The sequence below is a fragment of the Scomber japonicus genome, chromosome 23 (genome assembly GCF_027409825.1).
Source record: "Scomber japonicus isolate fScoJap1 chromosome 23, fScoJap1.pri, whole genome shotgun sequence".
Classification (NCBI taxonomy): domain Eukaryota; kingdom Metazoa; phylum Chordata; class Actinopteri; order Scombriformes; family Scombridae; genus Scomber; species Scomber japonicus.
Genome location: NC_070600.1, coordinates 13206740 through 13350320, shown reverse-complemented (window position 1 = coordinate 13350320; position 143581 = coordinate 13206740). Strand labels below are relative to the sequence as shown.

Below are 143581 nucleotides of genomic sequence, written 5' to 3'. Positions count from 1 at the left end.
TTTGGCAGCAATCACATGCCAGTAGTACATAGTGAACTCATACTGCCTGGGGTGTCCTGGAGGATACCGAAAATCTCGATACCTAAAAAATGGAAAGTTTAAGTTTTCATCTGGTTTTGGTTCTTTTTGTGTAGTTGATGTAGTTTTGGTGTAGTCACATTTTGTAGTTGCCATCACATTATCTGTGGTCATTTTTGGAATATACATGAATAAACTAAATAAAACTCAAGTTTAGTCTCTCCCATGATGTTACATTTAGGGAATCATTAATCATATGGATACTACCAACAATATCTCTATTGATTTATTCTAATACTGAATTTTTCTTTAATCCCCAAAAATAGACTTTATTTTCATGGATGATGGTTAAGGTCAAGGCTGAGTCTTGACCTTAACCATCATCCATGCAAATAAAGTCTATTTTGAGTGTTCTCAATTACAATTACAATCTAAGAAGAGAAAATGTAACACAATAAACTAAGATGGGCTCATTATATACCTGCAGGTGGTGATGCTGTCTGATGCGTTCATGGGTCTGCTCTGTTCGGAGAAATCGCTGGTGTTGAATGTAGATAGTGAGCTGTTGATGTATCCCTCCATAGTGTTACTAGCATGATCTCCATACGGGTACACAGAGAAAGACCAGTAGTACACCAGCCGTGGAATCATGTCTGATGTAAAAGCAATGATCATGGCCTGTTGAGACACCAGGACAGAAAGTCAATGCAGTGACAGCAGAAAACTGATCATCAACCACGGTAGAGAGCAGATGAACAAATTAAACTATATGAATCTTCGTCCCTTCGATTTATTGTGTGCATCATTGTTATGGTTTCTGGCATGAGCCTCTGCACCAACTAGGTCAGGACAAATCTTGCATACTTGCTTAATCTGTCTGGCAAGCAGTAGAGATTCTAAAAGTGTGAGATCATATGATTTAAAGCAGGAGCCAACACTGTGCTACTGGCTTATTAGGTACACTTGTACAGTCTAATGTGATGCAGCTCTGCAATAGATCCTTTCTTCTGTCAGAGAGGGGAGGATTAAAAAATGTGGTCATTTGTGATGACTCTAGTCTGTTGTTACGTTGTCCTGGACGTCATTATATTGAAAGGCGTTGCTGGGAATGTAAATTGGGCTGGATAAAATATTAGGATCATCATTAAAAAAAGAACTCTGTCAACAGAAAGTGATCATTTACGCTTTGCAAAAGTTAGTTAGGATTTACTGCAGGGCTGCTGAATTAGATTACATTTGAGCAAGTAAACTGGTAATTCAGAGTAAAAAGTACGTACATTTGTTGCAACAGCCAAGATGGCAATTCCTTGAAGAATTGGCTGCCAAGCCCCTATATGCTGGGCCTTCTCTGGCATTATGCGGCGAAACTGAGTGGTCATTTTCCAAGCATCAACCCGAATCTCAAACACGTTATTGACCAGAGCCAGGACCGGAGCCAGAGGGAAGGAGGCCACAAACAGGGTCACAAAGCCAAACTGGATGACTGCAAGAGGCAAGACACATGTATTAATAAAACTTCACATTATCACAGTTCAGACTGCCCAGGATCAGGTTGTGCCAAGCCATTTGTAGATCCATTTCTGGGTTGGTGTGTACATTCCTTCATAAATTCTTAGTAACTTTAAACTTAAAAGAATGTCTTAGCAAGTTACAGACATGGTGATATGCAAATTTAATAACAAAATGATCAGTTTTCCTGTTTCCAATCGTTTTACTTAGCTAAGCTAATTGTCTTTTGGACATATTATACAGTACGTAATACACATACATGAGTATCTATGGTCTCATCTTTTGACAAGAACGTGAATAAGCTGAACTATCCATTATTTAAAAGCGTTACAATTTGTCTATCAAATATATTTCAATCATGTTACCTCTAGAGTTTTCATACATTAGCAAGCTAGTTCTGCCAGTTCAATTATCTATGCTATGCAACATATATTTACATCTACTTGGCATGAATACATACTAAAAACAAGCCTCTCTGGAAGAGTGTGGTGAAACCTGTTTTGCAATTTACTGCAATTCATTTCTCATTGGTCAATACTTGTAATTACACTACAGTTGATATAGCTGGTGGAACCGGTTAAATGTGTGCAGCTATAAATGTGACAGAGGGAGGGACTGAAGGACATTTTTTCTTCTTACCCATCTCAAGATATTCATAGAACAGTCCTAGTTTGGACATTGGCTGGAGCTCGTAGTCCTGCTCCCAACGAGGAATCACTTTCTGTGAGGCCACATGGGTGCAATAGCGGAAAATTAAATTCTTCACCCAGCTGTAGAGAGGTGGACAAAATAATATATATAAGTGAATCTATGAAAGTTGATATACAATATGTAGTCTGGTAAACAGTAAATGTATTGATCTTTACATACATAGAGGCAAGTTTCAAATATGAACAACTGTTTTATTTGTTTAAACTTATCTGTTTTAAAGGAATAGTTCAACATTTTGGGAAACACGCATTCACCTTCTGGCTGAGAGTTACCGTAAAAAATGGATGCACCTTAAACGCAATTTCTTTTCTCATTTAAAAGTGGGATGGCTATTATACACCGGTGTGTCCTATACAGGAGTAAAAAGCAGAGAGAGGTTGGATCTGGATATGATTTTAGGTCTGTAAAAGGCTGTTCACACTAAGAACAATAATTATAACAATAACTATAAATATAACCATGTGAGCATCCTATATGACCTATAAACAGTGGTATCAAGCACGTGTTGTGCGCCCCAGCTGTGTCGACAAATAATGAAAATAGATAGGCTATTGATGACCCTTAATACTGTATGTTGTATGGAAAAAGAAAAAAACAAAACCAGGCAGGTTCACAGGCAGGTGCCGATTCAGTCTGTTGATCAGAAGAATTTTAGAACACAATTTTAGAAGCTCACAGAGGACTGAGGACAATGTGCCTGGTGAGCCTTACAGTGACTCGGGTGCAATATTTGCACACAACAACAGCACTGATGAAGAGTTTTTGGGACTCAAGTGAGCATACAGCTACACACTTTATGAAATATTTAAGGTTACTGTGTTCTTTTAAAAGGTTTAATTGAAACTCATAGCCTAACCCGAACCCGGTCTGAGTTAATATACCGGTCGTCCGGTCCAGTTCAGTTAAGAAAATCATTACCGGACCACTAACCATTAACCCGAAACATTGTTTCAGATGTAATATGTGTGTTTTGTCTGCGGTTAAAAAATGTAAATTAAAAAAGTTTTGGAGTATAAATATATGTGTTTATAAATTAATACGTACTAGTGCATTCAAATAAACCAGTCTTAAGCATTTTTCCCAGCATGACACCCCCTAACATAGACTGCGTCTTATACACCAGTGTGACTTATACACCATTTTTTTATGGTAAATAATGAGCTCTATTAAAGATGAGCTCTATTATCTATATGTTCAAAATAAAGTTAGAGCCAGCAGCAGGTTAGATTACTTTAGCATTAAGACTAGGGGGAGACCAGGTACAGTTGTAACAAGGGACGGTTGTAATCAGAAACAAGCTAGAATGATGATACTCACTGTGCACATACTCAGTTAGTTACAGTTAGTTAGCCCTCAAAAAAGGAGCCAAATCTGCAGCACTCAGGAGGAAGGAAGGAAGGAGGAATTCAAACAGTTATTACTGAATTCACTGTTTCGTAAGCTAAAAATAGAAATGGTTAACATGTGTCTAGTCAGCAGTCTATAGCATGAGGGAGAAACATGACTGGTGACACAGGAACAGTTGTAACACCTTGTTACAACTGTTCCTGTGTCATGCAGTCTTCTCACTTTTTGATGCACAAAAGCTAACCTTAGCTAGCATAACATCAGCTAACTAAATAACATCACCACAGCTAGCCAAAGGGGAATGGTAAAATGTGATTGGTTGATGCTTCACTGTGTCTTAATACTTATTATTACTATCTTAGTCTGGCTTATTTGTACACACGCAGTGATAAGTGTCAGAAACATAGCTCCATGTTGCTGCTGGCTTCCATTCACAAATTGTAGCCTGTTGCCTTGCAACCGGTAGTGTGAATGCTTTCACAAGCCATGTTTGAAATGTCAAACATTTCTTTTAGTTTAATTTATATCTTTAAAAACCTAAATGTCCATATAAACTACATTATATGCTTGTTTTAATTATTTAAAAAAGAGATGATAATAAGTTGCATGATAATAGTCAGTGGAAACACTTACAGCATGCCGAAAGAGGAAGACAGACAGACCACAAAGTCCCCCACCCATGTTCTGTTGCCTGGTTAACATTTTTTGAGGACATGTTCTGTTCATGTTTGTCACACACAAGGAATGTGTAGTGAAATGCAAATGTTGTCTTATATGGACTACCAAGCCCCCCACACCAACCGTCCTTACTCTTTTGTTGGGAATGTTGTCTTTTGTTGTTTATTGTATTTTTGTTTAGGTATTCTGTTATAATAAAATGTTATGTTTGTGCTCCATAAGGCATTATCTATGTGATCTAGTTCTAGAGTCATGTTAAATGAAATGAAAAGGAATGTTCACCCCTTGCATGTTTGAACTTTTTTGAGAAAGCATGTTATATGAAATATTGACATTTCTTGCTTTACAATTTGACTTTTTTTAAATATAATATGAAAGAGGTAACCATTATCTTAATTTTAACTAACTAACAGTACCAATAAAATAAATGCTAAGTAATATTTACCCTTTTGGATATTGTTGATTAATTATTTATTTCTTAATTATGTAGCCTTGTAGACATGTTACAACCTTACCTGGCATGTGTTACAACTGTCCCTGTACACTGGGACGGTTGTAACATTGGAGTCACTGTCTTTAGATGCATTTTGCAACCTGAATATATTTCTTAAAAGCACTTTCATACATTGTTTCTGTAGTTGACACATTAAAGTTTTTAATATAGCACATTGGCTGTTCCAGTGTACACAGTTTCTGATTTATTGGGAAAATTGCTAAAAGTGTTACAACCGGACCTGGTCTCCCTACAAACCCAACTATTTCTTGGCTGGGAGCAGTGACTTCCTAGTGATATTGAAGAGATTTAACAAATAGATAGGAGAGTAGTCTCTATCTTCTCATCTAACTCTTCAGTTTCTTGAATAAGCGCATTTTCCAATACGTCAACCTATTTCTTTAAAGTATAGGTCTTAGATTCTGACTCACTTACGGTAGCAAGACCTCTTGGAAGTTATTCCAGATGGCTTTTCCACCCATTATGATAGAGAGTTGAGTTGTCAGCTCAATCAGACAACCACCAGGATCACACTACAGAAAAAAACAATGCCCAGCAAGAGTCAGGTATGACAAGAAGGTAAGTTAAGCAAATAGACAGGTCACAGATGCTGGTCAAACCCACACCGTACCTCCTCGTTTCGGTATTTTCCCAAGAGATAAACAGGCTCTCCTGGATAGCCAACTGCTTTCCCTTTGGCGAATGCGATGTAGAAACAAGAGGAGTAATAGTTGACAAACTGAAAGAGGAACATCTTCAGGGTCAAGCTGTTCTCATAGTCTGTCTTCGTCCTTGGAAGCTCTGTTGTTGTGAGTGAGATATGAAAGGACCTGAGATTAGACCATGATCAAAGTCAGAACTTACGACTAAAATTAGGTTTTTGCCTCAAAATCCACTGTTAAATAAAGACTGTACATCTTTGTAACTGTGAATCTTCAGATAGAAAATTGGCTCTAGATACTTTCAAAATCTGACCGTGACTCAATAACTCACCAAAGTCAGTGATCCAGATGGCGACCCGCTCATAGAGAACATTGAGGATCATGATGACAACAAAGCTTATCAGGGAGGCTGTGACAGAGGTGGCCATCTGAGGCGTCACATACTCCTTTAACGGCTGCAGCTCCTGAGCTCTGAGTCTCGCTGAGAAGGCAAAGAAGGCAGCCAGGCGGTACACAGTGATGGCCACAATGGATGCCACAATCAACAGTATCTATAAAAGAAAATATATAATTTAAAAGATAATGTGTGTTTTGATAATAACATTTGTGAGGCTTTATTATAGACAACAGAGCAATGGCATGAATCATTTTCAAATCATTTCAAAGAAATTTCCTGGAAAGAACTATTCAATTGGTACAAGTTACTCAGAAAATAGAGACAGTGTTGAATTATGATATTTCCAATTCTAATAGCTTGAGTAACCTAGGTGTCATTTAGTGAGTGTACACCAGCTCAGCTCAACATGCAAAACGTGGAATGTCTATCCAAGTGTACAATTCAAGATATATGGAGAATTAAGTCTGTAATAATAAATGAAGAATGAATATTCACTATGCTTTAAATTGAGCTTCTCTTTGAAGGAAAATCCTATTTTCTCTATAATTAGTAACTAACATTTTCATGTTGAGGAAACTTCCTTAAATTACAGATTTGTAAAATTAAGAGTTAACAAAAACTGAAATAAAAATGTAATTTATTGACATTACCCAGAATAAAACTGTTCCAATTCCTACTGACACCCGAACACATCGTCCACATTTTGTGTATGGCACATTTTCCTTCACCTGAATCACAAAAAAACACAGTAAAATACTATACATCTATAACATACTGAAACAACATGGCAAGACCTAAAACACTTTATCTGGACATAACATCTCTCTATAGTGCTTTTCACTTTGGGAAAGAATATTAGCTGTAAACAAAAACAGCCTTTGTCTGTGTGCGACTGTACTTTACCCCTGTGACGGGGTTTTTCCTCTCGTAGATGCACTTGGCTTCATATTCAGGACGGGGTGGCTCTTCCTGCTCCAAAAACTCCACGGTGTCCCACTCATACTCAAGCTCCGCCTGGTAGCGTTTCCAAAACTCCAGGAACAAAGTTACTACAGCCAGGAAAGGAGCCAGTAAAAACAGGAAATGCCATTATGAGAAAGAAGGGTTAAGGTTAAATATTAATTAAGTATTGTCTGTAACTCCCTCCATAAACACAATGTGCCTAAAAATAATATTTTCCATTTAATAGAACCAAAGATGAGGAAAAAATAAACATTTTAAATTGTCAGTTACAAATAAAGCATCTCTCTGAGCTGGTGATAGTGAATACAACTTACCCCAGATTGACATAAAAACTGCAAACACCAGGGTTCCATAGTTATCAAATATGCACAGTTTCTAAAAAAGAAAAAACGAGAAACATGGATGTCAAAATCATCACAGTTCCTGCCTGCTTACATGCAAATCAGAACTGTTGCTGTGCCACTGCAGAAAATAGAAGCCACGGACATTTAAATATGTAAATTCTGTAACGGTTGGCACTGATCTTACTTAGAAACAAAAATGTCAGACCTTCACAAAGACGACATGGGAAAACATTATTTTAGGAGCACATTTTTCAAATCTAGATTATTATACAAACTAAAAATCACCTTTGAAGCTTCACAGGTACTGTTTAACCTCCAGTATTTGCATTCCCTGTCACATTGCGGACACATCACAATTTTTCCTCCGATCTCAGGGTTGCACACTTCTTTGCTAGAGTAAGAAAGAAATGTATAAAATTCATTTATAATATTCATTTACAAACAGTTTCACAGCACAGGGCTAAATAAGTGTAATGTAGATTTATGACAAATGCGTTGTAAACAAACAATGGTGCAGAATAAGTTACTAGTTGAGCTACATTGATTAATTTGACAAAATATTCAACTCAAGCTCCACTTCTTGAGCTTTAAACTGCATATCAGGGTCTTCATCAGCTACTGCAGTTTGCTCAGCTGTCGTGATCATGTGACCTTACTATAGAGCTTCAGTCACATGATATCAATATGTAGGTTATGTGATGACTTTTCTTTTTACAGTCTATGGTGATGACAAGTGAGCTATCACCACGACAACTGACCTACTGACAAAGGCTAGGATATGGTTTAAAGTGCTGGCAAAAAGCTAGTAAGTGGACCTTGACTTAAGATTTTACAATCACTATTTCCAAGGCCAATAATAACGTTCTACATTGCTTTAAGATAATGATGTGTAATACTTTCAAATATAGTATATTTTGTGTTAATCTAAACATTATCTATACATTTGTGACAAAAAATCTCTAAAGTTCATGATTCAAAGTGTATACCCATTACTGCTAACCTCCAAGTGCTGGTTTCTTGAGTTTTGTACCCATAAATGAAACAACCCAATCCCACAACAGCAGCCAGACTGAGCATTAATGTGTAGAAACCCAACCAGGCAAAGTAAATGCCAATCTTCTCTCCATAATACTTCCTGCAGAAAAAAAGAAAAATACTGATAGTTACTTAAATACAGTGAAAATGATAGTGAGAATGTACCTGCAGTCAAACACTCACACCTTTTTATTTGTAGATATGAAATATTCAGGAAGTAGAGGCTTGTGTTCACCTTATTAGGTCAAGTGGTTGCATCTTGTAGAAGCTTTTGGGATGAGCCCATTCATTATAGAGGAGGAATCTCTCATTGGGGCAGTCCTCTTCATTGGACTTGACATTGAACCTGCACTGAAACATCCATAAAACCAATCCAAATACTGAATGACTGTAATACACTAAATACAAGATAAAGCTACTGTCAGTGCCTGCTAGTGCTGTTACAACTCGACTCTGAATATTAAAAACATACAGTAAGCAATTCACTGAATCACCAGAAGCAAACAGCCTCACTTACGTCATGGAGAGGGTAGGCAGCTTTGTACACAGAACCATCCAGCAGTTTTGTGATACCAAACTTCTTAATATTCCCACGTATTTCATATGGGGCACGGCTCAGGATGTAATAAGCCTTGGGAAAAAGAAGAAGAGCTCAAGTTATCTTTATGCCACTAATACAAATGATTCTACCATACGATGATATTGTATATTAAACGTTTTTATAGATAACATGTTGTTTCAATGGGGCTTTTCTTGAGCTGCTCTGGTGATAATTTCCCATATAAAATAACTTTATCCTACAAAATTCTTTAGACTATGGTATTGCAGAAGACAATTTGCAAAGGTCGTTTTCTGTGAAAGAGTTAGAGGCAGAGGGTATGTGCAGAGATTGAGCTAAAGAGCAGGATATGTGGTGTGGGAATGCAGGAGATCAAGGACAGTTTGGGGCAGAATATGAGGATGAGTAGAATGAGAATGAGGAGACGAGGAACCTGGGGTTGTGGAAAAATTACAGGAGACATTGGTATGTGTTTTTTACTTTGCTAAGTGTAGCTTTGCCTATCTTTGTATATAATGTTCACTTGGGTGTGTCCAAGTCAGTTTCTCTTATTTCTGTACAGAATTCCTTTTCCATAACCTCACTCCGAACAATAAACTCTGACTGCAGCTACATGAGTAAACTTACCATCCTGCTCCTCATGGCAGGAGTGAAGAAGAGGTCCTTGTCCTTGATGTAGAAGTACTCTAGGCGGTCTTTCTCAAAGGGGGCTGTGAAGAAGTCAGTCTCCTTGGTGATCAGGTCCTCGTTGGGGTAGAAGTGCTTAGTGATGAAGGAAATATGGCGCCATGGAGATGGGCGAGAGGACAGGTCATTGGGCTGGATAGGAAGCTTGATGTGCAGGACCTCGGCGTAGGTGCACAACACGTCCCACGGCATGTGGACCTTGACGAACATCAGTTTTTCATCAACTACCTGCAGAACACCAACAATCAAGTTTAATGTAGTTTAAGTTAGAGAGAAAGCAGCACAACTTAAATACTTAATCGATGCAGTCCACTCACAGATCTTGTTGCCTCCAACTCCATTCCCATCTTCATCAGGCTGGCTTCAAAGTACTCTCGCCGTCTCTGCACAGAAGAACACAGAAAATGGTCATTAGGGTTGTTGTGTACATACTGTGACCTCATAATTACCCATTGTGATTCAATTTCTGTGCCAGATGTACTGCAGTTATATGGAGGACTGGAGGATATGCCAAGCCTGAAGTGTAAACACTGTGATCATTAGTCAAAGGACTCTCTATTGTAATCATATGAATGTACACAATATAGTGTTTTCAATTAGATTAATTAATCTGACTCAATGAGAAGGGAGACAGAATTTTGACCTTGGCAGCCCTCATATGCTCCTTTATTTTATTTGCCATTTCCATAACATAGGCATTATTTACACTGTATATAGTGATTATGAATGACAATACTGCCAGCAAGTCTGGACAGGTTCTTGTTGGCTGCATGTTATCTAATATTGCCTTACAGTGAAGTGAACTGACTGCTCTTTGTCATGAAATGCTGCACAGCTACACCAGAGAACACAAGAAAGAGTACTGATATATTTGACTTTGAGAAGACTAATGCTGCTTCTGTTAAATCTCTGTATGACAAAATATGAGAGTAACATAAAAAGTAGCTCACCAAATGAATTCAAATCATTAATCTTCTTCCAACTGCCTTTAAAATTTTCAATTGATTATTTTGATTGTGTTGGAGCACTTTTATGCAAAAAACACAGTCTCTCTGAATGAATTCAAGCTTTATTGTGTCAGCTGTATATACACTTCAATTTAACCCTGTAATGCCAGTCCCATTCAAATTAATTTCAGAGGAACTGTTGACAAAGTAAAGCTAATATCGTTGTTGTTTGTTTTAATTAACTCTGTTTTCAGATGGACGTTTTTATTGCACACAGGAAATACCACAGGTGCATGAAAACACATTTCAATGTTAGTTTATCGCCACATCTTTTGGCTAACACTATCTGAACTGAGCCACGCCCATGCCAGTGTCAAAGCAGATTTGAACAAACTCAGAGAAGGTTTTGCAACTCTTGTTTGACATACATTTGGCTCTGGAAAAACAAAGTGAAGGGAGTGCCTGCTGAAGACACTTCTCATTCCTCACTGTACTACATTGGGTTATGATGATTATGAATGAGGGATTGTCTGAGTCCCAGTGGATTTGGGACTCATGAGCTCTGACTTGAAACAGCTCACCCGGCCAGGCATTTCCAGGAAACTGAAATCTTAATGTTATCTTCCCATCTCAATTACCAAACCTCTTCAGGGTTATAATTGCAACATAGCTAGGCCATGTGGATCTACAGTGTGTAAGGATTATAATGAACATCCCTCACTGCAAACCTATTGTGAAAACCATTGTAGCAACAAACACATCTGGAAATGATAGTTCATGTCTTACTCTCTTTTATTTGTGTACTGCAATCCCTGAAATATAGATATGTGACATGTAAAAAGTAAGCAACATGAAATGCTAATAATGCAGTAGGATTGCCAAAGCACATCATCCTTACCAACAGACTTTATTACTATTCAAATATTTTTTCAGAAGTTTTCAGATTTCTGGACCCAAACAAGATAATAAGGTTAGATTAAGTTCTAGCTTAGATAAACTAGTTTATGACTGGACTGATATAATCTGAATTTGCCTGGCAGAGTCTTGTGGTCTAAGTGAAGGAGTAATGCTCCTTATTTCCTTTCTCTGTGGAACACAACCATCAGCTGTACTGAGTAACTCCATGATAAAAAAAAAGGGTGTTGGATAAATGTGAAGTACATTGTGAAGGATAAGCAAGGTACTATGAAAACAACTCATAATCCATTGCTCCGTTTCCTGGATAAATAAAAGGTAAAGCAACATTTAAGCCTTTGTACACCTTCTTCTGACCATTCGCTGTCATGGACAATGGAGCTAAACAAAAGACTGTCGTTTCAATGCAAATAAAAACTCCCTTTACAAAGAGCTAGGAGTCAATATGGTTGGCATGTGTAATAAAACACACACAACTTTTTATATTTGACTAGGTATTTTCTTTATCCATAAAGTGAACAAGTGCCAATTCTACTTTGTTGTGTTGATTCACTATTGCAGCTGCATTTAGTTATCTATCAAATATTACTGACTTAACACTTAACTTAAACAATCATTTCTATTAATGGAAACACTGTGTTAAAACAAAATGGTTTGCAACTAAGCCTTGACTGAAAACTGAAAATGTTCTCATAATATAATTTACTGGCATTTCAGTGTTCTGGTAGTTGGGACACTGGCTTTGTATGTAATTTCCACATCTGCAGTTTGAGTCAGCGGACGTTTGTTGCATGTTATCCCCCCCTCTCGCCTTCCTGTTATGTCTTTACTGTATACTCTCAAGTGAAGGAAAAAATGTCCCTAAAGATCCTTAAAACTCCAAACAGATGCTTGATATTGTGAGAAACTTCCTTTTCTACGCTGTTTTAAGTTAACACAATGCAGCTGCAGCTTTAATAAGATATACAGTAGGGAAACAGTCAGTTCAGAAACAAAAACATTGAAAAAGAGAGAGAAGTACCTTGCGCCTTGCGTATGTGTGCCTCTTCTCAAAGTCCTTCTTGTCTTCATCTTCGTAGACGAGGATGAAGTCAATCCGCCTCAAACCATCGTTGAAGAATAAAGAGTCCGGATTGTCATTGAACTCTGTCTGAGGGCAAAAACAAGGCTCATCAGGTAAGTCTGTGGCCTGAAACTCATATTCCTCTTCCTCCATAATGTCATACATGTTGCACGGTGAGAAGAGACAGAGGCCTGTGTGTGAACGGTCTGTGCAGAAATGCCGCTAAATACTGACCTCAAGCAGTGTATTTGTCCTGTCAACTATATCATGCAGGAGAAGTGGGAAGAGTCAACAAACTTTATGACTCCCGCCCTTCATCTCTCTCTCTCTCCACTCAATCAAACTTGTGACACTGCTAAACTTTTTTTTTTTCTAAACTCCTGCAAGTTTCTATAACTACTTGCAAGATTTTATATTTTTCAATTTTATGTCAGTGGTTTGTGTAGTGATTTGTAAACTGTGTTTTGTAGTACAAAAACTTAAATATTTGTTTTCTGATAGCTAAAGAAATAATAAGAATGAAAGTGTGCATTCTTTCATTTCATGCATTTGCAACACAAATAGAAATACATTTACATGAATATTATATTTGCAGCATACATGTACACGTGATTTGTCTTGCTGTATGTAAACTATAGGCATCAACAGATTATATTGACTCACCAGTTGTGCTTTGGCTACCTTTGATCCTTCTTTAATAGAGTGATATGTTGGTAAAAACTCCTCAGGGTAAACTGTAGGAAAAAAAACAACATAAAGCATAAAACACATGACAAAGAGCTCAACTGATACACTGGCAGACTGCTATTTTATTAGACACTGGTAATGAATAAGTTGGCAGGTACTTTATAGCAGTAAACTGCAACAATACATGTTTCGTGCTGTCATTTAAGTTATTCTTTTTTATTTGGTTTCACTTTATAATCAGATTGTTTTTCTTAAAATATGTCTTGCATCCCAAGGCTGTTTCACATTTAACAAAGCATATATATATATACATGTACGATGCTGTAGCTCTGTCACTAGCTTAGCTGCGGTTTATGGTTGGAGACTGGTTTCAACCATGTGTTATACTGTCTTACACACCATTCCTGTGATGTGAGAAAGAACAATTAAACTGCACTTGTGGTTTAGTCTAAGCCTTGTTGCTGTGTCTGCTAGAAATCCCCTAAATGCTACATCTGATGTTTAACTTAGACATGCAAGTCATGCCAACATGTGCCTTGTCTTAAAACACTCACAATAAGAGTGTACATAAACATTTTTTAACATTTATACATTTGAATTAACATTTACATTTTACAATACATTTACTATATCATTAACTTTACCATATCATTTTCTATAAGTTTTCTTTACAATTCACTATACATTTATTATATAATTTACTTTACAATTCACTATATATTCACGTTATCATTCACTATAATAATAATAATACTTTATTTATGGACGTCTCCACAGGTCCACATCAACAAAAAACAAAACAAAATCAAATAAAACACAAGACAATACAATAACAAGACAGTATAAATATATACAGAGTTAGAACAGATACAGACATGCGTTCCAATGCAAGAGAAGTATTTTGTGTCACTTTGTGTAGGCTGGGCTAATGCCATCATAACGTCCTTCTTGTTTCATTTAACCGAACCATGAATCTGTACATTAACTTCCTAAATACTGCATAGAAGGCAGGGACAGTAAATGGAGAAGTGATTTCAGACTAACAGGTTTAAGATCATACCATTTAATGTATGGCAAGATTTCTGAACTGCAATTTTCAAAAGTTTAAATCTTTCACCATTTATGATCCAGACAATGCTGTTATCTTAACTTAACTAATGTTAAGTAGACTGTGAGGAATTATTACAATGTTACTATTGTGCCTCAGCAGTGTTCACTGAGAGTAAAGACTAACATGTTTACAAAAAAAGGTCTAAGGGGTTGAACCAGTGATGCTGCTGTAACGTCATGCTGTTGTTGCTTGCACTAAAATTGCTTGCCACAATGTTATGTTATTCCCTGGAGAACAAGAGCCAACCCTAACCCTGCCTACTGTAGTGGGGGTCAACACCCATACCCATTTACAGAATGTATTTACACTGTAAACTATGTTATGTTGTGTTATATGGAACACAACTGTACTGCTAAGTGCTACTTCTTACAAAACAGATGACCTGTCTTCCAATATGGAAAGTCTTGTGATCTTTCCATATAAAGTAGAGCATGATGTGAAAAGTGAGAGAAGGCAGATGTTGTTTTCAAAACACTCGCCATAGTAACACCCTGAGAAACTGAGTAATCACTGCCTGTCAAATAGGGCTTTCCTTCCTTCTTACAAAGTTTGCTACACTAGAAGATCTCTCTGTAATTTAACACACCATGTGCCAGTGACAAACCTGTAATGCTAATCTTTAAGGCTATTCTTATTCTGATGCAGATTGACTGGGATCTTGATTACTGAAACAGCTTGGCTTTTTGTATTTCAGATGGAAGAATAGATTCCTTGCCAGAACTTTATTTGCAAAGTCAGTGTTTAACCCTCACAGTGTAAATAATAGCAACACTGTAATATCACAGCCTACACTGAGTCAGTAAGTATGATTCCCCTAAAAGGCATGTTGAATCTTTGACCACAAACTGTCGGAACAAAAGAACACCCTGGCTGGCAGTACTTACTTCCTGTCTGAGGACATCCTCCATAACTACACACAAAATCATACACCAAAGCCAAAACACACAGACAAAAAAGCACAATTCTTTAACTGAAAGGACTGTGCTTAACTGCATTCTTTTCATTCTGTACTGCACAGAGGTGTAAAACACAGCTTTGGACTAACATTCAAGCTCTCTCCATGTTTAATGCTAGAACCAGGTGTCCTCCCACCATCTGACAGGAAATTCTAACACAAACGCATTTTGACAGTATTTCCTCTCCATATTTTGGGAGAAATTGTTTTTGATATGAAAAGAGTCTGCTCTCAAGTAGTGACTATATCTTTAAGAAACTCAGAACACAACTTTTTGGCAGATATCCACTGACCTGCAGTAACCCTGTCAGACCTGGTAGGTACTGTATAGGGGTAACTGCAGCAGCGCCATGGAGACAGCAATGGGTAGATGTCACACATGACTGAGACCAATACTGCGTCCATGCAAGTTGAATCACACTGTGAACTTCCTGCCAGTCATCTGTGTTTTTCTACTGTTGTCATAGCAACACATCAACAAAGTATGAACATTAATAATAAATTACAATGTAATATCCATTAAATAAAGTGTACTTCATCTCCTTTACAATCAAGCATTGCTAATGTCTATATGTTAGGGTCTTTTGCTGTGTGGCTATTACTGACAGCTATTAAAGTTAACTCAAAGAATCATTTGTCTCTCACTGAGTTGAGGCATGTAAAAGCAGACAGTACTTCATTGTAGATGAGACAGAGACAGAGGGGTCTATAGATTGAGAGATCTTTCCTGCAAAATACCAGTATAAAGTAAAAGCTGTAAAAACACTGAATCATAATATAAGTGAGGGCTTTCAACACTGACTGTTTTCATATTTCGTCTTTCTGCTACAAAGATAAGCAAGGTGTTTTTTCTAGTCACCACTTCTGTTGCGTTCAGATCGCAGTGTGAGGAATGTAAGAAATGCGAGACACAAAAGACAGCAGGCAGATTTCATCATTTTCCAGCCACCGACCCAGCCTCTCAGAGGAGCCACATCTGTCATCAAAGAAGTAGGCTACACTTTAATTTTAACTGTTTGGGGGGTTTCTGTTAAACTGTTGATTGGCCAATATCTGTTATCTATGTTTATATTGTAGAGGTAGTTGCAGCTTGTGCCCTATTTAAAATGTGTGCACTACACACCTGTGAGTGCTAAACACATGCAGTGTACATAATTTGAACGTAATACTGACTCAGTTTCATTTCTTGTAATTATTTACTCATTTTATATCATATTCTAACCTTTAAAGATGCCAACATAAAGGGACTTGTGCTTAATAATTGCAGAAATTGATAAACAATATTGTTATTGTGTTCAGTAGGGCAATCTTGAACCATTTATTTCAAGCTCATCTTTCAAAGTAAAGGTAAACTATAACACAAAATATTGCACCCAAAATATAACCTAAGTGCAGAATTATTATCAACAAAAAAGGAAGATTTAGTACCTAGGCAGCAGAATGCCGCCTGCCATTATCATATGATCATACATTGTTGGCTTATCACTGACCTATTAACATTTAAGAAGCATTTTAATGTCTGTGGTTGGTTTAGAGATAGTTTTAACTAGTACATACTGCTGGTGAGTGTAATCTGTAAAACTGTGTCATAATTCATAAACTGACTGCATTTTTGTATGTAAAATTTACATCCTCAATATTTCAAATAAATATACAGCACCAGTCAAAAGTGTGGACATACCCAATGAGAAGTGAGTGTGTCCACATGTTGGCACTGTAGTACAGTGAAAAGTCTAGTATGTGTCCACATAGCAGAAAATACTCAAGTAAAGTACAAGTGCTTGGAAGTTTGTCCACTGTATTCAAGCATTGTTAAAAGTTGTTTTAAACTGTTAAAGCTGTCAAAACTAACAACATAATAAGAATCAGATGAATGAATCAGAAGTAACATTTCCCAGAGCTGAGTGTGACCTTGCTGAAGTATTTCAAGGATCACACTGGAAGCTGAAATCAAATCCAAACAATGCACTAAATAAACTGCGAAAGATACATCCAAGCTCTCTCTCACCGACTCCTTCGTCTATCATGCCCAACTCTGTATCTCCCTCCAAATATTCCGCGTCAGATAAGGACTCCATCTCGAGGATGTCGTTGTCGCTCATGATCCTTATCGGGGGGGGCGGTCACATCACCGAGGGAATAAACCTTATAGATCCACCAGCAGCTCAAAGTATACTACAGCACACTATGTTTTTTTTTTTAACTTTATGTCTCAACATCCATCCGTCGTTAGTCAAGTTGTGACTTGAAAGAATAGGAAATCAAAAGGGCGGAGTGGAAGGAGGAGGGGGAAAAAAGGAGGGCTGTAATGTTGCTCTGCTACATTAGTCAGAAGAAGTAACGCCCAAGAATTGAACATATGTCACATTCTGCTAGACATTCCTACCTCACTTTTGACGATCAGATCAAGAGTGTTGTCCAAAACTGAAAACTATTTCCAAATTAATACTTTTTGTCCTTAAAAATGTCGGATAAGGTCATACATGTATGTGTTTATTTATTTATTTATTTATTGTTAGACTCTATTATAAAAAATAATTAAAAAATAAATATCCTGATTTTGTGAATATCTATGATGCACAAAAACTGATTTGGTTGGAGAAAGTCTACTAGAAGAGAAAACAAACCTTTATCGAGATAATCTGTAGTTGTGTTAAATATATTTTCTGTAAATCGTAGGCCTACATATTTGAGTTTTTTGTTTTTGTAGCCTATTGTTTCATTTGTTGTCTTTGATTGTGTTTCTCTTCTTTAGTTAGTCCTTGTTTGCAAAATATGCTTTTCAAATGTTTTACTGAAAGATGCTTGTTTTGTAAATGTCTTGGTGTCTTGTAATCCCAATAAATAAATAAAAGGTTTAAAATAGTTATTATTTCTGACCGAATCTCCGCTCGGAGTGAATAAGGCAAGAAGGAACCATATTAACATTTGAGCCCAGAAGTTGGGGGAGGACAAACTGTGACGGACCACTACTGAACACATTTCCGCCAATAACAAACCCCGCTAGCTCAAGCGGCTAACGAGAGCATTGTCTCAATTATTCATCATTGTGGCGTCAAGACAGCTAGGAAATTATCGTCCACACATTCAGTTTAACATTAAAAGACCTATTATGTTTATATATATATGTGTCTCTGGTGATAAAGGTCAAACAGCAGACATATAAGTCCGGCTGGTGGTAAGGTTAGCTCCTATCTGTTAGCTGCTAGTTGCTGTTTAACATGTCCTGAGACTGAGCAGCTCGGACAGCTAGTTTAACAATCGAAACGTCAATTACCAGCTGGTTCAGATAATTTCCTGACCGGGAATATTTCAGCTGGCAAGGTTTCCTCCTGGTGAGTTCACACCCTCTCTACCAAAAACGCCATATTTGACGTGAAAGTTAAAATTAAAAGTGTTTAGCTTGTAAGCATCAATAGAGATGGCCTAATCTGTAAAGATGAGGCTACTACTGATAACCGATAACGGTAACTACGGTAACTGATAACTGTCGTTAAAATGCAGGTTGTTTTTTGCTGGAGTAGTGAAAAGGAAGAGAAATGGTTGTATAATTGAGTTTTAACGCTACAATGCAAAAGGTTGTAACGTATTATATATAACTCCAGGTTAATCTCACTTGTGGTTTGCTTATATGTTTATAGCTCCGTTTTAGAGCAGCACTGTTGATTAATATGGTGATGTTGTTTGGTTTATAAAAATGATTATTAAAACAACATTTCGAACAGTGTTTCCCAAAGCGCAAAGTGACGTTCTCAAATGTCATCATTTATCTAGAACAACAGAACAAACCTGAAAATATTCACACCTGGGAAGCTGTACTCTTTTTTAAAAAAAAACAAAAAAAAAAAACAGTTGACGATTAATTTTCTTTTTGAAACTTTAATGTGTTGATTATTCCTGTGTGGTTATGTGTGTATTTCTTTGAATACCACTATTGGAGATTGAACGGTTTATTATATATAGTATATAAACTAAGGGATCTCAGATGTTTTAGCTTTTATTGAGGATCTCAGAAGTTGGAGTAAATACTGATTTTAGTTTTTATCCTGAGTAGTTTCGTTGAACTATTGTCCAATATATCATGGTATTTGATAATGTGTGGCAGAAGCAAATTTCCCTAGATCATGACCAACATGATCAACCCTGATAATGGCTAAGGAGGACAGTAGTATAACCTGAGAATGAAAATGTTATTAGAATGGAAACAATGAATTGATTAATCGATTAGTTGATTGACAGAAAATTAATCAGCAACCATTTTAACAAGTAAATAGTCATTTCTGGCATGTTAAAATGGCAAAATACTCTCTGGTTTTGAAGAGAAGAGAAATTGTAAATGCAATTTTTTTTTAGTTTTTAAAACTGTTATAGGCCAAACAGCATATTGATTAAACAAGGAAGTAATTGACAGATTAATTTTTGATCAGAATAATTGTTGAGTTTTACGTTGCTGTGTTTTTCCATTATCCTCTTCCTACAGATCAGCCAAAATGGAGATCTCCAAAATGAAGATGTTTGGGGTGCCCCACAAAACTGTCTTTGTGGTGGATCACTGCCCCTACATGGCAGAGTCCAGTCGTCAGCAGGTAGAGTGTGATGTACTGACGAAGAGTCGAGCTCAAGGGGTCATTCCTTTGGCCCCCGTATCCAAGTCCCTCTGGACCTGTGCTGTGGAGTGCTCCATGGAGTACTGCCGGATCCTCTACGACATCTATCCAAAGGACAAAGTGGTTAGCTTCTTGTTTTTTGTTTTTATCTCTTGCTGAAATATATTGTTCAAGCCGTTTCTCTACCACTGGTTCTACTTAAGTGGCATAACTGTGAGTGTGAAATTGACGGTAAGGTGTCGCAAACGTTTCCCTTAACATACTCTGCCACCCCTTTATTTTACAGGTTAATTACATTGTGAGTGACTCAGAGTTCCACATCTTGAATAGCTGGAGACAGGAAGACCAAAGCACTCATGAGGTAATCTGCTGCACATTGAAACTTTAGGACGAAGAATTCAAGCTAACTATAACTGCAATAGTAGTGTCTTCAGCAGCTCCAGTATGCAACAGTCAATGTTATGCAATATTTCCAGTGACCACATTTTTACAAGTCTTGTTCGGAATTAGATTTGCAATATGATTATGTGGTTTTTCTCCCACTCTGACAGCTCATGTCTGCGCTGGCAGCTGTTGGGCCACCCAACCCACGTGAGGATCCAGAGTGTTGCAGCATCCTGCACGGGTTGGTTGCTGCCGTGGAGTCGTTATGCAAGATCACAGAGTTGCAACACGAGAGGCGCACTGCTCTGATGGACACAGCTGAGAGGGTCGCTAATAGGGGTCGTATTATCTGTTTAACCAATGCTAAAAGGTAAACACTCATTACAGGAACCATCATACAGGAGGGTCTAACCAGCGCTTCTTATATTTGTCCAAACCCCTTTTAATATAAAGACTTCTAATATTAAAACACCACAAAGTACAGCCTTAAAATATACCCCAAAAATATCATTTGATCTTTTAATGCCGTAAATAACGACAAATACCCATTCATTTGGAAATCAACAGCATTTAGGGGTCTCTCTGTGCAGCACTTTTCCGAAATGTAAGTCAACCTTTGTGTTGTTGCTGGGGAAACTACCCCGCCACCCCAAAGCAATTAACTTAGAGGAAACACTTCCGTCTGTTTGGTATACATTGTGTAGTTTGACTGGCCAGTGCTGCTTCTTGCAGCTTTTATTGATGCTGTGGGAGGGTTCTTATAAGGCTTAAAACCCCCCCCTCCCCCCCACCAACGTTTCGCCTATAATTGTCCCCAACCAGAACCTGAGCCAATGCCAAAAAGAGCCAAATGTGCAGCGTTGTTATGCAACTTGAGTTAACCTTTCTGTCGTTGCCTGGGGAACTCTTGGTAGTTTATCTCCTTTTAAGAAATAGGGCAGTGCATAATGTGTGTGTGCAGTGAGTGTTAGAGAGTGAGCAGCAGAAAAGTGACGGTGAATGTGAGCGGAGCAGAGGAAAGGATAGCAGTAAGTTATCAATCTGGCAGTAAATGTATAGTACAGGCTGAGGCTAAAGTGAAGGGGTTCGCCACCCCCCCCCCCCCCCCAAAGCAGTCAGTCTTGGGGAAAAGCTAAAGTCTGTTAATGTATGTTTATATGTGTCTCTGTGCAGCTATGTTTTGTCAGTGTTTTTTAACCCTGTGTTCACTTGAAATTCATAAGAATTATACATCCAGTCAAATCATATAATTATACAATATATTGTGCTAATGCAGTGCTCTGTTTTTGATTATCACACAGCGATACTCATGTGCGCATGTTGGAAGACTGCATCCAGGAAACCATTTTAGAACAAAACAAGCTGGCAGCGGGCTCAGACAGGTCAGTATCTGATGATGTGTGAAGATAGATTTATAAATGATTAGCTTTTTAATGCGGTTGATAATTCTCTCATGACATGATATAAACAAAGGTAAATTAAGTTTGTTTTTACATTTGGTATCTGCATGTGTGTGTGTGTGTATTCTGCTTGTGTTTACACTATCGACAGTGGTCCAAGATTAATTAACTTTGTTTCAGGCTGATGGCCATCCAGCAGTGTGAGCTGGTTCTAGTGCACATCTACCCACAGGGTGAGGACACTCTAGTGTCTGATCGTCCAAAGAAAGAGGTGCGTGATAACAAGAAGCTCAGGGCTCAGCTTTCTGAATGCAATGAAAATCATTTGGGTCATTATAAACAAATCGTAAGTGAACCAAAAGGAGGGCTGATTCAGAAGATTACTGTGATGTGAAAATTTGACAACTTTGATCTTTGCTTCTCACTCCACCCATCTTTTGCTGTCTCAGATCTCTCCTCTGCTCACCAGTGAAGTCCACAGTGTTCGGGCAGGGAGGCACCTGGCCACCAAACTAAACATTCTGGTCCAGCAGCACTTTGACTTGGCCTCGACTACTATAACAAACATCCCCATGAAGGTAAGAAGCCTCCATCTTCTCCATCTCACTCTCACTTTAACCCGCATACTTTTAATTTTTTTTTCTTATGCTAGTAAAAAAATTTATCATATGCAGCATGCGTTGCACCACTCTTTCTGGCATTTTACCTGACTGATGGCTTACTTTTTATGGTTTTATTATTTCCCTTTTTCTCTCACAGCCCTGGCACCTTTTGTTTTGTTTGCTCTCTATCTCCATGTGTGAGCCCTTCCTCACCTATAACAACTCACAAAACTTTACAGCCTTCTCTTTTTGTTTATCTCATCTGCATGTTGATATGACTGTGAACCTGCTGCTGGTTTCATGCTGTATTTTCTGTTTTGCTAGCCCACATTAAATGTTTGCGAACAGGTTAGTACTCTTATCACACACACATGCAAGTGAGGAAGGGGCAGATGTAGTGTCTACATTTTCAGCTCAGGCTTACAGTGTCATTCATTTATTTTGATGTAACAGTTGGTCTACAGATTTGATGGTGAGGCTGCAGTAAAGGACAGGCAACTCTGGTCTCTTTTGGACAACCAGGAATGCAGAGATTGGGGTTGGGGATTTTAATTGCATAATTTTTTAGTACATTTTCACATACGAGGAATTTTGTCTTCAATCAAAAAATACAAGGTAAGAGAAAAAAACAAGTTCCTGTACAAAATTAACTGATTAAATATCTGTATTTAATCAATATTTTGTAAAAAAAAAAAAAAAGATCAAAGTGCTCAGGCAAAATCAACTTCTTCACTGTAGATTTGGCTCTAAAGCAGAATATACAGTAAATGGTGCATTCAATTAGATTTATGTCCAAACATCTGTGACCAGCGTGGCCTCTTCTTATATACTGTCAGTGTCTGTCAGGTGTGTACACCTTAAAAGCAGCCCAAACTTTCCAAACTGTCCCCCTCCTTCCCCTTCTTCAGTTCCTACTCACTTCCCCTTTAGTGTCTTGGTGTTGTCCATTGTGCTGTCTTGCTATCTAGTTTTTAAACATTACCATCCCTTAAATGTTTCAACATGATTCCACCCTTAGCTGTTATCATACCACTATTTTTCCAGTTGTAGAAAAAGTTGTGATGAGTTATGATTTCCCAGGCCCCATTTTTTGGGCTCAACTCCAAAATATGTGAAGCTATGTTTTAAGATATGGAATCCATGATTTATGTCAAACAATTATAGGCTCAGTATTGTGAGAATTGAAGGACATTTGCATTAATCAGTAGTCACTAATGTGAATAGATATAAATTTGATTCACTCACAGAGCGAGCATTTTCATTTTAGTTTGTTGCATTATCATTTACCCTTCGGAACATGAAATCAGCAGTGTCGATGTGTGTTTGTGCCCATGTGTGTATGTGATTAAGTGTCTCGAGAGCTCACTTTCATGCTGACCTGTGTTTGTTATTGTCTCTGCGGATGGGCAGGAAGAGCAGCACGCCAACACATCAGCCAATTATGACGTTGAGCTTCTGCATCACAGAGACGCTCACCTGGAGTTCTTTAAAAGTGGTGGGTAATGGGTATACTTTTTTAGAAGAATGAAAATGAGACATCGGTGCAGGATATTCAGTTGAATTAATTTTTTGTATTGATTGATGTCACTGGTTAATAAATTGTTGTGTTTGGGTTGTGTAGGAGACTTGCATATGGCGGGCACCAGCACACGAGAAAATGGGCTCAAAGAGACGGTTACACTCAAATGGTGCACTCCACGAACCAACAGCATAGGTGGGTTCAGTCGACTATGGTATTGCGTCCCAACCTAGGCACTTTTCTTATGGTATTCAATACATTATCTGGTGTCAAGTAAGTAAGATAACCTTGGAAATCATTTTGCTAACACATTTTTAAATGTTTAATATCTTTTTTTAAAAATCTAATTATTTATGCATATATAGTTTCAGGATTCAGTTTTGCTCCAGTAATAATTCAAAATGAGATAAAAGTTTTAAGAGGAGTCATGTTAGATTGTTTTAAGGAGATTATAATAAAACGATATTCAGTATTCATTATTACTAGAGACTACGGATGGAAATAAGCAGCTTTGCTATAATCCAGCATGTTTACAGAGATGTTTAATATCAATGTTCATTAATGTGCACTGTCCCTATCCCAAAATAAAGCATCATCAATTATCAATATCATCCTTTTTGGAAAATAATTCTACAAAACTATGAAGAAAGCATGAGGGATGTTTTGTGTAATATTCGCCTGACTTAGTTGTATGTTTGTGTTCTTTTTTGTGCTTCAGAACTGCATTACTGCACAGGAGCCTATCGCATCTCCCCCACAGACGTTAACAGTCGTCCCTCATCATGTTTGACAAACTTTCTCCTTAACGGTAAGCTTGTGTTGCACCTATTGCAAACCCAATTAACCATTTTTAGCTGTCAGATTGAATGAACCTGTAGAGAGAAGCTTTGTTTTCATTGTGTGTGATATCTTGTTTAGTTAAAATACATCTAGCATATTACAACTGAAGCATTTTCTTTAATAAGTCACTTGTTTTACTTACAAATGCATTTGAGTGACCACCAAATTTTCTTCTTTGATTGGCATATTGATTGACCAGGTCGATCAGTGCTGCTGGAGCAGCCAAGGAAGTCGGGGTCAAAGGTCATCAGCCACATGCTCAGCAGCCATGGAGGCGAGATCTTCCTTCACGTGCTCAACAGCAACCGCTCCACTCTGGAGGACCCGCCCTCTATCAGCGAGGGCTGCGGGGGCCGAGTGACGGACTACCGCATCACTGTACGTTCACATCGCACCAGCTGTGTGGATATATGCACCAAAATGCTTCTGAAAGTAACTTATTTCTTTTGTTTTTTGTTCTCCAGGACTTCGGTGAGTTTATGAGGGAGAATCGGCTGACTCCTGTTTCAGAATCATCCCATGATCCCTCGGGGAAGCTACCATTTGAGAGGGCGAAGGCACAGCTCGAACGGCACACACGTTACTGGCCGATGATCATCTCCCAGACCACCATCTTCAACATGCAGGCCGTAAGCAGCATGCAGATTGTTATTCTGGATTTTTACTCTATAAAAGAAGTTTCCTCTCCTCTCAAAAATTCAGCTTGTTATTTCCTGATGACAATATCTTAATTTAAGATTATCTTCCTACATGTTTTTTATGCAATTTCTTTTACCTCACTTCTTTGCATGTAAAATTTTGTGTCTGTGTTGTCTTCTTGTTTTCGTCCCCTAGGTGGTGCCTTTGGCTAACCTAATCGTCAAAGAGACTCTGACGGAGGAGGATGTTCTGACTTGCCAGAAAACCGTCTACAACCTGGTAGACATGGAGAGGAAGAATGACCCTCTTCCTATCTCCACCGTGGGATCCAGAGGCAAAGGCCCCAAGAGGTATTTATTCAGATTTAAGAGTTGTTGTTGTTGTGTTTTTTTTTAATTGCTTGTAAGCTTTTCTAATGTTTCTGCTTTGTTGTTCTCACCAGAGATGAACAGTACCGTATAATGTGGAATGAGCTGGAAACATTAGTGAAAACTCACGCTGGAGCTACAGACAGACACCAGCGGGTTCTGGACTGCATCATTGCCTGCCGCAGCAAACCTCCTGAGGAAGAGGAAAGGAAGAAGAGAGGGAGGAAGAGGGAGGAGAGGGAAGACAGGACAGAGAAAAATGGCAACAAAGACACAGATGACAAAAGCTGGCAAGATTCAGAGAGGTCAGTACAGTCTGGATGTCTGTAGTATTTATTTGGTTGTATACAACACAAAGAAAGATTTGTCTTGGCTGAATTTACTTGCAAAAAAAATCTGCTTTTGATGTAGGACAAAAACAACAGCAACTTTTGTGTTCTCTTGAACTACACTGTCTTGTTTTTAACCTGAAGGCTAAAGGGTATGCTGGATAAAGAAGATCAGGAGGCGGAGGTGATCAAGGATTCCCCGGACTCCCCAGAGCCCCTCAACAAGAAGCCCCGTCTCGCCACTGAGGAGGTTCAGCCTCCAGAGAGAGCAAAAGGTACAGATCCTCATCCTACTTCTCTGCTCAGCTCTGGACTGACTGTTTTCAGTCATACTGGCCAGTGATAACACTTCCACTTTAGGCTCTTTTCACTTTCTTTAACAGCAGACAACACAAATATGTGTCTCTGTGGATTTATCATGATTTTAAAGAATCTAAGAGTACTGATGGTATCTGGATATGAGCCCATACCAGTTGATGACTTCAGTCAGGCCCTACTACACCTGTTATGCACATTTTCATACTTTTCCTTATCTCACCTTCTCTTGTAGGTCCGGTCTCGCTCCTGTCCCTTTGGACCAATCGGATCACAACAGCCAACTCCAGAAAACACCAAGAGTTTGTTGGAAGAGTGAGCTCTGTCAACAACAAGTTTGAGTTGTATCAGCACCTCAAAGATGAGAACGGGTGTGTTATTTAAAGTAATAATTAGCTTTGTAGAGGAAAATCCTTGTGGAAAAAAGTGAAATATGAATCATATGTCACTTTATGGACATTCCTCTTGCATCAAATGTGTCCAAACTGCATCTCAGTGTTCTAAGCTTTTAAGTGTGTTTACATTTCAAACAGAATCACAGTTGAGCATAATTTCTTATGCTTCTTATCTGACAATTCCTCTGTTTACAGGATGGATGTTCATGAAAACGGCAAGGCCTCTAGATGATGTTTCCACAGATGCATTGCTTCACTTTTTCCAAGGAGGAGGTTGTGGATCACAGTGTCTTCCAGACACCAAAATAAAAAAGACACTGAACTCAAGGAATTTATAAATTTTTTTACCCATGATTTTGTAGCTATGCTGTTCACATATTGTGTAACACAATAAAAGCTGTCAATAGGAACTCATTAATCTTATTGAATGTGGAAGTGGATTTTTATATTTTTGTGTCTATATTCTTCAATCAGTATGAGTGTTTTAATTTTGATGGTGCTTGAAAACATTTTGGGAATTAATGAAAAGCACTGAATGCTAAAGGGATTGGTGCACATGCGTTACACATATTCCACATTTGAAATGACTCATTTCAACACCAATTACTTCTGTGGGATATTGAGGTGTTTTTGCACCATACAGGTCATTCTGTTTCGACACAGGTTAAATCCAGTTTTTTTTGTTAGACACTTGAAAAGTATCCCATGGAGGTTGAGGCTATAGTACCTTATCAAGAGTTTTACTTTGTTCCTCGCAGGCTGTAGTAAGTGTCCCTTCATCACTTTGTGAAAGGTTAATCCACAGTCTAAGTAGTGGTGGGGGCACTTCAGGTTGGAAAATTGGAAGCAGTCTTGGTCCAATGGCTCTCAGATCCTTGCTTTGAAATGAGAGTAACCTGCTTGCAGGCCAAATGGCAACTGTCCTTGATCTTCCTCTGTAGAAATAATGAAACTGTGGCAACAAGGAAGACAATCAGTATGAAGAGGCAGACAACAAAGATAGCCCTTAACATGCCGGCCATACATTGATATGAGTTTATTTGACGTACTATGGCAGCCGTAGCTGCAGGTGCAGTGACACAGGTGTTGGATGTGGCAATGAAAGAAGTGTTGGTGCCTGGATTCAGCGTAGTGTAGATTGCAGGGGTAAATCCACCATATGTCGAAGTAGGAGCAGTGGGAAGACAGTCTTGTCTGTAGCTCACACATCCAATCTTAGTGATGGGGAATTCTGGAAGCATTGCTTCTCTAAATGCAGGGTTGACCCTTCCATCCACAGAGCTCATTGCCAACCACATTCTTTGTATTTTTTCAACTTCACACTGTGTTATCCTATCATGGCCCATCTCTAACAAGCTGTAATTATACCAGGACACCACGAAGGACCCAGGCACCATGGAAATGACAGAAAGGTGGCTGCTAGAGCTGTTAAAGTAGCGGGATAGTTTTCTCAGTAAGAATTCTATCCTGTGGCGCTAACAGAGAATGGAGTGGAGGCTGTGTTGAGCTGACAGGGTTGGACAGGGCTGCGATGCAGATTCACGGTCAGAGGCAGCCAGGTGCTCAGGCCCTGGTTGTCTTGGGCAGCCAGTAGGAGATGCTGAGGAGCAAACTGCAAGTTCACCTCTAGGGGAACACCATGAAGCTTCAGACCATCCATTGCCAACCAGGAACCAATGTTGACTGGAGGCCTGTCAGCCAACCTCAACTCCAGGGAAAGAGCATCGACCTCACCATCTTCTGGGTCTAGAAAGGTTTTTGGAGGGATTGAGCACTGGAAGGGGAAGCCAACAGTGGCATCAACGCTGGAAAACAAGGTGAGATTCATAAAGTCTGAAAGTCTGAGAAATAAAAATGAGAAGGTATTAAATATAAAATACTGGTGGACAACATTTTTGCATATATTCGTGCAGTTATGAAAGAAAATACTGTAGATTGTCTCCAAAGTACCTGAAATGTGTGTTTTTTCTCTCAGATTCATTTTTGAACCTGCTGCTGCCTTTAGGAGATGTCTGGCAGATAAACAGGGAATTCTCTAAACTGAAAGTATTTCTATTGAGGGTTTATGTGCTCTGTGCTACTGATGTGTATGATATTACAGAGAAGCTGTAATATCTGCTACAGGGCGATGATTGTCCGAAATTTCCACTTGTTGACTTTTATCTGTCATGTGGTTTATTTCTGAGGGGAGGCTGGTTGGGTGCAATGAGAGATATTCAATCAAAGTCTGACTTCAAAAGAATTATCCACTTGAGTCAAACAAAAAATGGGATGAAAAAGCAGTCCGGGTACTTCTTATCTTGCAAATAACTTGTCAAATAGACTGTGTTCTTGGGGTAGGTAGGCCTACTGCTGAGTGGTGGAGGGTCACGAACACTGACATACACAGGATCAATTGCCACAGTCTTGTCACTAAATTGAAATGAAGGGTATGAAGGAATGGAGGATGTAGTGTATGCTTCCTGAGCAGTAGAGGGAGCAGTTGGATTAAAATTGTCCTCACTCACTGGTCCAGTGCTTTTACATTTTGAAAGTGGAGCTGAATCAGTCGCACTTGCTGACTTTTTGTTTTGGTAACTGATGAATCTTTATTAATGGAATATATCAAAGAGTCACCAATTGTTTGCTGTGTCTCCTTAAGCAGTAATGACTGAAGGAGTGTTTGAAGCACTGATGGAATGAATTGTATTTTTTCATGAGTTGACTTGTCTTTGGACAATGCTAGACTTTGTGATGTTTTTATTTCAAAGGAATTATCTTTATACCATGTTAATATGTCTGAACTAATTTGGAGGCTTTCAGTTAATGGAAGGCTCATTTGCAGAGGCACACGGGTATATTTGTAATAAGGAAACCAATGAAATGGCTGAATGTAATGTTTGTGTTAGCTCATTTTCATAAAAATCTAATTTTACACCTGATTTTGACTGCAAGTCTGTTAAACTTTGACTTACAAGCTGCAAAGAGGAGGCGCCAATATCAGGAAGCAAAGGTTTGGAGAACACCTGCAACAGTGGCATCAGACATGATGATCCTTTAGTCTTCACTAAATACTGGATCTGTGATATTTGGTGTCTCAAGTTGTCCACTTAAGAGGCCAAGCTTGTTAGATAAAGGTGGCGTAAAGGTTGTCATTGAGAGATCCTGACTGTCCAACAGAGATGTTGAGAGTGAAGACTCTAGTTCAACCTTTACAGACAATGTCAGCTGACCCGGTAATGAGGTTCGTGACTCATCTTGAATTGTTTCATTAAGCTGAGACATCACATCCTGATTCATCACAGATGGATCTTTGGACAGATGTTGGATTGTATCAGAGTGCTGAGATGATAATTGCTCATTCATTAAATATGAGGTTGGTGACACATCTGAAGACAGCTGAGTGGTTGGTAATTTGTCTGATGATGGTGATGAATCTATTGTCTTTAATCTAGAGTTCAGAAAGGCATCATTATAATGGTCTGTTGGAGTTAGATGGTAAACAGATGGGAGGTTATGTAGTCTTGGTTTGGCAGTGTTGTGGTTTTGTTTATAGATGATGTTACATAAGAAAAACAAATGCAATAAATTACCACAATGGAGAAATATGACTTTAATAAATATAATAAATAATCAAATATGGGATTGTTGTAGGATGCACATAAACTGTCCATTATCCCATCCCAAGTATTGTATTACATCGCCAAATTGAAAGCTGCTACACTCATTCATTTTATATTGATGATGGATCAAATGACTATGAGTAATGTGCAAAAAAATCTGTACACACCTTTCCCAGCATCAAAGGGCAGGGCACAAAATCAGCAACTAGCTGGTGAACATACTGCAGTATTTACCATCTGAAAAGATCCTCAGTTGAACTCCTAAAACAGCACCATTCCTACACTGAAGTTCAAAGGGAGTTTGCTTTAATGCTACACTTGCATGGCCCCAAAGCCTACAGCTAATACAATGGTACAACAATAATAGAGGGTAGATACAGTGCACATACCCCTTCCTAATCCTCACATGCTTCAAAGGTAAAAAATATTAATGTATTCTACAGAAGTACTGTTTGTAATAGTTGCATTATTGGTACTCCTACAATTCTACACACACTGTGAACGTACAGTACTTTACCATCAGCATTTACAAATCCCATCTCAAGTCTTTACAAGTAGGATGTTTACAAATTATGTGTTTGTTTTTTTTTTACACAGGTGGTTGCAATTTGTGGAAAGCAAGATTGTTGCTTGAGGTTTCTTCCTGTTAAACAGGAATTTTCCTTGCCACTGTTGCTAGGTGCTTGCTCACGGGTTAATGTCGGGTAAATTAAAGAGTACAGTACATACCTGGAGTTGTTTATTTGAGATCTGCCATTTGTCTCTTCTAGCACTGACTACTCTGCACACTGCACTGCTACTTTTTAATTTTTTCAACTTAGACCCTGTTAGTTTCATATTGTTTATTTTGGCAAAATGTCAGTGTTGGAAAAGCTATTGAATATATATTCAGATAAAACAAATATCATCTCAACAAGCACAGGATTACCTCATGGAACTTTTCATGTTTTCAGCAATATAAATTCTTATTTTCAGATATCATTGCTGTCAAGTCTGTTCTGTTAGATGCCACTAAATTGTACACACTTGATTCATAATGCTATGATACATAATAACGCTTCATGTGATCCCCAACATAACCTACAACTCTAATACAGTAATTTGTTTTCCAAGTCATCTATGGTTCTCATATTTCCATTACTACATTAGCCCATATGTTCTTCCATTCATTCATCGATTCGGCTCCATTCAGTTGTGAACTCCCTTTCAGACAAGGTCAAGTCATTACAATATATGACTTGAATGACTAAGCACCCAGAACAATTCTATATTGTCATATAGAAGTCAAAAGCAGCAGACGTACCCTGTGACTTCAGTGTGCACTGACTCGCTGACTCAGTGTGACTGGATCTGTAAGATCAGTCCAGAGGGGAGATTCCTCTCGATGAGGTCGGGAGGTCAGACGAGTGGCGAACGATTCTTTGTCGACAGCCTCATGTATCAGCATGGAAGTGACACAGTTAGAGGCTAAGGTCAGTGGTAATGGGGGGTAAATACTGTGTGGCCTCAGTGATGTTGAGAGTGTGGTGGCAGACAAAGGTTCCGCAATTAACATGGTATCAACAAAATGCCTGAATGTTATAGGCAAAAAGAATGAAGGATCTTCAAGTTTTCTTGTGCTGAGCAAAGGTAATTCAGATAAATTGAAAACCTGTTGGACATGTGAAAACTTGCCCAAATATCAGTTTTCAGTATTCAGTAAACAATTGTTGCAACAGGAGAGTTAGCCGCCTGCTGTATGGGTCCAAAATTGTGTTTGATAGAGAAATGGGAGGTTGTAGGAGCCTGTATTCTTTTACCTTTTTCTAAAATAGCAATTAGCATCTCAAGATTTATGTCAGAATGATGCATTTGCATCTTTAAAGCATGCCCTTTGGAAGTAAGCAAGATAACCTTCCGGGGTGAACCCGAGAAAGTCCTGATGCTTGTCAGACAACTGCCATAAAATGTCTTTGCTGAGAGTATTTTCAGGTGAATACTGTGTGTGTTGGTTCCAGCTTTACCTCTACATGGTTCATATTCACAGAGGGGGTTGACAGCTTTGGTTCCAGCTCAGTCAAAGAGAGTATGTGTGTGAAGGATCAAGAGTCACAGTCTTTTGCATCTGAGTTGGAGGTAGAACAGTCGTATTAGGAGTAGGTGTAAATGTTGACCTTTGCAGCTGCCACCTTGCCAAGATTCTTGCTTTCATACTGTGTTCCAGTACCCTACCCAAATCAGACATTCCTCTCCTTGACAACCAACAGGCCACATAAGCTCATCAACATCCCCAGTGGCTTTTTGTTGCACAGTAAGCCCGCCTTCCCTACAAACCCAGAATCTTTCTTGTTGTAGTGTGAATGATTTTCTTCTTGAAAATAGATAGACAAAGCAGAGTGACTGGTGGACGTAGTTGGACATGTTGGTGACCAAATACATACACTGGCTTGCATCAAGAGTCTCAGGGTTCAGCTGAAGAAGTAGGTGTGCCTAGATTCTCACCTGCTAGTTCACTGAAACTGGACTATGAGTTACATATATCAACATTATTTTAGTCTTCTGTTAGAGAGCATTAACAGAGTACATCAGAAGCCTCCTATTACCTGAAACAATGTTGATCTTATTTCTAACACCATTAATGCTTGCATGCTTTTAAATGCATACTGTATTTTACCTACACATGCATAGATTTGAGCACACCTCCCATCTGTATATGAACAAGGAGCCATGGAAACATACCATCTTGGATGTATCAATGTAAAAATGTGTTCAAAATGAAACTGATGGTAATATTAACCCAAGATTTTCCTTTCTCCATGCACCTTGGAAGTAGGTGGAGTTATCAACCAAAATCCTGGCAAGACATGCAACACCATACAATAAAACTTGCTCTCTCAGACAATTATCTTAATCAAATGACAATCATCAATTACAATCAAGCTTAACCAGTCTTTTCTACAAGGACAACCCATTCAACAATTATCTGGAAATGCATTTGTGCTGTACTTGCTGGATCACATTCTGGTTACTAATTATTAGACCTATGACTTCCTGCTCTACAGTAAAACAGTGATATCCATTAAAAATAAATATATTTTAAAACTACTACTTGTTCCTCTCATATAGCAACCCTCTTGTACCTTTCATCTCTCAGGATTTCCTGCCCTCTTACCTTGCTGGGTCCTTGTCAGCCACTGTTCCGTTTCATTACTGGTAGCAAACATCTTAAGGCGTTATATCCCACAATCTTCAGCGAGAGCCAAGCCAGTAAGACTGCTAGTCTAGCCCGGAATAGCTGGGAGGAGAAGTAAAGCTAAAATTAGTGGTTTGAATTAAAAAATATATCTTTTGTGTGTGTGTGTGTGTGTGTGTGTGTGTGTGTGTGTGTGTGTGTGTGTGTGTGTGTGTGTGTGTGTGTGAGAGTGTTTGTGTGTGTGTGTGTGTGTGTGTGTGTGTGAGTGTTTGTGTGTGTGTGTGTGTGTGTGTGTGTATGAGAACTATGTATGCATGTTTGTACATAGTCAAGTTGGAGCTTTAGTGACTGAGAAGACCACCTTTTAGACCACACTTCCTCTAAATTTTTTTTAGCAGCAGAGTTACTAAAGCAGAGAGGAAATTATACCCCACCAAGGCAGAGGAAGATAAAAACATTGCCCTGCACTGGAAGGATGACGATATCTCTTACTGTGCTTAAATACAGCTATTATGGCTGTAGACACTTATTCTCGTTATAAACTAATTGTAGATACAAATCTAGCAGTGACACACCTCATTTTTTGTGAGTGTGTCAAACCTATTAATTCAAATGTGCCATATAGTGACGTCAACATATTGAGTCAAGAACAAGGCGTGGAGTTTTTTTCCTCTTTGGGTGCCCATCTTTCCATGAGGAAGGATTATGGAAAGCATTGTGGTGACTTTAATTACATAGAACAGAAAATCCAGGTATTACAAAACAATTGAAAATGTGCTGCCTTACTTTTAAACTCTTGCTATTTTTTTCATGGTAGATATGTTTGCCCAAAAGATTTGTGTTTATGACCTTTAAGAAATCCTCAGCTCACCTGATTGCAGGGAGGGGGACATTAAAAAAGAAAGGGCATCCAGCCTCTGACGTGAAATCAGTCAACCCGCCAACTGCTGTTCTCATAGAACTATGTTGAATTAAACTTTGATTGTGGATCACATACCCCACTAACAACAGTAGTTTGAGGTAGAAGGTCAGGGTTTTACTTGGCAGAGTGCCGTTTTGGTTAAGTGGAGCAGGATGAATGACAGAATTTAAGGTTATGCTCAATCTCACTATAACACCATCTTTATTCTCTTCCATTGTTTGTATTTTCCTATTTTGGAAGGTAATTAAATCCTAAACAAAGCAAGGCTGTGTCTCTGAAGCAAAATGTTTCCAGAATGTCGCTTTGGCATTGGTATTGGTTGATATTATGAAAAGTTTTCCATTCAACTACTATTCTGGCCAAGAATGATTTCCACTGAATCCACTTGACTTTGCCCGTAGCCAGGAAAATCCGAGAAGAATTTGCCCATCTGTATTGTAAATCATCATCTGTGCCAACCACATCAATCTGGTAGTAGTGAACATTTTTTTGCAAGCTGAAAGAATCCATTGGGTTTCCTTTTGTCCACTTCTTCTTCATCTAATTTCGGTGGTCCTTTCTATGTCTTTTCTTACCATTTCACTGTATTGAAAAATCAGTCAATGCTGCTCAGAACCGAGAGCACTCAGTCCTCCCATAATGTTTCTGTTGGCCTGTTAATCATCAGTGAGGTTATAAAAGGCCTAAATGTCCACAGTAGCAAGTCAGTGATGTTTCAAACAAAGTACAATGAATCGCCACCAACAAAGAGTGTATCTTTACAACTGGGTAACACCTGATCCTCATTGCAATCATTAGCAGAGCTCGTCTTCTGATGATATGTTGCTGGAGGTCCAATTACAAGGCAGTAGTGGTTACTAGGATACCAGAAATGCTACCAGAGACTATCAATGACTTTTGCAACTGGAAGTCACAGATGGTTGATCACCCTTCAGTCTCTTGGTACATCAGATCAGAGAAGCAGAGGATAGGACATTTCAATGAAAATTCTTACATGTTTTGTTTAACCTCATGAGTACATGTGTATTAGTGATGCCTTTGTGCACTTCAAAGCTTCTGAAAACATGGCTTCAAATCGTCAGTATTTCTTTATATAATTAAATATTCATGACTAAATAATCTACAATCAAAACACTTAAAGTCTACAGTCATGCTTCTGGCTCTGTGAGGCAGCACTTATGCAAAATGTGCTGATGTACTAATATTAATGAGGTATGTTTATCATCTTAGTTTAGTGCAGGGGTTATCAAAGTCTGAGAATGTGGGCCAACCCTCAGATAATGGTGAGAAAAGGGTTCCTCCTTAGTTTACCTGCTGAGATTCGCTCAATTCTTGGATCATGATAATGTTATTTGATCCCATAGACACTCAATAATTGAGCCAAGATAGCCTGTTAATGTCGTTTGACATATAAAAAGTCTGTCCTAAGATATTTATTAGTTTCTGAGGAAAGCAGAAAAAACAGTAAAGTTACCCCATAATTATGGTTTCTCTAAACTATGTCTTTAACCAAATCACACACATTAAGGCTATTCTACATGATCTTATTTTGATAACTAATGTAATAACTAACGCCATATCTTCTCACTCCCATTTGATGTGACTCCCCCTGGAACTGTCTGGAACCCCCCGCCCCTCCCGGTGGAGCTAGACGAAAGATCAGAGGATCACCAGTCATTAGGATTAATCCTCTGAACAATAGGGATATCTGTACCAAATTCCATGGCAATTCATGTATATCCCCAATAGTTGTTGAGATATTGCAGTCTGGACCAAAGCAGTACCATGTAACCTTCTCTTTTTCTGTTACATGCATGTCAGTACATTCAATTGTATGCATTATTTTCTAATTATTATTTAATATTTCTCTCATAAACATATTAAATGCTCTGAGTATGTGAAAGCAGCACACTTACGAGTCCCCTATTAAACATATGCAGTATTTAAACATTTAATAAACGGTTTATAACACACTTTAATGCAGTTGTTAGAGGTTTATACTCCTCCTGTATAAACAGATAATGAATGACAAAGTAAAACTATATATAACTTATGACTGATGACAAGTACTGTACACACACTTACACATGTCCTTACTAAAGCCTAAAACTACATTCTAGTGTGTTATATTTGTTTACCTCATATAAATGATGAAAAGGGGTACTAAAGACAAACCACCTTACAAATATCCACAATGTGTGCACAGATGACACTATACTTTGAGTCACACTTACTCATGAGGAAATCATGTGTATTATTGAAGTGTTGACTGCATGAAGAACCTGTTTTGTTTTTTAGGTGTTGCTTTAGGGCATATGATGAATCTGGGAACCTCTGTTGACTATGTGATGTGGTGCATATAAGTCATACTAAAGAACAGTAGTTTTTCCTCCTTCTCTGTTTTGGGTTTCCACCAATTCCATGGCCTTTTAGCCCCTAAATGCTGCACTCAATCCACTGGCTAGTTGCTAGCTTTGTGTGTCTGCCGTTTGAGTCTCAGCAGATTAGGGTTACCAGAGATTTTTCACCAAAACCTATTGGCTGAAAACAATGCTGATAGTAGTAGAGAAGCAGATTTAATGTATTTTGTGTTTAGGGCTGTAAAAAAAGCTCCCACTCACAGTCTCGCTCACTGCTATATTTGTATTAAAACGCAATGTTTTAGTCTGTCAGTCCATCCGACCTTCAGATAAACTCAATTCAGATAGACTCAATGATTCAATAAACATAAAGCAATGAGTTATACAGGTTACACTAACCCTAACCCTCCTATGCACCTGCCCCTACCCAGGTGTGTGGAGATTTCTTTCATGAGTAATTAGGGCTGTAAAACCACTACAATTAGCTGAAAGACACTACAAAGCTCAGAATTAATACAAAAATATTGATATAAAATATTGTTATTATAGAAAGAATATAGCCACTCAAAGTAAATACATCTTGCACAACATGGCCTCACTCAGGTGATTTCAATGCTTTTGTATATCTGGTAAAATCTGGTCATTTATTGGTTAACCTACAGTGATTATAATTCGTGATGGGCTATAGTCCCATCTAGCTCAGTCTTTGTGCCATTTCTGGTTGGGTGTGGTTACAAGCACATTCAGCTATCAGTTACTTGTTATGCAAAAAGGGTTACAACCACACACTGTTTCTCCCGCAGAGGGTCGAAGGGTGCCTTTCTTCAAATATTGGACAGATACCAACGAAAACTTGAACATTTTCCAAAGGCAATAAAGGTAACTAACAATGCATACATTTACCAATCATTATGAGAGCGAAAACTGTGCCAGTCTAATTTTCTTTCATCTCAACAAAGTTGTAGAAATGGACAGATTTAGTTGCAGTGTGAATTCAGACATTCATTTTATTGCCACTCAGCACAACATCAGAGATGCAAAGCAGAACGAAATTACAAACATGGTTCTGTTTAAAAACACAGATAAAAAAGATATGTATAAAATATGTATAAATATATGTATTAAAACTGAATAAAATAATTGCTGGACATAGCACAGGTATGAAGTGTGAGGAATGTAAACATGCACTTAAATAAATCATATTGTACATAACAGCTACCTGTTTATGGATGAGAGAACAAGACAAAGCACAGTCAGTGTGTTATTTTGTTTAGCAGTCTGATAACAGCTGGGTAGAAGCTTTTACTGATCCTGACAGCCTGAAGGCAAGAGGGAGAACAGTATGTGACAGGGGTGAGTGGAGTCTCTCAGGATGATGGTTGTTGTAGCCAGCAGGCGTTTTTGGGCCAGACCCTCTATGTCAGTGTGACCCCAATAGTTTTCTCTGCTGACCTCACCACTCTCCTCAGGGCCTTTATGGATGAGGTGTTAAGAGTTTTCATACCAGACAGAGATATGCTGCTGGTCAAAATGCTCTCTATGGTGTAGAAGGTGGTGAGGATGGATGGATGGATTGAGTTGAGCCTTTTTAAGACGCTGCAGGAAATGTAGATGCTGGTGAGCCTTTTTCATCAGAGAGGAAGAGTGCAGCAGGGACTAGGACAGGTTGTAAGCCACATGAACCCCCAGAAACTTAGTGTTCTGTACAGTCTCCACAGTAGTTCCTTTGATAAAGATCAGGGTATGCATGGGTTTTTTCCTCCTGAGATCAATCACCATCTCCTTAGTTTTTTTGACATTTAGTACAAGGCTGTTGTTCCTGCACCATGTCTGCAAAAAGCTTCACTTCCTCTCTGTAAGCACTCTCCTGGTTGTTCTTGATCAGGCTCACCACTGTCTTGTCATCTGCGTACTTTATGATGTGATCTGTACTCCACCATGAGTACAGTTGTGTGTGATCACTCATCAGGGTGAACAACAGAAGGCTCAAGACACTTCCCTTTGCTTGTGAATTTCCACAGCTTGGATTCATTGTGAGATTAATCAATTATATTCACAAAAAAAACTTTATAAATATTAACTGGCTAAATCTCCAAACATCCCATAACTGCCATTAGTTGTCATAACTTTTGGGAATTATGTCACTTGTCAGAATCAAGGCCTGTCGCGAGTTGTTATGCAAGCTCTATTTAAACCACTGCGGCGAAGTGCGACCAAAAAAAAAAAAGTTTGGAATAGTTGAACTTTTTGCGGCTGAACAAAGTTGTCTGACGTGTTTCAAATCATTTCTTCACGGCATCAACAGAAAGAAGATCAACTTATTGTGACTGTTTGTGCAGACGCATACTGTACGACATTGCGTTGATAGTGATGCGGACAGAGATCATCAGTCTGCTTAGTGTGGCTGCTGAGTTTGAACGGTTCTAGTTAAATGTGCGTCCTTATTTGGATATTGTTTTCTGCTTAGTTCAAACCCACCTCACACACAACTGATGGGCTGTTTATTTCGGGCACATAGGTGATCATGATCACACCGCTCTGTAATACACCCCCAGACAGGCATAGCAGCGCCTTTTCCTCCTCAAATAAACCAGATCATCAGCAAGAGCTATGTCTCTCTCTCTCTCTCTCTCTCTCTCTCTCTCCATGGCGCACATAATCTCTTATCAAAGGTGAAGATTTCCTTTCATGGTGAGATGATGAGATGATATATCTTGGGCTTCCTATCTCACTTCAGAGAACATCAATATATGTTAGCAATGTTTTTTGGTTCACATCGGTAGTTTATTACTGCAGCACACAGAATGACAGAAATCAAAAGTAACGCCCCCCCTCCCCCCTTCGCCGCATAAAAGAGCTATTTTTGTGCTGTTCCGCATTTCGTCGCTCTTCCGTGTATTCGCGGGGTTAATGAGTGTCCATCAGATGGGTCGTCTCCCTCCCCACCACTGTATGGCACTACGCCAGCATCACAGGCACCTTAATTGTGGGGCGGCACTGTGCGCCCTATATATTTAAGCGTGTGGGCACCCTTTATCCCTCTCCTTCCTCCTTCAAGCGACATCCGCTATTGTGACTGCAGTCCGACGTGGCGGAGGTTTTGTTTGGCGTAGCTAAATTATAGCATCTCTACGTCCTATCCTCTCACATGTAAGGTAGGTGCGCTTCCCATCTTCCCTGCGTCCGTGTGCCGTTTAGTGGTTACAACTGTCTCGCTCCTTTGTAGCGCTCCCCGGTGTGGCAGCAGGTTCGAGGGGGTGAAACGCTCCGCTTTGAGCTCCTGGGGGAGGCAGCATTGTCTGTGAGGTAGGCAGCTAACGTTAGTCTGCGTATGCCATCCGGCAATCAGAGTTTTTCCGTTAACTATAACGCTGTTTCTCTTTTCTGCCTGTGTAGTGACTGAGTGACGGGCTTTGCGGCCCGGGCCCTCCTGCGTCTGAGGCTTCTCCTCTGTTCTCTGGTATGTATGACTTTATTTTTCAATTGGATCAGACTTAAGTGCGAGTCTTAATTAATAACGTTTATATTTTTCTTTAGGCTGCACTCCAGTTGTGTGGCCCGTCATTGGCGGCCCCTCCTGAATGAAACTGCTGTGTTTGGCTCCTCCTCCTCCTCCTCTTCATTCTCTCCAGTTTATTTCCACCGCTGCTTCACGCGTCCTCACCTGCGGTCTGGCTCGCCCGATCGTTTTTATATATATTCGAGCGGACATCCATTTTTTTTTTAATTCTTTTTTTTTTATTATTATTGTGGAGTGGATTCTTTCATTTCTTTCTTTAGTTGATTTATTCTCTACATCAGTGTATCTGATCTATCGGTTTCAATTATTTTCAAGACCTGCATTTGAGTTATTTTTGGTAATTGAATATTTTTTGTTGAATTTGTAGGATTTGTTATTTTACTACTCTATCAATTTGTTTTTGTGGCAAGTGTGTGTGTGTGTGTGTGTGTGTGTGTGTGTGTGTGTGTGTGTGTGTTTAAAGGCAGTTGACTAGTAAGATTTGAACAATATTTATTGTGTTGCAATGGGGCCTGTTTAATTATTTCTTTCTTTTTTGCTGGACAGGTGCTGATGACCTAGCAAGCAGCAGTCTTATTCCCTGGTGGTGTCCTTTTACAATCCCCTTTTCGTTGGTGTGCAGTGTCACAGGTGGTGGGTTAGTTTCGGATCCTCCCTCCTTTTGTCCCCTGCCGCCTTGGTAAGCCCCAGCCCTGTCCCTGGTTTCTCCTGCATCTTCGTTTGTTATTTTGGGCCCTTGTAACATTGTGCAGGAGTTGTGACTGCTCTGGATTTTCTTATACAGTGTCTGCTACGAATCTGAATTATTTTTTTTAAATATTGTTTAAATAAACACACTTTTGATGGTACACGTGCTCCTGTGTGCCCATTTCTTCCTTATTTATAATTTCCTGGGGGTGAAATTCCTCCAGATGGCATTGACAACAACCCCTCTAATTATCTCATACCTGCTCCAGCCACACACACTTATACATACCATCAGGAAAAAGGTTTAGGAAGACAAATGTACAGCTATCTAACATGCAGGAGGACTACATTAAGAGCAGAATGAACTTGGATAGGGTTAGATTGTTGACAGTGTTTCAGCTCATTTATAATACATTTCTATAGTTCTTACTGATGGGAAGTCTTAGGCATGTATCCTGTTTGAAACTTGAGTTGTTAGTCATTTGGGTTGTGTTTTTTTTATTTATTTTTAACCCATGAGAGCTGTTAAAGTCAAAGATGTGAAGGTGTTTGTCTAGGAAAGGATGTCCCTCATGTACATGGACATGTCCTGCAGGGTTGTTACCAGAACATCTATTGAGTTTTTCAGCATAGCTTCTTTTTGTCAGTGTCAGGTTTTGCAGGAATATATCTCTACTTCTGTATGCCTCCTTGGTGAGACAGAGCTTGCTGAGTTTAGTTGTGAAACTACTGTTGTGTGTGTGTGTGTGTGTGTGTGTGTGTGATGTGAGTCTTGATAGTGTTCTGACCTGGCTCAGTCACCATAACAAATGAGAGATGAGACACAGCACCACTAAAGTTTAACAAAAAAATAAACACATGCAAAATTTGATGTAAGGTGTCACATTGCCAGTGAGTTCTCCACATCCAATGGAAAACTCCAAATAAAATCAAGGAAGATGCTCATTAATTATAAAAATTCAAATTTTACAAAGTGTCCCTGAGACAAGGTCCTCAGCTACAGAGAAGCCAGCTGGTTCTGGGACTCACTTGTTTGTCAATTCCTAGACAGAAACCGAATAACAACCTGCCAGCTGTACCAAGACAGAGATACAGATTACAACCAAACAAGACTAGAAAAGGACATCCAGTGGAATGCATCCATACACATGCATGTGTGTTGAATTTAATTTATCTAGGGCTACAGCTCCAAAAACACTAGACTAGTTTCAGAGTATACTAGTTTATCCATCTCTACAGTTTTGACTAGAGGCTCTGCAGATCTTAGTTTCTGCCTGTTGATTCAAGAGAAGATGAACCAGAAGGGGGTCAGAGAGAGGTGCAGCAGTGGTGCAATGTGTTTTTATACCTGACGGGACACTCCATGTGCTGTCTGTATTTTGGCAGTCCATGACTGAGGTTTGTTCATGTTTAGATTTCATTCTTGGAACCGTCAGCTGGGTTGGTTCATACAGCAACAGAAGATCAGATGTAATTTCACACTATCACAGCAGCAGTTTTATAAAGAGACTTGTGTTTTTCACTTTTATATGTATAGAAGGTGTTTGGTTATAAATGCCTGCAATGATGGTTCATTCAAAGAAAATACACACACACAAAGAATCAGGCACAAACCTGAGAAAACAAGAGTGAAGGAAATATGCCATTTAATAGTCTAAGTGTTAGAACTTGTACACTTTAGTTCAAGTTATAAAAATACAATGAGTTCACTGAATCAGATGATTGTATTTGCTGTAACAAGCAGATGTGAGCTATGGCAAAATATGTGGAAGAACTGGGCTGAGTAGGTATACATTTGAAGAAAACAAAACTAGGATTGTATGTTACAGGTTCAATCAAATCCAATCTTGGTTTGAACAGTTAAAGTCGAGGACACTCAGCACAGTTGGTGTCTTCATTATCCTCAAGGCTACCAGAGCAAACTGAGTCAGCCAGTAAAGATAAGGGTGTGACATGGGGAGGTTGAGGAAGGTCAGGAGGAGTGGAATGAGCCAGCAGGCAAGATTTTGGAGTGAGAGAGGCACAAGATTGGCTATAACAGACTGAGGAAACAAAAATCTGAGTGAGTTTGAAGTATTTTTCTCTGAGAAACTTCAAGGGGAGGAAAGGGGAAGGGGAATTTAGGATATCAGTCATACCCAAATTTTAATGACAACTTTGAAAGCCTTGAGAGATTTTGCTTATTGAAAAAGTAGCAGAGCAAATTAATTCTCACCACCACCCAGATTCTTGAACTCCTGCCTGATTAGTTCTGCCTTTGCATGTCTGCCATTGTAGTATTAAGGCTTTGTGAGCATGACTACATGCAGAGAGATGCAATAGTTGTGGTATTTGTATATATATATGTGTGGTATTTGTGTGTATATATATATAAAATATGATTTTATTACTAGATTATATACATATATGTGATGTTTCTGTATCCTTCTTACCCACAGAAAGTGAAGATGGCAGTCAATTGGCTAGGGATGCTGTCCATTGCAGTGTTTTATGCAATCGTGCTGGGCATTGGTATTTGGGCATCGAGGAAGGCAAAACAAGAAGAGAAGAAATGTACTGGGAACCTCAGTGAGGTTGTGATGGTTGGAGGGCGGAACCTAAAACTATGGGTCAGCATCCTTACTATGACAGGTAAAATAATCATGTTTAACATAATTACACTAGAGCTCATCATCAACATCTAATTTGGTTGAATATTGAGTCATTTAATCACTAAAGTAAGTTTATGTGTAATAGTAATTAATTCAGGGGAATGTATTTAGAAATGATTGGACTCAAAGATGAATGTTCTCAAAATTTCAGTTTGAAAGCATATGATGCCATCCATCCATTATACTTTTTCTTTCTCAACGTCTGTATGAATTCTCCTGTTTTGCAGCCACTTGGGTGGGAGGTGGCTATGTTTTGGGTAATGCTGAAGTGGTCTACGATCCTAGAAAGGGTTTGGTGTGGGCCATTGGACCCATTGCCTTTGCCATTAACCTGATATTTGGTGAGTGTGTTCATTCATATACAACTGCTTAGATGAAACATACTGTTACAAGTACACTCCTTTATAATAGTTCTACAAAATGCACAGTAAACATCAGTGCTATAAAATCGCAAATGTTATTTCTGTCTGTTCCGTGGATGGCTAATAGTTTTGTTTGAAAGTGGAAGTAAGCTGCCTCTGAGTTTTACTATTCTGAGTATTTGTTAATGAAAGCAGAAGGAAATTATTATATGCCACCACTATAATGAAGGAAGTGTCTTACTGACTGACTGAGGAATATGAGCTCAATAACAAAGTATTGGACTATTCATCATTTGAAGTGGCTTGTGAGTAGGGATGGACCTAAAACTGTTAAAAATGTTTACGTTTATGTGACTTTAGGCGGACTCTTCTTTGTCAAACCTATTCGGAGAAAGAATTATGTCACCCTCATGGACCCATTTCAAGAGAAATATGGCAACACGATAGCTGCTGTCCTCTTCATACCTGCTCTCCTTGCAGACGTCTTGTGGGTAGCATGTATTCTTGGTGCATTGGGTAAGTCATAAAAAAGTGTACGTGAAGTCAACATCTTGCTCAACCAGCAAGTTAAATGTCAATTGTAAATCTTACGAGTATAATTAAGTCTTTTGTATGTCTCTTTATAAATACAGGTGGGACAGTAAGCACCGTCTTGGATATCCAGTCCTCACTAGCTGTGGCCGTCTCTGCTGCTGTAGCAATCATTTACACATTGATGGGAGGACTGTATTCTGTGGCCTATACTGATGTCATCCAGCTTGGCTTTGTGTTCGTTGGCTTGGTATGAACATGACATTTCAGGGAAATTCAAAACATTCTCACATAGTTCTAGCATTCACACATAGCCAGTTTAGGGGCATTGGTCTAGAAATGTTCCATCACTTTCGTCCAGATTGAAATGGCGCAACAACTGTTGATTTTGAATTTTGGTGGACGATCATGGTCTCCAGCAAATTAATCCCATTCATTTTGGTGATCATGTGAGTTTCCCTCTATTGCCAGCATGTTAGCGTTTAGTTCAAGTACTACCATGGCAGTAGACATGCTAATATCTGATATTCATCTACATGCAATTTACAGGACTGCTATATTTATAACTCAGTAACCTATTTTTTTTCCTTATTTCAGTGGCTTTGTGTGCCTTTTATCCTGACAAGCCCTTCCTCTGCTGACATCACCGTTACTGCCGTGACTAAACTGTACCAGGAGCCATGGATTGGCAAACTTGGGCTGGAAGATGCAGGACGCTGGATAGATAACTTCCTGTTAGTGGTAATGTACACCTGTTATGTCCTAATACATTTGCAACATCAAGGAAAATGCTACGCTGTGATGACAAAATGCCACCGCCAGAAGTGTTTCGTGGGCGACCATGTCCTGTATTTGAGTTAAGCTAAACATTTTTATAGCTCTTTTCACCCCAGACGTCAATGAACATTTCATGCCTTAGATGTCAACTACTTATGTTCCAGCGATATGAAACAATCACTTCTGCATGATCAGTGTTAACTAATATGCAGGGTTAGAAATAGATTTAACGTGTTATCTATCCAAAGAAGCATGTGCAGAGTATGCTTCTGTTGACTTTACAATCATATCATTAAACATACTGTCTGGTGCTACCAGTTTTATGACTTCAGGTTCACTGATATGAGGTTTAGAGTTAGTTGCGGGAAGGGAACTTATTATGCAGAATGTCCTCTCTTACAATTACTCCTCCAATCTTGACTGTATATCCCTCAAAAAAAAAATCTGCCTTTATTCCTCTCAAAGTCCATTGGAGGACTTTGCTACCAGTCCTTCTACCAGAGAGTCCTCTCCTCAGCCACTGATGCCCAAGCTAAGATCACATGCTACGCTGGAGCAGCATTGTGCCTGATCCTTGGCATCCCATCAATCGTCATTGGGGCAGTGGCAGCATCTACTAGTACAAATCTTCACTATATTTGTCAATACTGTAATAAGCATGTGTGCACTATTAGATAAAAGGAGAAACCTAGGCCAATTTACAACTAAAATTGAGTAGCCGAAATGAGTTATAATTAGTTGGCCATGTCAGAATTGTGCCGTTATCTGAAAATAATGTACACCATTCTGATAGATCCAAATGCTGTCCTTAAGTGTGGCCATGTTGGCAGTTAATTTTATCCTCCATCTTTGATTAAAGTCCACTCTATAGCCCATTATAAATATATTTAAAACCCTTTGAGTCATGTTTGTTTTAATTACATGTGCTTCCTGTCAGATTGGAACCAGACCACCTTCGGCTCACCCACACCCTTCGAACAAGGCAAAGCTGGTATGATCTTACCAATTGCTCTTCAGCATCTTTGCCCTGTCTACATATCTCTGATTGGTATGGGAGCACTTGCAGCGGCGGTGATGTCATCTATTGACTCTATCCTTCTGTCTTCGGCCTCCCAACTGGGCCGAAATATTTTCAAGAACATCATCTACAAACAAGTGAGTCACTCCTCACATTACCACTAGTCATACAAGTGAAACGAGCTGTGTAACTATAAAGAGAATGCACATAAATAACACCACATTTAGCCACAAACAGCTTATGAAAAGACAAGGAAATCTTTTTTCTGGGTTCTGGGTTCCTAGTCACAAGACATGAAGGTTAGACTAAACCATGACTCTACATTGCCTGAATGTGAGAATGAATAGTTGTTTATCGATTGGCTTTACGACACACTAAAGGATAAGCAGTAATAGATAGGGGACTTCTCAGGCATATTTTCATATTTAACTGTAGTCACTGTATATAATTAATAACAGCATATAAAACAACTTCCTCTTTTTCAGGCATCAGAAAAAACTATTCTTGTGGTGGTCAAGGTATCAATCTTCCTTTGTGGACTGATGGGAGCAGGCCTGGCCATGACAACCACCTCCGTTAACCTTCTCTGGATTGTCAGTGCAGATGTTTTGTATTCAATACTGACTCCCCAACTGATTTGCACCTTCTTCCTACCCCAGTGGGTGAACCATTATGGAGCATGTTCTGGCTTTGTGTTGGCACTACTCCTGCGAGTTCTGGTTGGGGAACCGCAGTTGGGTCTCCCTGACGTGCTCCCCCTGCCGTGGGACAAGATTCAAGAGGATGGTCGCCGATTTCGCTTATTCCCCTTTTGCACTGTCATCATGCTCATGACCACTGGGACTATTGTACTGGTATCTCGTCTGACTGTGTGGCTCTCTGAGAAGAAGCTGCTGACATTAAATGATGCTGAAATGGACACAGACAACGCAGACTATATGGTACCACTCCAGACAGATACAAGGAAAACGAGAGAGCTGAATAAAGAACAGGTTCACTTATTCTCGCAAGGAGGCAATGAAGAAGAGGAAAAGTGTTAAAAAAGATCTAGCATGAAAACTTTCATGTAGTATGTATCACACAGGATGTAAATGGACCATTTTGCCTTTTGGCACTTTTATTTTTTCAAATTTTGAGCTTTTGATAGTTTGGGGTCATGTGGATATTATGATGATACTTTATGTTTAACATTTTGTGATTTATTATTACTTTGAATTTTTACTCGTTTACTCATTTTCTACTCATTATTTGTTCACTCACTAACCTGGGTGGCAATGTAAATGCTATAAGTTAAGCTATAAGTTGCTTATAAGGTGTTTCATTCAGTTAAAAATCCGGTTTTTAAAGACCTTAATCCAATGAAAGATTCACTGGCATGACAAGTGACCTCCATAAAGCATACCATAATTTTCAAGTGTTGCAAATTTATTCTTAATTAAAATAATCCAGTGAGTTTATTAAAGGGTCTGTGAAACCTTTATTTAATCAGGTAGTCTCTTGGAAATCAAGGTGTCTTTTTCAGGAGGGACCCGAGTGGTGCTGGAGAAAAGTAACAGGAAGCAGATGATCCAGATCACATGACCAGTCAAGCAGCATCAGAAGCAACACAGGTCTGATGAATGGTAGTTTTTCTTTTTTTAATTTTTAATCTAAAATTTGAATTTGTTTTGTCAATCCTAATACACTTACCTTCATTTAGTAAAAAAACACTTTGAAGTAAAATATTTGTGGCTCACCCAAAAATGTGAGATTGTCTAAGATGAGCTTTGACTAAGATAGTCTCTATACATTAAAACAGTTAATGTATTTTTTTAGAAACCCGTGTTCTCCCATCACAGCAACATAAATCATTACTGTCTATCTTTGGATTTTTAGAGCAAGGTTGGAAAATTACGTTTTTTTTAACATGAATATAGTATGAATGACTAACTAAGGCTGCAGTGTTTTTATCAAAAGGAAAACATTATTATTCCATTCAATCTTCATTTCAATCTTTGAATTCCCATCCATGTAAGATTCCAACCGATATGTAAACAAATGAAACCAATCCTACAGTATGAATATGAGATTTCAGTGTGCCATATCAGAGCAGTTTACAGTTGTCAGATCAGTACTTTGTTCATCTTTCAACTTCAAGTCTTCACTTCTGTTGACCCAATCCTCAACCGTCTGTTTGTGATCAGTATTGTTTTCTTCAATGGGCTCCTCATCCTCACTCCAATAAAGAGATTCTTCCTCACCAGCACATATTTCCTGTTGTGAGCCAGATGTCATGCAGTCACTAGAGTTCGAGCTGATCTGTTCCTGAGACAGTCGTTTTGGATTTGCTTTGTGAGAAACAGACAGCCTCAGCAAAAACCTATTCTGACTGACAGAGCCACCCCGCCCACCCAATACATTCACAGTATTTTGAGATGTATATGTAATACCAAGAGACAACTACTTTTACTCAAAGTAGGTCTTTCAGTTTCATGAGGATAAATTGATAAAACAATTAAAGTCCATCTAAATACATAAAGAAGGAAGGAAGGGATATCATTTATATTTTCAGAAAGTTCTGTCCATGTTAGCTAACTTTACATCACTATAGCTAAAGACTACAGCTATAGCGAGAACAGCTAGACCAGCAGCAAAGAACTCATACAGTTCAATGGGATTACCATTTTTTGGCTGCATACTGTAGCTTCAGTTTCAGGCCTATTTTTTTCCCAAAGTCAGAGTATTTTCCAACTGTTGCCTTGAAATTTGGTCATGTTTCTTGAGCTCATGACAAGTTTTGATATCACCATCCAAACTATGCAAGCGGACATATGCATCTAGATTTGTGTTGTTGCTTAAATTAAATAATTTTCCTTTTTAACATGTTTTATCACGTCCAACTGTGCTGTGATGTCACAACTTCAACCATTTGAACACTGAGTATGTTTTCTATTTAAATTACTGTGCAAAAAAACACACAGAAACTCACTTATTAAGTCGGTAAATGTTCCAAATAACATTCATATTATGTCTCTTAAAACTGCTAAATGGTTTAGGTGGCCATGAGACAGACGGTTTATTTCATTCATTTCTTTTTGTTTTGTCGTTTACCTTGCACACTGTATCAAGTGACTTCCATTTTTTTGTGTTCCCTGACTGTTACCGGTGGATGTGCAGCAGCATCTTCAGCTGATCAGGATCCAAAAGCAGTTGTCCACATTGTGCCATGACAGATGGGAAAGTGCTGAGCCACTCTGCAGTCTGAGAATTGTAAGCAGCTAATGAGCATGTACGGCAAAGGCAACAACATGGCTGTGTTTACACAATATGAATGATCATTTCCTTGCTCTTAATTCACTATATTTTGCACAGTAGTTAACTTTGACCAAATCCCATTATGCAGAATTAGCTTTTCCAATGAGCAGGTGTCCACCAAGGCACTTGAGTTTAATAAGATAAGTAAATATGATAATAGATATAGTCTGATTAATATTTACAATTGTGATTACCTGTTTGATATCCATTATAGGCAATATATGATCCAATCTGGAGATGAATTTCCACACTAATGAATGCAATGTGGCCAAAGTAGTGCAAAGTAGATGGGGTAGACTTCCTGAGGACAGAAGGAAGGTGAATCATAACCTGCATGCGGCACACACAGCTGGTTGGTTGACTTATTCACATTACAAAAGAAAAATGTTCCACTGTCATATGTCCTCTCTCTTTACTGATTAACTCTATCTAATCTAATCTAATATTACAAATATTATTACTAATATTACAAAACTATTAATTATATCTAAACATGCAAACCACCCTATAACAGATCCTCATTAAGGGAGTGAAGAATGTCTGACCATGAAAAACACAGTTCTCTCTTGTGGGTCCTCAAGCAAGGACTGAACATCCTCCAACTCCTCCAGTTCCTGATATTTGGTATCAAAGCAAACAAAGAAGATAATTGGTTGAGTCAGGGACCAGTTTTTTCTAGTTTCATCAAGGTCAGCTCTTTGCTTTTGACCATGCTCAGATACACTGACCAATGCAAGGATCATATAATCTATACCCAGAGATAGAAATGAAAGACAATTTCTGGGGTTAGGTACATGTTAGTTTAATATTAAACCCTCAATCTGTCATATGGTGTGTGCCTAAATGCACCTTTCCTTCATATCATTTAAACTCCAGAATATGTGAAAATGGCGCAACTACAAAAACCCACCAATGGTTTTACAATATTGTCTCTTCTTGCATCAGAAGAAAGGGGAACAGATGCACAGAAACATCAATTAAACATCAAGGAGAAATCTACTTTGACTGAAAACCCACAGGAATAAAAGAGGCAAAAATCAAAGACCTGCTATTAAGTGCAGTCATAAAGACTAGGCATTACAAGGCGTTAGAGGGGAGAAGATGATTGCCTTGGGCATAGTGAGGTGGAGATCTATGGAGGATGTCCTCAATGCTCTCTAAATGACTTAGAGGGTTAAAAGAGGAGTGCTGCTTAATGTGGTAGTCCACATCATGAACAGTCTACCTTTGACCTCAACAAGTCAAAACCCTTTCCCTTCTGTCTCCTGTAGGAACAACAGAGGAGCTTGTTCTGCCATATGGCAATAGGAAATCAATTCAAAGTGTATTACGTGAAAGCCTTGTTACGGTGCTGAGGGTGACAATGAAATATATTAAGAGGTGAAATAACATCCACCCAAATTTCAGCTTTACTTGTGGCAAAGAAAAAGAAATCTCCAAGTTCAACGTAGTTATCTGTGTGTAGAACCATGTTGATTTTGCTATTTCTTAGTATTTGTTTCCTTTCTGAGTCTAATAAGATCAACACCAGTGATGTGCTTGTTTATTCTGCATGTCCCTCTTAGTAAAATATGGTAAAAAGACTGAATAGGGCCACCGAACGTCTTATTTAAAGGAAATATTTATCAAGTCCTCAATTTCCCAGAGGACCAGCTAATATGTTCTATAGCAGCACCTACTGTAGGTTGTTTGGAATTGCATAAATGAAAACTTTCACACATGCACAATAGAAAATAAGCTTTGGGGACACTATTAAAACCAGCAATGGAATGGTTTCTAGTTTGAATTTCTACTCATCTTCAGTTTTCACATCTAAGTTAGAGTGTGACATAGTGGGCAGCGAGGGCTCTATTGTTGCAGTAGCCTGAGAGCTGAGGACATGATGGCAAACCACACACTTATACAGATGCTGTGGCTTCAACTACTGCCATTAGCACTTATGATCCTCTTATAGTTTTGCTTCAGTTTTTTGATTTGGGGTGCTTGAAGAGGGACTGTCAGCATCTTCTGCTTGAACAGAGGAGGAACCTGTTTCTTGCTGCTTGCGGGTGCTCTGTGAGGAAAGGTGTTGATATGGGTGCTGCAGTGCAGGGTATGAGGGTGCAGCTACCAGGAAAGTCTATTGTTGTGGGTGAAACTGCATTGGAAAATGGAAAGATGTTATTAATCCATACAGGTAGAAGACATTACATTAACATTACTTACCACAGTACTGCAGTTTAAACATGCTTGAATTTAAAGAGACCAGTCCTGTCAACCCAATGATTCCAAAGTTTTATTCTATAACTAATTATTTACATTAAGACATGCCAGTTGTGTGTGTGTGATTGTCTGTGAACTGCAGTCACTGTGAGACTCACTCTACAACTGTGATGTATTTAGAACTAGTATTTTGTAGTCTTTCTTTGTCCAAGGACTGCAGGTGAAAACAACATCTTTCCTTATGTAATACTGATGTTTTTATGTACCCTGTTCCAGGAAATTAACAAAATTGCAGCTTGATTTAATTTGTTTTTCAACTATTTGTTTATTTATTAGCTGTTTGCTAGTCTTTATCGGACCCACACCCTCAAAATACTTAAAAACAGGATACATCTGAGAGTATTTTATTCAAATAACCAAAAGGTAATGCTAACATAAATGCTGTCATTCTTGACACGGAGGTAAACTGGAATGAAGAATTACTAAATTGCAGTTAATTAGGAAATGTGTGGGGTAGTTGTGTATTTCTTCTGGATATTACAGTTGATGTTAAATTGAATGGGGTGTACCTAATAATATTACTTCATTTAGAAATATAAAGTATGCCAGGTCTCAGGACAGTCTGTTTCAGTAATGTTGGTGTGATATGGACATCTTAGAACTAATGTGGCAGCTTTGTTCTGGTCTAATTCAAGTCTGTGTGAAGTCATGTCTTATCTGCAGCAGACCATTAACCTGATGCACCAGATGGTTTGTTACACAGAACCATATGAGAAGTCTTTGGAAACTGTTTAGAAAAAGGGCAGACTATTTAAAAAAAATACCTGGCAGGTGATTGGATGAACTATCTGTCTATTGTGTCTATCAACATGTTCACCTTGTGAGGCAGCTGGATTTACAAGATCACATGAGAATTCTTATGGATGCTGATAACATGAAGCCTGATAAGATGGATTCTCGTGTGATGCTGTGATCTCACAAATCCAGCTGACTCACAAGGTAAGCAGACCATGTAACTGAACAATACTCCAAATAAGATAACCCATGTGAATAATTAAAATTTTCTTAACTAATACCTGATAATTGGCCTGTGTGTAGTACTTATTTCTTCACCAAAAACCTATCCAACACCACACCAGGGCTGTAGTTGCAAACCACTGACAACCCTGAGGTCAAGTCCTCCTCTAAGAATTAGTGGATTTTTTCTACCTGGTTAATTCTACTATTATAAATATGAAGTTTACATTTTCAGTTTTGTTTTTTTAAAACCTATACTACTTTTCAACATACTTAGAGGGTAGGTCAACCTCTGCCAAAAACCACACTACACCTCCCCAATACACACTAGTATTTATAAACTAAATCTACATAGTGGAATTGAAAAGTTGACTAAATGATTAGATAAAATCTCCTCATTGAATTTTGTCATGCAGTTATTTGTATTGTTTTTTGCAAAGAATTTTCAACACACCTGTTCCTGCATCTGATATGATCTCCAGTATCATGGTGGCTGGCTGTTGCTCTGTGTTGCTCTCTTACTCATGACAGCATCCATGGCATCGTACCACTTGAAGACCTTCCCCGTTGCCCCACTTCTGTTTCATTTTATTTTCCAATAATTGTATTTCTCTATCTTCTCTCTGCACTGTTTTGCAGAGCAATACATTCCCATTACAACCAATCGACCTGACATCTTCTCATTTCTGAGTGATTCCTGCAGGTCACGATGGATTTTCTCCTCTGACCCCACTGCAATGAGTACCTCAGTTTCTACATGACACCACTTAAGCAGTGTCTCCATCTTCTTTTCTCTTATTTGTCCTCAAACTAAAAACAGCTAAGCCAATTTCAGCTAATCGGGTGACTGTTACCTAGTTACGCCGGTTGACACGAGCCATACTGTGTTAATGGCCATGTGCTTTTATCTCCTGCTCTCATGATAAAACATGCCCTACTAATTATTATTAAATGCATCAATATAGGTGAAAAGTACAAGGGAAAAATAGTACTTAGTTTTCACTAGTGGTGGATGAAGCATTCAAATCTTTTACAAGACTCAAGAGCAAGATCGATTCAAGATTCAATTTTATTGTCATTCACTATCACATCCAAGATGCAAAGAGATAAAAAAATGCGAGAAAAGCTCAGTCAAAAACACATAAAATAAATGGAAATAGATATATAACTAATAAATAATTTAAATAATTAATTTATGGATAAGTGTGGAGAATGTAAAACGTGCACATCAATAATACTGAATAATATTGCACGTTTTCATGACAGCTGCCTGATTACGGATGAGAGAGCAAAGCCCAGTCAGCGGTGTGTCATTCTGTTTAGCAGTGTGATAGCAGCCAGGTCTATGACAGGCTGGCTGGAGTCTGCAGGATTCTGGTTGCTTTGGCCAGCATGTGCTTTTGGGCCATGCCCTCTAAAGGTGTATTACCAGAGCTACAGAAATATAAAAATACTCAAAACGTTACAAGTAAAGGTCATGCATGAATATCCCACTTCAATAAAAGTATTATGAGCTTGATGCATTTAATGTATTGCAGTAAAAGTACTTGTTTCGTCCCTCTGACTGATATATTATTTTTATATTTATTTTTTTTATTATAACATAATCAGACTATTAATACTGAAGCATTAGTGTGTAAGCAGCACTATTGTAGCTGCTGGAGGTAGAGCTGGTTTGCTCAAACCAACTAGGGGATGGGCCCCTCCAAAGGGTCACCAGATAAATCTCAAAGGTTGTGAGATGTTAAATGGGAGAGGAAAGAAGAAAAAACTAAGTTCTTACACAAAAATCTGTTTTTAGTTTAGACTTTTTTCTCTTATCTTTGATTTTTGGTGAAATATTGGATCATCAGAACATATATTGAAATTCAACCATGTGAAAACTTAGAGGGGGAAATAATCCCTATTTGGTGGAGCTGCTAACTCAGACATCTGAAATGTGACCTCAACTACACACTGCTTTTCCTAAGACATCAAAAGCCAAAATAAATGTAGTTGGAAACCACTGGTTTCATCTTTAACAATGTGTTTGTCTATTTTAGAAGATTGTTATATTATCCATTGTGTCAAATCTCCATCTGAAAAGTAAATAAGCTGTTAAATAAATGTAGTGGAGTAGAAAGTACAATATTTCCATCTGAAATGAAGTACTAAAGTACAGAACTTGAGTAAATGGATTGACATACTTTCCACCACTGCTGTTCATGGCTTCAAAATGATCAATCAATGGCACTTATAGCACTGATAACTTTAGTTTCCTTTAACTAATGTTAAAAGTTAAACACAAACCCATATCTGGGTCCCATTTCAGGGCTCATGATGGACAGTTTGGTCAATAAAGAAAGCAATAAGACAGTTCTTTGCTTTAAGTGTTTCATTTTTTCTGCAAAACAACAAAAACAATGAAAATGTTAAACAGGTATGTTACTTGATGGGTTATATACATCGCTGCTGATAACAGAATGAGCAAAGGAAACCACAATGATTCACAGGACAACTTATCACACATTTGCATAATGTACATTTTTATAGTGCCAAATCTCAACTTAATTCTTAATGTTAAATCAAGCACATATAACTGCTTCTACTGGTGGAAAAAAAAGAATGAATCAGACTATTTTCATTCAAAAACAAAAGCAGAGTATCTGTAATGTTTACAGTACATGGTTATAAAGTTAAAATGTTTACTAATGACATTACATTGAACATTTAATTACAAAGCAGATATATTCAACAGTCACATGCATTGAAATGCTGTTTACACATGATGTCTATTTTTAAAATGTTGGATGTCGTAAAGGTAACCTCTCGAAAAAGCATTACTTTTGGGAAAATATATTTTTTCAACTTTCAGAACCAATCACATGTATTAGGAATGAAAATGATTACCAACCACTGACAATTCAAAAATAGATCTGAAAATGATCAGAATTCAACATTACTACCCTATATTTCTCAAAATGTAACAGCTCAGGGTAACTTGGTTACATTAAATCATCTTGTCACATCACCTAATTACATGAAAAACAGCACTGATATACAGTAAAACAGTGGACTTCATTTGGAGAGATGTTCCAGCTGGTTGGGCACTCAAACTGTGACTCTAGTCTTTAAATCCAATGATCAGAAAAAATGATCCTAACATTACTGAAAAACTAACTACCCAGCCCCAGCTGATCCTCTCCAGCACAAGATAACAAGTTCAACTTTGAAAATTACATGGTTGCACATTCAAAAGGTCTCTCATGTGGCAGCTTTCCAGATTGGGGCTGATTTTAGTGACATAAAATCAGTGATCAGAGCATCCCTATTTATTACAAAATACGTTTCTTTGGTTAATAATCATCGCTGCCTTCATCTTCCTCATCATACTTCCTCTTGAGGGAGTGCTTCTTGTGCTTACCCCTGTATCTCCGTTTGCCGGAGAAGTCAGGGTTAGCTTCCCTCGTATGCAATTGCTCGTGCTTCTTCAGAAGGCCGGGGACGGAGAATCCCTTCCCACACGTGTCGCACGTCCAGGGCTTCTTGCACGTATGAGTCCTTTTGTGGACATTCAGATGGGACGCCAGCTTGTACGTCTTCCCGCAAACATCGCAGCTGAAAGGACGCTCGTTGGTGTGTAGCCTGATGTGAACCTTCAGGTTCCCGACTTGAGTGAAGGTCTTCTCACAGATGGAGCACCGGTAGGGTCTCTCTCTGGTGTGGATCCTCAGGTGAACCCTCAGGCAGTACTTGCTGGAGAACTTCTTCTGGCAAACAGGACATGGGATCTTTGCTTTGGGCACATGGTCTTGCTGGTGCCTCTTCAGGTCAGACAAATAGACGAAGGTCTTTCCGCACTGAGAGCAGAGATACTGGCGATCGCCGATGTGATAGCCCATGTGCCGCTTCAACAAGCTGGGGACAAGGAATCTCTTCCCACAACGCTCACACATGTGAGGGCGATCTCTGGTGTGCCAGCGCTCATGGTTTAACAGCTTGAAAGCAGTTGGGAAGCTTTTGCTGCAGTGCTTGCATGGAAACGTCATCTGGCTCGTGTGGCACTCCATGTGTCTTTTGAAGTAGGTGGACTGTGTGAAACCCTTGTTGCAGATGTTGCAATAGAAGGGCTTTTGGCCGCTGTGTGCGAGCATGTGCTTCGTTAAGCTCTGCAACTTGGTAAAACACTTGCCGCACTGGCCACAAGCATAGGGTCGTGCTGTGCTGTGGGTCTTCAGGTGGTTGTTGAGGAACGCCTGTGTTCGGAAACTCTTGTTGCATGCAGTGCACACGAAAGGCTTCTCTCCAGTGTGAATGCGCTCGTGGTCCATTAGTTTGGACTGATAAGGGAAGGTCTTTTCGCACACGGCACATGTAAACCTGTCAGATGGAGGCCTAATTTGCTTTTTTCTTCTGATGGTTGGCTTCATGTCATCTTCTGCATGCAGCCTGGCTGGAGGAAGTGGTGGCAAGGCAGGGAGAGAGAGTGAATTAGTGGCAATCTGTGACACCCATTGATGCAGTGTGACTCGCTGAGTCATGGGCTTCTGGACGTCTTTTGTTCCTGTGCTGCCTGCATTCTGTAAGGTGGGAGCGGTTTTGACTGGCACTTGAACTACCTTGAAAGGGATTGATTTCAAGGGCTGCCGCTGTTGGTCCGGTTTCTCTGTTGGTGGCGGTGGTAGTGGCGCTTCCTCTTCCCTTCTCATGGCGGACTCCTCCTGTGTAGAATCCTTCTCCTGGACCAGACTGTCCCGAGGAGCTGTTGTTGTGACACTCGTTTTCTTTGCAGAACTTCCATTATCTGTTTTGTCACTATATCGCCCTCTTCCCTGTGGTCCACTGGCAGGGGCTGCTGGGCTGTCAGAGTCATCAGACAACATTCCCAAGTCTTCGGTTTCACTGAGGGAGGCAGGGCTTGTGTCCTGGAAGCTGACCTCTAATCGCTTCGGTGATTCTGGGGCTGGTGGTGGTGGTGGTGGTGGTGGGGCTGGTGGTGGTTCTGTTGCTTTGGGCCGGAAGGCAAGTGAAGAGAGCACACAGTCGCCCACTGAAGATGAGATGGTTGCTGCATGAATTAAGAAAGATTTGTTAATTTCTTTTGATTATTTACTCAACAAATCTATCTGTCTGTATATGTCTGCTTGTCTACATTATCACAAAACATTTTCAGATGGATTAAAAGCTGACAATACAAGTATAAAACTGCAATATGTTGTATTACATGCAAAGTCATGTAATACAACATATTGCAGAAGTAGTATCTTATCCTCTCTTCTAAAGGCTTGCATTTTATTTGTGTTCTCATATTCTAATAACTCTCATTATGGCAAGACAAAGTAAACTGAAGTGACATATGGAGGTTGTTTAAGGCTTGTGTTATTTGTCCTATCAAGTCTCTGATGTATCTTTTACTCTCTTCTTTTTCCACTAAGAATTCATAATCATGTCCTATCTGTTTGGGTTTTCGCCATATATTCATACAAACTACCTAAAGTATACCTTTAACACTAAGGATTCCCTTGGATTGCTGGTGCAGGAGGAGAGTCTTCAAGTCGCCGGGTTCAGGGATGAAGCCTCCACACGCTTCTAGGACACTGGGCTCTGATGAGATCATGGCACCAAGCTGAGATTGAGAATAAATTATAAATGGATAATAAATAAGTTTTATGTGCATATTTCAGGTTGGATAATGTTTTTTATATCTCCACAGTCCAATATCACATGGCTGATGTGATGCAACATTCAAATGGGCTTGTCTGGAAAATTTTGGAATTTATTTAACAACTTCTGCAGACTCTCTGAAAATGCCCAGATATGTGTGCTATTGATTACCTATTTGGCCAGTCAATAGAGTACAACCACTAGACACCCATGGAGCTGAAAAGAACTCTGCTCCTTGCTCAGGCATGTTCTTCCACTGACCCAGATGAAAGATAGGTCATTTTTCCAACCACTAGCCTACCCTGCAGTGACTGCTCCAGACTAAATGCAAACAATGCAGCAACATTACATGTGCGTACCTGGGAGAGATTGGGAACAGGCAGAAGTTGCTCCAGCTTGCACACCAGGCCTGCAGTCAGAGCCTGAAGCGCTGTGTCGAACTTTGTGCCATACTGGACAGGGAACACTTCCTGCAGAGAGAGATGTGTGTGAGATTAACAGCACTGTGACCTTAAAATCATGTTAAACTGTTCATCAAAGTTTAATCAATTGAATGTGCTGTATTTCTACATCCAGTTTTTTACATATGACTGAAAAAGCTGTCATGACAATAAATAATGAAAAACAACATCCATCTTTACTTTTTAATATAAGATATGGAACACTTTTGATGAATAAACACTCTCTTTGGACTAAAGTAGCAACAGGCTGAGAGTCAAAGTGGTTGAAAAAACTGAAAAAAATGTTGCAAGAAACATTGCAGGCCAACTCTAGCTGAGTATTAGTGTGTTTGGATTAGCATGTTGACAGATGTGGATACCTTGAAGAAGCGTTTCCTCTCACTGGGGTTTTTCTGCAGATTCTGGACCAGCACCATAAAGTTAGTTTGAGATTTATCCACGTCAGAGTCCTTCTGTAACACAGTAATTAACTCAGGTTTAACTTCAAATTAAGTTGCTGATTTTAAAGCTCAAATTTGCTCAGTAACTGTAAACACAAGGCTTTTTGGACAGGGTACACGTATGTACATATCAGAAGAAAATGTTCACATTCGTACCCCTGAAGATGCAGGAACCTTCAGCTTATTTATGAGAGTTTGAATAGCCCGAGAATCTGGGGGGCCCTCGTTGTGGAGCAAATCCAATATGATCTAGTTCAAGAAAAGACAGAAATTGTAGTCATGAGAAAAATCATACAGAAAACACAAAGAAGACATTCTGGAAAGCACAAAAGCTACAATGAGAATGAGGCCTCTGACTTCACAGAAAGACACAGGGGATGGGCTATGATAACAAATGCTCTATTTGTTCTTGATGTGTGTGATTTGCAATAAGGAACATGTGGAGTCCATCAACATTGTGTGGAAAGAGTATCTTTGTATACTTAGTACTTTGATGTTTAATAAGTCATGCCATGCCATCCTAATAGCCTGCAGAGCACACAGTATCAGGTATGTAGCACCTTAAGAAACAGTCTGATAGCTGAAGGACTCTTTAAGTTTATTTATGTTATCTAGTTTAAACTAAGCTCTACTCTTTGACAGTCACATTCACATGAAAGCAAACTTACCCTTGCCCTCAACCCCAAGACGAGCTGGGCAGTCTGTTTGAAACTCATGAGTTCAGGAACAGTCTGCGTCACCATTGTCACAAACTCCTCCACCTTTCCATACTGCTTCACGTCCCTCTGCCTTATGACCTGCCATATGTACGAGTATGTCAGCTGCAGAGGGGACGCCATCAAGCGGAGGGAGGCCAGGGGAAGGCCACCTCTAACACCTGCACAAAACACAACATAAAGTCAGGACAGTCTGTGTTAGCATGCATGAAAATATAGACGCGCCTCTTTTGTTAGAGGAAGCTGGCCAAGTTTCATGTAGACAGGTGTTTGATGTCATACATGTGTGTATGCATTCTCTGAATTGGGTGGTAAATGTCTTTTTTAGACTCATTAGCCAGAATTCACTTTTTCTTTTGCCACTTCTCAACCAAACTTTGTGAGGAAAAGGCAGCAAAAGCAAATATACCCATCAGGATCTATATCCTTAATATTTCTATTTTCACCCCACTCATTTTCAATTGTTTTATTTATCAGCAGTGGTGGAAAGAAACTATAGTGCAGCAAGTATAATTTTGAGGTTCTACAAAACTACTACTACAGTCAGAAAATGAAAGTATTACTTTCATTTTAATTTTGCCCTTAATATTTAGGTACTTTTATTTAAATTGGATTTTCATGCAAGACTTATACTTGGGAGTATTTTACATTGCTGTACTGGCGCTTCTACTTAAAAAGGTATACTATACTACCCCACAGGAAGGCGCTGCATTACTGGATTTTGTGTGAATGCAGATTCATCCTGTTCCTGTCCACTGTGGCCTCTCTGCTGCATGTGTGTAGCTCAGCCCTGCCCTCTATCAAGCAGACACACAGACCCCCAGATCTTTACTACATCCATGACACAGAGAGACAGGATCCAACCTGATTTCTACATTTTTATTCTGTCGCAACTGAGCGCTGTTATTGGCTGGGGGCTACACACCCACTACCAAAAGTTTGACAACCAGAAGTGTCTAGAACACAGCGACATAGTAAGAAAATAAAGGCAGAGGGCAGAGTCTCTGCAGATAAATACAGACCCACACACTTCTAGTGGGTCATAAGTGATGATTGAGAAGGATTAGTATTTATGTACGTAAAGCATCTGATTACTTCTTCCACTACTGTCTTATTACAATGACAATGTTACTTGGCTTTGTAAACATATGTATTTTTTGTGTAAAATTGGTGTTTAATGGGTACCACTAGCAGCAACTTGCTTTTGCAGGTGTGTACAGTTGCTGTAGGGGGCGCTGCAGTGCAGACGACACGCTTTGCTAGCCGCAGATAAACTACAGAGGGTCTACAATGTGCACGGTTTGCGCGTGCATGTGCGGTCGTGAAGCGAATAAGCGCCAAACTGCAACCGACTGCAAAATTCAAACTTTCGTTGGCTTTTGTGGGCAGCATATCACTCAGAGGAGCGGTCATTAGCGGATATTAGCCTACACGACACAGTGGGCAAAACAATGATGATTTGAATTGAGGCAGGCGGCTGAAGCGCGATAGCTAGGAAACTACCAATCTCCCAAAATACCAGAGCAGACTAGCAGAAATGCACGTCGGTCCGCGACTGAAAGCAAACAGTCTGTTCAGAGCAACAGATGGATGTCATTGCATCTTATTTTCTCACCCCCCCCTTTTTCTCGGCGGCAGCTACTGTTAGCTCGCTCACGCTAGCTTAGCAACCTACCCGCAGTGTCGGACCGTTTCTCCATGGTGTCCGCACGGTGGTCGCTAATTCATGAGACAATCGTCCGACGGCACAAACAGGCTGAGCAGGCTGCAGTTTCGCCGGAAATATAATGTTAAAAAGTGTTTAACCGTCTTTCTCCCGACCGTCAAGCCAGGGAGAATAATGGCGACCGCTTCAAAGCGACTTTCCAAAACAAAAGTCGGAGAACTTCCGGCGGAAGTAAATATGTAAAATAAAAGTCGCCTGAACAAACACTACAGAAACATCTGTATGAATCCTGATGTTTGGATTTATTTTTGATTCAGAATCTTTCAATTGTATTCATATATATTTATATCTTCTTTTTTTAAAAATTAAATTCATTAATCATGTCCATGTTTGGTGTGTAAGCCTTAACAGTGGAAACTAATAATAAAAATGTTAATTGTTATAGAGTCATACAATAGAAATGCTATAATTAAATAAGACATAATAGTCAATAAAAAAGCCCAGTAAGCATTTACATGAATGTATCAGGAAAGAGAGATGAGGCACATGGGAGCAGCAACTACTCCTTTCAAAGTAACAGTGTTGCATGAAACATCCTAAGTAAAAGTGCATCAGTATTATTAGCTTGATGTAGTTAAAGTATTACAACTACTTCAGATACAGTTAGCTAGTTTAGTCCATTGGTACTCACACAAACACTGTTTTCAACTTTTAGACTTTTTCTGTTTGTCTTTTTGTGAAATATTGGATAATTTCAACATTTATTGAAATTAAACCATGAGAAGTTTAGAAAAAATAGAAAGGAAAATCACTATATGGTGGAGTTGTTAATAACTCATCAGTGCCAGTCAAAATGTCCAATTCTTCCTCCCATTTTTGCTTTGCTGTAATTAGTTTTTTCTCTGTCAAAATTTTTCTGAATTTTAGGAATTGGAAGATCCACGTTAAGAGTGTTGTAATTCCTCTGCAGAAAGAGGAATCCATTATTTTTATTGTGATAGACTGTGACATATGTCATGTTAAGATATTTTAAAAATGAGAACGACAAATTATATTTGTGCTACGTTGTCAGCCTTGGTGTATATACTCATTCTTTCAAAAAATCTCAATTTTATTTGATTTAAAACAAAAGTGTCTAATAAAAAGACGTTACAGTACCGTTTGAGACTAATACAGTTTTTATTATTACAAATTTAACAAACAAAACATTTTATTGATGCTATTATCATTTGTGCAATCACACAGGACATGGAGGGAAAACATCAGATCCCTTGTCAGTGAAGCTGTGTCCCTTTGAACAGCAGAGGTCGGGCATGACCTGTCAATGTCAATATTCTCCCTGAAGGTGTGATCTCTGTTCTACCCTGAGATCTCTATGAGTAATTAAGTCCAAGTGTTGTGCTTCAAAAACAAGATATCAAGCCCACTGCTGTCCATTTTAAGTGAACTTTTCACCTGCCAGAAGCTGAACTGTGGGCTGCTAGTATAGTCTATTAAATGGGACATCAAGAAACAGTCAGACTTTCTTCAACTGTTATACAACAATATCGACAACAATACGATGTAGCAATATATATATAAAACATGTATATATATATATATATATATATACACATTACATTACTGGCAAATAGTATCACAGTATACTTATAATATTGACAACATTATTTTGCTCATGGGCCATCTTCAGGTGTAGACAAAATAATTTTAACACTTTACAAAAAAGGGGTTTGATGAAATAACTGCTAAATGTGTGGGCCATTTGAATGCCAATTAAACAGCCAGTTAACACTTTTTTATGTGAAGTTTCAATATAACACACAATAGCTGGTAACCACTGATAAAGAGGCCAAATCTGTCGGGCAAGGAGAAACTTAAAAAAGTTGAGACTAAGCAACAGATATATTACATAAGGAGAAGGTTAAATACAGCTATTAGAATTTGAAGTTAATACGGCTCATTTCTGTTGCAGTTTATGCTAAGATGGCAGTTTATGATAGGTGTTTGTATAATCTAATTTTCTTAAGTGTTCACAGTATTTTGTCTACCCCTTGTACATTCATGACTGGAATGACTGGCATAAAAAATCTTATAGAAAATGACCATTATACTTTGTAAGTGGTTTATCTTGTATCAAAATAAGTTAAATATCTCATATACAATACAAATAGACATTTTCACATAATACAAAAATGGAAATCAGACACACTGGTCACCAAAAAGACAACAAAGAATATAGTAATTTGTCCACAAAATGATAACATTTTAATGAAGTTATATCTTTCCATGTTTCACTGGCGTGTTTTGAAAGTAAATCATTCATATACAGAAAACTGTTATTGAAGTACTAACCATCCCCTGTAGATGAGGCTACATAGTCTGCGGTCTGGAAAGATTCTTGGCCTGTTGATTCATAGGGATCTGCCGACATCAGTCGTGTTTGTAACTGGCATTTCCTCCAGCCTACGGCCAGTTCTTTTGTGACTGAGAACAAGCCCTCCTTATGCTTCTCACTGAGCTCATCCATCTATCCATCTATCTATCTCTATCTCCCTCACTTTCCCTCGTCCTGTCTGTCCTGTCTCTCGCTCCCTCTCTCTGACACATACAGCACAAGAGCACTCACGCTTGGGGAGTCATGTTCTTATGACTGAACATTGATTGACTCAGTGAGTAAGACATTAAAAACTCTAACACACTCACTGTGGCCAAGCTGCAGCTATAGATCACTGGGCAACAGCTTTGAAATACAATGACGGGATTGAAAGTGCCTCTGGGGATGGCTATCTGCCATCTGGTCAGATCTTTGATACACAAAGTGGGACGCTTGTTGAACTGCTGAACGTGTTGTTTGTGACAAGATTTTGAAATCTGTGACAGATGACAGATCATATTAATGTCAAAAACAAGTACAAGACAAGCTGCAGTTGCTATAATGCATCTTCCTTATTCATCATCTTTTTTTTTTTTTGATGTGCTAGTTTTTAAGCATTTACTTAAAAATGCCCACCACACACTCTGTTTTGAACAATAATTTGTGTTTAATTATCTTTTTAAAACCCTTAAAACGAAACCTACTCTTTCTACCTCATGAGAAATTCCAAAATATATAAATATTCAAATATACTTCATTTCAGATATTTAACTGCTGGGACTCCTCTTTCATTGTAAAGTCCAATCTCAGTTTTCCTGCACTATAGGCTTCAAGTTTCCACATCACTCTTTTTTTAAATTTGAAAATTGGACCAGAATTGGCTTCTAAACTATTAGTGATGTTACAAATCCTGCTCATAGGCTGGCCCCCTACAACTGGATTTTCAATAAGCGCAGAGAAACTTTCCACTTTCACCAGATGAACATGGAAACAGCACATTCATCATTCTGCTCAGTGAAGCTCAAACATTCAACTGTAGGAACAAGAAGAAAAACTCATTTTTAAGTAGAGGTGGAGGGGGACTTTGTTGTCTTACTTGGGAAGGAGCTTCTTTGCGTAAAGGTATACCCTCAATGCACTTCAGAAGAAAACAGGAGCTGGTTGAGAGTCAGGATTCAGTGTTTAAAGGACAGTCTCCATAACCACGAAGGCACAGCGATCAAACCGGTGACAGGAGTCCTATCTCGGAATAAGATAAAGTCTTCCTGACAGTGGGATATCGTTCCAGTTTTATTATTTCAGTCTCCAGCGATAATTTTTGAATGCAGCTTAACACAGGGGCCAGTATAGCACCAGCTCAGAGTAGCAGGAATGAAAAAAAAACTACTTGGTCAGCTCAGAAAAGGCTAGCCAAATGCTGCTAAACATTGGCCAAGACAAGACAATTAATGTGCTTCAATGGCCATTTTGGCTCATTACCACCCACTGTTTAGAGAGTTCCTCTAATTTCCAAAAATATCTCGTTGGATGGTTAAGTGTTAGAAGTGAATTTCATGAAACACACCCGCCTTCACAGCAGCTGTTTTTTCTCTCGTGTAGCTCAGGTCCATAAAAGCAGAGGGAGACTGAGTGTCAGACCACACTCATTCATCCAGCAGGCTCCTGCCAATAACTGAACAACTTGGAGAGTGAGTTGTTTAACTGCTGCCCAGATTTCCCCTCTCTCTTCTTTATTAATAACACCTCATCCACTTTCGTGTTCAGGGATCGCCTCCCTCGCTGGCTGAGCATCAGCAGCGTGGGTGAGTGTTTGAAGTGGGATGGAGATAGACACAGTTGGGACCATGTCAGAAGGTGCCATTTCGCTATTTTCAGTACTGCAAACTGGTAAACGCTTTCCAGATTTGAACTAAAAAGAAGAAAAAAGAAAAAAAGGAGATCAAACACAAAGTCTGAACAGTACTCTACTATTCAATTTGTTATGATGGATACATGACAGATAATAAATCTCAGAAGCGGATATCATTACGTAAGCTAATGACTACTGAATATTTGATGAGCAGTTGTTAAATTCACAAGAATTTCCTTCCTGGAAGTGCTCACTAAAGTGAGAGCACATTATCATGCAGGACTCAATACAGATAATGGAGAATTCAACCACAGGAAATGACAGGGAAATTGCCAAAATTGTCTTTTTACTGTTTTTTTAGTGACTATGAGAGATTGTCGGCACACACACTGCTTCAACGTAAATTTTAACATGCTAACACTTTTGCTAGCAAGCTAATCTACTAGATCATTTTCATGTAAATAAGTCATCTTTATCTTACAACAAAAGTGGTTAATTCCCATAGAGTTAAAGGTGAACATTTGATGACTCTTTTACTCACCAGCCATATGATAAGAACAACACAAGCTATGATGGGAATGAAGGTCAGAAACATGGGCGTTCTCTTCGACCAGCTGTAGTCACGACCGTCCTTTTGACCCCCTGAAAGAAGGAAATATTATTGGAATTTGTCCTGACTACAGTTACACCTTAGAAATCTGATAGTGGGCAGTCCAGTCCCCTTGATCCTTTTTTATTGAACCATTAGAGAGGATTATGATGGGATTCAAGCTTTAGTGATTCATAAAAAACTTCCTTAGAAGGCTTTTATGAACACTAGCTGCAGGAGACTTGCTTTTAATGTGATATTTATTTGTCTATTTCCTTCAATTACCATCCGTAGCTGAGTGTTCAAGATCACATATCTGATTCCTGTCCACAGCTGAATGCCCTTGACCCCAAATCAATATCCATGCATGAATGGGCTATAGCGCTTGAAGCATCCATTAAAAATTAAAAATGAATGTTGTACCTGGTGTTTGCTGTGGATTAGTGCATGGTGGTGGCTTGCATGAGAAGCCGGGGGTTCCTTGAGTGGCAGCATGTAAAACATCTCTGATGTAGTCAAAGTAAAGACCAGACATTAAGCTCCCTTCCTGATAGTGACACTGGAAGACTTGCATCGCTGTTTCCTGGGGAGATCAGACAACAGGCAATCCTCAAATAACTCAGTCATGCAATTAAATGTGCCAAACAGTCCCTGAATGTCCCAAATTATAACATTTCCTTACAAAAAACCAAGCTGTAGTTCTCAGTTATGCAATTCATGCTTCAATTTAGCCCTTGTACTTGTTTTTGTAAGGCATGTTGTAATGTGCTTGAGAAATACATACAAATATTATAATATTTCCAAACACAATGTAGCCTACATTACTTTTGGCACCACAAAGCCAATGACGGCTTTGTCAGAAAAAAAAAATGACAGCATGATTAATCATTCTTGCAGGCTACAGTGCAGATACAAACTGCACATAATATCCTACAAATTAAAATGAATCATTCAGTTACTTATATTACATGATTTCAAATTACTTACCAGTTCCTCGTGGTCAAATGTGAAACGTAAGCTCTTCAGCATCGCAATGAAGACAATTATATTTTCTTTGTTGGAGGATATGGTTCCAAACATGTTGGCTAGCTTCCGAAGACTCTGCTCCAAAGGATAGATATTCAACACCACCCAGCACGTGCCAGCCTGAAAAGATGTAACACACAATTTATTGGAGATTGTATCAAGTTTCCCCCCCATCTTTATTTGACTGTTTTACATTATTTCTGCCTGTCTGTCGTTGCTTACCACTTCTTTGGGAATGTAATGAACAGGGATCTCATAATCAGAGGGAATATTTTGCTTCTAAATAGGAAAGATTCACAGAAAAAGATTTTTTTACATCATCATGAGTCTCAGAGTTACATTATTTCTTACACATACAGCACATGTGACCACAATTGACTGTAATTGTGATATATGTATCAAGCCTGTAGCAACTCCGTCATCTCACCAATAATGACAGCTTGCTCACATCATCAGTTATGGGTGTCCCAAATTTTCCAGAGCAGAGATTCAAGCTTGTGAACAGACTCAAGATGAGACAAGGTGCTTTCACAATCTGCAGAAACAAGAAGAGATATTGTATTTATTATAGTGTGACAGGTTGATATAACAGTGATCTATTGCTATTTATTTGAGGAAGACATTTACTGAGCACACAGAATTGAATTCAGCATTGCCCTGATTTAAATGTATTCATCCAGTTACACATTCACACCTAGAAGTTGACCAGTGAATACTTAATGGTACCATTATATTTTATATATACTGTATATATGATTATCCCCACCTTCATTAAGGCAGGGGTAGGGGATCCTAAACAGGTAGGCGTCAAAGTAGTATCTAATTAAAGCAGATAATGCATCCATCAATCAGACTAATATTTTAACCTTCTTTTAGGCTTGTTATCCTCTTAATCTTCTGATAAACGTTGTATGTTTTGTATTTCAATGGTATTTAAAAAAGCAAAATGAATCATATTGGTCTAATTAACAGGCAACTGAAGACAAAACTGCATACAAAAACATACACACATTTGTTCATTTTAATTAATTATTACATTGGTTTGAGGTCACATTTCCCAATCTTGTTTCTCCAGTTTGATTCAAAATCGAATCTATTTTAATTGTCATTTTGTCATTTTATCATAAATAAATAGCCCAACTGAAGCACCATTTCCAAATTTGAGTGCACAGAAATACAAAGTAAGTAAGAACGTTTATGTAACAGCTGTAATGACTCTTTAAAGAGGCAAGCTTTTAAATGCAAGACATAAAACGGGGCTCCAATGTGATGAATCTTTAGACTTCAGAGTTTCCAGTGTGACAGCCAGGAATGTGTTCGCCTCAAAGGAATTTTCATTCTCGTACAATATTTTCTAGCAGCCGGGATGAACTTAGAACATGTGCTAATCTTCCTTATTCAACATACTGAGTGTAGGCAAACTCTGACCATGTAGACTTTCACCTCACCCTTTCACTTTAAACAAAAAAAAGGTGCAACACCAGCAGGACTCTGAACAGATGGAATTGCCTCTCATTGCAGCAATAATGTAACTGACAGGAAATGTTACTCATTGTGAGTTGTTCTTTTACATTCTTGTGTTCATTTTACTGCAAAACCTTTGTTCTTTTACTAATATAACATTCTGAATATAGACATCATATTATTTCATTATGTATATTTACTTGATTTGCACAATGAATGACAGAAAAAATATGTGACAAAATGTGAAAATTCTCTTTTAAAATTAAAATATTCTGCTAACTCTGTATATTTAACAAGCACCACACAAGTGACAGTACATTTATAGTGAAAAGCTATAAAAAAAGAATTAAAAAAAAACCCATCAAATAGAAACTTACATTTTTCCTCATAGGGAGCCAGAATCCTAGGTTGCTCAAATCCAATGCATGAAATTCCGCGTTTTCAGCCCTAAGAAAGAGCTGAGCTGAGTATTTGTGTGTGTATGTGTGCAACGTCCAAGCCTGTAGTGAAACTTGAGGATGGGCTGGGAGTCTGCTTCACTCCAGACAGACTGGTGAAGTCTTTTTGACGTGGTGGAGAGGCCGCCTACAGGCTGACTCACCGTGTCACACACTGACGCTGTCTGAGAGTTTTCCATAAACTCCCACATATCAGTTTGTTCGTCAAGAGAAAGTAGGCGCTTGTTCTCTTAAGAGAATATTTCAATTTGTATATGTCAAAGTTATTCCCCAAGCTGTGATATGGATAGTGATAGTGATAGTAAAGACAAGACAATAAGGTTATTTGTTATGTGGAAGGTTTTGTTTGGGGGGCTGGGACCCTACATTGAGTTTAGTTCAGATATTCAACCAGGCTCTTTGTTCCATTATTTTGTGATTTTGAATGATTAAAATCAATGTATATGTGTTACTTTATACAATTTTGAGCACAATTTTGTCTATTTATGAATAGTAAGATACATTTTTATTATTATTGAATTGCTTGATGTGATGTTGTATGTGTGTGTGTTTACGTGTGCAGAAAGTATGGTTGCATAATGATGTTCACTGATGAAGCAAATCCATTTAAAAGCCATTATCCCTAATTGATTTCCATTATCAAATCAATACCAGTCACAAAGGAGGAAATTCAGAAATAAAGAGCAGATGAATGAGGATTAGCCTGAGATAATTGAAATGTAGAACATGTGCACTTAATATCAAGAATATTTTGTACATCATGTGTGTGTCTTTATTGGCAGCCTATGGCCAAAGTGGGGTCACTGTAAGTCAAGTGATGTGTGTGTCCTGAATGCATCCACAAACATGTGATGCGTGTTTTGTTTGCATTACAAAATTACCTCATTTGAATGAAGTCAAAGGGTAACAATAAGGGAAGGAGTACTTTGTACACTGTAAGCTGGAAGTGAAAACATGACAGGCATACTCTGAGCTGAGTCAGGTCGAATAAAACAGGTCACATCTAAATATAACCCAGACAGCTTAGGACCCCCGCAAAACAAAAACACATGAGCTGTGAGCTGCTAACACTCAAGGGCACACATTCAGAACAACAGGTGAGACAGATTGATAAGACTAACATGAAAATGCTGCTTAATTTTGAGTCATGACAAATTTATGCTAATATGCATGACATGATTTCACGCACAATAGTGAAGCTCTGCCTGCAACCCTGTACTGATAAAAGACTTGCATGCAATAGAGCCATGAAGACACAAACTACACCTAGATGTTAGCTGCTTACATTAAAAGGTGCCTTCAAATGTAAGCTAATTATCTGTGCTTGTATCTTTTCAATTAAAATAAGCTCAACTGTTTAGAGGAAGCATGCAAATTCATGTTGTCCTTTGATTTAGAAATGGATGACATTGAGCAGGAAGGCATAAATGAGGAGCTTATTGAGTTTGCTATCCGAGAGAGCATTCAAGATTCCTACAAGCTGCCATGTTCTTTGCAAACTAACAGGTATGAGAGAGTCTGAATATGTCTGAATACAAAGTACTTTTATTAAAAAAACATAAATTAATCATCCCAAACATTGTCTTTAGATTAGAATCTTTTCATTTAAGACACTATTCTCCTCTGGTTCAGTAGGAAGGAAACAAATAGTGAAGACTTTGTGAAGATAATCGCAGCAATTGAGAAAGGTAACATCTTTCTATTGTTGTATGCAGGGATGGACAACGTAATGTGAAGTTATCTAAGGCACAACAACCCTTACAAAAGTGAATGAATGCTTCAACTGTGTACTTGAAATGTTTGTTTTGTGGGTGTAGGTGCACACGTGTCTACATAATTGAATAAACTCACTCACTGTTTCCCTGAGAACTGTGTGGATTTTGGCTGTTGTCTCCACAGGTGATGTGTGTGCTCTGCAGGAGCTGTCAGGTTGTGTGTCTGCCTTCAGAGAAACTGGCATGAGGGGCCTGCTGCCTCTGCACACTGCAGCTGTGCAGCCACAGCAAGAGATCCTGTCTTTGGTGCTGCAGGGTGAGAGCTTGGTGCAACAGGCCGGGTGTGAAGTCTACATAATAAAAGACATCTGCATCCTGATAAAACCATACAGGTAGATGTAGCATCATTCCCACTTTAACACATGTCTTGTTGGTGTGTGTGTGTGTGTGTGTGTGTGTGTGTGTGTGTGTGTGTGTGTGTGTGTGTGTGTGTGTGTGTGTGTGTGTGTGGGGCAGTGTCAAAGTCCACAGATCTGGAGGAGCAGACGGAGGACGGGAGCACAGCTCTGACTCTGGCAGCGGAGGCAGGCCTGGTGCAAAATGTTAGCATGCTGCTGCGGCGCGGAGCTTCACCACACAACACCAACAGCAAGAATGAGTCTCCTCTGCTCATCGGTAGCACACACACAAAGTCAACACTGTAAACAAATTACTTTGATAATCAGTAGACCATTCACCTATTTCATTAACAGCACATTTTGAAACTGTTATTATTACCATTAAAAAAAGGATCAGGTTGTTAATGTCACCTTCCAATCAGAATTTTTTTTTTCCTGTTCCTTCACGTGTATGTTTGAGCTTCACTGTGCAGAATGATGTACCAACAAAGTCTGACACTAAAAGTCTTCAAATTCATCCACTGAAAGAGGAATGTTTCTCCATGCGCACTACAAATCTGATTTTAAGGTTTTGGAAACCAATTCAATACCCAAGTGTGATGTGTATTTCCAGTGCACATAAACTGAACGTGGACTTTACAGTAAAGTAGGAGGTACTTTTTTTATTAAGTTTCTGGATTCTTCATTGAGGGAGAAGAAAGTGTCTTTCTTTATGGAGAAAAAACACATTAGACAAATTATTATTCAGTCTAGTATTTGAGGCCTTTCCCCCGAATTGGTTCCATTTGCATGTTGTAACTTTTCAAAAATTAAACTGATTGAAAGGACTGAAAGTAAAGGACTGAAAGAAAGTGAAAACCTGGGACTATGACTATTTTAACTAACATAGTATGAATTTTCCAATGAGAAAATGTATTTTATGTATAAATTGTAAATAAGGACACACAATAATACAAAAAAATCTCTGAAGGATTGTAATTATTATATTTTATTTTGAAGTGGATGGACGAAAATGTTTTTTTCAGCTTTCTAGGTAGTTTTTTTATTAAGGTTTTATATGATGTTTCCTCAAATTGCCATTAGGACAAAGTGCAGGACACTTTGATAATGACTTCTGATAATGTAATGTATTATACAGATACTTATTTACGCATCTAATTTATTGGTGGAATGGTCCTTTTATATATCTTATACATGTCTGTGGGGGGTCTTTAAGTTTTCATGTTTGTTGGCCTAAATGTTCCTCCACAAGGAGTCAGGTTTTTTGGAGAGGTCCTAAAATGCTAAGTAAGCTATGTTGGCAGATATACACCAATCAAATTACTACTGCTGATTTAACAGTAACTGCTTGTCTCATTAGTATGCATTTCTATCACAATGTACCATGTTATTTTGTGATTATCTACATTTTGTAGCAGTAAGACAGCGATCCTACGATATGGTTTTATCCCTCATCATGGGCGGTGCTTTTGTGCAGCAGGTGTGTCTCAGGAAATGGACAGCTACACATGAAGCTGCAAAGGTGAGCAGCAAGTGTTGATACTCGCTAACACATCACTAAAACTGAATCAGAGCATAAACCTTCTCACATTCATGTCTTCCTCCATATCTATAATACCAGGTGGGTTGTCCGGCCATTATGATGCTACTGCTTCGACATGGAGGAGAAGCAAATTCTAGAAATGTTCATGGAGTGACACCTCTGGGGATTGCAGCTGAATACGGCAACACTCAGGCTTTGGAGATACTCATACAACAAGGTAAAATGCCAAACAGCTGACAGTTTGTATGGTTTAATCACACACTCATCAGACCCAGTACTTTCTCTACACTCCACTAGGTGGGGATGTGAATGCCCAAGCCACCAATGGAGACACAGTTCTGTATGATGCTGCTGGATCTGGAAACCTGGATTGCGTCAAGCTGCTGCTGGAGCATGGAGCCAATGCCAGTATAGCCAGCTATGCCTTCCAGCTCCCCATACACAGAGCTGCCTATGAGGGACACTTTCTGTAAGCTTGCATTCTTGTCCTGCTGTTTTGTTACAGATCAGTGACCTTGCTGTAAACGAGGTGTCCTGGTGTTCTAGACATGGCAGTATTCTCATGCCAGCTTGATAATATCTGGATTTTTAAATATGATCCATTTCCCTGAAGAAACAAATGAACATTCTTGTTCCAGCCATTCTGCAGCCAAAGTGATCAAGCTACAACATGTCAGTCTCCACAGCTCTGCAGTGTTTCACTGTAATCATGTCCACAAAGAGCCTTTTGTTTTATTGCATTTGTCATTTCCGTTACCAAATAACACTGTAGCTCAAAACCAGTCTAATGAACATTTTTTCTTCCTGTCCTGTTTTCTTCAGCTTGTAGCGTTTGTTTTCAACTGTTTTCAACCCCCCCCCTCTCTCTGTAGAGTCCTGAGGACTCTTATCCCCCTCACCACAAAGAGAGCCATCCGTCTCTCAGGCCAGAACCCTGTCCATTCAGCAGCTGATGGGGGGCAGGTTGAGTGTCTGAAGCTGCTTATTGAAAAGGGGTTCAATGTCAACGCCTTGCTGGACACACACATCTCTGGTATGTTACAGTTGGATTCACCTTTCACAAGATCCAGCACCCTTAAACTCTCAAACCAGGCAATTTCAAACATGCATGAACTGTTGCATGTGCAAAATTGTCATTAATGCCATTAATAGACATACAGTATGAATCTTTAGTCTTACATGGGGGAATCTGTGCTCTTCTACACTTGTTTTTTAAATATAAATCTTGTTATAGAGAACTATGGAGACCTCAGGAAGAGTCCTCTGTATTTTGCTGTTTCCAATGGTGACATAACCGGTGCTGAGGTACTGCTTGCAGCCGGTGCAAGAACTGACCTGGATCCACTAAGATGCATCCTGGTCGCTGTACGAGCTGAGAGGTGTGTGTGTTTTCTCATTCCAAATAAACTATGTGGTGAAGGCAAGTCAGGAATGAGGATCCTGGTTGAGTGTTGCGGAAACCTCTTGACCTTTCTATCCAGGTATGAGCTGGTACAACTGCTGCTGTCCTATGGAGCAGAGGTGAACTGTTACTTCAGAGTGATCAGTAACACTGTGTTCCCAACAGCCCTGCAGTACTGCCTGAGGGATCAGACCATGCTGCGACTGCTGCTCAACAGCGGATATCAGGCTGATAAGTACGTCTACCTCTCACTGTAAAAATGACAAGTGACTAGTAGAAGAGCTCCAGCTCATTTTTTCTCAAGTTGGATCTCTGATGGATAATTTAATTATCCATGACAAACATCTCTGGTTAGTCTCCATTATCTTAAAGAAAAGTACTTAAATTCTGAGCCCAAGAAAGGGTTGTAAACACAATGCTGCATATACAGAAACCACTTAAAGATAAACATCCAAAGTCTTTTCTTATATCCTGACACTGAGAATAAAAAGGTCCCGAACTGACCCAAACACTTCCCTGAGTTACTGTATCTTCTGCCTGGAACCAGTCACTCGACATACTTTAGAGACAAATCAAGATCCTTTCTAATCCTTGTGACTGGTGGGACAGGGGTAGTAATGCATCTTAAATTATTTAAGAATAATTAAGACATTACAATGGTCAAACATCTCAGTAAATGTTCTCAGTAGCTATCCCATTTGAATTTGACCATTCAAATAAAAAGGTCAAATCTTTTATAATCACACTCTGCAACACTATCTTTCGTAGGTGTTTCCAATGTTACCATGGTAACAGTGAAGAAATAGATCCTACCTGGACTGACCTCCATGATCAAGCCTACCAGATTTACAGGCAACCAAATGTCATTTCAGTAAGAACTAATAGGGGCAGATGCATGTCCTCAGTCAGTCAGTTAAAAAATAATACATCAACCAATAACCTGACTTACATCACTCTTTTCTGTCTCTGTCAGTTCTGTGAATTCATGTCAGTGTCGTGGCTGACAGATCTGGTCGGCACTGTGGTGAAGATGCTCCTGGACTACGTCAGCCATGTCAGCATCTGTTCAAACCTCATACGCATCCTGGAGAGGAGACCAGAGTGGGATGAGATTTCTGAGATACTGAGTAAAACTTCCAATCTGCTTTGGATTTAAGAAATAATGTATCCCTTACATGGAGAAAAGGCTAAACACTTTGAAGATGAGTGAAGTAAGATGTCTGTTTCTGTGCCCCCCTAGGCAAGCCACGCTCTTTGCAGCACTTGTCTCGACTGGTAATCAGGGGTCACATGACCCTGAGGACACTCAATGACCCTGGAACCATGGCCGTCGTTCCCTTTCCTCCCAGACTGAAGAACTACCTGACCTACAGAGAGTATGATCTCTACAGGGACCTCTCTTCAACTTGAAAGGTTGAAAGGTTTAGCCGTGTAATTGAAACATGAATAATGAAAAAAGCACAAGTCATTCTTATCACAGAGGGTTCAAAGGGTTTATTGAGAGTTGAGAGTTCCTTTATGTTGCACATGTTCAGTTTTATACATTACGAGTCAGATTGCCTCCGCCAGCAGTGTGTGCATTGTGACTGTAACCTGTCTTGTGAATACACAGGTTCAGACTATTTGGTTGGATTCTTTTCATCAGGAATCTACTCCAGCATCAGTATTTAATTTCCTTTTTTTCTTTTTTAATGAAAATTGTCTCCTCTTCCTTGTCTGGACAGATGTAGTATATTATGCCTTGGGCAAAAATCATAATGGAAATAAGTCATATTTCTGTCTCTCTTTAATCATGTCTGTTGCAACATTAGCACAATATTTTTTATTTTCTTGACTGCATTGCAAACATGTCAGATACCATGCATGTACGTTTTGTACTCAATAGACACCCACATGTTTTCACTTCTGAGTGATTTGACCTCTGCTCAGGTTAAATTTAGGTGGAGCTATTCTGGAGGTTATGTGAGTTCACCAAACTGCATGAACTAATCAGAATAATGATAAAATTATTAAGTTAAGTGCTGCCCAACCAGTGAGAAACAAATGTCAATCAAGAAAAATGCACAGGCAACATCAAAGAAGCTCAGTGTAGAGATCTAATAAGCATGAATAAGTGAAAAAACCTGTGTGGGTGGACACTTTGTGCTGGCTTCAATGTGCACCTTATGTGTTAAAGGCTTAAGAGTTAAAAAAAATTAAAAATCACAGTATTGTTGCCTAAATGTTGCACATGGATTTTTTTAAAATCTATTTTTTGTAATAAATATTTTAGAAACTTGATGTGATCATGCCATAAATAACATACACATGACAGACTTTTCAAATATTCACATATGATGATGATGATGATGAAGAAGAAAGCCAAAACCAAAGACATATTCAAATCCAACAAACAGACACAAAAAATATTTATAAAATGAAAAACAGTCTTTATAATTAGAAACAAAAAGGGTGTTCTGCAGTTGTATTTAAATGTAACTGTGCTGCACTGGACCTTGCAGAAGTGTAAACATAACTCATCAGGCAACAACAGATTATGACAAACAAAGCCATGAGCTTTAAAAGCCCATAATATCAGCATAATTCCTGTTCTTTCATTATGCTGTCTGTGCAAGACTCAGAGGCATTTAGAGTGATGATGTTGATGGTGTGCCTGCATGTGGGAGAATATGTTGTCGCTGTATGTTTATGTGTGTGAGAGATACAGGTGTAATTTCAATGCTGATTTACATTCAGTTAAGAATAAATCTGCTCAATCTAGTCATGGATCTAAAAGAAAAAAAATCTGTCATGAACCAGTTTGTGAGGTCCACTATATCCAGGAGAAATCCTATGATGCAACAGCTATTTGTTCCCATGTATCAAATTCTGCAGCCCACAGGTAGCAGAGCAGGTGGACCCAAATGCAGATACAGAATTACTGACAGATTACGTTCAGAGTTCAGAAGTCAGGTAACAGAAGGCACAGATGACAGGTTGGCATGAAACAAGGATTATAGATGATGATCTAACAACTAAGAACAGACATGTATATACACACACGAGAACTGTTCACAAAACACGGGGCAGCTGGGGTTAGCAGGGACCAGAATAGGAGAGGGGAAATGATGATCGGATGACAAGGTGATAGGAGGGTGTGGCAGGCAAAACACAGCGTTGACAGGGCTAATGCAGAGCAGGTGTGGAGGGAAAATGTGATGGGAATAGCAGGCTGAGAATATGAGAAAAAACAGAGTAAACCCAGAAACAAAATCCTCTCTTCAATATGTCTCACACTCATATTTTTAAATTTCAACCATACAAGTGAAACCAGCATAAGGAACAACAAAAATCTCCCTTGCCCTAATACTGTCGATTCATTTTATTATACCTTCTCCTGTTCACCTGTAGATTACCCTTTAATCTATCCATGAATATCTATAGAGAGCAGATCAATAAACACAAAGGCCATCTTTAGTACAACACAAGATCAAACAGTGAGTTCATCTTAACAGTAAAAGTATTTGTCCTTGTCCACTACCACTCAGTTGAGACTTAATGTCAACAGGAGGAAAAGCTGAGGCTCTCAGATAATGGCAGCTAAGGAACATAGAACCAGACTAGAGAAGAACCATAACAGTATTGCAGTGCATTAGTCTATTATAATCATACTGATCCCACATCCTTTATTGCATTAAAAAAATCAAATAAAGGTAAAGGTATTATGATAAAAACTACCCAATAAACTGGATTATGGTTTTATCTTTGTGTCCATCCCTGTCACGTTAAAACATAACAAAAAATGGCAAGACAGGTGACAGCATTAAAACAGAACTGGAAGAACACTACCAGCTCATATCATAGTCCAGTAGTCACTCAACCTTAATCTAGTGAGCAGAAATCATAACAATACATTCATAAACCATCTTCATCTCTGCTATGGCAGTTATCTTGATTTACTGACTATAACACAGGAGGGTGCCTTGACACCTCTCGGCCTAAGGACATTCAGGGATTGAGAAACTTTTTTGAGTGATATATTATCTCTGTTTGTCTTTCTCATTCTGTGTATCTGTTGGGTCCAGTTGGTCTTTTTTAGCTATGAACAAAGCCACTCAGGCATTGGTGATACACTGCTACGTTGACAGGACACGCAGTCTCTGAGCTCACATGCTTTTTGTGGCTCTGTCTCTCAGAGTGCTGCCTCCCAAAAAAAGACGCTGCATCATGGGGCCCACACTTTGGTACGTTCCCCTGTGATCCCATTCTTAAGGCCCAAACAGCAGCTGGGGAGATTAGACAGGCGAGGACACCAGCACACTCACTTACACTCTCCTTTGCAGTGATACAGCCAGGCAGGAGAGATCTGGTTCAGACTGGAGCAAGCTTTCATCAGGAGCACACTTTGACTGGACCCAATACTTTCAAACATCGTCGTCTGGAAAGGATCACCTCAACAGGACTCTGAATTTCCAATGACCCTTTATGTCCTTGGCTCTCCAGTAACCTCACAGTGGACCGTGTCTTTTGTTGGAATCGTTCTCTCTCTGTGTGTTAGTTAACTGTCTCTGACTGGACTGTGCTAATCACACTTTGAACATGAGTTGTTTCGGGTACCGTCGAGAGCTAAGTAAGTATGAAGATGTCGACGAGGATGAGCTGCTGGCTTCCCTTAGCCCTGAGGAGCTGGCTGAGTTGGAAAAAGAACTTGCGGATATCGACCCTGATGCCAATGTGCCCATAGGACTCAGACAGAGAGACCAGACAGACAAAACCCCAACAGGCACGTTCAGCAGAGACGCCCTAATGAAGTATTGGGAAAATGAGACACGTAAAATTCTCGAGGATGAGATTGGGGGAGGAAGCCCCAAACCGGTCAGTGGTAACATTTAATTAGATTTTCTCTTCATTAGTGAAATGCACCAGAGGCAAAGCTTGTTTGTTTGAAGTTGTATTAGATGGCCCTGGTATGAGGTAATCTGAACTACCAAAAAGAGGCGGAAGCATTAGAAAATTATCATTGTCTTTAGTTGCCTTATACCCTCTGCAAGGTATATATAAAAGTTACATAACTTTTAAAGAAAAGCAAATTCTCTTTCAATCCTAAATAATTTTCTTGTAACACAGGATGAGGAAGAAGAGGAGGAAAACGTGACAGAGAGAAACAGCGAAGCAGAGGATGAAAAAGATGACAAAAATGAGAAAGAGCAGAAAAAGCACGAGAAACAAAAGGAGGAAGAAGAAGAAGAAGAAGAGGAGGAAGAAGAAGAGGAGGAAGAGGAGGAGGAGGATGAAGAAGAAGAGGAGGAGAGCGAGGAAGAGGAGGAAGCAGTGACAGAAGAGGAGGACGAGGAGGAAGAGGAGCAACAAGATAATAAAACAAAGCCTGAACCCTCAAAGGATTCTGGGCCACTGACATCACAGTTCGTCATCCCAAAGCTGCTAACGCCTCCGAGGGTGGAGCCTAGGAGACTGACTCCTCCCCCTCCGCTTATTGACCCCAACGTGGGCGGAAATCCCATCGTTGTTGATGATGCTCTCCAACGAGCCATTGACAATGACCCTGAACTCACAGAAGTTAATCTTAACAACCTTGATGACATCTCACAGGTATGAAAACAGATGACCCCCCAAAATATAAATTACAAGACATTTTCCCTTCTTACCTGTTGAGTATACTTTTACCCACACTGAAGCCCTTATACTGTATGTCTCTACATGGATTGTTGTTGTTTAGTAGTAAGTTAGTGAAATGCACAACTCATCTGATCCTGGACCCTAAGTACATCAATGTGGAGTGTTATACCTTAATGAGATACATCAGTGAGATTTTAGTATAGAAAATAGGTGCAAATTTTGGTGATGTTGGCATTGGCAAACACTTCAAATGGTATTGGCTCTTTCCAGGATTAGAAAACCACAAAATCTATATTTTTATTATAGTGTGATGCTGTTAAAAGTGTGTTTTACATGAGCAATATGTGTAAACAAGGCAGTAAGAAAGGCCTATATGTTCAATTGTGGTCAGCTGACACAAAATCAAGAGTACCAACCATTTTCTCATGGCCTAACTCAACACTAAACATCTTGGTTGCTATTGGTTTTGAAGTGTGGTAAAGTTTGGGCAGTGGTAGACATGCTAGCCTCTAGTTTACTAGCATCCTGCTCTCAGCTGAGTAAGTTTTGATTGAATGCCAGATTATTTTTAGAGTCAGGCATATTACCAGGGTTATGTAAGGGAGAGACTAGCTACATATTTGGTGCAAACATTTCATATGACGGGAAAATAGACAATAACATGATGCCTTAATTCAACATCAAAAAGGTTTCTTGCTGTTCTCTTGTCATCATATTGTGGTTAACTTTATGGTAGCAAATAGGGACTCTAGGTGAGATATTGTCGGCTGTTTATTGTTCCACTGAGTGGTTGCCAAATGTTGTGTAACTCCTTTCTTAGGAAACCCTCATCCGATTTGCGGAAGCACTGAGATCCAACACACACGTGCGGGTCTTTAGTCTTGCCAACACTCATGCTGATGACCCTGTGGCTCTGGCCATCGCTAAGATGCTGAGGGAGAACTCGTCGATCATCAGTCTCAATATAGAGTCCAACTATGTGACTGGAAAGGGTGTAATGGCACTAGTTCAAGCACTTCCAGGAAATAACACGCTGACTGAGCTTCGATTCCACAACCAGAGACACATGTGTGGAGGACAGGTTAGTTTCATTCTGTCACCCCATCCAGGAAGACATTCCTCTTGTCAACCTGTATAAATGTAAGGTGTAATACTGTCTCTCTTGTACAAACTGACCCCTGCAGGTAGAGATGGAGATGGTTAAGATTCTCAGGGAAAATTACACCTTGATCAAACTGGGCTACCAGTTTAACCTCCCTGGTCCTAGGATGAGCATGACAGGAATACTGACCAGGAATCAGGACCGCCAGAGACAGAAACGACTGCAGGAGCAGAGGCAGCAGCAGGGCCAGCAGGGCCAGCAGGACGGAGTCCTTAACCCCAGAACCACTGCACTGGTACATAACCTTTTCCTGAAATGATATTATAAAATACGATCATTAATAGGCTTGTCTGACTCATCTTTGTTCTCCATTACTGTTTTCGAAGTCTCCAACTCTGTTAAACTGGTACTTAAACTGATAGTTTAACAACACTTCAGTTTCCTTCAGAAATGCCAATTCTAGTTATGCATGTATTTGTAACTGTTTGCCCCTTTCTTTCCCCCCTCTTTAGAGAGGAACACCAGGTTCATCACCATACAGCTCTCCCAGAGCATCTCCTTGGTCCTCACCCAAACTTCCCCGGAGCGACCTGGCTAAAAAGCAGACCCCTCCTGCTCCACCTCCTCCTCCACCGCCTCCCCCTCCACCTCCTCCACCTCCTCCTCCACCACCTCCCATGCAGCAGGAGAAGAGAAAACCTACCAGGATGATTGCAGAGGTCATCAAAGCCCATGAGGTGGGCAGCACAAAGCCTGCAAAGAGAAAGGGGAAGAAGGGTAAGAAGGGGAAGGGGAAGGAGTCAGAGAAGGACGAGACAAGTAACATCCTGAAGGAGCTTAAGAATGCGCTAAGGCCCATGGCGTTTGAGAGGAGAGGGGAGGACTGCAGCAGGCCATCCACACCAATGAGGTCGGCGCACGACCAGCTGATGGAATCCATTCGCACCAGCAGCGTCCGCAACCTAAAACAAGTGAGTGGAACAACTGGTGGACATGTACTTGATGAGAGCTGGCAATTAATTGAGTGACAGCTAAAGTATTCATGTACTACTGACTTTAAAGATTTTCCTCACCCTTCTTTGCATTTAATGAGCAACAGGATGACAAGTACATTGATCAGGAACACTTCCGAGCAATCAAGCTATGTACTGATATATCTGCAGGCACCATGAACAAGGAGGAAGTTTAATTTAGATGAGGATGACACAGAGTCAGTTGTGTATGAGTCACTTCTTTAGCTGACACAGTATCTTCTGACTTGGTTGGGCAGCTGACCACCAGCCAGCACCGTGGCATGAATACAATGCTTTTACAGTCAGAGACAGAGACAGTAAAGCCAACATAAAACAAAGAATAATGTCAGCCAAGTGTTCTCAACCAGGAAAGGGAGATAAACTGATACAAAGAGAGAAAGAGAGATGGGAAACAGACAGTGAACTTGAAACTGAAAAGAGGAATACAAAAGTCAGTAAATGTAGTATGTTTTTTTTCTTAGCTTGTTACATTGTTAGAGTGGAAAATCAGCTGTGCCCCCAGATGGAGGGGTCTACTAGGTGTGAAATTCCTGCCACTTAGTGCTGTTATTTATAGAAACTGTTCAGTGGAGCTTTGATAAAGACAGATATGACACGTTACCACAACACACACCAACAACAAAGTCCATAAACACTATTGATTGACAGAACAGGGGACATAGGCAGAACTGAGACTGACTTTACCACACCTTACAGCTCTATTGTTTCCTAAATACTCCTCAGAACTGTACTTGATGGTCACAACACTGTCCTTTTTCACAGGTGGAACTCCCACATCATCTACGATAAAACAAAGGGAAATACAGGAGGTCTATCCTGATTTCTATGGCAACCATGGAAATCAGGGAATCTGCATAACGATGGTGATGGAGTGACCAGCAATGATGAAGCACAAGGTGATTAAAAGATGTTACTGAGGAGGCAAAAATAACTGAATTCTTACTCATGAAAATGAAAATATACTGGAAATTTGCACTGCTCTACAGTAATAGCTTTACATTTGAATAATGTTAAAACATTTTATGATATTTGTATTTGAATTTTGAAATGAGTTGTCTGACCTGTTTACTGATCAGTTTTCTAACTCACTGTTTTCTTATAAACTTGTAAATATGATCTGTTATTGGTTGAATTATGTTATAATTTTTAAATATAACCATTTGGTGTTTACAGGCCTACTCAGCAAAGTTTGTTGACTGTTTTCTTTGGTTTGGTTTAAAAGAAAAAGATCTTACAGAATCATATGCTGCATTATCACTTTAATTAAGTTTATTTTTATCAGTGAGTCATCTTACTGTTCAAGAACCACTGATGCATAATCCCACTCCATAATATTCACAATACACCCACCCAATTAGCACATATAAGAGCTGGGCCTTTGCGCACTTTCAACAATTCACAATGTATGACAAGTGCAGGCAAGAGACATCAACTATAGAACATCATTATTGAGGTGAAGAAAAATCTATGTGATACTGTAAGGCTGCAGGAGTCAAGGGCTTTATGCAAACATACACTTGTTTCTTTCCCACTGACTAAAACTGCATGTATTATTCATATCTGCTCATATAACTTACATCTGGACACTTCAGCGCCCACAGGAAAATTAGAATAAAGTGCAAACTCATCCAAATTTCAGTAAAGTAAAACAGGTCCAATCTGTGAACTCTTGTGAACTCAGCCTGGGTCAGGGGGATCAACGTGTGGGTGAGACAGGGAAGACAGAGGAGTGTGAGTCAAAGAGACTGAGAGATGGGAGATATTAGAAGTGATCATGCTAATCCTGGCCTTGCATTTGTTTACATGTCTTTAGAGAGTTGTATGACTCTTCAATCCACGGAGCAGCTGTTCAAAGACAACGTGGTCAGTTTAAGGGTGGCAACAACCTGAAAATGATTAATTACACCAAAGTGACCAGAGGCTTTTAGGTTCTATTAACCTCATAATGTTGGAAAAAATAAGTGTCAACAATGTATGTATTTAAATAGGTAGTGTAATTGAAAGCATAGTTTATTTCAGTTTTGCATGCTTTCTAAGTTTTGAGACCTGAGATTTGACTGCTGTGAACAGACAGGAAGTTACCAAAGTCATGATCTTTTTTTGTTTGTTTCATTTTTCCAACAACACAGTTTAGTTTATCATGCATTAATATTATGAATTGGGCATCTCAACACTAATTTGTAGAAAACTGGCTAAAACATGTTAAAAAAAATAACCCAGCAATCTGAGTGTTTTATTCATTCATTTGGTTAGTGCATCAAAAAAAGATAATTGAGGAGAAAATCCAACCTGTAAACAGATTTATAAGAAGTTTGGACCGAGCTTATATTACACAAATGCCTAAAACCAGTCTGCTCAGTGGCCCTCCCAAGTAGCTCAGTGTGCACAATGCATTCCTTGAAGTGTCCTAAAAATAAAACTTCCTTTACTCAAGTACAGCACTTATTCATATGTGTGAAACTGTTAATAGGGGAATCCCTCCATAAAATACACTGACTTCCTGTTTGTGGTTTCTGCACTCAGGGTGGTCACTGCAGTATATTTCAGGATGGACAGAGACATCAAAGTCGTTACATATACAAAGTTTGTATTTATCCCATTTACATTTACAGTAGATCCCTCATTGATTGCGCTCCTCATTGATTTATGCACACAGAGTTGCTGCTTTAAAAAGTTAAACCTTTGTTAAACTGCTGAATTTCCAAAAATGCAAATCGCATTAAATGATTTTAAAGGGCAATTTGACAAAGATTTTACATAATAATCTACTTGTGATTTTATATTTGACGAAAGCTAAGGTCAGGTTATTGGACAGCTGTGAAGGCCCAAAGATAACACAGGAAATAAATAAATATAAATATAAATATATATGTTTTTGGCAAATTTGAAATATATTTATATTTATATTATATTTATATTAAGTTTTATCACAGTTATTCATTTATTGATTTGTCCATTTACAGTGTCACTTTTGGGCAAACATCTGATATACTGTAGTAACTATGAAATCATGTGATCATTGTCAAGTCTGGTAAAGTTTTAAAGGTTATCTGTAAACCACAGACAGCTACATTTTCACATTAATTTAAACCTTATCAAACGGAGGAAAATTGTCTAGTATAGACTACATCATGTTTTATTAATCATACCAATTTACCACTTTTATGCTAATATCAAGTCAAGTTAAAACAAACAAATAAATACATGCGTGCTGTAGCCTCTATTAAAGCTTTTGTTTGTTTGTCTATGGACGTACTGTACCCAAGTAGCCCTGCCACACTCGTGGAAAGTGCCATACCTGCTCTAATCCCCCCTCATAAGCTCAGCTGCAGAGAACTGATATAGGGTCAGTGTGGTGTCAGCTGATGTGGACATTAGCTCTAAAAATAAAGGAGTGTTATTGTGGTTATGTTGTACAGAGTTATTTTCTTGTGAAGAGTTCTCAACTTATAAGTGAATAGACACATACACACTTTTTTTCTTACAGTGTTTCACTGTAATGATTTGTACCTGGAAATAGATGAGATGCCTAATCAATGGTGAGCAGTCCTGACTAACACACACACACACACACATAGGGATGTTCTCAACATTCAACTCTCTTTCACACAAAGATGTGCATTTATATTTGTATATTGCTATAAATTGACAAATGATACCGAGCCTGGACTCATTTTAACAAATTATCATGAATGCCTTTTGTTACTTTTCTTTTTGGGCCCAGGTCATGTCAAACACGGTATGTTTGTCACCTGACGTGGATGAAATGGTAGCAGTAAAAGATGTGATAATCCTCTGCTCAGCTGTTACCAGATCTGTCCAACTCTCTGTCTATTACAAGTGATGAGGCCTGTATTAATCACACACTCAAATTACAGACTCGACAAACATGACACACATTAGTGAAACATCTTATACTATGATACCATAAAGTGTTTCAATATTTAATCACGTTAATGGTAAAAGAGGCCCCCAAACCAAAATATGTAAATATCAACCTTTTATTGGAGTGTACAATGTAAGAGTTCATTTGCCCAGTCCTCTTTGATAAGGCTTGGCGTCCATAACATCTTATTAACCGAGTTACCTACAGAAGCTAACATCAGCGAAAACATGGCTAGGTTTTTCCCATAAAAGTATCATGATATTTGACAAAAAGAGGTCAGTTCTTACATCCAACAAGTGGCAATTTGTCTCTCAAAGACAGAATTTAAAGAGGATGCCAATATTCCTCTTTTCACTGACTGGCAAACAGTGAAAACAAAAAACAGAAGAGAAAAAAACCCAGAAACCAAAGGTGAAAAAAAAAAAAAAAAATTCAATAAGCTATTGTGTTAATATTTCTTTCCTGGATATTAGGTTACATCATGGGAAAGATGTTTTGGAATTTGTTCTCCTATAACCCAAAACTATGTTAGCAATGTTAGCATGCTGCTTGTTAGCCTGTGCAAAATTAGCACTCCTCATTTAGAAATGCTACATTTTTAATTGTATCTGCTAAATACTAGGCAGCTTATTTGCTTGTCAGTAACTGCATTCATTACAAAAGCATCATGAGAATATTTGAGGGATACTATTTGTAATTCATGGCTTGACTAGCCATATACCGCTTGTATAATGCTAAGATGCTTTTTTTCTCTCAGTTAGGAAACAAACTAAAAATCATAATCTGCACAACAATAGGTCAACCCATGAGGGCAAGAACAGTAAGTCTACTGTAGAGCTAATATGCCTGTTGTAGTGTAACATGGGAGGACCAGGCTGTGTCTCTATTAAACAGTGTCCCTCAATGTGTAGATTTAAGGTGAGACTATGTAACTTTTGAAAGACGAAAACACATTCTTCCTCATTCACATCATCTTTAGCTACTGTTGTATACAGCACATTACGGAGTCACTTCAACGACTTTATGCCTTTCCTGCATTTGTGCTTATGTTTAACATTTTAGCATTTAGCATGATCCCATAATGGTAACTAGTTAGCTACATGGTCTCGCTTTAAAGAAAGAAACATGCCTACTCTGGTTAGTTAGTTAGCAATTCAGAAACGGTTACGGGCCATAATCGAAGGAAATGCTTTTTTCTTAAACTTATCTTGCTGGTATTTTCAGGTTATCACACTGGGACAATCAGTCACAGGAGAGCTGTCATTCACCCCAAGTATGCCAGGTCATTTTTATATCTGGCGTTTTGAGTATTGTCCTTGGTGGCAAATCCTCCATTAAATTATACATGTACTTGTTAATATTAAAGGACCAGTGTTTAAGATTTAGTGGCATCTAGTGGTGAGGTTGCAGAGAGCCAGTATTAGGTTTGTCCATTCTAGGCTACTGTAGAAATATGATGGTGCAACATGGCCTTCTCTGTGGAAGATGACCCGCTCCATATTTAACTGTAAAGAGCTCATTCTAAAGGTAATGAAAACACAATAATTTTTACTTTCAGGTGATTATACACTAAGTAAAACATACTTCTAAATATTATATTCCATTTCTGCCCAGTCCGTTCTGCTAGATGACACTAAATTTCACATACAGCACCTTTAAGCTAAATTTGGATCATTGACTCTTTGTAGAGAAAAATTGCCCACCAAGTTCTTTATGTAAGCGAATCCTATATTACACTTCATTATCTACTAGTTAGTCAAGAAAATATTGATACTTGTTTTATTATTTACATGTTTTATGCATAATGCCATGGATCTAATATTTTTCTCTACGCTGTGTCAGCACTTAGTGTCTACAACAGGAAGAGCAGGAAGAACACAACTTTAGCCCCGCTGTTTCTGTATAGTAACTTAGCATATGGACCCTTAAAATAACCATCATGTGTGTATAACTAAAATGTCTTTATTCCTCAAGCTTTACATGATGAAGGACCTGATTCCAACAAGCAGGCATTTATTAATGCTCTGCTTGCTATTGTAGAAAATAAAAAGACTTAAAAAAACAAACAAACCGCAATTTCAACTGAACGTAGTGTGACTGACAAAAAAATCAAAACAAAAATTCACAATAGATAGTCAGCCATAACACTGTGTGCTACCGCCACATGTGTACTGTCTTGTAGTGTGATGTGTTAGCGGTTAAAACGCATAATGTCCAAGTGTATTTTGCCTCATTTCTTAAAGCATAGGTATGTTGTTTTTTTTAATAATGATACAGACCTGAAAATGTCCTGTACTCATGCAGCGAGTCTCCTCTTTCAATCTGTGCAAAAATATAACAAGACTCAAACTCTGGAGCAAATTTACAGTCAACAGCAAATGAAGCTAAATATTCCAAAAAGAGCAATTCTTTTTTTTTCTTCGTCTTTGTTTTAAGAAAATATGAGAGCTAAACTAGGATCATTTGTATAAGTAAAAATAAACTACAGAGCAATAGGGTATGAAAATAGTTCAATTTCTTTCTTCCTCCTGACGAACAATGATGACATGATGAAGGATATGTAGCAACTAGTTTCGTAAGCCCTCCCCCTTCAAATCACTGACCAAAAGAAAAAAACAAACAAACATTCAACTTTAAAGGTTCAAGAGACAACTTGATGTAAAATTGCACGTTATTCTGGGAACATGGGATAGCAAGAGAACACGAGAGTGACACAGTGAGAGAACGTGTGATGGGAGGCAGCAGACATGAGAGATGGTTGAGATGGTTGACAGATGGAGGTGATAAATATCGAAGAGTTGTGAATGTGGGAGGAGGAGAGAGAGATACAGAAAGATGGGATGAACAGAGAAAAAGCAGAAGACAGTTAAAAAGCGAGATGTGACATATTTGCTGTTGAGAGAATGAGATGGAGCCAACGGACAGACCGGGTGAACATGACAAAGAAACAACAAACTAAGATATGAGAATGACAAACTTTAACAGAGTAAATGAGGTATTGCACAGATTAATAAAAAAAAAAAGCATAAAGGCAACAAAAATATACAGCAAATTGATATAACATTTACATTTATAATTTGAAATTAAAGTTTTCTTTTTAGAAAGACAAGAACATTTTAGTGTCAATCATCCTGGGGGTTGGGGAAGGGATAAAAAAAGAACAAAACAAAACAAAACAAAACCAAAAAACGCTAGTCATCCCATTCATCCTCATCCTCAAAGTCCTCATCATCTTCATCATCGTCGTCGTCATCTGTGAAAAAGAAGAAGACCATCACATGAAGTCAACTAAAAGGGCCTGGTAAAGATGCTTTTTCAATACTAATTCAAGCAATGTTCAATGTTTCTGGCATTTTCTTATATAATCTCCTTCCTTAAATACAACTCTTTTATCTTTTTGTGTGAACATGTTAAAGAGCAGACTTTCCCTTTTTAACTTCTTTGAATCTATTTAAAGGACTACTTAGAAGCAGGAAATAAAAGTTTCCTTAACAGAAAAAGCTGAAATGGAAAAAAAAAAAATCACAAGGTTGTTCGAGACTGAGAGAGGAAGTGGGGAAAGTCTGATTTATAATTTGGCGACAAAATGTCATCTGACGCAAAGTAAATGACGCAAAGTCTAGAGGTTTAATGTTAAGGCGACACACTGAGAGCTGGGAGTGGTATCAAGGAACTGCTCTATTTTTAAGAGAAGTTTTACTAGTGTTGGTAGGTGATTGTTATTTCAAGCACCAGTGAGGCCAAGAAATACAACCTAATAGGCCAATTTGAGAGATCCATGATTTTATGGCCAAATAACTTCACCGCAGTTTGTAATAATATCAGGCAGAAATGTACAACTCTGGAAACTTATCAAGACATGAAAATCACTTAGTAACAAGTACAAGCAGCAATAATACTACGTAATACTACTAAGTAATCTTCATGGAATAAATACATGTATGTTTTGATTAGTCCATGGAGAAAAACAAAAGACCTTCGCATCAGCACTTTTTGTAAGTCGCCTTGGGTAAAAGCTACTGCTATATGAATGTATAGTAATACAAAGTAAAGCAAGTTTCATGGTGTTTCTCTAAGGACAGTCTGTAAAAAAATCCTGTGGGTTTCTACTGTACATGACAGGAGACAGGGGCTATACTGTGAAAATGTGATTGATTCCCACTAAAACTCAAATAAAAATAAATAAATAATGAACAGAGCAGATGGTAGGTATTGTCTATATGTACCTGAACAGTGAATAGCTTTGTTCCTTTTCTTCATCACCTCCATCAAGGCCCCTACGATGCCTGCCGATGGGGCCGGGGTGGAAGGAGTTGAATCAACAGTTTCATCCCTCTGGAGAAGAAGGCCACAGTTAAAGCACAGGATACTGACCAATATTAATATAACCAGTTGGGAGATGACTTGTATTTGACTAATGAATACTTACAGTTTTAAGTTGGATTCCTTGTCTGATTTGGTCCAGAAGTGCGTCTCTGCCCGTGCTGGACACTGGCCTCTCTTTCTGTTCCACCTTCTTGAGCTGGGTGCCTTCTCTGATCTGACTGAGTAATGCTGACTTGCCGGGCACACTGCTGTCCCCTCCATTATCCTCCGTGGGCAGCGGAGGAGGAGCAGGGGGTGGAGGACCAGGAGGTGGTGGTGGAGGTGGAGGAGGGGGAGGAGGTTGTGCTCCAGTGCTAGATGGAGTTGAGGATGAGGGGGGAGGCGGTGGCGGGGGAGGCGCCACAGGAATTGAGGCATGGGCTGGTGGAGGGGGAGGCGGGAGGGAGCCTCGGCTGGGCGGGGGAGGCGGTGGAGCGGACATGCCTGGTCGGGATGGAGGGGGAGGTGGGGGCGCGGAGTTGGGAGCCCTTGAGGGGGGAGGTGGTGGGGCGCCTCGTCCCCGGGCAGGAGGAGGGGGAGGAGGAGGGGCTGAGCTGTGGTGTGGGGGTGGGGGAGGAGGGCCGCTGCCGCCTCTGGATGGAGGGGGCGGAGGAGCTGAGTAGGGAAAAACAAAAACAAAATGTAGGTTACAACAGGTCAAACTTGTAATGATCACTCTCATCACTGAGGCCTTGAAGATCATATAGATGTTTTTTTACATTCATGAAAGGATTCAGGAGCTTTAAGGTTTTCATAGCGTATCTGTACAAAATGCTCGTCAGTTCTCCATTTCTTGCTTGTATCTTTGCATCATGCTGTTACAAAATTAAACCACTGGGAGCAGCCTTCTTGCATATAAATTGTGTTAATTTTGTTAACGAAAACTGACATAACATATATTTGATTTTTCCAAGACAAAGACCAGATGATGAAATGAAACCGAATTCTGAAATTGAGAATCTGAATAGGAACCCATTCCAATACTGTAAGAACTAGGGATTCGTTTTTAACATGCTTTTCAATTTCCCTTTTCTGATTCTTTAAAGCTAGTTTGGACCTGATGCGCTTTAGTCAACTGCTGGTTAAAAAAAGCGTCAGTTCACATGCAAAGTATTTTCAATATGGCAGATCAGAAGTAGAGTTTACAAGTGTGGTTAAGCTTCACATAATGCTAGGACAGAAGTCACACAGCAAAAAAAGTAATCATTGCACTAGGGCTGGGCAATACATCAATAATTATATCAATATCATGATATGAGACTAGATATGTTAGATTTTTGATATAATGATGTGGCATAACTGCTGTGTTTTCTTAGTTTTAAAGGCTGCATTAAACTGAGGTCATTTTCTGAACTTACCAGACTCTGCTATCATCTGCCTTTAGCCACTGCCTTTTAGGGCTTTCACTAAGCATTTACATAATGAGATTTTGATAAATAATCATCAGTGACATAATGACGATAGTCATCCCTACAAAATTTTCACAATATTGATATCGAGGTAGTCGGACAAAAATATTGCCATGTGTGATTTTGTCTATATCGCCCAGCCCTACATCGCACAACAATAATTTCATGAAAGGGAAGGAGTCTGTCTAACATGACTAAGCATTTATGATAGCTGCATTTTTTTTATGTCTCCAGCTGTAGTCACAATGCCTTAGAATAAGAAAATGATAGCACATCCAAATCAAGTGTAAAACAGCAAAAACTGAATTACTTGAGTAACTGCAAAAACCTCACAAAAGTTGGTTGAATTCTTATTAGATTCATAATACAACTCTACATGCACAGCCATGAGCTGTCACAGCAGGTCATGCATAGAGACCTACCGCTCCACCTGGGCGGACCTGGGGGATAAAACCACCACACTTGTTAGATTGTCTTAAAATGACAATCAAACGTTCTTAAGGCATTTTCACATGGACAGTGCCCTGCAAAAACATATGCATAGATCACATTTAACAATAGTGTTTTTTACATCATGTGATGAGCTGCACCTTTTCTAAGCAAAGAGGTGACCATCTTACCTTTTTGAATTATGTTTTGCACAGGCTCAAGATCTTTTCACCTACATGTCCTCTTGTAAATACTCTAATACACTTTTGACGCTATATCAGTAAACATGATCTTCAGAGCTATGAGATGTGTACTCCTAGCTGCCAGTCTGCCCTTACCTTGTCTCCGTAGCTCATTTTTGACAGCCTCTACGCCTCCTTTCTTCTCTATGAAATCATAGATGACCTTAGAGGTCTCCTTGTCCTTCAGCTGCGCCTCAGAGATGCCACACATATCAAACAGGTTCTTCAGCTCTGGGTCCAAGTTATTCAACTGAAAAGAGAAAACAGAGGAAGATTAAGGCATCTATTCCGTCTGCTTAGGAGGGACAATCAGACATGAGAGGGCATTAATGTATCCTCATGCACATTGCTAGAACTTTAACTGAATAAATACCTCAGTTTCCAATACTGTTAAAACTGATGTATTTCCTCAGTGGCTCAGGTCAATTTCAATTGAATGAATTATGAGCAATATAACTGATAATTCTCCTTGTTTACATTTAATTAAAGTTGCATTGATATTACTTGCTGTAGATAATTCTGCAAGTATGCTGAATTAAACTATCACAGTATCTTTCATTTACCAGTTCATATACAAACACATTCCTGCACATACATAATCACATGCCCTACATGTTTAGATCTGTGTTGTGATCTTATTGGTTTTTCTCTGAATTTATGAGCTTTGCAGCTCAGTAACACATTAACTGACTGACATGTCGGATTAGAGGGGATACTGGAAAGAGCAGGATTACCCAGTTTGAGACTGGCTGTTAAAAATCTGTTCAACCACATTAACTGTTTTATTCAGGAGCTGAATGTAAGAAATAATTTTATTTTGGGAAAACACTCACAGTTAACCCTCTAAGATTGCTCAGGAGACCACAATGTCAGCCATTATGCTGCCACCTGCTGGTGTGGGGTAGCACTAAAAGGTTGACATGCAGAAGTGTCACCTACAATAATTTCTGTTTGTTGTTGACATTTCAGATAATAAAGAAATGAGCTAAAGTCACAAATAATACACTGTTTAATTGTGTCAACATGTTTTGTTTGTGGGTAAAGAGTGTGTGATAGTGCACCAGTGCCACAAATTCAATCCTGGTGTCATTATTTTAATTGTGTGAATTCTCTGAAGAGCACTACAAAAATGACTTCAGTGTTTGATACTCAAAAACGATTATTCTTTTAAAAAATGTGTAAGGATTGTAAAGAAAAGAGACAAATTGAGCTGGTAAAACTTTTAAATGTACTGCCTGATTATTTGTGAATCCACTCATTTGTGATTCAGCTTTAAGCCGGAGGATTTGAGAGGTGAACGAGCTTTGTTTGAATGACGTCACTCGCTCAAATCAATCCTTGAAAGCATTAACTTATGAAACCAAATCATCTGAATTCATCTTTTCCCCCCCCCCGTTTAGAGTCACAGTAAGTCCTCTGACCTGTATGATCTCATGCTCATCATCCAGCGGCCATCATAATTACTGATGACGCTTTTTGGGAATGAGTCCATGGATTATGCAGATGCAGGTTGATTCTCTTCCCTCAGAAATCTCCTTGTGTAACCCTACTGATAACTTGGCTACGAGGCTCAGCTTTAATATGTCGGTGCTGATAGTAAAATCTTTCAATAAGAGGGATGTCTGACTGACGAAGAGATTAACTATAGGCCATGTTTTTAAGAACATGTAGAGGTCACATGCTCCTTTATATGCAGTCACATTGAGATTACATCTGTGAATTATACTTACATCAAAACCTGTATTTGGATCCCATCCTACATGCCCAATGTGCCTATGAGGAAAAGAAAATGAAAAGCTTGTGACATCATGTTAAAGTTAAAAAGAAGAGATGGCAGAATAAATATACAGTACATTCCTGAAGGCACAGCAGACTTTGCGGCATTACTAATCATATTACACACTGCATAGGATTAATACCTCCCACACATTCACCAGCACGTTTATGGACAAGTGGGCGATAGAGATAAGCTGGACCCTTGGCCAGTATGTCATATGGGCAACATGACTAAACCCAAAGACCTACAATCATAAAGCTATTGCAGTGTAGTGTATGGTTAATACTGATTTATTTAAAAATCAATTATTCTGAGAGACTTGACATCAATTTTACTTGTGCTTAAAAAATATTTCAGCAAATATTTTCACAAACAGCCCACATCAGCATCATTTTCTAAATTAGTTTAAAAGGGCATTTGCCAAAAAACATCCAAAACACCTGTATCCAGATCTGCATGACAATATATAACAACATTATGATGAGTATCTAATTCCTGTATTTTGTACAAGGATGAGTTAAGTAAGTGAAATTCAGGTTTTTAAAAAAAAATTATCATCATTTTGGGGCGTTAATTAAAATATATATATGCCCTGTATCAAATTTAGTGAAATATCTAATACAATTGCAGAAGTGGTGATAAAAATGATTCACAAAACATCCTTAATCTTAGAAGATCTGTTCAGGCACAAATGGGTGGAGCCCAGACTGCCAAGGCATCCTCAAGGACTGAACTAAGGTCAATGTTAATCCATCACCTGAACTGGACCCAACCCTGTTAGTGCCTTGTAACTCACTGGAAGTTGCTTGGTGTGCCAATGTCTGCCTTAGTCAACCTCTTCTTCTTCCCTTTGGTCTTTTTCTCCTTCTTGGGGAAGGTGGAGTGCACAATGTTGTTCATCTGAGAGTTGTTATGGTAACCCTGAACACCGCTGATCGCTGGGTTTTTGATGTCGACGGTGGCCATGGGCAACGTAGGGCCTGGAAAATCATAGACATGGTATTAAAGTTACAGTTTATATAATGCAGCAGTACATCACAATATAGAGACAAAACTGGGTTGTCATAACATCATTGCATACATCTTAAAGAGTACAAGAATTTCTAATGGAGTCTTGCATAATTGTGACAACAGTTGCGTGTTTAGTCTCTTAACAGTTCATAAAAAAATGATAAGACCTTGGCTCCATGTTGAAATCCAAGGCCAGCAATTCTCTTCCACTTAGGTTCAGTAATCCATTATTTAACAGCTATTACATATTTCACCTGGCTCAGAGACAGAACTGAGATTTATTTTTTTAAAGACAGAAACGGTAGGGGCGCGCAGGTGGTTAGAGCGCATGCGACGTACGCAGCTGACCCCAGTTCGAATCCCGGCTGGAGGTCCTTTGCATGTCACACCCCCCTCTCTCTCCCATATATCCTGTCTGTCTACTTCTAAATAAAGGCGTCTATGCCAAAAAAATCTTTAAAAAAAAAAGAGGCAGAAATGGTTTAAACAGTTGATACTAACCCATTACAATACATTATCAAAGACTTACGATGTCTTACAGATAAAGAAGTATGTACATTTCTGGTAACATTCGTTCTGTCTGTTTTATGACCTGCCTTTACAAACAACATTCATTCTGTGCTCTCATTCATTCCAACTGTTAGATATTGTAAATTATTATTTTTATATTTGTTAAGTAGATTTAGGCACAGGCAGTACAGAGAGACCAACAAATGACATAACCACACACAGTGACAAAAACTGACCATAACCCTGCACATAACAGTTAATCCACCAAACACATCTGCCAGCCAATTAACATGATTTTCACATCAACAAAAAGTCAGCACACTGCAAAATGTCCCCCAGCACTTCAAATGCTGAAACAACAGTCTTTTAGTGAATTATGCACCGAACATTAATGCTATTTGCCTCCAGCTTGTAGATTTGTACTAATGTGGATTTTGAGTTGAGTCAACAAACTTGTTCTCATTGTATTCACCAAAACTATCACAAAACGACCTGTGTCAGCATAGCTTCATTACCATCTCATACCTTTGACACTCTCACTACAGGGACTTTTTGGTGTCTTGCTGGGTGATGGTGAAGCTGATCGACTGCGTCGACGTCTCACCTTGTCCCAAATACACCCACCATCTCTCGCTCTGCAGGTGGTCATACTGACATCGAGAAGCATTTTACCGACCAAGTTGCAAGATCGCTCTTCGGTACAAACGGAAAGCCGAGCAGTGGGATTAGAGAGAGATGGGTAAAGTTCGTCCTGAGGGAGAACCAGGCAGTGCAAGGAGGATAGGCAGCTACCTGGACTCAACCCTCCACCTCCTACTGCTGCTCCTCCTCCTCCGCCCCCTTCACACCCGAGTTCTTCAGAAGGAGCAGATAGGAAGGTGGTACAGAACATCATTGTAGATGCTGACTGAGCATGGGCAATTCAATAAGAGCAAGCTCAGACGGAGACGCCAAGAAAGATCCTGGTTCAAAAATTATTATTTGAATGCATTTTTGTGGTTTTGAAACAATGTCTCAGAAAAAGGACTCGTCAGTCTGTGAGCAGGAGAAAACGCAAAATCCACTTGTTGTCCCGCTCCAGTCTTCTCAGGAAAAAAGGTTTCCGCTTTGCTAAAACCTGAAAGCCAAGATGGTTTCCGTGGTGAGACAGCCAAAACACCAGCGCAGAAATTAAGCCAACTTATGACGAATTTGGTGCAGCAGTCTAGATTTACTGAATTAATATCCTCATCAGACATATGGTGGAGATGATAAGTTTAGTGTCTGAGCTGTGCAGGCAGATATCCAGCATTGCCATCAAAGAGGAAAAATAACTAGCCAACACTTAGCCAGCCAAAAGCCAAAGTTTATTCTCTCTCTTGCATTCCTTCCATTACAGCAACAGATTTCTTTCTACGCAAATTGTTAACTTAATTTCCATTTCCCTGCTGCATCTGTCCGACTGAGCATATTCGTATCTGTTTTGCAGTAACTTTCTATGCCCCTGACTTTCCATCACAGAAGGGTTCACTGTTAGATCATCATGCTCGGATTGGCTCGCTGTGATCATTTCTCCACCCACCGTCGCCACTGTCTCCTCCCTCTCCCTACAAAAATACAACAAATGGATCTAATCCTAGCAAATTATTCTGGATTTAATGCCCCGCTCTTTACGTAACCATTAAAACCCATCCACGACTAATCCCTAGTAATCTCAGGAGTTTCTAAAACATGATGAATCTGCAGGGTGAGAGGAAGAGCAAGAAAAGCAGAGCGATAACATAAACAAGGAAAATGTAGGCAGATGAAATGAAGAGCGGAGGGGTGAGAGGGCAGATGAGGACAAGTGATCAGCTGGAGAGAGCAGGAGAGGGCAGAACAGAAGGAGAAGGAGAGAGAGAGAACCATGCTCCAGTTGTTTAGACAGTATCAGAGCTATGTTGCAGTGACAGATGGAGGAATGGAGATGATATTCCTGTGGGAGGATATGGATGACTTTCTTTGGAGATGAACCAATTCACACACCAAGATCAAGATTCAGAGACTGAAACCATGCAAGCCAAATACAAGACAGAAACTATAAGGAACATTTATACGCTGTATTATTGACCACAAGCAAATTACTGTTAGATATTTGTGTCAATTCTATTGACACAAAGCAAAAACTTCAACATGCCAGATGCTGTTAAGCTGCTCTGGATATGAGCATCAGCTAAAATGTGTCATCTGTGTAGTTAAGACCTCTGCACAGCTGCAAGCACACACACACACACACACACACACACACACACATGTACTAATAAGGTTGCTTGGTAAAATCTTGCTAGTCTATCCAAAACTGCTTCCCTCCTGTCCTGAACTATACTGTGTGTCTTCATACTGCATGTCCAAAAAGCAAATGTGTGTGTATCTACAATTGTACACCATCTGTTAACTCATCAAACTATATTGAGAACTGAGGCGAGGCCATGTAGGGCGAGTAGTTCACAGATCGAGACTCTAATTCACTAATGCTGCAATGACAGTATATAAAAACACAACTACATGGCATTGTGATGTTATGTTATACTGTATATTATCATATAGTAGCAGCATTATGATCATTTTCCTGCTTTACTTCCACTATTTCCATCATTTTAAAATCCGTTGCCACTGACTGTAAGCCAAATGCCTTTGTTAAAAAACAACAACAAAAAAACAGTTATTTCTTAGAAGTTGCCGAGCTTGCATTAGTGGATTTGTGAACAATGTGGCTAACTCACTCTGCATCATCATAATGATAATAAAGAGGCAGCATCACAGCTACTAGCAAGTTGTCTTTCTCATTTAGACAATCTTTTGCTTTTTTCTAGATTGGTTTAATAATAATGATTATTTTCACTATTGATCGATCTGCCCATTATTTTTAGTCAATGAAATGCTAAAAATAGGGAAAAAATGGCATTCTCAATTTCTCATAACCCACCATGATGTCTTCAGTTTGCTTAAACTTTAAGATATCCAATTTACTGTCATATGACAAAGACAACATTTGAAAAGCTTGAACAGATTAACCATTTTCTTTTGAAAAAATGACTAAAACAATTCATCAGTTACCAAAATAGTTGCCCATTAATTATTTTTCCATCGGCTTATCAACACAGCCCTGGTAATGAGTAAAGTGAGATGAAGGGGGAAAAAAACAAAGACAGAGAACTGCTGTGTAATATCTGCACTGCACACTACATAGTAAATATAGTATGTAATGCATACTTCTTGTTATAGTATTCAGTTTTTGAAGGTAGTTTACAAAAACGGTTAATGTCACAAAACATTACTGATATTACTGATATGACTGATATGTATCCGCATGTCAATTAAGCTGCAAGTTTTTGAACATCACTACCAATTATACCTCACAAGGAGAAAATGTTTTTCCCAGAGTTATTCCTGAAGCTGTTTAACCACTATTCACCATTCGTTTTTCCAGCTATGAGCAGCTCCTCCTTTTCCTTTTTGCATATTACACTGCGGGCCAAATTTGAACGTATTTATTTACAGACTTTGTCATCTTTCCACTGTGTACACACAGCCTACTTAGAATACTTACTAGATAATCCAAATACATATTTTGTTGAGAGCTGTTAATGTAGTTGATAATAAGCACAGTTATTATTATTACTGCTTTATTAATATAATAAATCATTTTGGTTTTCAGTTTTCTCTAGATGGAGGCCACATTTTGAGTGTTTGATAGAATATGAAAAGCTTCATGTGCTTCCACAATCTTAGGGAAAGGAAATTCAATCTTGACTGGTTGCCAAGAAACTCAAAAGAAACGCCCTAAATTATCCTAAATCGCCACCCATCTGGCATACCAAGCAGATTGACACAAATGTTTGTCAGTATCAGCTCACACTGTTCTAATGTTGGTTTTACACTTCTCTTCTGTTATTATCTGAAGTTACAGACAGGAAGTAGTGGAAAACATACCATTTGGAGGGTCGCGTCTCTTTTCTGTGAACACACAGACAAATGACATCATTACAATCCTGTGCTGAGTAGTGGGCTGTGTTAGTGAGAGGCGAATATGTGAGTGCGTCAGAGCGCAGATGTACAGAGAGAAGGGAGTTTATTGGTTCTTTAGCACAAGGCTCGGCGGGATTGTGCATGGGCTGCACAGAATGGAAAGTTATTTGGAAAAATTGCCAAGCACAGTGTTGTGTTAGTGTGTTTCAGATATGTAAATCACACATTCCTATATGTACACACACACACACACACACATCCATTTTTTTCTAAAGGTCAGTGCATGTGTCCCATGTACAGAACTATGAAGAAGAATATAAACACTAACTTCAATGTAGAGTCTTTTAGATGTAATAGAAGCACAGAGGCTGTTAAAAAGGAGGGTTACTCTGCAGAGCTGATTAACTCACACTCACACACACACACACACACACACACACACACACACACACACACACACACACTTCAAAAACACTAATGGCCTGAGTTTTCCAATGGCCGAAAGATCAAACAGAAGAAGCCTTGTAGCTAAGATTAGGAACCCAACACAGAGGGCTGAAGAGGAATAGATGAAAGAGAACAATCCATTTGAAGGGTCAGAAAATGACCGACAGGAAAGGAAGAGGACAGACAGACGGTCTTAAACTCAAGAATGAGGGCCAATAATAAGTTAAAGTAAAGTTAGTATGTGCATGACTGCACACAAACAAGGTGTTTTTAATCTAGTCCTCACTCTGTGACTGTATTTTGACAAACACATACAATCATTCACATCTCATTTCCTTAGATTGATAAGATAGAAGGTAAAATGCCAACCTACATTTTGTAAAACTTCAAGGATTGCAGTCACAAAGTCTAACTGGTGTTGAATGACAAGCATGTCAATTAAATTTAAGAAAAAAATAAGTGCTTTTTATGTTTAATAATTATATTAACCAAAAAGCCCTTTTAAAAAGGACCCCCATATTAATCACCATTTTCAATTTATGAAAACTAGGGATGAAGATCTTCTCACATCAAATCATCATTTGTTTTGCTCATTTTAACCTGAAACTGTAGTGCCCCCATTAGGACAGTCAGCATAATTTTCTAAAAGCCTGACTGTGGTGTCGTGGTTTAGCTAAAAATGAATCTGATGCTGTCTGAATTCCTGCTCTGACTCTAATGAGGCGGATCATTTTGTAAACTTTGAAAGTGATTATCATGTGACCTGTCGTGTACTGTCGTGTAAGACAGATGCTGTGAATCTTTCTGTCCACCTCTCTTTTACTTTGTCAACTTCATATGAGCATCTGAATGGCTGAAGCGGGAGGAGAGTTTACAAACTCTCACATTTGAAAATGGTGTTATGAGTTATCATAAGTGATAGCTATAGATAAGGAGAAGAAGACGGATGGTATAGTAAACAAACCCAGGCAAAAAAATTCTAAATTGTTTTCAATATTCTAAATTTTGGTAAAGGGCTGGATCAAAGTATATCTCACATCTCAACTGGAATACATTGTGCATGCCTCCACATCAATTACTTCATGTATTGATATTTAGACATTTTTTGCCCAGTTCTGTGTGATTAAGAACTGTAAAAATGACAAGCTTAGAAATAGACTTGATCTTGTTTTCACATTTGCCAAGCCAGTTCCAGATTATTTCAAGCCAACACTTCTCACATTAGACAACTGTATTGCACCACTACAGTAATATGGTTCCACTTGAAATAAGCTAAACAGCAGAATGTTATTTTAAACACAAGATCAAAACATTGTTAAGCATGTCATTTTTTAGTTAAATCAGATCAGTAAGTAGACATGTAGGCAAGTCATGAGCTGCAGTCAGCTGGTACCAGTTTTCCTTTGTCTTCTTCCCATCAGCTCTGACAGATGGGCCCGGAAACGCTTGGACTCCTCTTCACTGGCAAAGTTCAGGCCCACTTGGCATGTCTGTATGTAGACAAAAGGCAAGATTAAAAAAAACAAGATAAACATTACAACTGATTTACTGTCATGTAATGTAACAGACAATAATTCATGTTTTCATTCTGTAACTTCATGTGTCATGTAGTCTAAGCTTTATCACCACTATCTGCAGTTCCACATACCTCATGGTCTGCTGGAGTTTGAGCCACTGTACCCAGCAGCTAAGATATTTACTCCACAAATAAAGAGTTCTTGTCACATGAAGTGCTTCAGATACGACATAAAGCTAGGGTCACTAAAATAAATGCGTTGCCTCACATGTTTCTCATGGTAGATTTCTGAGAGACTTTTTGCACTGTATTGGAAAACAGGTTCTGTAGCACCCTAAAACTGATATATACATGTTTTGTTGAACTAAATCCTCTCCACAAATCAACAGTTTTCACTAGGGCCGGGTGTCGAGAAGTGGTTCTCAATGTGTTTCATGTGTCATGTATAAAGACCTAAAATGTTGTTAAATATATGCTTTTACACTTTCTGAAAATAAAGTTTAACCTTGTGCACCTGTTATGCGTGTGCCAGTGCAGCTTTATTGTGCTTATAATGTGACTAACAGTAGCTCTAAATGATAGAGTCACATGTAGTTAAACAGGTTAAAAATTGACTTTACTGTGCAGAGGACACCCTTAGAACAGAAGAGTCTTTGAGGAAACTGGAACATTAAGTGTTGTTCAATAACCTATTAGGTTTTAATATTAACATTATGGTTTATCTTTAAAAACAGTGTTTTTTTCTATTACAGGAACCTATTTATCAGTTAAAAAGTCTCTAAAGTAAACCGATGGCAAGAGAGGCAGAAACTACTACCTCATATGTCATCTCCAGCTTTTTCCATGAGTGAATGCAAAATATATCAGATGGAAAAAAGTACTAATCTGAGACCAAATTTGCACGCTTGCTTGAAACAAAGGATTAAAAGTAAGAAAGAAAAAGAGAAATATGAAAGGTTATAGAGAGAGCTACTCACATCTCCAGCAAATGTGATGAAGTAAGATTTGGGGAGGTAGGTGGTAAAGTTGTTGTACAGCTCCTGTTCAAACATCATCTTACCGTCCTGTGGGAAAAAAAAAACAGATGTTGAATAAAGAATAATAAACTGCTTATATATATATAGGAGGAATATATATACACACAAAAAAGAAATGTGTGAAAGTATAACTAAATACACTGTGCACTGCGTAGAGCTGTTTGAATGTATACAGACACCCAACAGATTCCACTGAGTGCCTATACAAACATTACATTGTTATGAATATTGAATGGCAGTACACCATCGCTGGATATTCACAGCCGTAACTACTATCAGCTGTGTCATGTGCCAGCAGCAGCAGCTTCCACACATAGGTACCACAAAGGCAATCCCAATCATCAGTGTGCAGAGCTGCTCTGTATGTACCTACCTTGATGTCATAGACCCTGATGAAGTAGGATCGTTGGGGGTTGTCTTTGATAAGACAGGCCACCCCGCAGCATCTCTTGTTCCAGCTGGAGTTCCTATCTGCTACGAACACCTGGACCACTGCTGAGGACAATGTCTGGAGGGAAGGAGAGAGACAAGATACATGATCAGTCTCTGTTGCTTCATGGCTTCTAAATGGTTGCTGTGTTTTTTATGTAGGCACGTAAAGCTGCACAGAAGACGAGAATAAAATACTATTTGTACAGACAGTATAGAAACTGATGATGATGATAAATTAACGTAGGTTGTTAGTGATGAAGGCTTCAAGGTTTCTGTCAACTCATTTAAATCTGTAAAGCCAATGTTTGCAAAACTCAATATCTGTGAGCTGCGATGCTAATGATTTCACAGAAGCCCTTCATTACTGTGTAGGGTTAAACGTAATTAAAGGTTTGATTCCCTTTGTTTTAACAGCACAGTATAGTATTCATTTTACCACTGACCAAATAGAGAAGCTCAAGGGCACAGAAAAAGATGTACCTAACCTGCATCAACTCTTAAAAACATCTATGACCACCTCCTTCATCAGGGAGGTAACCATGAGCCCTTTCCAATTCCCTATCATGCATCAGTGCTTCCTTAAACAGCTGCTTAAATAGATGGAATTACTTTGAAATGATGTCCATGCTATTCACTGCTTTGTGCCTGTGCCAGTTTGATGGGAAGTATGAAAATATAATGAGATCGAGTGATGGGGTGACAGTGACTTTGTGGGGGTCAAAACGCTCTGCCCTGCAGTTATTAGAAGAGAATCCGTCAATGCCAAAGAAAAGACACATCCGCTAAATTGAATGAAAGCAGCGGGGGGGGTTAGTCAGACTGACTTTGGCATCATACTGAATCAATGTAGTAACACAGAATAATAACCAAATTCCTAACCAATCTTTCTCATTTTCACACTGCTGACTGTAAGTGACACAACAAAATCACAAAGGACACATTGACCTAGACACAAAGTACCTATAATTGCTTGTTTACTCCTGGTATGTATTAAAACTATTACAAACATTTTAGCATTTCTGGAAATCTAATATCCATTAAGGATTCAAGCTGTAACACTGAGCCCATACACACCCATGGCCTGGATTAAGACCTGCACATTTTAACATTAAGAATAAAAACTACATTACACTTCTATGTTTCTCACATGCAGCCTCTGCCATGCTGCTTACCAACATTTAAGCACATAAATCATTTAAAGTTACATTCAAAAAATATCTGACTTCTCCATTATACCTTCAATTGTAAGATGTATCATTAAAAGATCAGTGAGATAAATGTCTACAGTCTGAGACTAGTCACAGACACCATCTCTGATCATAAGACCAGATCAGGAACCCTCCCACCACCACCATCAGCAGTTTTTACAGGTTGCTGCAGGGGTTTCCTCACAGTGAGGGGTCCAGGTTCACAGCCATTAACACACAGATGAAAGCAAGAGCATCAACAAGGGAAATGCCTTAATGGTTCCAGGAATTGTTGTAATCAAGCCACACAAACACACAACCAGAGCTCTGCTGTTGTTTTCTGTAATTTAGTGTTGTGTGAATGTGAACTTTACGTAATGGGGGAAGTGCACAGGCAGAAAAAATAAAATAATAAATTGTGGAGATGTTTGCACCTGTGGCAGTTTCTTAATAAACATTACTGAAAATCCTGTTCCTAATCCTAACATTGATACATACTGTTCATTTATGACCTGTTCACTCACACAGTTCCTTTTAGAAACAAGTAGATATATCACATTAATACATATACTGTATGGTACAGACTTACAATTACTACCTCATTCTACACACTTTACTGCACTTTACATTTGCACTTCTGGTTAGGTCGATAAAGTTAAATCTAATCTAATACACCAGCGCCTGTTCAGGAATGAAAACTGTACACAACTTGAAGCAGTCTGAAGTTTGTGTTTTGACAAGTGCAATTCATTTCACTTCAATAGTTAGTGGACTATCTGAGGAAGTTTTAAAACCTACAGTCAGTTTGCCTTGGTCTGCATCAGTAGATGAGTTCATTAACTTGCATCTTCCTGTTGACTGTTTTCTTTTCAAAAAGAAAAAAATGAAAGCAAACCAAAATACATCGTTATGAGCCACGTGAAAACATTCACTGCGTTCATTAGTTAGTTGTGTCTGGCACAGGAGGAATATCATAAACACAGGAAGATCCTGAAGAAGGTCCTCTGGCCAAATGCAACACACTTTCTTGAGTTAGTCCAGGTAGGTTCACAAATCACTCTTCTGCTAGCTGCTGATTTCCCTCATACACATGCCAGTATGAAAAGAGCACCTGGCTACAAGAGATGTTTAGCTCAAACTTACTGAGTACGTCAAGTAGTTGCGTTGGACCATGTTCACAAACAAACTACACCAAGAGTTGTTTGGGACTGGACTTAGACCACTTCCTTATGGGCTCCCTCCTATGTGCTATCTTTCAGGGCATCAAAATGCTGGTAAAGTTCATGGGTTCCTACAAAAGGTTCCTGAAAAAGTTCTTCGTCCCTGTCTGATCCCCAAGAATCAACTCCACACAAGTAGTTCCAAACACAGATACTTAGTTTCTTGGTGTCATTAAATCTAAAAATTGTAAGCAGTCTTTTTTCTTTTCTTTGGACACCCACTGCTGCAGACTGAATGTACAACAGGTCAGAAGAACTGAAGGGGAAAAAAGTTGCTATTTCACTATTTAAGATTTGTCCTTGGTTTTACTTGTAAAGCTACTCTAAGCAGAAGCAGTGATTTACTATTTAGTCTTGTCTGACAGAAGGCCTTCATCAGAGCTACTATACTTATAATAGTTTTTAGTTCAATCCAAAACATAAACATGATGGTGAGTCATACAGCTCTCCATCAACATTAAAGGAGCTGATTACTGACTCAATGTAGCACAGCTCTTCCTATAGGAAGTTGCATGTTGCTAAGTGGGTTACACAGCCTCAAGGCTTAAAGGGGACGGTTGAAAGGCTTGTAGTACCCACGCTGCATGACTAACATCAAACTGCAACACAACACAGCGTACAGTGCATGAGATCACACAATAGCACAAGCACATGCAGCAGAACCATTATGCTGTGGTCATGAATCAGTTCATCACCCCACAGCATGAATGAGTCTACATCTCCCACAAGGTTGGCTGCATTCATCAATATCAGTATACTGAATTCAAACATATGGCCAGGTTCCAGTACTAACTGGCATACTATATCATCTTAGTAGGTTTCTATGTGTTTTACAAGCATGTGACTTATTTGTTTTCCTCCCACCTCTCTGTCCAACTATATCATTATAACATTAACATACTTTGTCATCAGAGAGACCATTTGCCTTCCAGCTGTTCATGTACCAGATATTTTTATCCATACTTTACACAAACATTGATTTTATTGGCAGTGTGATGGCTCCTGAATGACTGTATTTATATCAGAAACACACAAGATTAAATGAATAATGTGAATTCTGCTTTGTGATGGAATTTCTCTTTCACAGCGGCTCTAATAGTGTCCAGGCTGCGCTGAGGCCCTGGGGTTTCATCTGACCATGGAGTGCTGATTGTTCCTGACAGGGCCAAAGGCTGCAGGAAGTGGAGCTCAGTCTATGGCGTCATCAAAACCCGACAAAACGCTCACTCACGAATTCTCTCTCTCTCTGTCTCTCTCTTTCGCTGTATTGACCTAGGCCACAATGATGAAGCTAATCACTAATAGAGACCATAGTCTGCACATCTTTCTCTCTCACAAACAGAGCAAGGAGAACAGGAAGAGCCAATCTGTGCTTGAAGATTGTATCAACGTGATGCTGGATAGCATTGTGCTCTATCTGTTAATCAACCTCAATGGTATTCCCAATGCTTCCATAACTACAGAGGACAGGTTGCAGAAAAACATTACAGTTTGTAGAGGCATCTTGCCAAAAAAATAAAATAAAATAAACAAACATCTTTGACTAGGGGTGGGAATCACAGATGAACTCATGATACCATCAAGATATTTTTCCCACAATAGCAATGTATCACAACAAAGGCAATTCTGCAATACACACTGTATCACAAAGAAACTATTAAAGATATCACAATATTGATCAGGAGAAAGCAAAAATTATCCTACTTTCACAAAACATTTGCATATTCATTATGGCAAACGTACTAAATGGACAGCGCGTACTATCTTGCACATTTGAAAGACGCAAACACAAATATTTGTTGCGGGTGATGTCAGGTCTGCACACGTTTTTACACATGCAAATCTTTAGTAAATCAGGCCCTTAGTGTAGTGTAGAGGGAAACTTCGGACACTGACTATGCTTACTCTCAGTCTCATGTGACATGTTTTCAAAGCGGCTGTGACATGGCTGACCTTTCATCACAGGACGACTTTCCAGTTCCCAGAAGTTTGGTTTTGATTGGTTAACAAAGAATCAGCTGGGTGAGGGAATACTGCTAACGTGTGTCCTTTTTGCTTAAATGCAGGAAGAACAGATATTGCAATTGTGATGTGATTTGCGATATTAGAGGGAATGTCAAGTCTGTAGAATATGATGTGTAGGTCAGGACGTCTCTGCAGCACCACAATACTTCATTTAAAATGTTTGACACATTTTTCCTTTAATAAATACTGCCCCTCCTGGAATTTCATAATTGCAGTACACCATATTGCGATTTTGATAAAACTTTGATTAATTGTTCATCCCTAGTAAGGACTAACAGGTGAGAGGCAAAGGGATGGGAAAGGGTGGGACTGAACAGATGACAGGAAAAGTGGGTGAGGACAGGAAAGACAAGAGAGACAAGACAAGTGATTGATGGTAGGGGAAAACATTTAACAAAAGAGATGCAAAAAAGCCTTGAAAAGGGGATGAAGGTGAAAATGAATAGAAATAGATAACAAAAGGAACAGATGACATAACAGGTGAGATTAAGAATGGAGAGAGGAAGGAGAGAAAATCGGGAAAAAAAGAGGGAGAAGTGGAGGAAAAGAGGAGTCATGTTCCACTTCTCCAGCACAAATCACCAGAGGAGGCCGACCACGGGACTTCCTGTAGGACAGGACTGCTGATCAGGCAGTCTGTGCGCGTTCACTCTCTCCCACCAAACACACACTCACACACACACGCAGTGTGAATTGGACCCCTTCCACCTTTGCCCAGTCAGACAGTGTCACTGACGGTGAAAACAGCACAAGGAATACCAATGAGTACAACCCAATGGGTAAGACCACTGTGCACATACCTGTTCATGTAAAGCAGAATGCAGGTAGAAACACTTCAAGTTGTTTCACAGTTACAGACAAAAATCTGTTAACTGTAACTAATTAACTGTGTATTTGGCAACTTCTTGATCTACTGACCACGTAGGATAGACTTTAAATGAATTCAGTACATTAAAACGCTAACAGAAACTGTTCAAATTTACAATCACATTCAATACAAACTGCCAGCAACAGTAATGTATGCTTGCCTTGCCTTAGCAGTGGTGAAATATTTCATATGGTCCAAGCAACAAATAGAGTAAAAGAACCATATTTTATTTCTAGGATGAAAGCATCAATACTACTGCAACTCCTGGCCAACGCAGTGCAAAAAGTTGCCTCAAGTATCATGGTTGGGCATCAAGTTTTCCACAACTAACTCCTTGCAGTGACTAAGACCAAGCAAAGAAGACCAGCAAGAACTTCTCCTTTTAAATACCTAACAAGTATACAAACAGGCATCAAGGGTAATTCTGTTGCGAAGACATACCAGAAATATAACAATACCAAGAAAGTAAAGGTGACTCTGTGATTCTTACATTTTCTGCATAATAAGTACATTACATAAGACAAAATCACTCAGTGAGCCACTAAATCACTGGTGGGCATTTTAATTAGATTGGGCAGGGAGACACACAATGTCTGTCTTTTCCAATCTTCCTCTCCCTAGTTTCTCCCACACACACACATACACACACACACACACAGTCTGTTTCAAACTCTCTCTGCATGCAAAGACGTGTACAGACACACAAGAGCGTAGGACTGTGAGGAATGTTCTTCATTCTACGCCTCTGTCACATGCTGGATGACACAGTTACCGTAATACCAGAGGAGTGTTGTCACTGGATTTTTCTAAACAGGTTACATAGGTGAAGAAAGACACGCCCAAGAAACCTGTGTGTTCATGAAAGGGAGGAGGCAGGACATCACACAGTGTGACCACGTTCTGGCCTGGCATAGTGTCATGGGACGGGAAATGTGCTCTTTCCAAAGTAAACAGGTGTCTCACACACACACCAAGAGCCTGACTGGTTCACTGAAAATAGGTGAGGTCTGCTACAAAAGAGGAAGAGCTATTTCTCTGTCCCTCATACATACAACCTTTATTATACACAATTAAAGGAAGCTATGATTGTTATGGGGAAATAACCTGAGAACAGGCTATGTAAAAGTCTACACTATGACAGGACAGTTAATTATTATATGAATGCAGAAAAGGACACTGTTGCCTTTTGGACTGACTCATAGTTATAGAACAAACCATGTATTAATCTGACCCACTACTTTATACCACAACAGTCTTCTGGCTGATATTACTGGGTGACAACTGATTAGACACCAGGCCAAAACTACTGAGAAACATGGTCAAAGAAAATTGAAATAACCTCTAACTCTGCAAATTAGGATTAGGCAATGTCTATCAAATTGGCATATGACATCACAATGGAAAACATGAGGTCATTGTAACAGCCCAGCAGAGTGGACATTGATCAGTGATAAATAATCCTGCATCAGAATGGAGATGGAAAAAAAAAAAAAAAAAAAAGGTACCACTTCGCTACCACTGGCAACTGTCAATCTCCAATAGTTTACTGTGTGGCAAGTATATTTGATCTCAGTTTGCCAGACCAAGTTGGTGTGTCAGTGTGTGTTTGGCAGTGAGCGCCCCCAGTGCTGGTATGGACTTGACTTATAAATCACCATATGACGATGGTAGAGGGTTAAGTGGTCGATGACCGTCAGCCATTGCTGATAGACAACAACTATTCCATAATCAAGTAATCTCTTGATTATGTTCTTAATTGAGTAGTCTATAAAGTGATAAAAAGAGCCAAAGCTGATGTCAGCAAATGTCTTGTTTTGTCAACAAACACAATATATACAGTTTACTGTCAAATACGACTAAAGAAACCAGAAAGTATTAACATTTGAGAAGCTGGAACCAGAACATTTGGACATTTTTTTCTTAAAAAAATAAAAACTCTACTACTAAAATACTTAATTGATTATTGAAATAGTTGGTGCTTCATACAATAGTTGGTAACCAATCGACTAATCAATGCAGTTCTGATGGCCTATGCTGGAAAACGGTGATCAATATCACCGCCATACACAGTGAAAGACTTGTGAGTGCATTACTGTCTTAACAGGGGTGTAGTATGTGACATTTCTGGACTGCATAAGCCGGTAAGTGAGACAGGAAGATACTCCTAACAACATGGTAGAAGTCACAGTGCCCATTAGAGTTATGTACAGGCATTAAACCAACAAACTATTTAGCTTTCAGTCTAATGTCAACAGTTAAAAATTAAAGCCACAATGGAAGGCAAACATTTACTGATTAGATGCCCTGGGGTCTTCTTATATTAGTTTCACCTACTGAAAAAGGTTTAAATTTCACATGAATATTCAGGTGTACCTGCCAGTGGGTACGGCTGACTGGGAGAGAAATGAGAAGAAACACAAGGATAATCTATGTAATGTTGTCTACTAGTGATGATGTAGCTGCAAATGAGACTTGACTGTGGTGGGCATGCTGCAGGAGGAGCACAGAAAAATGAGTCAGCTGAATGCTAACTAAACGTGTTACGTAATTATCACACAATATTGAATCGTGACATTGCACTACTGATCTCAGCTGCAGTCACACTGGTACAGATGGTTTTTTCCCCCGACTATTTTCCATCTCCTTGCATAGGGACTGTCCTCAGCCTGGCACATTCTTCTCAGTGGACACACTTCCCGAAAACAACCAAGGTTCAGCTGTGTTATGTAATGCCAGTGCAAAAAAACCCCAAGCCTTTCTTTACCCTGCTGATTGATTTAACAGCTCCCAAACACCTCACGACTTACTCACTCCACTGCCAATGCTAAATTTGAAGGCGTGACAGCAGATTTTTTTTAAGGATTTCCAGGGTGCTTTCAGGTGTGTCAAGCTTTAAGTTAGACCAGGCCCAATGCTGGAGTGAAACTTGCTGTTTTGCACCTTGCCTCGGCTGTCAAAACAAACCCACTTCTTCAGTCCTAAAGTCTCAATAATTAAAAAAGAAATAAATCTCAACATAGAAACTGTAGGCCACAAACACACATACATATAGCTCACATTATGTCTCCCAGTGTCGGGACAGGAAACATGGAGCAAGTATTCGCTTTTTTTTTTAAAGGCAGCTATCATACAACAATTTCATGGGGGGAAAAAACTTACGATGCATTTCCTGCCAATTTGGTTGAAAAGGCATTCATTCTCCTGCGGTGTCAGCAGAATCGAGCCGACGTTTGATTGCCGCCTCTGCGACGGGTGTCCACTCATTATTGGTGATCAATTTCTAAAGTATGCACCGACTCTAACTCGTTATAAGATACATAAACAATCCTACGGTCATCCGTGGCCTTCCTCCGAGCCCCTCTCACCGGCTCGGTTTAAACCTGGGGGGTTCCGCTAAGGAGAAGGTGCACCCCCCGAAAAAATGTAGGCTGTTTGGGAATATAGAGCGACCTCCCACTCCTGTTTAAAATAAGGTCAAAAAGTGCAGCGGCTGAGCGAAGACGGAAAACGGTGAAAACTTTTCCTGGGAAGTCCAGCCGCCAGAGAGCCCGGAGCCAGCCAGCTCCATCCAACATGGCAGTGGCAGGACGATTCCACTATACCGGGAGAGGGGTGCACAACATTCCCAGCGGTGTCCCATCATCAGCGAGAGAAAGTCATAACTAGACACACGTTGAACATGTTATAATACACTATTATAAAATACTTGAATATATTTTGGTTAAATATTAGTGAGTATGTTGTGCTTTATAAACAGGGTATGCTTCTCAGCAGACTCTCCATGTGGATGGTTCCGTCCAGTCCGCCCCTGGCTTTTATGACAGGAATGTGTGCGAGTGCAGAATGGGAGGAGATAAGAAATAAGGTGCAAGTTGCCAAAATGATGTTATAATGCTCAAAATTAATGCAAATCCAAGCCCTCACTTTAAATTAGAAAGTTAAACCTGAATAGGTGTTAACAAAGGAACTGTGGAAATTTTAATTCCCTTCTAATGATAACAGTATGGCATTTTATTCAGAGGTCACTGCATGATTCAGCCATGATTTCATAGCCAATAAAGAACACTGGGAAAAAGGGGTGATTGGCCCTCTTGAAATTAAATGCATCTGGGACAACAAAACTTCCTTTCATTGCATTAAACTAAATATAGTGCCACGACAGAGTGAAGTAAAAATTAAGACTGCTCCAGTTACTATACATAGCCCCAGGGGTAGGAGTACCGAGGCCAACATATGCTTCAAAGTATACATTTCAGTGGGGTTATACAGAATCAGACCACATACAGCTTCCCTATTGTTCCCGATGTATGGCACTAAGTCTTTACCATAGATTTCCATATCAGATATTATCACCTGTTTCCCTATTATCAGACACAACATCACTTTACAGATGTATTTAAAGGCTATTATAGCCTTGAACAAGAGCAGCATACATGGCAGCATACCTATTTTAATAATATGCCTGAGGGTGTTTTGTGATAGTTTGCAACATGCTCAGGTGTTGTTGAGTGCAGAATTGCGGTGTTTAAAAAGTTATAAAGAGAAAGGACTTTCCCTTGTGATAATTGCACTCCAGAGGTGATTTTGCTATATAGCCTTTATTTGTAAAGCTTATAGAAACATTTTAAACTTTTTATTTTAAAATGCTTTGCACAGTCTCACATATACAGTTGTTTTCTGTCAGATATCAAAAGCAGGCCTGTATCTTTATCCACATATCATGTGATATTGTTTCTTTGTATCCTGACGTGAAGATGTATGTAAGGGTACGTGCACATACCTGCAACTCACTTCATATAGTCAAATGTCTTGTTATATTACTATGTGTCTAATTTGCATAAGAGCTTGACTTGAAATAAGGACTGTCATAATCTTTATGACCCAATTATCACATATGATTACATCACTGTAGATGCTGTCAGCTGCCAAATAATGTAAACACCGTCCATCAGACTGGTGTGAAATGTCACCTCATGATAAATTATTCAAGTACAGATATCATTAAAATTGTAGCCAGTCAGAGGTTTCATTTGGATGTCCATTTAAATTTGTTTGTATTGATCATGAGGCCATTATTCTTTCTCCATGGTCCTGATTGGAGAGTCCTGCAGTGCATGTATACACGTGTGTGAAACTGTGCACCTTTGTACACTCACCAAGCATATACATGCATACTGTATGTGAATGTGATCATGTGGGCATGGATGTAAAGTGCACTTTGGAAGAGTGTCCCAAACCTTCAGGCCTCTTATCCTCTCTTACTGGGTCAGTATAGGTTAGAGAAAGTACCTGTGTAACTTTCACAGATGACAAGCAAAAAAATGTCACCAGCTAACTCTAACCCTAACACCTGTTGAGAATATGGCTTTATCTTCAATTGTGGCTAGTTTGTCAATAATTTTTTTATTTTATATGCATCATGTACTACAGTTTCCTGTACCAACTGAACCTTGCACATCATATTCTTGTCATCAGCACTTGAACTGAAAAGTATAACTGTGATGAGAAAACACAGGCCCTTGTATTGTTGTATCATTCGCCGACTAGTGAGCTTTACATTTTATAGGATATATTACTACATTTAGGTTTACTGTCAGATATTGTCATGTCAGAAGGATAAATAAAGAGAATAAAAAGATGTAAATAAAGCTGAGTTAGGTTACACTGTTTCAATGAGGGATGAGTTGCTGTACTCGTTAATTGTGTCGGCATATAGATGAAATGCCTTTCTACTGTCACTGCTGATGAATCACATTGAATGTCGCTTTCTTAATGGCTGAATCTAATCCTTATCTATGCTTTTAACCTTTTCACAAAACCTGAATATGAGCGTAAACTCAACATGCTGCACAGGCTCTTTAATATTAGAGTGCTTCCAGTCAGTGAAACCTCGTTCTCTGCACTTTGACAGATTCTTGTGGAACTTGAAAAACCTGACTGACGGGAGGCAAAACACCCCAGGAAACTCTGCACTGCTCCACCTAGCCTTTCTTTAGCAAGGTATAGCATGTGTTAGAAATGACTCATCCTGAGTAAGTGGTTTTATGAGCACTTATGTCTTTGCAGGGAGAAAGGTAGAGGCAGATTGGCATTTTAAAACAGTGAATGAGCATTAGAGAAGGCATGGTAGAAAGGGGGGAAAAAGTAGATGACGGAGTGGGGAGAGAGAGCTGACAGGGCAAATTTGAAAGACAAAGGGAGATGGAGAATTTAGGTGAGAGGCCACCAGCATAATATTAATGAGAAGCAGCTCATCTACTGTTTATGCTGGGAATTTGTCTGATTTTTCAACACAATAATGATGACGTGAACTGGTTGATCACAATGGTACAGAAACCCTAAATGCCAGTAACAGTGCCACAGTTTCCATTCTTCTGAATAAAAGAGAACTTAGGTGGATTCAGTTCCTTTTGATTTAAGAAAGTTGTTTCCCTGAACTTTCCCCAAAATGTCCAAAGTCCGTCATAAAGTAAGTTGGTAGTCAGGAGTCAGGAGATAAATGTGTTATCCCTTCACCCACTGAGCTTGATACAGATGCTCTATTCATTCAAATTCAATGATACTGATAGCTAATATTGTTTGGTATGCACATACTCACACAACTGAGGACTGAATTGACAAAAAATACTTGCTTGTTACTTGTGTAAGATACCCAATTGACATCTCTGATTAAGCTGAGAGGAATGTGTGAGCTAAGGACTCTTTACAGTCCTGAATATGAATGTTGGGAATGGGAAAACATTGCATTATCCGTGTATTAATGTAGCATGTTTTTTGGAGGTTATTTAGGCAAGTGTAGTAGACACACCTTCTGGGGCTACCCTTGTGAAACATTCATTTGACCCACTTTCCTCAACAAAAGAAGATTGAGGTTATGAGAGGAGGGAAGAGGACAACATGAATATTATATTTTGGATCCTGGAAGAAGACATCCCCTACAGGCTTCTGTATGAATATTTCATAAAGTTGGCCTTTCCACATCTCCTCGGCATGTAATACAATGTGGATTTTGGAAATATCAAGACAAGGCCAGCTATAAACAGGCAGGTACTTTGGTTTGCCAATGGTGGCATTTTGCTTGGCGGTTGCTTGGAGTACATATCCACACACACACACAAACACACACACACATATATATACACACATACATTAATCTTAGTTTGTGGCATTGGTTTTGAAAAGTGCTGCATAAATAAACTTTATTATTTTTATATCTACATACTGATTCACAGTTAAGAAGACTGATACACAGCCAGGAACAGCTTGGTTTTGTTACACACACAGTGATAATGTGAGGAAATAATTAGACTAAACCAATGCTTTTCAACTGTCCTGAGTCCTGAGGTGAATCTGAGAAGTTGTGGAATGATTACCAAGACTAGAAATAAGAAAATAATTAAATAAAAAGACATCACAAGTTTTTACTTTTTTAGAGATTCAAGATTCAAGATTCAAGATTCAAGTGTTGATTGTCACTCAGGTAATACAACTGCAAATGTGTTAAATACTTTGGCTGGGAAACATCACACTTTTGCACTTTTTCACAATGAAACTGCTCACAGTGTACAGGCAAATGCAATCTGTGAGAGGTGTATAAATAAATGTAAAGCAATTGCTTTGGTCCACTCAATTACACCCTCTGCTATTCTGTTGTTATTACTTTACATCTTACCATGTTGTTGCATATTAAGGTATTAGGACAATCAACAGCAGAATAGAGTGAAATCTGAAACACATTTGCCAAAACTTTAACCTTCTTCTTTTTAAATTTTAACCACAAGATGGCAGCATTACACTAAATATTATACCACTGATACTGCCTGGTGCAGTTAGCACATTGCTTACTGTATCAAGTTACATTTGACTGTTTTGTCCAAAACACAAAATACATCCTGTGCTTTTCTGCATAATGATGCCTGCTTACAACTATGACAATAATGAGGGTGAAACACAGTTTCTGCCCATCTGTTAGAGAGATTATCAAAGTGTTTCTTAACAATGGAGCTGCAGGACACAATTTGTAGATATTGTTGAGGAGTTTGTCAGTTTGTCCTCGCATATTCTTTTAATGAAATAAGAGGAGAAGCATTTTAGTTCAAAACAATCAGTTGTATTTTAACACCAGTAGAATGTGCAATATTACAAAGCTCTGGGTCTGATTTATAGTATCCCTGACAAGCAACAGAGTGTTCATCAGTTCACGAAGTCTGACTAACTATCTCTTCCCTGACCCAGTGTTTTAAAGCGTACAGAGGAATAGGTGTAACGCAAGGCGGCGTCCTCTTCTGATTGGCTCAAGACGTGTCATTCATTCTCCTCGTAATATCTGACTCCATCCGTTGTTGTGACGCCTTAGAGCCCAACCTGAAACACAACTGTTAAGAGACAAACATCCTCCTTTCTCATACTTGCTGAAAACACATTAAAGGTCATCTTTTCACTCTCTGTACTTTTCCACTTCAAGTTACATTGTGTTTCTCTTTTGGTACAGTGGTGTGACTCTGGCTAAGACAATGCAAGCATTCGCTTCTTATCACTTATAAAAACCCTTATTAATTAGTGCAACATAGTTCCCTTTAATCATCACAGTAATTTCCCGTATACTCAGCAGATTAAACAATGCAACAGTTCAAGGCTATATGAAAATAATATAACAACTTCAATATATTGACACTCTTACTATAATGCTCAAATGCATGCAGAGGTGTGTGTGTGTGTGTGTGTTAGCACAGTGTATGTGTGTAAAGTGCTGTAGTGTAGTGCATGTTGCTACGGCCTTGTGCTCTGTGTGTGTCTGTCTGCTTACATCTCCTGTCACACTTGATACTGACCATTAAGACGTACTTACTACTGCAAAAGTAAAAGTTATTTAGTTAGTGTTAGTGCAATTATCAAAACCAGAATATGATCAGGGTGACTTTTGAACACTGGAAATAAATCATGTACTCATCCAGGCAGCAGTCCAGTGGCACTCAAAGTTTACATATAATATTAGTAATAAAAACAATAAAACATAATAATATATTGGCCTTTAAAACCTTATTCAGTGATAAATATTTATGAATGCTCAGGAATAAGGAATTCTCACGTGGCTTTGTCCATAAACCATGCTGTACCTGAGCAGCTTTAGACCTTTAATTTATCGGCTGATTGCAGAGTACTTCAGTATAAAAAGTATATAAAACACTTTTGTCTTTGATTTTCATTTTTACAGAGCCTTTGTACCAAACCTCTGCATAGTGGCAGTTTAAAGACAAATCCTCTGTTCTCAAGGAATTTAAAGGAACCCATAAATGGATTTGCATGTGGATGTCTTGCACTTTTCATTGTTTTGTATATTTTAAATTGTATATCATGTGGATGATACAAAGTAACTTTTGCACTGAATGCTGCATCCGCTGTGCTGTACTGCTCTGCACCTGAAGGAAATGCTAGTTTTAATCTAATCTAATCTAAAATAATCTAAAATAATCTAAACTAATCTAAAATAATCTAAACTAATCTAAAATAATCTAATCTAATCTGGCCTACGATGTGTGCAGCATGTGCAGGTCTTCTTATTCCAGTGCTGCTGTTTCTTGGACAGAGCATGTTATGCCACCTTGTGACTGATCCTAAAAGTTACATTTGCAATTTTTTATAAGCTGATCCTATCAGTAGAAACAAATGTTTCTTATCATAAAATGATTTTAAAAAAAGAAAAAGAGAAAACAGCAACATTATAAGTCACCAACAGTGAACACATTGGACCCCCTTAGAGTCATGAGAAAACTCCTTTCTGACTAGAGACATAATAATCACTAGGACAATGTTTAAGTTAACAACATATATGTCTGAATTCATGCAGGTATCAACTGCTTTAAAAATCACAAAAGGAAGTGGAGTACATTGAAATGTATATATAAATATATCAGGAAGGGAACAATTTGTTGTTTTTACCATGCAGAAAAAGCTTGAAAACATTGAGAAAGGTTGGAGCATGAACAAGAGTATATCTGAAGTTTGAGCAACAAGCTGAGTGTAATTGAGTGTTTTAACGTGCATCATTAAAAACTGTAAGGTCAAATCATGAAATCATGCTATACAGACAGAGTCTACACTACACACAGACACATACACACAAACCATTCTCTTAAAAACAACTAATAGGGTCAAGGCCCCAGTGTTCACACTGTGTCACTAACTTGTGAAGTAACCACCACCAAATGGCACATTACATGTGTCTGAGCAGAGTATGTAAATACATACAGTACTTACAAGGTAAACACAAGTCCAATGTATGTACAATTACTAGTAACTAGAAAAGATTAGATACGCCATGAGAGGATTTATATCCAAATTCCATTTGACATGGAAGCTTTTTCTAGTCTTTGTGGAGGAATCGGATGCTTGATTACAAATTAGATTGTAGTTCTCCCTCTTTTGTTTCTGCTTTATTCATCTTTTTTCTTTTCTTTTCTTTTCTTTTCTTTTCTTTTCTTTTCTTTTCTTTTCTTTTCTTTTCTCTGTCTTTCTTTCTTTCTTTCTTTTTTTTTTTAATCCACTTTACGAATTTTGTTATAGGTTAATTTGATGTCTTGAATAACTTGCCGAACGGGGGTGGGAATACAAGGGGGGGGGGGGGGGGGGGGGGGGGGGTTGGAACGATTTGGGTGGTGGGTGGGTTGGAATCTTTTCCTCATGTGGTTCACGACTCTCCAATTATAGTCGTAGGATGTAGAGGAGAAAATTATTATTATTAATATTATTAATATTTCAGTTATTGTTATAACTATTAATAATTGGTAAATCCATCTATGTCTCAATCCATCCTCCTGACTGCAGGAGAGAATATAAGCATGTTGGCTGTTGACTGATAGCATATGTTTTTTCAACCAGGTCAATCTGCCACCCAGTGTAAGAGTTATTTAGCTTTTATATTTTATATTTCCATTTCCTGATGGCTGAGAAAATACAGTTTGAAACATGCTGCACATTGCATTACTTGATAAATATTGCATCAAAACAGGTGGTGCTGGACCCGATGAACCACCTGCTCTCGCAAAATGGGTGTTTGTGCGACACCAATGAGCTTTTTTTTCTCTCAACATGTCATCTTCTGGTGAAAAACACTGATTTAATCTGTCTGAGTGTTGACCCCAAAACACTCACAGCCAAATACAGTGAATGTTACTCACACACAAGCTGTCTAGAGTTCACAGGGGATGGCCTCATTTGTATGTGTAGTTGTCAGATATTGGGAGAAAAAGAAATGTAACCCCAGTTGTCCTTTATTTACACAGTTGTAAACATTTGTTTACCCCATCACAGGAGACAAGCACCACCAGTGTGATAATGGTCTAAATGCCATACTAGTGCCTTACTCAGTGTGCAAAACTGTGACATTGCACACTCCATAACCTCACACCCAGGTGTGCCTTCCTCCTCTGCTCCAAGTTAAACTTGGCACGGGTCAATCAAAATAAGATGTTTTTCCGAGACAAACAATAGAGAGCAGAGTGCATCCTTGTATTCAGCTCTGCCCACCGTACTTCTCCTCCCCTTTCTCTCTCTGTCATCTGTCCTACCTATATCAGACAGTGACAGTGACAGTTTAGTTAGGATATTCTCACTTTCTGTGCTCCAGGGAACAAATCAACACATCTAATAATGATGGGGTTCCACTGAAGGCATGTCCAGGTATTGTGTCTTTTTACACAGTCTCTTAATTTTTAGTTTTTGGGTTAGGGTTATGATTTGGGAATGCCTACATAGGATTGATCAGTTCACATCATGGATATCAAGCTTCTGGTTTAGGTTTGTTTTTTATATTGTTTGGCAAGTCAAGGAGAGTAAAAGTGATCAAATCAAGCTAGTCTGGCAGGCTAGATTTGAAATAGTGGGAGTGTGTTGGAGTCATCTGAGAAAACTGTCAGATGTCAGATTTGGCTAAACAAGAAAAGACTTGGGATTGCATGAGTGAAAATGTCAGGTCAGAGCTGACAGCTGAGCAGAATAAAGAGGAGCCTGTAAAGTTTAGTTGTGTGGAAATAAGGCTGGCACAAACTGATAATACCCTATCTTCAGTAAATTGACTTTGTTACATATTTTAGTATTATACAGTGCTTGTAATAGATTAAATATATGCCAGTTAACAAGTAGAAACAACATCAGACTCTTGTGGTTCAATTTTAGGGCCATAGGTTAATTCTTTCTTTGTATACAACAAACATCTTTAAAAGGGTGTGCGAAAAGAAGGATCTTTCTTTTTGTTTGATGGGCTGTGTTTGTTTTTGCTTGTTTTTCTTCAGCCAGAGGGAAGGATGGTTTCAGTCACACAGAAGAGTAGAAGCTTTCTGCTGCTGCTTCTTTCACTTACCTCGTCAGTCCTCCCACCTCTGCCTCTCTTTATCTTTACCGCTTTCACCTTCTCTGTCTGGCCTGTTCTTTCAATATCTGTCCTGAGAACACCAAAAGCCATGAACCCTCCTGTTATTAACCCAAACATGTCAACCATTTCTCTAACTTTTATCACTCCTTCCATCTTAAAATCATCCACCTCCACCATCACCCCAATATCTGTGTCAAAAACCTCTGTTACAGCTCTGTATCCCTTCAAATCAGTGTCAGCTTCCTCCACAATGCCAGTGCCACTTTTCAATATAACAGCTGCCACAGACCTCCTCATAACCTTACCCACAGCTTCAAAATCTGTTTTCCTCCAATTTGGCAGAAAAGGCTCACTGAGTCCCAATGTAGTTCGGTGTTCCTACATATCTGGCCCTACTCTTCAATCCCTAAAACGAATTTTCCTTAATATTCCCAGGGTGCTCCTTCACCCCTGCAAATGTCTGACTCCTCCTTTCAAATCTATGTTGCACAATAAATTTCTATCACCTTGGTCCAAAACATGCCTGTATCCAGCTTCTCTTCATCCTGCTAAACCTCATACATTCACCAACACACTTCTGCATCACAACAAGTTAACATTTCCTTCTCAAACTGCTTCACCCACTCCTCCTACAACATCTTCTACTCCTGCAACATTCTTGCCTTTAACATCTGAAACATCACCACCTCCATTCACCAAAATTTCACACATGCCTATCCTGAAAACCCCATCGGCACCCCCAGTAGCTACAAACTCTTACCAGCCACGATTACCTCCTCCACCTCCACCTCTCCCCCACACCACAGGTCCACTGTTTGAGAACCAGCCCTTCACTGTTAGTTGGAACATCCCTGATCGGGTTTGTAACAAGCACAACATCTTGCTGGACACCTCACCCTTTAAAGGAGTGGCCACACCTGCTAAGGTAAGGCGATTTTGTTGGAAACTGAGACAAACCGTTTTCTTTACAATTAAATCAATGGATACAAATCACATGCTGTCAATGTCGTCTCCTCCGTTAAGCCTCATGCTACACATGCAGACTAATATTGTGTTTCTGCTGTAGGTTCCAGGCCAGTTCCTGTCTCTGTTTTATACAGATCGACTGGGTCTTTACCCACACGTAGACCTTGCTAGTAAGAAGCAGTTCAATGGTGGCATTCCACAGGGAGGTAACCTGAAAGCCAGTCTGAACAAGGCCAGAGCAGATATTAACTACTACATCCCATCCAAGTGAGTATTTAAAACATGTGACAATAACATGTTGATTTTGATCCTCCTCTTCATTCTACTATCTTTCCAGGACATCCCAGGGCTTAGCTGTGATAGACTGGGAGGAATGGCGCCCCCTGTGGGATAGAAACTGGGGCACTAAAAGAGTATACCAAAAATTATCTGTGACCCGCATTATGCAGGCAAATCGCTCCCTCACAGTGCAGCAGGCCACAGAAAAAGCCAAACAACAGTTCCAGGTCAGAACAAACTGAAGATAGAAAGTAATAATATAGTTCCTGGTGGTGAATCATTAATGATGATCTGGATCCTCTTTAGATGGCAGCGAGAAATCTCATGTCAGGGATGCTGGCAGTGGGAAGAGCTATGAGACCTAACTATCTCTGGGGCTTCTACCTGTTTCCTAACTGCTACAACTATGGCTGGGAGAAGCCAGACTACACAGGCCGCTGCTCTAAGAAGGTGAGGAGGCAGAATGATGAGCTGCTCTGGTTGTGGGAGTCCAGCACTGCCCTCTTCCCATCTGTTTACCTGCAGGTTGGTTAGGATTGTAGAATAATGCTGCTCTTTTTAAACATGGGCATTCCTTAGGCTAATTTTTTTTCTTGCCTCCTTGCACTGCCACAGTTCTCTCTGGGGGACAGTGTCAAAGCCGCTCTGATGGTCAGGAACCAAGTCCAGGAAGCTTTGAGGGTGTCTGCCTCGCCCAGTAGAACTGGCACTGCGCCTGTGTTCGTTTACACTCGACCTGTCTTCGTTGATCGGAATAGACGCTTCCTTAGTCAGGTAAATGAGAAGTACTCACAGGTAAATATATTTAAATATTGATTTGTTTGATGCACCTTCTATGTATAAGGCACCCAGCCATGCCAAGGGATCAATGCTAACCACTCTCACTAATTTTACTGAATGAGTAAACCCACAATCTCAAAACTCATTATGGAGTGACCACACACTTGACTAGATTAGATTCTTCTTAGGTTACTTCTTCATCCCAGCGGTGAGGTGTTTCCAGGTCCAGTTTTAAGAGGAGTTTGGTTTCTTGGTGTAACAACACCCTGCTAAGGACGTGGTAACCTTCACCTTAGTGTGTGATCTGTATCCTCTCTTCTCACCTCATGATGGATGTAATTTCTGCGAAAAAAAATAACAGTGTAAACGTCTGTGCACTGCACATGCATACATTAGACTATTTATGTTTGCCTCATTTGTGAACACCAGTGGCTGTTTCTGCACAAGTTTACAGAGGTATAAATTAACCTTTTTTATGTTCAGGGGGATCTGGTCAGCACCATCGGGGAGAGTGCAGCAATGGGAGCATCTGGCACTGTGCTGTGGGGGGCCAGTGCAGACTATGATGACCAGGTAACATCACACCTCTGACCCCCACTGGGCGACAAAGAGTTCAGTTAGATGATATGTGAGTCTACTCCTCTCCTCTCTCAAAACCTACTGATGGATTGTGGTGGTTGGTACTACAACAATAGCCACGGCAGGGAAGCCAAGATTAGTGTGATGATAGTGACATTCACTGCATATCTTCTGAAAGAGTCTGCACCATGTATATTCAACTTAGCGAACAATTCACTTTTAAAAATGTCTTTATTGTGTATTATTCAGTGCAATAAGTTGTTATTTTATATTTAAATGTTTGGTGTATCCATTTTTCCTACCTAAATAGTTTTACATGTTGGGAAATATTTGTTTTCTTTCAAGTTAGACAACTCCAATGCCTTGAAGGCTTATGTCCATATACGTAAGGCTCCAGTATACAATTAGCTTAGCTTTGCATAGAGAGCGGAAGCAGGGGGAAACAGCTAGCTTGGCTCAGTTCAACACCCGGAAGGTCACAAGTTCTTTATGGATTCAAGAAGCCAAGCCAGCTGTTTAAACCTGTTGTCAGTCTTTATGCTAAACTAAGCTAACCGTAAGAATGGTTTCAATCTTTTAATGTCTCTGCATCAAAGTCAATAAGCACATTCTCTAATATATTGAACTCCTTCCATTCACTTTCCTCTCTACTCAGACCTCTTGTACAGCCTTCTCATCCTACCTCTCCTCCACCCTCAATCCTTACATCACCAACGTGACGGCAGCTGCCCAGCTCTGCAGCAACTTCCTGTGCCAGGGGAATGGCCGCTGTGTCCGAAAAAACTACAACTCCAGCCACTACCTCCACCTAAACCCTGAGAATTTCAAAGTCATACATGTGCAGAGCCGCTACCTTGTACTAGGGAGACCTACTTTCACAGACCTGAAGACTTTCAGTAAGAGGTTTACCTGTCAATGCTACCAAGGACTGAACTGCACTCCCAGGACATATAGAGAGCTAGCTAAGGCCCTGATATTTAGTGTCCAACAAGGGTTGCAGCGAAAGGCTTACACTCTAAATGAAGTTAATGAAGCTGTGTTGGATGATACACAACAGGCCAGTATTGCTAAGGGTAATATAGAAATACTTTAAAAGTTTAGATAATATAGTGCAACATTTTTGGTGTTTAAATGTTTCCTTTTTCTCTAACCTAAGCCTTCATTATGACGACTGACTAATCACTGATAATGAAGAGCAGGGCCTCCATCTCAGAACAAATCTAAACTAACAAACTCTGTGCTAAGCATTAGGTATGATAATAGGTATGATAATATTTCCCTCTGGACATTTGTATATGATTTGACTGTTTATGTAAATAAATGAAAAGAGGCAGGGAGCAACAGCTTTGTGATATCCACGTTCAACTTCCCAAAGAGGAAAACAGATATTAAGTGAATGAAGAGTTTAAAAACACAGTTGAAAATGTGAAGTCTGTTTTATTTACTTAATTTAATTCATTTTAAGTAATAGTGCTACATTATTATTCTATTTAAAAGGAAGAATATTGTTGGCACATTATCAGATGAAAAGGATGCTCACTCCTACACACTGCTGGTGCACCCCCACAGGTGTTCTCACTTAATATGCCTGATTAGAGCTCTTCTCAGTAACGTGTACCTGCTGTGCTTGACAGGTCTTTTTCACAGCGGTCATTATGACTTGTCATAGAAGGAAAAGTGCAGGTTTTACTGAAATCATTAGCAATGACTGTGCCCTGTTCATGACAGTGTGAAAGCATGCACAATACCAGCACCCTGTCAAAATGTCCTTTATGACACGTGGACGTTACATAAATTGCAGCATAGGCCCAAAACAACTTCATTGTGAATTATAGCGATAACACCTGTGAGGGCAGTGGGTATTTAACAAGGCATAAGCAGATTTTTTTGGCCAATGGGAGGCAGAAAAACCCCACAACGAGCTGACAGATTCCTGCCTGACATTTTAGTACCATGTGAAGTTGTTGTGGTTTACTTGTGTGCAAACAGTTTCCTACTTACACATCCAGAAGACATAGAACATCATTAACATTGATTTGGAGTAGTGTTTCTGGACACCTGAAGAATTTAATATCTAATTTTCTTACTGCTCTCTTTTCAATTCCTGGGACAAATAGCTTGGTCCTTAGCTTGCTTGATGTTTGACCAGCTAATAGAGTACTCTGTTGTTGTGCTGTTTAGTATTGAGCAGGTGCTAGGTGCTGTTTGTTTTGCTGCAAACAGATTTGACAAGAGCAGAGGTAGAGGGATAGTATAGTGTAAAATATGCAGCTGTAAACTCCAAACAAGTTTAGAAAAAGAGCTCAAATGTGGTGTAGCTAACACTACAAAGTTGCGTGACAATTCTCCGTCAGTTTGTAGCTATGAATAACTGCTTTGATATTATATATGATATTAGTAGTTAGGATTCATTAAAGTCCAGGTGAAACAGCATTTCTAGAGTATTTTATGTCTGTATCATGATGTATTTCCAAGTGAAACGGGATAATAACATTGGGAGGATTTAGGTTGGGTTGGTGCTATATTGAATGGGCCAGAGGGATAATTTGAGAAACTCTTGCAAGATTTATGCTAACTTTTAGCTAACCCTAACATTAACCTTAACCCTAACTTTAACCACCCTAACCACTGGGCCAGAGGGAGTTTGTCCCTCTGGCCCATCCTACCCAGCATTTACCATTTTGACTTGAATGTTGAAAAGTGGTTGTGTCAAAAGACATCTTAGCTCTGCCTCTGTTTCACAAGTTCAAGATTGATTGATTGATGGCTGTCATGATAATATTGGATGAAATCGGTTGGTTCAAGCCTACATAAGCACATTTCACATTTTATCTAACAGGAAGAAAACATGATTGGATTTTGATATAGGAATACAAAGAAATGTATTTTTTATGCACAATATAAATATAGGGATGTGATCTAAAAGCAGGCATTTTTTATTTCATTTCAAGTTTAATATACAGTACATACTGTACATGAATGTGAAACATAACACTGGTAAACATAAAGAGGGACTGTCCAACCTACACTGTCCAGTTTTTCAGGTACTGGAGTAGTGATGCATTACACAGGATAATATCTCACTTCCTGTTTTCATCTGTATGAAATAATGTTTTTACATGTTTGTAACCAGCAGTAGCATACTTCCTCTTTTTGAGGGTGCTAATGAGTCTTTATGGAGAGGTTAGTGCATGGTATTCCCATTGTGGTGTTGTCAACAGATACTGGAGGTCATTGGTGTATTCATTGTATCCTCTGGGTGTGAAGTATGTGAGGTGTGTCTGGATATATCTGTTTTTGCTTGTCTCACAATGATCAATGAAGGTGGTATAATGAGAAAGAGACTGTTTTAAACTTCGGTTATCACACGATTGTCACTGTTATGACATCAGGAAATTAAACCCTGTACGTGAAGCCATTATTACACATTGCAAAAAATATCTACCATTTCACTTCCGTATGACACATACTTAACCATGCAACTAGCTAACCACACACACACACACCCACGCACACACAAACAAGCAAGCCCATATTAAACTGCAGCAGAAGGCACTATTAAACTTTCCTTTACAAGTTCAGGACTGAAACAAGCTCAAACTTAAAAGTTTCTTGGTTCCTTGTGTCGTGTTGACTTTGTTTAATCTCATCACACTATCTTGATGTTGAAGCTGTAACAAGAGATAAAATACAACCTTTGTGTCAACACCAGGAACTAGTTTGTGCTCTGACTGACATAGAAATGAACTTTGAGGACATAAAGCTGAACCATGCCAAGACTTGTATAACACATATGATGTAAGACGTGTACAAGCACAGACACAAGTAGATCAGGAACTGCTGCCTACAGTCTTAAGTCAGTGTTTTTCAGCCTGAAAATAGTCAAGACTTTTAAAAAAATATAATTATAGCCTATGATAGTAAATGTTTTCACAGAGCTGAAACCTGCAGGGCACTAAATAAATAAATAAAAAGAAGCACAATCTCCCTCTCCCTCCCTGCTTGCCTGCTGACTTCACCTTTAAAATTGTTCTTACCTGGACTGTTCTTGTGTTTTATGAAGAGGCCAAATAATATTGTGTAGTGTGAAACATCATTTCCCAGAACTTTTGTGAATCATGTAAATAGTACTTGTAAATATAAAAGTAAAGACATAAAGGAAAGGCAGTCGTGTCAAAGGGATCTTTCAGATTTATTAAAAGTTAAGTTGTACAGTACATGCCATTGCAAGTCAGCCACTTATTATTATTATTTTTTTAAAAACTTAAATCAACCTTTCATACCGTGTAAAAAGCAGTTTGGTCTTTTTTTCAAATTGATGAATAACACATCAGCACAAAGGTAAAAGTTTGATTAAAATACAGTTTCACGGCCATGGAACATCTTCAGTTCATTGTCTCTCACTCCAGTAATTATGATTTAGAAAATGAAACTGCTGAAAAACCTTGTTGTAGCTGCCAAATCAAAAACACACCAGTCGCAGGTAGGACTGTTCACTCTCAGTTTGATATCATTTCACATGAATTTGAAATAAACATTGACACTTGTTTAAATTATAAAGCAATTCACAAGATATAGCATTTGTGCCAATTATCTTTCTAAATATGCATGACCAAAATTCAATTTGATAAACTGCCCACAGACATAAGAAGAATAGTTTCTCACATGTTAAGAAATATATTATATAATTAAATTATGTGAATTATTTTTCAGTGTCAGTTCAACAACATACAAGAGCAAATAAACATTACTTTTCTCGGCACGGTGCCAGAAATGAGTCCATCCGTTTAAACATAATCACAAGCTTATCTAAAAAAAAATGCTATTCATTCCTACAGTAATTTAATTCAATTCATCTTAGTTTAGAGGTGTGACTAAAAGGTTTTCTAATTCTCAAGAAATAGTCAAGGGGCAGCTTCATGAATGACAGGATTGATTCAAGCACCAAGTTAAAATGCTACTCTGGGAGTGAAACATCCATCCATCAGTTCATCAGCTGCTTACTTTAAAACACAAACTCAAAATGATAGCTGGTGACAAAAAACTAAATGACTTCTAAAGTAGGAAGGTTTGTCAAGATTTACCACCATTTGAATATTCACAGTGCGAGGTACTTAGATTGGTGTTTTTGTAAGGCAATTTCAAGCCAATTTGAGTGTCAGAACAGCACAGTGCACACAGTGGGAATTGCATGGGGGATGTTTAATGCTTTTCCTACTTAATTTGACTCATAGATTCAAATTAATTATGTCTGCTTGATGGAGATATAACAAAGTCGTATAAAGTGCAGTTAAAAATATATATTGCAAAACTGGGACGTAGTGTTTGGCAAATGTGTGACTAATTATTTTGCTACAGGGCCAAAGAAGGGAATATCATAGTGACTGAATAACACAGAAAGCACAATGCACTTGAATTAAACAGACATTAAATAATGTCAATGAGGATGAAACCCATCTTGTCGGACATAGAAATGTGTAACTTTTAACAGCTTTAGTTGTAAATTTAGCTTAAATATAATTTCCTGTTTTGAATTTGTATTAGTGTTCATTATTTCATTTAATCTTTTCAGTGGAGATGAAAAACTGATCATTTAGGAGCCAAACTCATCTTTTTTCTCATTGCTGATGATGAATTGAAATAATTCAGTCACATTGACTAAAATCTTGTCATTAGTGATCAAGGTTAAAATATTTTTTTATAGTAATATTAAACAAAGGCGTGCTGTGCTTCAAATAGGTGTTGTTGGGCTATGACTCCCACAACTGTAGCACTTCCAGATAAAAATAGGAGCTCCTTGGACGCTGAGCCTTGTTTCACTTGAGTCAAGTTAGCTCAGTTTTCGACAGGAAGGCACTCCAGCAAAGTAATGTTTGGTTCATGAAAGATTCACAGTAAAATCTCATTCGGCCCCTCATATCTGCTCAGCAGACAGGTTTTCTCTTGCTACATATTCACTGGGTTTCTCTCTACTACTCTAATAGTTGTCATGCATTATTCAGGGTCATATTCACAATGTGGGTGAAAATGTCACATTAACAATTAAAACAATCATCTTAAAAACTGGTTGCTTGCATTTTTGTTGCCATTATATCTTCTTTGTCTTGAAAATACTGACTTTTAGGGCAGCAATATGTGGATTTTGGTGAACCATACCTGAACCATGACTATTTCAAACCAAAACCTTCCAGCTGTTTTTATTTTATTTGTATTTTGTTGTTGTTGCTATTTTTAATGTTTATCATGCAGATATGAGCTAGTTAAAACATGCTAATGAACAAGTGAATGACACAATCGATCCAATTCAAACTAGAGTAACGTAGAAGATGGCAAATACTGCCAGTGCAGTCATTAGAAAACTCAATATTTTCACACTTCCAAAGTCATTAAAGATTTGTAAAACTGGTATATTACAATTTACATCAGATAGATAAAAATGGCAGTAAGTATATAGAATTTAAATGGGTTAGGTAAACAATCAAGGTCCTTAGTTGTGTTTTACCTTCATTACTGGCCCCAGAAATATTGGCATTGCAGGGAAATGCATAATAGTAAGAAGTGTCCAGACTCCTATATGCAACATTCAGCATCTGTTGTCATGGTAACATATGCTGCTTTCCTGTCAAAATCAAAGTAAATCATACTTTGATATGTGCATGGACAAAGGATAAACTTTAGCTGCAGCAGGTAAAACACACCTACAGACTTATTTATATCATGACTTGAGTTGAAAGGCCAAACATTGTCCCATTAGTTTAACATACCATTTTACTTCTAAGACTTAATGACAAACATTTAACTCTCTTTTATCATATTGGAAAATACACCCACTCTCTAAATTTGAACAAAAGTGAAACCTACATCCTTTTTGTGGACCACACTTTCCCCAAGTATTAAAAATAACATAAAAAAGACTTAAAGTATTTTTTTGTTAGATTCGACTTGTCCATTGACTTCTCCAATCTCCTCACTCAAATCAGTCACATCTTTGGTGCACTTGATCCTCAGCAGGACATTAGACAGCACGTCCTGATAGAGACTCAGACAAACCCAGCCTGGCAGGTAAAGGAGGGTGATCAGTCCCATGAAGTTATGAGGATAATGGGAATAATCCCAGGAGCAGGCGTCAAACTGCCTCAGGACCAGACCCCAGGAGAACTCCCAGGTGTAGATAAAACAGATGTAGATGGGGAGCCTCCACAGCATCCCCCAGCCTCTGCTGAAGTGCAGGTAAAGGTAGAGCTTTTCCACTACGAAGCTGCAGCTACCGTACATCAGGAAAGACCACAGGGACGTGTGCCCACTGAGGCTCCGGTCCGACTTCTCCACCAGGTTGAATATTGAGGTGAAAACCACCTCGTCTAGGAAGCCATGCATCCCGAAAAACAAGAACCGCACAAATCCGGGCAGGCTGTGAAGAGGCCCCCGAGCAGGTGCACTCTGCTCCGGGCCGGGCTTGCTCTGGGGGTCTGTGCCGGGGCAGGAGGTGTGATACTGCAGCCTGGAAAACCCTCTATGAAACACATGAGCGAAATACAGAGCCAGGATGTAGTGCACTGCCAGCTGCGTCCCCGATATCATCCTCACCTGCTCGGTCAGCGTGTTGATGTTCCCGATCAGAATCTGCAGCCCGATGTAGACAGACGGATAGAAAACAAGATGAAACACCACAGGCCGACCTCGAAAACACCTCTTCTGAGAGTAAATCTTTTCCAGGGCGAAGTGGGTCAGTGAATGCATGATGCAAAGATACGGAGAGGAAAACCCAACCAGTTTGGGGTCCCGATCATTTAAAACCCCTTGAACCGATGACAGCAGGACATCCAGAGTCACGCCGTGCATCCCGTAGAAGTAAAGCCGCATCCATCGCGGCAGTTCCTGCAGTGACTCCGCCGTGTCCTCGCGCTCTCTATGCGGTTCTGGCTGTCGGGGCATCCGCGTCGTTTTAAGGCCACCGACGGAGTCTGCTGAACTGTTGCGAGGACCGTCTCGCAACCGGCCAGCCATAATAATTTACTTTGTGTGGAGAGACTGAGTTGTCCTTAATGCACACATACACATTGTTCTCTGTGTGTTCCGCAGCGTCTGCCTGCATCTCCTACAACTGTACCGAGCGGATGCTGCCTTCAAGTGCCCCCCGAAAAAATCCGACTTTGTTTATACAATTTATGTCGCGTTTATGTGTTCACTAGAGGTTTCTTGTAAACAAAATAAGCTCTCTTGAACCTTCAATGTTTTTAACCATAATATTTATGTGGGTCCTTGAGGTCTAAAAACAACTGTTGAGGGCATTTAATTCGTTGGAAACAATTTTTTAAACACTTTAAATATTGCATTGTTGACATGTATGTCCACTTGCCAGTAGTCATCTTTTCCACTGCCTTTGTGGGTACTACATTTGTTAGGCTCATACCTTCACCAGCTGTTCACCAGAGGAATAGCACATCATCACTGATGTTTGGATATAAATGAGTCAAAATGAAAGCACAGCATTTAACAAATAGCCCAGTTGACACAGTTCGGCCGCTTCCTAAATAACATCTCAATAATTTGGATGTGAAAATGTTTTCATATAAAAAAAGTGGATTTTCAAACCATAAGTTGCTTCTGATATAAATTGTAAAATGTGGCAGTAGTTATTTGCAGCAGGGTATATATGCAATATGCAGATGACTGTCATGCAATAATTTGCTCAGATTAGCCCAAATAGCAAGTGTGAATGCAAATGATGTTTCTTGTGCTTCTTGTCCAGTTGGTGCCTTCCGTAGTAATTATAAGATACCTAAATTTCCAACAGTATTTGAAGGCAGCATATGAAGCAGGAAGCGGTATGCAGTTGTGGTGGAGACAGGACGTTTCGACCCCATGTCAGTCTGCGACGATTTCACGCTGTTTAATTACGAGTCATCAATTATAATTAAAACAGATAATTCAGCTGTTATGATAGACTCAGACTGTAGTAGTAAAACTATTATGGCTGACGGCTTTTTAAATATAAGATACTTTAATTTATGTCAAATCCACACCCTGGCCTGTGTGACTAAAGGAAGATAGATGGATATAGATAGATATTATATCATTAATCTTATGTTAAAATGTAATTGAAGTGAAAGAGAATTCACTCTTGTACTGAAGGAAGAGGATGTACAGCAATCATGATATCTCTGACTGTTTTCTCTTGTGCTTCAACCCTTTGCAACTGCTTAAATTTCATAGCAGAGATAATACATAAACAAATTTCATATGTATTCTTGTTTCAGTGAGACATTAAGGGTATTTATCAGCCACCAACAGAACAATATCCATTATAATTGATGACGAACAAGTACAGTAATTTGATTCTAAATCAACATCTGCTCTAGAAAAACAAAATAACAAATCTAATATCCTGATGAAGATTAAGAAAATGTAGAGGGACATTGTATTAACTATAATTACAAGTGTTAGATACGCTCAGTAGAGATAACAATATTGTGCAAGAGCACAGACAAAAAGTGCACACAAGAAGGAAGCTGGCAGGAGAGTATGCACATGCTTGAATATGCAGAAGAAAACTGGCAGCTCACAGAAATGCTCTGTGCCACGGACTGGTACAAGAACTTTATATGCATAAAGTGCAGTGTCTTGCATGATAAATGTGTGTGCATGATTCATTAAAACTTCCTATTATTTCAAATTAAATACAGTTTTAAAAGAAAGGTCAGAAATATGTTAGTTTTTCTGTTTTCCTATCATGTCCTATCGTTATGCAACCCCTTACAATGATCCCTTGTGGGATTCCAAGGTTTGGAATCACTGCTGTAGATAAGGCTCATTTTCAACAAGGGGAACGAAGTCCATTTTCCACATTTCCATCAGAGGCTATAAAGTGAGTCCAGACAGTGTGTGCAAAATGGTGCAATATTTTGTAACCACACAGAGTTTGATATGACAGCATACAGTATGTGTTATGGTTCTATCCCGGTCTCTGTTTCTGCGCCAGTCCATCAGTTGCCCTCAGGCATTTCTTCCTGTTTAAGACTGGACTGGGTGGGAAGAGGGACAGATAAGCGATTGCAGATTATATTTAAGGACCACTTGAGATACTGCTGCTTGCTACATTGTCTTACATAAAAACTGATTGTAAAAGTGAACTTAAACTCTTTCTTTATGTTCATTCAGCCTTAAAATGCATAATTTATGATGGTCTGAAAAGTAAAACCAATGTTTAATTGACCTGCATTCTGTCTAATGACCAGCAGGTGGCAACGCCACTGGTTGCAAAAGGTCCGATTGTATGGAAGTCTATGAGAAAATGACTCTACTTCTCACTTTAATTATTACATCAGCAAACACTTTCCTAATTAATCTATTGTCACAGTCGCTAGATTAAAGTCTTATTCCATAAATCATGATGATCATTTTAGCGTGGGAACTTTGAGATTGACTACCACCATAGCGATAACGTTGATTACATAATGTATTGTGTATAATTGATATGTATAACCTGATTCACAGGCTGCCGCAATTTAACATTATGTTTTCAGTTCATTAAAGTTAAGTTATATTTGGGTTGCTTAGAAAGAGTTGTTCAACTACCTCTAAAGAGTCGGATGTGCAGTTGTTCTGGTAAGTACAATTTGTTTTAATGGTTTTAAAACAGTTTTTTTCGCTAGCGAAAATTAGCATTAGCATAAGCAATTTGAGCAATTTCACACATAGTTAACCATAGACTTTAAATGCTCTGTGCTCTGCGCTAACCAAGCGAGGGTTAGGGTTAGCTTCACCCTCTCTCTTGTCTTCTGGTTAAGGAATTGCCTCTATTACTAATAGACTATTAGGCTACTACTTATTCTGGCTCCAAAAACCCAAGATGGCGATGATCGACTTGCTAAAGGGTAGGTCACAAACGAATGGATTACGTCACGGTGACTACGTCGATATTTTTGCAGTCTTTGGTCTTGTCATCTGTTCACTGTTGTGCTCTGCGTTGCACAGCTTTTCTCTGTTCAGTGCAGTTTAGCTCTGCTTGAACTCAAGCCTACTCAAGCCTGTGTAAACTCCACCTGTTCCCTGTAGACTGCAATTTTGTGTACCCTAATTGTGGTTGTGTGCACTTTTGTTTCTGCCTGTGTGTGTGTGTGAGTGTGTGTGAGTGAGTGTGTGAGAGAGTGAGTTAGTGAGTGTGTGAGAGAGATTGTGTGTGTATGTTTGTGTCCGTGCACTCAAAGGAAATGGAGATATCAGTGGCCTTTCTGGGCCACAGAGATAACAGTGTGTCTCTGCATGGTTTAAAACCAACTGAGTCACTTCTAGCACTGAATGAACTCCTGCCTGCAGTGACCCAAAACTAGCACAGCCCATTCGGAGTTGGAAAATCAAGACACATTTTCAAATCGCTCAGTTCAAAGGCAGAATTATGACCTGCTCTTCCATACATGCACATCTCCACCTCTACTAAGTGCACAAGTAATAGTGGCCATTTTTCTTCATATGCAGCATGTCAACAATATAGCCTTTAAACATCAATAATTCATTGCCTCATTTGTTTTGATTGAATACAATTACTGTAAACAAATGATATTATTACCTCAATACAGGCAGCACACATGTCACAATCTCACTTAATACTGAATAATAGGGCTTATTTTCATTATTCATTTATTAGGTTTTAGGTCCTCCAAGCCTTAAAGATTCACAGTTGGCTGTAGTATAAACTAGACATATCATGTGTCTTGTGGTTTTCTGCTATTTCTATACTGTTAAGATGTCAGATGAGATGTTGAACACAGAACACTTGAGGTTAACATACTGCATGTAAAAATACTTCCTGAAACTCAAAAGCACAGGCCACCAGCCTCCTCTGAATGCTTTGTTTGCAATGTTTTTCTCCTTAGAGATAATATCAGATAATTTGTGCATGCCTACAAATGGCTGTTCATTGGTAGCCTTTGTTGCCAAGGTTTTTCCACAGGCTGTTTGTATCGCCCACTCGTATTTTCCGGTTTGCATTTGGGCTTGAATGTGCACAGATGTATTTAAGAAGTCTCCCTATCATTGGGTGAGGGGGGTGCAGTGGGTGTAATTAAAGAGACAGGAGCTAAAACGTCCTATTCCAGACAGAAGCTAAACTGACAGGCTGCATAAAGATAAATATGGAGATTTTAGAAATGTAAATCATACGAAGATATTCCAGTAAAGCCCCAGAATATAAATATATACTGTAGACCTGGAAATATGCATGATACATTCCCTTTAAATCCAACATACTCAGTTATAAATTGGCTTTAATTATGGCTTAGAATAGGAAATTAACAATTTTAGTACATTTTATTAATCCATATTTCACATAAAGACAAACTGCTATATGACAAAGCATTCAGATTATGAATCAGACAGAAAAATGAGTTTCCTTACAGATAATGTTTGAGTTTTGGATTATTATTCCAGTCAGCTTCACCCTACAACCACTCTGAGTCAGCAACAGAGATAGAAGGTATCAGTGCTGCCTCATATATTGGATTCTTTTGTATTACTGTGTGCTATCAATTACATTTTGTGATTTCACGTGTCAGAGATCCTGGCAAATATTCATGATTTCTTGAGAACAAAGTAATAATAGATATTTGTTATTCAGAAAAAAATGTTACACTGTAAAATTCTCTGAGGATGTCACAAGATTATTTTGCAACCCTTTGGGTGCTGCGACCCCCCACAGCCCAATTCTATCCTCATGTCTTATTACTCTAATTTATTCAGATTACTCCCAGACTTGATATTGCACAATGAGTTAGTTATAATGAAGCTGGCAAACTGTGGAATATTTAATATCCTTCTTCACTGAAGTCAAATAATGAAGCTTGCTCGTTTTTCCCATGTGCTTAATGTCATTTTCTGTTGTTCTTTGTATTGATAAACTCTGTCTGATCATCAATGCCTCCAACGCAAATTCCTGTAGATTCAAGAGATTTGTTACTTTCTCTTATCTTACATCCATTCTTCGGTGAAACGTTTGAGCTTGAATCTCTGGAAATACCAGCTAAAACACTGTAGACTTTGAGTTTATTCTTATCAGTCTGTACTTTTTCTTTCCTTGGGTATGTTTTGTTAATTTTGTGCATCCTGGTCAGCTCCTGGTTAGGATATAATTTATTCTACTACAAACATTATTTTCACCAGTGTAACATCTTCTTGCACCGGAGCTTACAATCATACTGTAGCTGCATGATTAGCAACAGTTTCCATGCTGTACCAGTCAAAAGTCTGGACAAACATCCACCTTAAATACCAGAACATACAGCAGTAATACCCCTCCTGAAATTTGACCAATTTTTACATTTGAGAGCAGTAAAAATGCCCTAAACAGCTTTCTTTCATACATTTTTCTGAATATACAAAAATAGAAATATTTCAACTTTTTTTGTGAACCTGGCAACATACTGTGTAATGTAGGTACTTCAATATGATCCATATTATTGTTGTTGTGTTGTTACATTCTTCACACATTCAATAACATTCATTAAAATCATTATGGCTGTTATATTCTCCTGTTTTAATGGCTAAGACATGAGACAGTCATGTGAAGCGTAAATGTTTTTTCTCCATAAACAAATAGTGTAAAACAAAGAATACTCTCTCTGCTTTTTGAAAGTTTAATTAAGGATAATCAATATATTATTGAATGATGAGTTTTAGATTTGTGGATCAGAAGTTTGGTATAGAGACTAATTATGAGGGGATACTGTGGGTGGGATGACCACTAGATGGCAGCAGTGTGACACAGTCTCTCCTGGCTTGGGTGGGCCCCTCTGACTCTGAAATTTTGTTTTCATTCACAGAAACATAATAAGCTAAATGTGAGAATCGGTCATGTCCAAGCTAATAATAACTCTTATTATGGTCACTGGCCAATGCAGTGAATTCAACAGACCTTTGAATGTGCAGCCTGAATAAGCATTGAGCATTAATGTTTGTGTATTACAGCCTTGCAGTCCTTTACTGTATACTTGTCAGTATGGCTGATTTAAATGTTAACGATGGAGGGTTGAAGCTTTTTCTCCTGTTGTCACTCTGCCTTTCATGATGAGATGGTTGGTAGACATGTACACTTGAAAGGCTCTTGTAAATGCACAAAACAGATTCATCACATTAGGTGCTTGTCAGCCTCTCCTCAATTGCACACAGAAAAAAAATCTTATCAGATGTGCCGTTAGTCTCATTACAGGTTGTGAATGGCTGTAAGATGAAGCCATGTGATGTTTGATTGATGCAACGCTTGACCGAGTCCCACAGGAAATGAATGTGAATCTGCAGTCATGCACTTACAATGAGAACCCCCCCGAAAATGTAATTTCAGAAGCCATTTCCTCCAATTTGAGCCATTATTGAATGGACGGCTGGGTTCATGCTCTCAGGTTGTGTAAGGTGAGGGTTGGGTTTGGGTTGGGTAGTGTGTTTGTGTGTATGGTCTGTGTGCGACTAAGCTCATTCTGTACTTGTGTTCAAACATGTAGCTTGTTTGTTTTGTACATTTTTGATCTTGAGATATTACCATTGCTTGTGTCCCTTTTTATATGAGTGTGTGCATGAATTTGTACTTCCTCCAGAGATTGGAATGGGGGAATGAGGGGGAGGATAAAGAGAGGATAAAGATCAGTCTTCCCGATAGCAGGTTTGCACTATTCCCGGGAGTAGTTCAAGCTCTTGTTTGCAGTTCTTCCCTCATTAGGAATTCAATGCGACCCAGGGACCCTCCAGGGCACAGCCAGTCACACAGCAACACAACACCCCAACTTGTAGTGTCTCACCTATAGCCTCACCCTTCTCTCCTCAGCTCTCCCCTCACCAAAGATAATTCCTTTACTTCTGACTCTCCCATCTTGCTCTCACTCACTCTTTCAGTAAAATTTCATGAACCACATCCTCTCCAACTCTGATTGTAATATTTTAAAATATAATATATTCATTTAATACAACCTAGATAATGCTCAACTGTACTTCTCTACTCCTCTCATTTCTTTTTCCTGAAACTCTTCTCTTCTTATTCCTCTTCCTCTTTCTCTTCTCTTCTCTTATACTCTCCTGAGCAAGTCCCAGTGGATAAACTCGTATAATTAATCTGTGCCTTCGTCACTCCTCTTCACCCATCTCATTCTCCTACTTATCCTCTCCTCCTCTCTGGTTTCATCTCATCCTCTCTGCGCTCCTCTCCGCAGCAACCTTCAGTGACCCTCTGTTTAACCTTGTCATCTTAAATAACCTTCTAACCACCACCTCCTCCTCCTTTTGTATGTCTCTTCAACCTCAACCTAACCTTCACCCCCCCTCCTTCCACCTCCTACCTCATTTATTGCCCTACATGCAGCTTATGTCGTCCTCAGTGCAAAATATCTCCCACTACTTTTCAGCAGCAGCTTTTATATTCTGGACAGAGCTGAAGTGTTGTAACCTCTCAAGCTCCCCCAGTTACCTGCCAAACCTTTTATTCTCATCCTCTATCCCTCTTCATACCTATATTTGTATTTCTTCTGAGTCAATGAGCGTAACACAAACCCTTTTGACTTTTGTTCTGTTTGTTTAAAAGATAGATGAAATTGAGCCTTTTTCATGGTCAAAGTTTTTCTGCATTTTCTGAAGATTGCACACATTTCTTTTTAATTTGTTGTGATATGTAATGTAAAACAACAACAGCAAAAACTCTAAACAAACTAAATTTTTTTTTTCTAATTCAAGTGCTTTGCTGCCTGCACATTAAAATCAATGTGAACCTATGATTATTGCCTCTCAGCACTATTGGGATACTGCACCAGACCATTAATTCCACTGATTATATGAGAGATTGAAAGTAGTTTTTCAAATCATAATCCTCAATGACTGTATAACCTCTTCTGCCTGTTTGAGCTCTTCTTTACTTTGCTGGCACTGTTAACTGACAATTACTAGCTTTTTGTCCCCCCTCTGACCTTTGTTCCAATTACTCTCCCTCAAAACCTCCTCTTTCCTCTCTGCATGCTTAATCAGCTCAGAGCAAACCTCGTTAGTTAACTGTCCAGCTCTCCAGATGCCCTCTGTGTACCTGTTGCCAGATAGTCTCTGTCTTCTGTTTGCTTCCAGCTTTGTATGTGGACCACTACACCTCTCTCTCTCTTTCTGTCTCTCTCTTTTGCTCAGTCTAGACAGTTGGGGCAGCGGCAGCAGCAACAGTAGATGGCATAATTTGATTTTGCTCACCTGGTGTTGGAACTGTGGCGAGGAAAATTTCATGGTGGGACTAGTGCTGTCCCTTTGTGCATCCCGCCCATTTTGTTTACCATCCTCTGTACGCCCCAGGGGGTGTCTGGGAGATTGTAGCCATGGGATACCGAGACTCTATGAACGCGTCATGCTCTGATTGGTTCAGCTAGCCACCGGCTGGGACATTTATTAGACCTGTAGTGATATGGATATGGATCACTGATGATGCTCCTTGTCTCCTGTCTGTGTGTTCCTCTCAGCCTGTGTATCTCTCTCTCTCTCTGCTGTGTATACATACAATCACTGCCTGTCTCTTGTTTTCTTTGTCTGCACACAGACAGTCAGAGAAAGGCAGAGACAGCCAGACAGAGTGAGAGTGAAGAGGAGTGCGAGGATAGAAGAGGGAATAGAGAGTGTTAAAGAGAAAGAGGGAGCAGGAGATTGAGAGTGATGAGTGGGATGGGTGACGGGTCAGTGCTGTGTGGGGATGTGTAAACATCCAGTGAGAGCATAGGAGGAGTGTAGGATGTTTTCTATTAACTGTGGCACCAGGAGGTAAACAGGAAAAGCAGCAGGTGGCTTGACCTTCACCTGATCTCTGAACTTAGGGATGTTTTAGTATTTCTGTGAGCTTTCCTATATGGAGTTAGTATGTTCCTCCTGTGTGCAGTACCAAGGTGTAATAAGAAATGTCTCTCACATGCTGCACGCGCATGCTGGGATATAGGCCCTAGCCCCAGGCATCTCTAAACATAAAAAAGAGTTATAAAATAAAATGCATGAATTAAAATAAATCAGTATTCCACAAGATTCTCAAAAATATACATTTAGATTTTTATTGTATCGCAAATAATATACGTCTGAATGTAACCTTTCTATTTGCCGAGATCGCCATTTCATCCTCTTTAGTAGCACCCTATGGCGATAAGTGGTAATTGCAGGTGTGTTGTTCTTTTGCATGGATAGCATTACAAACTTACTCTTACTGGCTTTTTACTTGCGAAGCATTTATGGTACGCGCAATGATTTAATGAATGTATTTGTTCTTCGTCTGGTTCACTGTTGCTGAAACACAAGAGAGTAGTGTAGAGGAGAGGAAAGACAGCAAAGTCCAGCAGAGACTGTTTAGTAATGTTATTTCCTTTCAGCTCAGTGTGAGAGTCTCTACTGCGTTACACTGTCATTTATGGCTGCACTACTTTGTGTTCTCTCCTCTGCACAACGCAGCACAGGAGAGACAGTTACTGTTAGTGCCAAAAAAGCATTGCAACTGAAAAGCCAGTTGGTGCAAGTTTAAAAAAAAAATTGACCTGCTTCACACACAAGGAAATTAAGAGCAAGTTTGTTGCATTAACTCCACTGATTGAATCAAAAATATAAGATGTCTTATTTCATCTTAGTCTTATAAGCAATAATTTAGCAACATCACAGGATACTGATGAACTAGTATGCAGACGCAAATACTCAGTCTCGTTAAAGATTCATCAATTTTGTCACTAAGTATCATTTTCCGAGGGAAACGCACCTCTGTTCTTGCTGTATGAATCCTATTCTTAGCACAACTGGTGTCTTTGATGAACATAACAACTGCTTGGATATGGAAATAAAACGCTGATGTCAAAATGCATTGCTAAATTATAGTTGCTAAACTCAAATGAAGATGCATATCAGAGATGCGACTTTGCTCTTGATGGAAAAATCCAATGAGAAAAACAAGACAAAACCAAACAAAACCTTTCCCCTAATGAGGTCCCATGGCATCCTTCCTACACAGGTTAACAAAAGGAACTCTCCAGGGGATTTTCTTGAATGTTTCACCCTGAAACTCGAATGCTTTACCCCGTATTTGTTTATTAGGAAATGCTATGAGGTAGGTTAGGAAGAGGTCACATTGCTTTAGATGTGTATGTCTTAGTTCACATACTATTTTATTATTATAAATAATAAATACTATGTTTTTTATATACCAAGTGTGATAGTAAAGTTAGATACATCACTGAAGTGATACTTCATTATTACAGAAATGTGAATCACAATAGTGTTCTTTTCTTTAGGCTTTCCATTCATTAAAATTGACTTCATGTCTAATTTAAAGTGATGTGTTACTGTGGGCGAGCCTCTAACAGAGACTCACTGCGTTAACATTATTCACAAATATCCAAATGACTTTTTCCATCTCTTTCCCATGAATCACTGGTGCCAATCATTGCTTGGGGTAAAACAGGATGACTACCATTAAAATGATAGCTTCAGAATGAATGTAAATCACATAAGCTGCACTCTAATGCATTTCCTTACAGGTGATTTCCTGAAGGAGTCCTTCACTCTATAAATAATCGGCGTGACACGTCTCTAACATTAATGTCCTCAAGGAACTAATATTTATGTCTTGTATCTGTTTATGAGAACAACACTCACTTCCTCATTTGTCTTTCTTTCTTTCCATCTGCCTCTAGTCATCCTTCTTTTTTTTCCTTTCATTTAAGCTTCATGCAATTCTCTCTTTCTATCCATTTTCCTCTCATGTTCATTCTCTAACTCTGCCTCTTATAATGTGCCTCAGCTTCATATTTCAGGGTCAGCTATAGAAAATCAGCTCCTCTTTAGTTACTGCTCCCTGCAATGCATGTTTAAGAGGATGCAGATGCATGCTGTGATCGTATTTGCATACAATTTGTATGGAAACAGTCACTGAATTTGAATTTTCTCCCAGCAAATCTCTGTTTTACAACGCTTATAGGGGTGGGTAGGAGTGTTATGATCTGTGCTGTCATTTTAATTGAAGGTTAATTTGTTGTTGACATTAGAGATCAGTAGATAATGGGCAAAAACACAGTAACTGAATGAGAATATGGGTTACAATGTGTGAAGACTGGACATTTGTCAGTTTTAAATCCACTTATGCAACATATTCCTACAGTTCTGATCTCTACCTGTTAAAAAAAATCTACATTTAATCCAGTGTTTAGTGTTTTCCCTGTGGCCTCTTCTTACCAGCCTTCAATTGTTTAAAATAAGCAGAAGCAGAATAACAACTCAGCTGAACCATGACTGACTCTAAACCATTACTCCTAACTACACACTGATATTTTTTCCAAGGGGCAAATGATGGTGCAGGAACAAATAAAAACACACAATTTCCTCCACAAATGTCATTAAAATGTTATCTGGATTGTAAACAGCAGGCTACACTTAAGAAACAAATGCCCCATCTGTTTTTCAATTCTACTTCATATGCTGCTCATTTAGGAACAAATGCAAGATTTTCATCATAAATGGAATAAACAGTATGACAGATCTTAGATATGCACAAAATTTAAAAGATCATCTTTCGTTGTTGTTTTTTGTTAACTATAATGGATTCATCAACTCAACAGCCTCTTTTAACAAATGAGATGAGCAGAGTGTTGTGCTCAGCTCCCACCTGTTTTGTCTGGGGAGGTGACCAACACAACAGCTTAAAATATCTAGCCCACAATAAGTAGATTTTCTTCTTTTTTGTAATCACTTGTTTAAGTGGTCAGCCTATCACAACCAACCCAGTGATACTGGACCTGTGTGTTCATCTTATTTTCTAATATTTAGGACAGTGAATGCAGAGTGATGTTCAAGTGATATGCTGACTCAGTCACAGATGTATTCACAATATATTTATTTTGTCATTGGCTGTAGCATTTAAAATGTTGGTAATTTAAATTACCAAAATAAAGTTATTGGAAACTAAAGGTGATGCATAAATATACACAAATAGAAAATCACATAAAGCACGTTATGTCCCTTTTTTAAAAGATGAACTTGTTACCTCTGTACAAACTACAATAGAGGCTACAGGCCAATTAGCAAGAGCACAGAGAATACTTTTTGACACACATATAATAATCATTTTGATTAACTCATTGGATACTCTGTTTAGGGGAAACTTTGCCGACGTTCAAACAGCATTGTAATATGGGTAGT

At 39.0% G+C, this 143581-nt stretch overlaps 10 protein-coding genes across 11 annotated transcripts in view; 5 read left to right on the top strand and 5 right to left on the bottom strand.

The window, feature by feature from the left end:
* The window catches only part of ano6 (anoctamin 6), an 18076-nt gene extending 798 nt beyond the window's left edge, over nt 1-17278 (bottom strand). Inside the window, exons 1-19 of the mRNA XM_053344071.1 lie at nt 17090-17278; nt 12992-13062; nt 12287-12415; nt 9721-9786; nt 9344-9631; nt 8675-8788; nt 8393-8508; nt 8123-8257; nt 7408-7513; nt 7093-7153; nt 6719-6864; nt 6466-6543; nt 5750-5969; nt 5388-5557; nt 5192-5289; nt 2167-2297; nt 1296-1501; nt 500-696; nt 1-82 (exon numbers count right to left, since the gene is read on the bottom strand). The exon at nt 1-82 is cut by the window's left edge and continues 24 nt beyond it. Of these exons, the coding sequence (XP_053200046.1) occupies nt 1-82; nt 500-696; nt 1296-1501; nt 2167-2297; nt 5192-5289; nt 5388-5557; nt 5750-5969; nt 6466-6543; nt 6719-6864; nt 7093-7153; nt 7408-7513; nt 8123-8257; nt 8393-8508; nt 8675-8788; nt 9344-9631; nt 9721-9786; nt 12287-12415; nt 12992-13062; nt 17090-17183 (2508 nt within the window). The 5' untranslated portion in view covers nt 17184-17278. The remainder of the gene's footprint in view (nt 83-499; nt 697-1295; nt 1502-2166; nt 2298-5191; nt 5290-5387; nt 5558-5749; nt 5970-6465; nt 6544-6718; nt 6865-7092; nt 7154-7407; nt 7514-8122; nt 8258-8392; nt 8509-8674; nt 8789-9343; nt 9632-9720; nt 9787-12286; nt 12416-12991; nt 13063-17089) is intronic.
* An 800-nt stretch (nt 17279-18078) lies between these two features.
* On the top strand, nt 18079-26839 carry ints13 (integrator complex subunit 13). The gene is made up of 17 exons (XM_053344076.1): nt 18079-18416; nt 19562-19811; nt 19975-20049; nt 20240-20442; nt 21374-21454; nt 21653-21743; nt 21922-22050; nt 23485-23569; nt 23696-23788; nt 24312-24401; nt 24633-24811; nt 24898-25062; nt 25268-25422; nt 25515-25745; nt 25914-26044; nt 26320-26455; nt 26675-26839. The coding sequence occupies exons 2-17, from the start codon at nt 19572-19574 to the stop codon at nt 26709-26711; spliced, it is 2121 nt and encodes a 706-aa protein (XP_053200051.1). The 5' UTR covers nt 18079-18416; nt 19562-19571; the 3' UTR covers nt 26712-26839.
* A 12867-nt stretch (nt 26840-39706) lies between these two features.
* On the top strand, nt 39707-47620 carry LOC128385225 (high affinity choline transporter 1-like). Its single transcript, XM_053344078.1, has 11 exons — nt 39707-39841; nt 39932-39995; nt 40602-40734; nt 43181-43373; nt 43621-43734; nt 44116-44271; nt 44388-44536; nt 44884-45027; nt 45529-45682; nt 46001-46218; nt 46567-47620. Exons 4-11 carry the CDS (start codon nt 43190-43192, stop codon nt 47119-47121), a joined length of 1674 nt encoding a protein of 557 aa, XP_053200053.1. The 5' UTR covers nt 39707-39841; nt 39932-39995; nt 40602-40734; nt 43181-43189; the 3' UTR covers nt 47122-47620.
* Nucleotides 47621-54986: 7366 nt separating this feature from the next.
* Nucleotides 54987-61699, bottom strand: si:dkey-14d8.1 (zinc finger protein 135). Its single transcript, XM_053344073.1, has 7 exons — nt 61530-61699; nt 59807-60015; nt 59295-59387; nt 59058-59150; nt 58597-58707; nt 58076-58199; nt 54987-57641 (listed from the first exon to the last, which is right to left on the bottom strand). Exons 1-7 carry the CDS (start codon nt 61552-61554, stop codon nt 55930-55932), a joined length of 2367 nt encoding a protein of 788 aa, XP_053200048.1. The 5' UTR covers nt 61555-61699; the 3' UTR covers nt 54987-55929.
* Nucleotides 61700-65638: 3939 nt separating this feature from the next.
* Nucleotides 65639-69471, bottom strand: LOC128353089 (uncharacterized). Its single transcript, XM_053313779.1, has 7 exons — nt 69424-69471; nt 67786-67893; nt 67581-67637; nt 67320-67478; nt 66756-66915; nt 66285-66385; nt 65639-65803 (listed from the first exon to the last, which is right to left on the bottom strand). Exons 1-7 carry the CDS (start codon nt 69469-69471, stop codon nt 65639-65641), a joined length of 798 nt encoding a protein of 265 aa, XP_053169754.1.
* A 1208-nt stretch (nt 69472-70679) lies between these two features.
* On the top strand, nt 70680-75787 carry asb15b (ankyrin repeat and SOCS box containing 15b). Its single transcript, XM_053313992.1, has 13 exons — nt 70680-70786; nt 70916-70968; nt 71180-71311; nt 71512-71670; nt 72809-72915; nt 73015-73153; nt 73234-73405; nt 73809-73969; nt 74171-74315; nt 74418-74573; nt 75107-75209; nt 75312-75465; nt 75579-75787. The coding sequence occupies exons 1-13, from the start codon at nt 70680-70682 to the stop codon at nt 75746-75748; spliced, it is 1758 nt and encodes a 585-aa protein (XP_053169967.1). The 3' UTR covers nt 75749-75787.
* A 3129-nt stretch (nt 75788-78916) lies between these two features.
* Nucleotides 78917-82879, top strand: lmod2b (leiomodin 2 (cardiac) b). The gene is made up of 6 exons (XM_053313935.1): nt 78917-79192; nt 79445-79927; nt 80775-81035; nt 81139-81351; nt 81569-82027; nt 82853-82879. The coding sequence occupies exons 1-6, from the start codon at nt 78917-78919 to the stop codon at nt 82877-82879; spliced, it is 1719 nt and encodes a 572-aa protein (XP_053169910.1).
* A 3198-nt stretch (nt 82880-86077) lies between these two features.
* On the bottom strand, nt 86078-111991 carry waslb (WASP like actin nucleation promoting factor b). Of its 2 annotated transcripts, XM_053314004.1 has the most exons (11): nt 111598-111991; nt 103080-103214; nt 102647-102733; nt 101547-101643; nt 99671-99694; nt 94995-95178; nt 94152-94194; nt 92518-92671; nt 90406-90956; nt 90203-90311; nt 86078-89229 (listed from the first exon to the last, which is right to left on the bottom strand). In XM_053314004.1, exons 1-11 carry the CDS (start codon nt 111700-111702, stop codon nt 89168-89170), a joined length of 1551 nt encoding a protein of 516 aa, XP_053169979.1. In that variant the 5' UTR covers nt 111703-111991; the 3' UTR covers nt 86078-89167. The 2 variants fall into 2 exon arrangements, with proteins under 2 accessions (XP_053169979.1, XP_053169980.1); XM_053314005.1 differs by lacking the exon at nt 99671-99694.
* A 9526-nt stretch (nt 111992-121517) lies between these two features.
* On the top strand, nt 121518-124505 carry LOC128353088 (hyaluronidase PH-20-like). Its single transcript, XM_053313778.1, has 7 exons — nt 121518-121733; nt 121875-122041; nt 122112-122280; nt 122360-122578; nt 122669-122827; nt 123317-123406; nt 124068-124505. The coding sequence occupies exons 1-7, from the start codon at nt 121518-121520 to the stop codon at nt 124503-124505; spliced, it is 1458 nt and encodes a 485-aa protein (XP_053169753.1).
* Nucleotides 124506-130327: 5822 nt separating this feature from the next.
* tmem229a (transmembrane protein 229A) lies at nt 130328-131466 on the bottom strand. Its single transcript, XM_053313777.1, has one exon. It carries the CDS (start codon nt 131417-131419, stop codon nt 130328-130330), a length of 1092 nt encoding a protein of 363 aa, XP_053169752.1. The 5' UTR covers nt 131420-131466.
* Nucleotides 131467-143581: the final 12115 nt, after the last annotated feature.

Excerpts from the sequence above, each read along its gene's own strand:
- ints13 (XM_053344076.1), top strand. The coding sequence starts at position 19,572 with ATGGAGATCTCCAAAATGAAGATGTTTGGGGTGCCCCACAAAACTGTC. Across the intron at positions 20,443-21,373 it reads TGTTTAACCAATGCTAAAAG|CGATACTCATGTGCGCATGT; the intron begins GTAAACACTCAT and ends ATTATCACACAG. Across the intron at positions 25,423-25,514 it reads AGAGGCAAAGGCCCCAAGAG|AGATGAACAGTACCGTATAA; the intron begins GTATTTATTCAG and ends TGTTCTCACCAG.
- LOC128385225 (XM_053344078.1), top strand. The coding sequence starts at position 43,190 with ATGGCAGTCAATTGGCTAGGGATGCTGTCCATTGCAGTGTTTTATGCA. Across the intron at positions 43,735-44,115 it reads TGCCATTAACCTGATATTTG|GCGGACTCTTCTTTGTCAAA; the intron begins GTGAGTGTGTTC and ends ATGTGACTTTAG. Across the intron at positions 45,028-45,528 it reads TAGATAACTTCCTGTTAGTG|TCCATTGGAGGACTTTGCTA; the intron begins GTAATGTACACC and ends TTCCTCTCAAAG.
- si:dkey-14d8.1 (XM_053344073.1), bottom strand. The coding sequence starts at position 61,554 with ATGGAGAAACGGTCCGACACTGCGG. Across the intron at positions 60,016-61,529 it reads GAAACGGTCCGACACTGCGG|GTGTTAGAGGTGGCCTTCCC; the intron begins GTAGGTTGCTAA and ends TGTTTTGTGCAG. Across the intron at positions 59,388-59,806 it reads TCTTGGGGTTGAGGGCAAGG|ATCATATTGGATTTGCTCCA; the intron begins GTAAGTTTGCTT and ends TTCTTGAACTAG.
- LOC128353089 (XM_053313779.1), bottom strand. The coding sequence starts at position 69,471 with ATGTGGGAGTTTATGGAAAACTCTCAGACAGCGTCAGTGTGTGACACG. Across the intron at positions 67,894-69,423 it reads CAGCGTCAGTGTGTGACACG|ATTGTGAAAGCACCTTGTCT; the intron begins GTGAGTCAGCCT and ends TTGTTTCTGCAG. Across the intron at positions 66,386-66,755 it reads TAATCCACAGCAAACACCAG|GGGGTCAAAAGGACGGTCGT; the intron begins GTACAACATTCA and ends TCCTTCTTTCAG.
- asb15b (XM_053313992.1), top strand. The coding sequence starts at position 70,680 with ATGGATGACATTGAGCAGGAAGGCATAAATGAGGAGCTTATTGAGTTT. Across the intron at positions 70,969-71,179 it reads AATCGCAGCAATTGAGAAAG|GTGATGTGTGTGCTCTGCAG; the intron begins GTAACATCTTTC and ends TTGTCTCCACAG. Across the intron at positions 74,316-74,417 it reads GTCGCTGTACGAGCTGAGAG|GTATGAGCTGGTACAACTGC; the intron begins GTGTGTGTGTTT and ends CTTTCTATCCAG.
- lmod2b (XM_053313935.1), top strand. The coding sequence starts at position 78,917 with ATGAGTTGTTTCGGGTACCGTCGAGAGCTAAGTAAGTATGAAGATGTC. Across the intron at positions 79,193-79,444 it reads GGGGAGGAAGCCCCAAACCG|GATGAGGAAGAAGAGGAGGA; the intron begins GTCAGTGGTAAC and ends CTTGTAACACAG. Across the intron at positions 79,928-80,774 it reads ACCTTGATGACATCTCACAG|GAAACCCTCATCCGATTTGC; the intron begins GTATGAAAACAG and ends CTCCTTTCTTAG.
- waslb (XM_053314004.1), bottom strand. The coding sequence starts at position 111,702 with ATGAGTGGACACCCGTCGCAGAGGCGGCAATCAAACGTCGGCTCGATT. Across the intron at positions 102,734-103,079 it reads TCAGGGTCTATGACATCAAG|GACGGTAAGATGATGTTTGA; the intron begins GTAGGTACATAC and ends TTTTTCCCACAG. Across the intron at positions 94,195-94,994 it reads GGCACACCAAGCAACTTCCA|GCACATTGGGCATGTAGGAT; the intron begins GTGAGTTACAAG and ends TTTTCCTCATAG.
- LOC128353088 (XM_053313778.1), top strand. The coding sequence starts at position 121,518 with ATGCCTATCCTGAAAACCCCATCGGCACCCCCAGTAGCTACAAACTCT. Across the intron at positions 121,734-121,874 it reads GAGTGGCCACACCTGCTAAG|GTTCCAGGCCAGTTCCTGTC; the intron begins GTAAGGCGATTT and ends TTTCTGCTGTAG. Across the intron at positions 122,281-122,359 it reads AAGCCAAACAACAGTTCCAG|ATGGCAGCGAGAAATCTCAT; the intron begins GTCAGAACAAAC and ends GATCCTCTTTAG.
- tmem229a (XM_053313777.1), bottom strand. The coding sequence starts at position 131,419 with ATGGCTGGCCGGTTGCGAGACGGTCCTCGCAACAGTTCAGCAGACTCC.